General features: G+C 40.2%; 1 protein-coding gene across 1 annotated transcript; it reads left to right on the top strand.

The window, feature by feature from the left end:
• Nucleotides 1-2,449: 2,449 nt before the first annotated feature.
• PRDM6 (PR/SET domain 6) lies at nt 2,450-77,830 on the top strand. The gene is made up of 7 exons (XM_054288801.1): nt 2,450-2,966; nt 12,222-12,529; nt 51,877-52,004; nt 55,615-55,739; nt 58,925-59,267; nt 70,241-70,417; nt 77,716-77,830. The coding sequence occupies exons 1-7, from the start codon at nt 2,450-2,452 to the stop codon at nt 77,828-77,830; spliced, it is 1,713 nt and encodes a 570-aa protein (XP_054144776.1).
• The last annotated feature ends 30,973 nt before the right edge of the window (nt 77,831-108,803 follow it).

Below are 108,803 nucleotides of genomic sequence, written 5' to 3'. Positions count from 1 at the left end.
AAGCGCACCCACTGTCAGCGCGCCCAACACTGACCGCCAGCGACGGTGCGAACAGACCGGCAGCCCCACCTCTGTCCCCGGGCTGAGCGGCTGCGCCGCGGAACTACAGAAAGAGCATTGAGAGAGCGAGAGGGATGAAAATTATTCCATATTGCATCATAGAATTGATCAAAGACTTAAAGAAGGTTTTTATACCCAACTTTATAACCCCTAAAAATGGGTGCTGGGGGTGCTCCTACTCGTGTTTGCCTTTAATTTAGGTGTTATCAATCTATACAGCAGATGACGGATGACCTTGTCAAAATGACTCCAGTCAAAACATTTTTTGCCCGAGCCGTGTTCAAATTTGTGTTAAAATGTCCTGCCTTAGACACAGACAAAGTCTAAACAGCAGCAGCTTTCCCAGGCTCTGCGAGAATGAAGGGTGGGAAAGAAACAAACTGGAATCAGGGTGGGGAGAAGAGTGAAAACATATTACACGCTCACACGTTACTTTTGTAGGCAACTGTGCATTCAGTGTGCGTGTAACACCTGTCTACGAGGGCTCTTCTGGCACTAGAGAGATGTTTTGGTAAGATAAACAGTTCGTGCATTTTGTCCTCAATGCAAGGCATAATATGTACGAACCACGTACCTAAGAGATTATAGTTCTTGTCTGTTTTTTCACGTGGTCTAGGAAAGAAACTGAAAAAAAGCCCCAAACTTGTAAATACTCACTGATATGTGAGCTCAACAACTGAGCAGCGGGGCGGGAAACCCAAGTTTCTAAGCAGAGTGGGGACGGAAAGTCACCAGAGATGAGAAGTTTCTCGTCACAGGTTGCATCTCCCTCATGCATGCTTCTTGCACTGCGCTGTAACCTGGTACAAAGAGCAGGAGTGAGGCGTGCTGGTGGTGCTCGGGGATGCAGGGTCTGAGCAAGGAGAAGCTCTGGGGCGGGGGGGTTCCCTCAGCTGCGCTGGGACCGGTCTCAGGCAGCCGAGGGGAACAGGAGGAATGTCACCCAGCACACAGCAGCAGCTATCTGAGACAGCACCGGGACAGGTCGGCTAGGTGCCTAAAATCTGCCCCAGCCCCCGAGGGGCCAAAAGCAAGTGAGGCAAGAGCCTCGCAGCTGACCGGAGCTGGCCGGGTGCGGGGCGCTGGGGCCGGGAGCTCCCGCTCGGCTCCGGGCTGGGAGCAGCGGATCCCGCTCGGGACGGGGCCGGTCCCCCGCTCCCCTCCGCCGAGGTAAAAGCCAAAATCCCCAAATCCCAGCAGCTCTTTGGCTCTTTTCGGGGCCATTGTACTTCGGAGCTGGGGGCGGGGGAGGGGAGGGGGGAGAGGAAAAAAGAGAGGATGGGAAGAAAACTGGAGGGAGGGAAACAGGAGAGAGGGAAAGAGGTCGAAGGCTGGGGGTGGGAGGGAGGGAAGGAGGAGGGAAGGGAAGAAAGGGGCACTTTAAAAGTTGAGCGAGGAACAAAGTGGGGGAAGTTGCCAAAAAAAGAGCTCTGCATCCAGACTCGCTGGTAACTTCCCGATCCCTCCCCTCCTTCTCGTACACACCACACACACTTGTATTTTGCGCTGTCGTAAAACCCACGTGTCTCGCCCAGAGCCTGCCAGAGCCGAGTCGAGCGCCCGGCCGCGACTGCGATGCGCAGCCACAGCAGAGGGAGCCCGGTGGCTCGCAGCTAGCCGTCCCTCCGGTCCTCGGAACCTGGAGAAGGATCAGTCCCCTCCCGCGTGGACAAAGATCGGAGAAGTCTTTGCTCCCGGCCGCGGTCCGGCTCGGAGGCTCCCGGAGCAGCCGGCCTCTCCGCCCGCCGCCCGCGCAGCAGCAGCAGCAGCGGCAGCAGCGCTCGCCCCGCTCAGGTAAGGCAGGCGCGGCCCGGGCCCCTCCGAGCTGCCGGCACAGCGCGGCCCCCGAGCCCGGGCAGGGCAGCGCCGGCCGTGCCCTCCGCCCGGCAGCGCCTGAGTGGGGAACAGCAGGGAGAGACCCGCGCGTGTGTGCGTGTGCCTGAACTTTCCTCCGCCTCCTCCGCCTCCTCCTCCTCCCTGTTGTCAGCGGACAGTCGTTTGCTTCCGCGGAGAGAGGGAAGGAGTGGAAAGGGAAGGCAGTGCGTGCGAAGGGGACGGGGTGAGTGGGGGCTCTCGGGCTGAGGGCGGCGTGAGGGGCTGCCCGCCACCGCCCGCCTCCTGCCCGGGCTCCGCCGTGTCGCCCCGGCCACCACCTTTCTCGTCCTGGGACTTTTCGGGACGAGGCTTTCCCCTGACGGATCTGGCCACGGACAGGAGAAGCGGCGGGCGCACGGTCCCGCGCGGCCTCGGCGCAGAGCCCACGCGTGGCACAGCGTGTCCGAGCGTCTGTCCGACCGCGGGTCCCACCGCGGGGCCAGGCGGCTCTGCCAGGGCGGGGCGGGGGTCTCACGTCTTCTGTCCCCTTCCTCCCTGCTCCACAGGCAGAGCGATGCTGAAGCCCGGAGATCCCGGCGGATCCGCGTTCCTGAAGGTGGATCCCGCCTATCTGCAGCACTGGCAGCAGCTTTTCCCGCAGAGCAGCCAGCTCAAAAGCAGCGGGCCCCTCGCCCAGCTCCAGCCACCCGAGAGAGCCGAGCCCCCGGCTGACAGCCTCCGCCAGCGCCCGACCTCCCTCTCCTCCGCCTCCTCCTCTTCCTCGTCCACTCCGTCTTCCTCCTCCACCTCGTCCTGCGTCGCTGCAGCCGCGGCTTCTCTGGCCGGCCTGACCTCCCTGCCTGTGACCCAGGTCCCGGTGTTCGGCCCGCTGCAGAGCTCGGAGCTCCCGGCCGGGGCAGCGCCCGCTCCCCTGCAGGGCAAGGATTTGTGCGGGGCCGGCGGCGGCAAATGCGGCGAGCGTGGCCCCGCTCGGTACCGCTGCACGGCCGAGGAACTGGACTACTACCTGTACGGACAGCAGCGCATGGAGATCATCCCCCTGAACCAGCACACCAGCGACCCCAACAACCGTACGTACCGTGCCCTTCTCGCCCTCCTCCGCCGCTTCCCCTCCGCGCCTGGGGCCAGCCCGGGGACGCTCCAGGCTGCGGTCGGTGCCTGCACCGCTCTCACTCCACCAGGAGCATCCTCCGTCTCGCCCTTCCCTCCCTTTAGTTTTTGCCTTGATACCAGTTGTTTCAGGAGACGGGCTGCAGCCCTTCAGCAGCAGTTTTTCTGGTCTGAAAGCCGTGTCCTTCCCTGGAAGGCACGCTTCATCCGAAAGGCTGTGGCGGGGGTAGATTTTTTTCGGAGGGCTGCTTAGGAAAATGGATTCAGAAAAGGTTCAGGGCGACTAGCTACAAAGCTGGTCCTTTCTCGCCTTGTATGTCCCACTGCATTCCTGCCCGGAAAGCCCGGGCTTCGCTGAATATCCAGAAATCAATTACTCCTCCGACCTGGGCAGGGGAAGAGTTGCAGTTTTCATCAGATGGTCTAGGGCAAAGTTTTCCTCTTTCTTATCTCGGAGTATCGTTTCCTTTCAGACCTCGTTAACACCTCGTTGGTTTTAGTTTCCACCCCTACGGAAAAGCATGACATGGTCATTTAAAGAGAAAAGCCTATTTTCTCCACGAAAAAGTCTGCACGAGTCAGAATTAACTTAGGACTTTGCGGTTCTAAAGAGTTTTATACTGCTGTAGCCTATTATACAGCTGGGAGGGTTTTTTTGGGGGGGGGAGGGGGCTCCCTTATCATTATACATCTGTACGGATGAAAGGTTTGTAATTTTAGAAACTTCTGTCTTTTTTTTACCCTCTATCTATTAATACGATGCGACCGAGGAAATTCACGACACGAAAAGAACTGTATGAACTCCTAATAGTTCATCAGTTTTATAACTAACATTCAGAGCACGCGGATCTGGATCTGTCCCTCTTAAAACACATGGCCTCGACCCATGCACTTTAAAAAAATATTATTGTTTCAAACACTCTCTTTTATCCTAAGGTTTCTTAAAACTCTTTTTTTTTTTTTGGTTGTCCTTCTCAACCACCACTCCCCAAATGTCGGTTTAAGGAAGGCTGCTGAACAGAAAAACGATACCCCAAACCAGCAATCCTGAAACACATGCCCAAGCAAAACGCGGATTCGTTTAATTCAATTTCAGACGAGGAGCTTGTTTTGAAAGTTTCCATGACATCCTGCTATGTATTAATTAAACTGGGTGGGTGTTAGCACAGTCTTCAGCGCTGCGCATATGTTAGGGGGGGAAAGTTGAATCGGAGTTTGGTGGAGATTTTTCCCGCCTTCTTAACATTTCAAATGCTTCTATATTGGTTGTCGACTTTATTTTGAGCGACTTCCTCATGCTTAGTCTTACCTTGTTGTGAAACTTGTTCCTGTATTTTGTGTTCTCGGGTGAAGAAAACGTGATATTATAAATTACATGCAGAAAATGGAATCCGAAATGCACTTCTAATCGACAACCGAACGGTTCAAACAATCCATGTTTTACTTCTCGGAGCCGCTCTGTAAACCTAAAGGGTAAAGGTTGTAAAAGGAGAAAGGAATATTAAAAAGCGTTTGCGGGAGGGGGGATGTTTTTAAAGACTGAGTGGAATAAGAGCACCCCGCAGAGTCGGAGGCGAAGCCTGAATAATTTCTTCCCGAGCGCGGTGCAAAAGGTGGAAGCTTCGGGGAAGCAAAGGGATCGATCGCGGAAAGGACGCTTGTGAATCGCGTCCGGCTCTGGCGGGGCCGCCGTCGCCGTCGGAAGGACGGGCAGGGGGCAGCCAGCGCCATCTCGACTTTTTTTATGTTTGTTTTTCTTCAGCTAGATCTAAACATTCCTATAATTTACTTGTTTACTGGGCGGCTTTCGCTCTAGCGGTTATTAGCTGCCTCCGAGCGAAACTCGCAGCCCGAGTGTTTCGGTCTTCTGGGACCAAGCGTAGTTGCCTTGGGCAGCTCGTGCTTCAAAAAAAAAAAAAAAAAAAAAAAAAAAAAAAAAAAAAAAAAAGTAAACTGTCAGTGAGGAAGGAGAGCCGCAGCTACAGCCCGTGCCGTGCCACGCACTCCCAGCCCTCGCACGATCAAGGGAACAAGCTGCAGGACACGGGCCTGGCTGCCCGAGCGCGGCCGGGGTCACGCTAGCGGTGCGTGGGCAGCGGGGTTTCCACCGCCTTGACTCCCACCCTCACTCCCGTTTCGCACCATTCCCACCCTCACTGCCCGCTTGAGGGGAAGGAGGTGGGGGCTGTGGGTGAGATGAGGCGCCGTCTACTTTAGTTTGAGTCGTGCTTGCTTGCTGCGCTTCCATCTGCGGACAGCCCCAAGGACAGCCCGGGACGGGCGGGCTCTCCCCAGCCCGGCACAGTCACCCGCCCGCCGGGATTCACGCCCTGCCCGGAGCGGGGGCGCCGCTCTGCTCCTCTGCCCGGCCCCGCAGGCTCCGTCTGTTTCTCGGGCTCTAATCCCAGCTGTACCTCCTTCACCAACCGAGCGGGTGCCCTGTCTCCCCCACTTTCCCAAATAACAAATAACACCCCTCTCTCCATGCCGAGCATCCCTTCCTTTCGCGGCGCTCCCCGCGTGTCCCCGCTCCCCGGCAGGTCCCACCCGCTCCACAGAGGCGCCGGCAGACTCCGCGTGTGCCCCGCTGGTTCTGCGGGGCCGGGGCCGCGGCCGGGCCCGCCGGGGGAGCCCGAGCGGCGGCCGAGGCTGTCCCGGCGGCCGAGGCTGTCCCGTCCCGTCCCGGCTGCCGAGGCTGTCTGTCCATCCCGTCCCGTCCCGTCCCGTCCCGGCTGCCGAGGCTGTCTGTCCATCCCGTCCCGTCCCGTCCCGTCCCGTCCCGGTTGCCGAGGCTGTCTGTCCATCCCGTCCCGGCCCGGCCTCCCCGCCCGTTCCCGCTCCCCAGCGCTCGGCCCGGCCCGGCGCCGGGCGGCCGCCGCGGGAAGATGGATGGGCGGCGGTTTCCCAGTAGCCACACGCCTTGATCGTCAAATATCAATGAATATGGCACGGTCTTGGGTGAGGGAAGGGGGCGGGGGCCGCCTAGGAGCTGCGGGTTAAGCGTCTGTATGTAATTGTTTTAAATTGAAAGGGGATAAGCTAGGGAAAAGTAATAATAATGATAATAAAAAAGAAGCAATTAAGAGGCAAAACCCTGACTAGAGCCCAGCAGTCTTTACCCGCAGGGAAGTAAAGGGGATTATGCTAAAGCCCCGATAAAGTGGCAGGAGGCTGGGGACCGTTTGCTTTCCAGCCTCGAATCTGGAAGGACTAGGATATTTGTGGGCGCTGGGGCGGCAGGAGCGATCTCCTCGGGTGTGCCCGGGGCTGCGGGACCGGCTGTTCCCCTGGAGGCTCGCCCCGAGCCCCGGGGAGGCGCTTCCGCACCGAGAGCTCTGAGACTCCTCCACCTTCGCCGGCAAGCACCAACCTGCCGCTGTAATAAATACGCCGTGTAAAACTGAAGTGTCACGCCACCATGCACTTTGCACGCCTTTTCCCATTCAATTTATGGGGAGACAGAGTATATGTAACATGCTGTGAAGTGGATCGGTGTGGAAAATATTCGGACTTTTTTTTTTTCCTTTGGGCTGATGGTAACCTGTACGATTTAGCTATTTTACATCATTAGTTACCCAGCACCCTTAAACATAGCAGATAGCCATACATTAGATTGAGGTTAGAGAAGGTGGTGACTGTTTATTTAGGGTGATAAAATGGTCCATCAGCAGTAATCTCCATCGATATGTGCCACCAGGAGATGAAGGATGAGGGGACAAGCCGCAATTAATTGCCCTATAGTTTTGTAGGAGAGAGTGGAGCCGGTGCGGGCTGAACTTCGATCTCCTCTCCTGGCGCCTATTCATCATCTCTACATTGTATATGGGGGTCTCTCAGGGGCAGAGGGTGGCAAGGTTTATCTACACACAATATTCTCCTACCCTTCTCATACCTGACACGGAAATTTAATTCATTCATACCTACAGTAGAAGGCAGGGAAAATCAAACCCGCCTCCCTCAACCCGCCCTACACTCGCCTCTTAAAAATAACCCGAAGGCGCCTCTGAAGGCGGGGCGGGCCCCCTGACCCGCTCCGGGGCGCTCTGGGGAAGGAGGAGCAACCCCGGGGTGCGCCTGAGCCCCGGCCGGGAGCGGCGGAACCCGCGGGGGAACGGGCAGCGAGGCACTGCCCGGGGCCACAGCCCTGCCAGAGGGGACCGGGACAGCCCCGGGACAGCGGGCCGGGCTCGGTCCCGCTCTCGGCAGAGAGTTGTTAGAGTTAATAACTGAATAAATAGAGGCCACCCGACGGGAAAACGCATCCGCGTTTCGTAGCCCCGAAAGCCTGCCTCCGGTGAGGCAGTCTGATAGAAACTGCCAATAATTTGGTGAAAGGAGGTGGATGCCAGCTCATCGATGAGGAAACTGAAGTACGAGGGAGGCTGAGCTTCCCTGGAAAGCTCCAGCCCTCAGGAAAGGAAGGGAAACAGTCCCTTCCCGCCCTCCCTCCTGCTTAGCTGGGTACCCGGGCCCAGACAGGGATGCAGGGCCAGCCGTGGTGATTTATACTTGCAAGTGAATAATACCATGTGAAATGATGGCCACTTACACTGGATACCTGCATGCTTGCGGTGAATTATGGAGCAAAGGGTCAGAGGCCACCCTTCTTTAATACCAGCAAACTGCAGGTATCCAGTCTAACTGCACCTTTGAAGCATATTATTGCTGAGGAAAAAATGTATTTCTTTCATTTATTGTTACAGCTGGTTTGCTGGTAAAAACACTGTGTTAAACCCTAGTTTCACTGATGAAAGGCTTTTCCTTTCAGATTTGCTTTAAAGTGTGCAGTAGTAGTGTTATTTATGTTGGTGTGTGTTTAAAATTACATTTTGGGGGCAATGATATGTCCTTTTGCTTAGGTTTAGTACTTTTAAGTGTACTCACACGGAGTTATAGTATTGGCATTACACTGTGTTCATTTTTCTGGAGGCACATAAACAGTAACATCTTCCAATCCTTCCATAAGAACCATGCCAAACAGCTCCTCTAGGAAATCCTTTTATTTTCTTTTCTTGCATCTTCCTTTCCTTAATCCTCCTTATCTATAGAATATGAAGGTATAAAGAAGGAAACTGATCTCCTTCCAAAGTGTTTGGCTGTATCTGGGCTTGCAATGCAGTATTCCCACTGACTTTACCTTCTACATCTCTAGATTTTATCAGCACATACTCTGCTCTGGCTGCAGTCCTCCTTTATTTTTCCATTTTCAGCAAGTCCTCCAATTTTCTTACATTTCTTGCTTCTTCTTGGCTTGATTTGGGGCTTGAGTGATGCTATTGCAGAAAGCAGAATTATCCATTTCAGCCATTCTCAGTGAAGACCTGTGCTCACACTCAGCTGCTCTCCGAGGCCAGAACTGGAGGAAGGGCACAGGGCAGCTCTCCTGGGCACCCTGTCTGGCCATGCTCTGGGAAGTTCACACTTTTAGAAGCATCATTTTCTTGTGAACCCCCCCCACAGCAGTGCGGGTGATAATGGCCACTCTGGTGATGTGAGTGGACCTCGACACTGCCCCTCTCAAAGCCCCGCTTCTTTTCCATGTCTTATTAAGCATGTTGGTGCAGCGTGCCACATTGTGCTCTGCAGCACACACAAAAACGATGCTGTTCATCCTGCTGTGAGGAAGGATAGTGTGCAAGTCTTGGAGCTCTTGATTTTTTTCCCCAAAATGATATGAAGGAAATCATTCCCTTGTCCTCTGAGGCAAAGGAATACATTGCCTACAGTGGTGGTCTTTAAATGGACGCTTTCATGTATTACACTATTACACAAAAGTTAGTTACAGGACAGGAAAAGATGCACAGTAGCTTTTTACTCCAGGCATGGTAAAATATAGCTAGGATGGCTTCCATTCCTTATAACATTTATGAGAATTTTTAAAGATTTTATTTGTGCAATTACATAGCAACTAAAGCTAAATGTATGAAGCATGAAACTAAGAGGAATTTCAGTACTGCTTAGTATTAAAGACAGATTCCTTCCTTCTCATCAACAAGACATTAGCCAAAACAGTTTCAAAAGATGTTCCATTTTCCAAATTTTCAACTTTGGCAGGACAAAGGGGAAAGGAACACAGCGGGGGATCAGATACTGTGACTGCCAAGCATTAAGACATTACCACTGTTTTTGGACACTGGAAAATAAGTATCACCACGTGTGACTTTCTGTAAGGGTAAATGACAGTGACACGGGGTTTGTTTGTACTCCTTGACAATTTCTTAGTTTCTTTTTCTTGGAAATGTAGAAATAAAATGTTTAATCCAAATTCATGCACACATATTGTCAGAATTAAGTTACGGAATTATTGCTCTAGGCAGGTACTGAAATTTTTGTGCATGAAAAGTTATGTATATCTGGCTGCTGTATGCAGGAACACACAGCAGGTTGTCTGACTGGAGTAAAGAAGATATTGAGCAGTTTAATGTAAATTTCTCCAGAGATAAAATTCCTCTAAGAAAGCCATTGTAATCAGCTAGTTATGAGGAGGGTTGCGTATCCAGAAAATATTAAAGCAGTGCAAATAATTAAAATTCAAGGGCCTACCCTGGTGCTAACTGACATCGTGGTTAGATATCGTTCTTTAAGCTCTCAGTTTTCCTGTAAGATGTTTTCTTTCTGACTTGCATGGGAAGATTGAAATCAATTGATTTCATAGAGTCATAGAACAATTTGTGTTGGAAAAGATCTGTGAAGTCATCAAGTCCAACTGTAGATCATAGAGTTCAGCCATAATCTGTTTAGAGTGTATCACATGCCAAACTGTTTTGGGTTGTGGGCTTGCTTTTTCATTGTTTGGGGTTTTTTCTTCCCTATTTCTATTTGGGATCCTTTCCTATGTGACCTCCGGTGCCAAACTGCAGTGCTGCCCCTAATAGCTTTGGATAGGCCAAAACCACAGGGTTTCTTGATGACTGGTTTTGAAGAGGAAAGGGAAGAAAAGATGCTGTGGTGATACCTCACTTTCCAAACTAGCTGTGGAAATAATAACAAAAAAACCCCAACCGCCCTGCTGCCCCATTCCCTCCCTCTCCAGCATGTACTTGATGCCTTTTATTCATCATGCCTCAGAATGGTTGTAGGAATATTTGCTGCATTCTTTTAGGACTCACCAGAAATATCTTCCCTGGGCTCCGGCAAATCCCACCCGCCATCCACGTCCAATTGATGTGGCTGGGAGAGCAAAACCCCTCTGCCGCGGTGCTTCAGCCCAAGGGAAGTCATTTTGTGGTGGGGATGATGTCCCTAAGGCAGGAGGAGCTGCACCCTGCGGCCACAGTCGCGCTTTGTGGCAGCGTGAGGGCCATCCCCGCTGGGCGGCTGGACCTACTGGAGATGTATGGATGGATGGATGGATGGATGGATGGATGGATGGATGGAGGGATGGATGGATGGATGGATGGATGGATGGATGGGTGGATGGATGGATGGATGGATGGATGGATGGATGGACGGATGGATGGACGGACGGACGGATGCACGGCCTGGGGCCAGTTTGCTGTGCAGCCCCTCTGCAGGGGCACCCGCCGGAGCGATGCACGGCTCAGGGCTTGTCTCCTTGCCTTCTGCTGGGATCTGTGAGCCATGCTGCGGGTAGGGAGCTCCGACGGACGAGCACCAGGTGGAGGCAGGTGTTTTCTGCAAGACTCAAAGGTGTAATGATCTTGAGGGAAATTAGCTTCCACACGTAACTTAGTAATAATTTCTTGTTGCTGAACGCATCACTTTTTTCATGCTAAAGTTTAAAAGAGGATGACAGGAAAAAGTGTTTATGTAGCGTGTCTAAAACTGCAGAATACACATAGAAGCCATAATTTCAAGATGCATCTTTTACTGTCCTTTAGCAGCTTTTGATGAAATGAAGGGAGGGTTTTCCTTTGAAGGATCTGTAGGAAAGAGACCTACTTAATACACAGTACATCCAGTTTGGGAAGAAGAACATCTGAGTCAGGGCCCCTGAGAATTGAGACTGTGGTTGCAGGCAGTCTAGCAAGTCTAAATCTGTGGCATAGACCAAGAAACTCCTACTTCTGTAGTGAATGCTGTGCTCTGTTTTTATAAGGAGTGGTATATAAAATTGTTAAGGGAAAGATGCAGGACTTGCTACAAGAGTATTACGCCATAATTATTGGTTTTTCTTTGTATTTCTGGAATAAATTTATATTAAAACATTTATTGTGTTACAAAAATGAAATATGAAGAAGACAGCAATTTATTTCAAGAGATTCATTGTTATGTTAACTCGGCATATCTCCAGAGAAATTAATTTCTTGAACATGAAACATTTTCCTGGAAGATGTACATTTGTGGCATGTGGAATAGTGTGCAGTGGAAACACTTAACCAAAATTTTCTTTGCTCAGAAAAGAAAAGCCATGGTAGGATCTTCTCAAAATAGAGACACATCATTCATTATTAACAACAGTTAGGGAAATTAACAGTTTTACAAATTGATCTTTTTCACAGGAATTGCTCATGAACTCAGATATGCTGTTTTGGTCTTTTCCTAGCTTCATTTACATTGTACAGGCAAAGAACATGCATTCTCATTCAATAAATAAAATTTCAAGTGTGTGCCCAGAAATATTTGCTGCATAATTTCAGTTTTAAGATTAGATTTGTCTTTAGTAAAGTAAATGTGCGTGCAGGCTCCAATTTGTCATTCATGAGGTTTCTGGTTTATTTATTTTATTTTCCAAACAGACAGACATGCACACACACATGTTAATGTAAAAACCAGAGTGAATGTTCATTTAAAATAAGGATTAAATTAAATCTTGTTCCAATTAAGCCCTTATTTGGGTTAATTGGGCTGAGCTGTGGTAAGGCAGTTGAGAGGGACTTGTGACACGCTATGACTGCGTTTTAAAATGTCTCGCTGAAACACACTGGGATGGTTTAACTGCACTATTTGCATTAGTCAAAAAAATTCATCTTTAAAAACATTGTTAAAGTAAATGAATCTTGGCAGGTTTGTGAATACACAAGGCTTGCAAATTGTCTGCAGGATTTCTGCTCAGCCTTTGGAATTTTTTACTTAAGGCTTTGGCGAGATCTGGGAAAGAGCCTAAGCGGCGCTCAGAAGGGCGCGGCGCGCAGGGGCACCGGCTGTGCAGCCGTGGAATGGCAGTGCAGGCACAGGGATCGGCGCGGCACGGCCGTGGCGGCGGTGGTGGCCAGCAGCAGGGCACTGACAGCTTTTCCCTCTCTGTCCCCCAGGATGCGACATGTGCGCGGATAACCGGAACGGCGAGTGCCCGATGCACGGGCCCCTGCACTCCCTGCGCCGGCTGGTGGGCACCAGCAGCGCCGCCGCCGCCGCCCCGCCGCCCGAGATCCCCGAGTGGCTGCGGGACCTGCCCCGCGAGGTGTGCCTGTGCACCAGCACCGTGCCCGGCCTGGCCTACGGCATCTGCGCCGCGCAGCGCATCCAGCAGGGCACCTGGATCGGCCCCTTCCAGGGAATCTTGCTCCTGCCAGAAAAGGTTCAAGCAGGTGCCATCAGGAACACTCAGCACCTCTGGGAAGTAAGTTATCGTGTTTCCTTCCTTGTCAAATTTGATCTTTTTGAAGTAAACATGGAGTGTGATTGTATGTAGTACTAGCACCAGAGCTAGCCGTGAAGATAAGCAAACAAACCCACAACTCAAATAAACCAAGTAAGCAGGTTTGAAAGTGTAGCCAGTGCAAGAAAAAGCCTTGCTGTGATAAAGGTAGCCAGAAAACCAGCGGACAGCACAGAGCTCCAATGGGTCTGCATGAGAAGAGCTGACTGCTGCAGGTGCTGTTGTGTGTAGTAGAGAGTCTTAGTCAGAGAGATCTGAAGCTTTTACAGCACCCAGTGCTTTCTATATTTTGACCTGAGTTACAAGAGTTGATGGAGCTCTCAGGTCACAGCACCAGCTGTATTATGCTAGAGCAGTGCATGTGGGTTGAGATGGAGTGCTGCACCTCTGCTGGGGCCCTCAGCCAGTCCAAGAAAAGCTACTGAAATAAGCCCAGGATCCTACTCCACAGCCTGACCCTTTGCAGTGCAACGGAGTTTATTCTTGCTCAGTTGAGTTCAGCTCCGGTCCTGTACCTACTGTGTGTTCACCAAAGGAGGTTTCCAGTGCTTTATGAAAGCCACTTTCGATATCTCAAAGCCATTGGTTTTTCTTTTTTAAATATTTGTCACTGCCTTAGAGAGTGACAGGTATCACTCAGGAAAAACCTATAATCTCTGTGTGTCAGAAAGAGCCTACTCTCTTCCTAGTCTTCTGCCATTAATTTCTTTGATTTGTACTGGAAGGTATAATTTTTTAGTTCTGCTTAGTCCTCTGTAGCTGCAATCTCTGCTTGCCTCAAAACTAACTGCAACAGTCAGTAGAGACAGGCCCATAGATCTGTGGTATTTGCTCATCCACACCAGATCCAAATCTTCAGAATATAAGGAATCCATGAAGATGCAGTGTTTTTGCTGTCTTCAGCGTGTGTACAGGGAAAGTGAATGGATCTTTGAAAGATGTTTGGGGGTATGGAAGAGTTGGAGCTCCTATGCTTTTCCTGCATGTAAACAAATAATAAACATCACACCAGGGTCTTTTTCTCAAGGTATTTATCCAAAAACATCATTGTGGCAAGAAGATTTTCACATTAAAGACATCAGTCTCATAACACACCTGAATGTGATCAGTAGAACTGGATGAATTGCAATGACTGGGAATTTTGCTGCTGCCTCCAGTGGAGATGGAATTTCTCTTGTACAGCAGATATTGATAATTTGGATTCTAACCTGTTCATACCAAAGCCCAGCGATTATAATGGCAGTATTTTGGGATATTTATTAATCACATATTTTTTATGGACCACTTTATAATGATGTTGGAGTTTGAATTGTTAAGAAGGGTATTGTGATTTAGACTGTTCAAATTAACAGAATATATAATAGTGCAATGAGATTGTCAGATCCACATATTACAATAAGTACTGAAATTTAGATAAATTGAGGCAGATAATTTTTCCATAAATATTTACAGGATGAGTTTAACTTTTAAAAACATGTGAATTAGTTTTATGCATGTAAACTTGTAGATACTGACAATACCTTTTTAAATAAGCAAGATTTTTATCATATTTCAGGTTATCTTAAAAAAGGGTTTGAAGCAATGAAAGAAGTTACGGCTTTTAAAAAATTATAAACAAAACCCAAAAAGATACTAAGGAAAAAAAACCTACCAGTACTATTTTGTGTACCAGATTCAGGCTGTAAGTGCTTGTCAGCTGAGATTTTGTGTGGGATTACTCTTGTGCTCTTAGCACACAACACAGATTTCCTGTTGGCTAGCAAAATGAATGCATGCATTTTAATAGAATTATCTTAAAAATAAGAATTCAATTTGATTTAATAATAACATGTTGCTCACGGTCTTGAATTATTTTTGTTAATGACAAAAACTGTTATCAAAGAAACACATACTCTAAGCTTTAGCCCAAAATTTTGCTGTTTCTCATTTGTTTCGTCTTTCAATTTGGCATACTTTATCTGTCAGAAGACCAATGTTTAATTAAAAAAATATATTAAAAGAAAGTAATCAGAAAGTGTAATTTTACAGAACCTGATCTATGAAAATACATAAAAACAAATGGCAGTATATATCTAAACAGTCTGTATTCATTTAGTCTACGTGGTATAGGAGTGTGGATTAAATCACTGTGAATGATAAATAAATGTTTCATCATAGTCCCTTTTTAAAGTTGTGACCTTAGTCCATTCTCTTTCACCAATGTTTCCCACACAGCTGCAAATGCAAGTCTGTCTACAGATCAGCTGTTCAGCATTAGGTCTTGATAGACCTTATGGAGAGAATTTCACATTTTTAGTATCATAAATTGCATTTTATTATTTTGCCCTTGGGACTGTAAAGTTGATAGATATTTGTTTTAGTTTACAGTTCTTTGTGTACACCAGGCAAACAGAAGGGCAATTGCGAACACTTTTAAGCATAGTTACGGCTTTGGTTGCTTTTTTCTTTGTGCTCTTTGTTGTGGGAAACATCAGAAGCACTGCATTTGATGTATAGTTCAGTGCTATGGAAATATGCTTCAGACTGTCTGCACAAGTGTTCCCACCACGCACTCGGTGTTTGCTTTGTGTGCAATGCGCGCAGCGCAGCATCACAGCGAGTTACACCCCACTCCATTGCCTCACAGCAGCCCCGACACCCATGGGTGCTCATGGGAAATTAGAGAGCTCTCTCACAATCACCCAAGATAATTTTTATAACTTAGAGAAAGATCAGTCTTTCAGAAAGCCAAAAATATTAGTCATTTCAGTTGTACTGCCTTTTTTTTCCCCCCCTCTGGCCCACTTCTATAACCAGAGTTTGCTTGTATTTAAAAAAAATACAATAAACTCTGATTTGTTTAAAACAAAAACAGGACTGGGTGTATTAAATAAACATTCTCTTTGGTAATGCAGGCATTTATTCCAGCAGTGCTTCATAATGTTTCTGATTCCTTTTTTTTTTCTATTTTGAAGTAGTGAGAATAATCCTTTTGTTATTGCAAAGAAACAGAGACTTTCTTAGCAATTAGGTCTTACTGATGAGAATGAGATAATTTTCCGCTAATGTGTTTTCTAATAAAGAAGTGGAAAGGCACACTTGATTCCAACATATATGAAAACATTATCTCAATTATTAATGTGTCCTTACTCCCTGGAGATAAATTAATCTAGTTGCACATGGTTTCCCCTTTCTGTTTAACATCAAAATTTAATAAGAGTAGACTTAAGGAATGTATACGATATACACTTAAATTCTATTAGAATAAAACACTGAGGTTTAAATGTGCATACATTTTAGTAGTCAAAATTTTTCAGGCTCCCAACTTTAAACTGTGAATTCTGGAAACAGCTAATTTGTAAATGGTATTTTCCCCTGCAAATGCAGCTTAGATGAAAAAATTTTACTGACAGACATATCAAAGGATACAGCCTTATCGTTTCCTGTTCTTCATGTGCCTGATAAAGAGTTTGCTATATCTTTTTTTTTTCTTTCATGTGTGGTCAAAGAGCTATTTTTTTTCTTGCAACAGCCTAAAAATATCAAATATATGATTTTACTTCATTTTGACTTTACTTAATTGAAATGTAGCATTTTTGGAAGTAATTTTTTATTATATGCGACTTCTTTTTACATGGACGAGAAAAATTATATGTGTGTATATATATATGTGTATATATATAAAAATATAAATATATATATATATATATATGTATGTATGTATCAGGGTGTTCATTAGTAAACACAAATTGATAAATCTGTGTAGCTGATTTTCCCCATTAAAAATTCCCCCTGTCCCCCTGCTTCCTTCCCCCCACCAAATTAACTGGCACAAGAAAGTGTGCATGTCATCTTAATAAAGTATCATATGGGTACTTTTTTGCCTTCTTGTCTTTTGCTTTAACTGAAGCAAAAGAAAACATTGCCTTTGCCTTCTGCTGGACCAAGAACAGGCTTTTTGCTGGGATGCACTCTGGCCAGGGCCCATGCAGCAATACTGGACATTTTGGAACAAATTAATATGCATGGAGAATCCTTGCGCTTCAAATGAAGCACTCATTGCAGTTATGGTGATAGATTCTTATCCAGATTCTCAAGGCTGCAGTTTTGGACTAAATTTGCTGTTACAGAAAAGCACTGGGGGATAGAATTATGTGCATGCTGTCGTTGTATTAAAGTAAAAATTATGTTTCTCAGCAATCCGTCATCTAGTATTCCAGACTGCTTGTCAGCTCTGTTTTAAATTTGTCATGTGCATGAAATTCAAGTAATTTTGTCTTGAAAAACCTCCTTAGTTACTTTGCTATTGTGTCTTGAGTTATTCAGAGTAACAGCTGGTGCCATTCTGTTATTTTTTTGTTTTGCCATTTCTGAGGATTTTGTGTGATGTAGCACTCTTGCATTTATTTTCCATTGAAAAAGACCAATGATTTTTATTTTTACATGGATTTCAAATTCTAGTGCTGTGGGAAAATATCACTAATGTTGTGGTCAGTAGCATGCTAAACTGTAAGCTCAGTAAGAAGACTCCATTTGTGTACCTCAGAAGAAAATTGTGCTAAGCATCTACAAAGCAGCCTTCTATCATTGGTATTTCTGGATCATTTACTAACACATTTTCCCAGATAACTTCTATAAGTTACAAACTCCTTTCTTAAGGTCCATAAAAAGTTAGTGAGATCACAAGTGTGGTATTTTATATTTAATAATTTTAGTTCTTAGAAGAGCTAAACAAAACCCTGATGTTTCTTTTAGAAGACCTGTGACTTTTATAAGACTTATGCATTATTTTAATGGATCTCCATGTTTTTGGTATGTTCTTTCTGTCTACAGAATGTATGTATAGTATGCCTAAATACATGTGCTACAAAATTAATCTAATTTGGCGTGGGGACAGATTCTCCTCCTATTGAACAAAGTGAAGTTTGGAATACACTTTGGTGTTTGGAGTTGGATACAGGCCCAGAATTTTAAGAGTGTTACTGAAAACAGGAATTCTGAGGACTGCATGGAACATGCACACGTCTGGACACACACTATTCCCAGAAAAAAAAATATTTTCTAAATTGCTAGATCATGCAGGGACTATCTGTTTTTCCATGGCACATAATCTCACCTTGGAGATTTCATTATGTAATATGCAAAAATACTGAAGTGGAACACAAATAAACATAAAAGCTCAATTCTGTCCTTATTTGACCACTACCTTTCTGCATTGCTGACTGGGCACCAGTGTTATGGAAACATTAGACCTTTTAATTTAATTAATTATAAAAGCGATTTCCACTGTTGTATGAGACTAGTTTGTAAGGCTTGAAATTGCAATTAATTTATGATACTATTAACAGGTAATTATTTCAACTGACTTTTGATTCAAAATTGGTAAATAAAGGCAGTAGTTTAATGACCTATACAAGTGTCCAAAATGTGTTGTGGGCCTGATGTCAATAACGTATTTATTATAGATTTGACTAAGTGAAGCAGTGCAATGTGCTTTTCCAGGTGGTGGTGACACTCAATATTCTGCAGAACTGCCTCAATCACTGCTCCACACGCTTTGGTCCCCCAGAATCTGCGGCATCAAATGCGCGTAGACATTTAAGTGCAGACTTTTGAGTAAACCCTTAACATAAAAGCTGGAAAATTCAGCCCATGCTATACCTTCCCTCTACGCACTTGGCACCTTTTCCAGATAAGTTACAGAATTCCATTATCCAAATTGTTACACATGTGTGACAGAGGTTGACCTTTAGTCATGTCAATCCTTTTTGCCTAGGCCTGGGGCTCCAGCCTAATGGCTCAAAGCCTGATTTACTCACTGTAATAAGGGCAGGAGGTCGAGCAATTGTCAGCTCGCCTGCTCATACTCGTCTCGGAGCCTGGTTGAAGGCTGTTAACACAAAGCTTTTCAAAGTGAATTTACAACCACCACCACTGACATAGGCCAATCAGTACACCATAAATGTCAGGTTAGTGAGATTGAGCAGTAAGTAAAGCACTGCCAGCCCACTATTGGCTGAAATCAATTGCTTAAGGTTTAACTGAGAATAGCAATGCGTGTACAACTACGTCTGCAGAGCCAGCTTCAGGGTGGAGAGTGAGTTGGAGGGTGGTTTAGGTAGAATTACCCACCAGCCACAGCCATGGCATCATGTCCTACATTTGTCCTCCTTCCGTTTGAACAATGCCTGCCCTGACAGAATCTGTGGCCAAAAAGTTCTTAGATCAGCCTTTTAGTTATAGAAATAAGATTATTCTGTTTTTTTACCTATGGGAAAAAAAAGTGTGTGGGGTAGAACAGTGGAAAGGATGCTAGGAATATTTTTATTTTTTTATTACTTATTTCAGTTATTCTCAGCTGTTTTTACTCCTCAGCTCCTAGAAGGTTTTTTCATAAGGAAACTGTGGCCTTTTTTTCCATTGGCTTGTAACTGGAAACTATCACAGGTTTCACTAATGAGTGATTATGTACCTGATGGTCTGAATATCCATGAGATGTAGTTACCAGCAAGACTGAATGTTTTTATCATTTTGTGTAGTGACAGCTTGGACAACAATTCATTTGGCTTTGAAAGCATCAGCATTAAAATGTAGAAATCCATTAAAATGCTGTATGCCAGGATTTATAAATTAGGCAATTTCCTTGATTATTGCAATCATTTACAAAATTGATTGTCCCAGTGTGGTATAGGCAGATTTCAGCAACGATCATTGACAACAGGCACATCCTCTAGTACCTATACTCATTGTTCTTTAAAAGAAAAGCCACTCTACTGTGAGGTTATTCTCCATCTCAAGGTCAATTATGCATTGAAAAAGCCTACTAATGTAGAAGATCACACATCTTTAAAGTAGAACCACATCAGCTATTTATAGCCTGTAACGATAGCCGGAACACTTATTTCTCCTTCTGTTTGTAATTTGTTTGTTGACAGTCAAGGCATTCACTTGAATCTGTAGCACATATACTTTTTGTGATCTGTTATTGAAAGGTAAATAATTTTGGCAAATTGCAGCTGTAAATATTTATTTGATTGAAGATTTAAAAGTCGATAGTGTGTTTTATTTGTTGCATCTTAAAGTTCTAATTAACAAATAGATATGAAGTACAGTAACTTGATGTGGGTCAATTATTTCTGCAAGACACAATCAAGAAATGATGTCACAAAGCAAATATGCTCTAGAAGTTTTCCTATATTAAAACAAGTACAATAAAGCCACAAAATGCTAGCTATCAACCACAAAACCACAGTGCTTTCTACTTGAATGGACATAAGCAATGTTCATGGTAAAAACTTGAAAATGCAGGTGCTTTCAGGAGGCTCTTTTTGCAAACTGTACACAAGATCCAGTCATAGCTCGCAAAAAGCTATTTTGTATCATATGCATATCAAGACTGATATCCTGCAGTTGTTAATCAGTCCTTGCATGGAAAAGATAGCCATTGATGTCACTGTGAGCTTTGATTTAAGGAGGTCTTCAGGCATGACTGAATAACCCAGTACCAGTGTAATCACAATTCCTAAATTTTTTTTTTTTTTTTTTAAGATAGGTGAGTAGCTTTTTCAGATTGGCAGAACCACCCTGAATATTTTGTGCTGGTGTCTACAAACAACAATATTGCAGTAAATGTAAAGGGACCTTTGTATAAATGTATTCATTCGACATAACGACAATATTTTGCTGTGAAAAAGTGAGGTTTGCACTGCCAGGGGCTGTGTAGCAGTGCATTGTGTTTAGTTAGATGAATATTAGAATCAAAGAAAAACATTTTTTTTCCTGTATCTTGTGAAAAATGTGTAGCTCATAAATTTGTTGCTTGTACTACACTGCATATTAGTTGCCTGGATTTAGCAAGATGTACATAAACAATTCTGTATTTTATCAGTAATTCAACCTGATACTTTCGGTGTGGAGACCAACTGGTGTATAAGAAAGCAAATTTATTGACCTGAGGGTATTTCTGAAGATGTTTTGATTTCATTTGTAGAACTACAGTAGAGAAAAGTGGTTTTATCACAACTACCAGTTCCTATGAAATAGAGGCCAGAGGGAGGCTCTGTTTTTCGTATTGTTCACCTGTAATGGAGCCCTGGATTTTCATTTAGGCATTTTCATTTTTTAGGCAAATAGAGTAGTGGTCAGTGTTATGGTCCTAAACTAGTAATCCTGCATTAACTGAAGTGTCATCTAAAACGTATATGAAGTTAGCAAATCTAAGGTTCACTGTTTTCACCTAGACTAAACTTCTAAAGACCACAATCTTTGTCTTTTAAATTATTTTATATGTACTTATTGCTTTTGCCACATCAGCATTCACTGTGGAAAGCAGGGTATTAGTTTTTATCAATCTATGGAAGGAATTTTATAGTAGTATGGCTGACTGGCAACATTTTAAGACCATAATTTTGCAAAAAGAGCTCACCACTTCAGTAAAAGTAATTTTTAAGAAAGTAATTTTAAATTCTTAAGAATTAGAATTTAGATTCTAAAAATAGAATCTCTTTTCCAGATTCTATTTTTATTATCTATTTCTGTTTCTGTTTCTCTATTTCAATTCCTGTTTCTATTCTTATTCCTATTTCTATTTCAAGCTGTCTTGAATGGTCTCTCCATTTCCACTGCTCCAGTAAAAGGAGATGAAAGAGATACTCATTACTTTGACAAAAGTGCAGAGAACTCAGAACAGGATTTTTTTTGTATAATCAGTTTCTAATAAAGCACGACTTAATTTCCAATTAGAGAAGTGAAGAGAGAGTTGTAGCTTTTAGCCTGGGTTTGTGTTGATTCATTTTATTGTGACCAGCAATATTTCAGTGACAGCTGCAGTAACAAAGTGACATTTTTCTGCCACTGAAAAAATTATTTGTCTTTCAGAGCAAATAATATGACATATTGCATTTAATGAAAAAAAAAAAACCCAAAATACCATTTAGAAAAAGAAAAAAGATTCTCATCCATGACATAAGGCCGTGGCAGGAAGACTGGTAGGATTCTGAGATGGCACATATTCAGAAAGTTCAGGAAGAGATAGGAACATTTAATGAACATAAACATGTTTCTTTTCAACTGATGCAAAAGTATCATCACAATACTTGCACAAAACACAGATTACTGAAAAAAGGGTTGATTTAAATAAAAGGTGTGGTTTTCACTGAAAAGTGCAAATTGCAGATTAGTTTTGAGCAGTTCTAATAGAAATGCACAAAAAGTTACACAAACTTAGAAATTTCACTTGAAGGTGTTGTAATCCTTTGGGGCAGTTATTGAAGTGTACCAAGCCGGGACTTCAGCTGTGTTTTCAGCAGAGTTCTTCTTTCTATGGACAAACCTGTGCATTGTTAGGAACCACACCCTGATTCTGGCATTTTAGTTCCTGATAAACTTTAGGTCTTCTTTCTGTGTCGGGACCAGAGCTTTTCACCCAGGTGAATCTCTGCTGTTGCTCATGGATCAACATTGTAGAGTTTAATTTGCTGCATATCTTTCAGCATGTTTAAAAACCAGAGTTTAGAAAGCTCTGTTTCTGCTAAAATTTTATCAAAAAGATAAGGAAAAGGAAGATGAACATTGGCATTTCCTTAGACTGCATATTAAACATGAAAATGTACAGGAAAAAGATGGGTCCCAAATAGACGATTAAATCTTCTCATCTGCGTTGCCTCATCCGAGTTCCGTTCTCTATTCTGATCAAACCTGGATCGCACTCAGGTTACTTGGAATGAAAGGTTGTATTTTAGGAACATTAACCTTTCTGCTTGTTTCTCCTGGATGGCGCTGACGCGGCCCCAGTCTCGGGGTTTGGTGAGTTTTGGGCATGGGGACCCTTCGGCAGCAGCCCCAGCCTGGGCTCAGGGGCGTCCCCAGCCCAGCCCATGGCAGAGCCGGCCTTGGAGGGAGCCACGAGCTGAGCCTGGGTGGGCTCAGACTGCAACTCTGGCAGAGTGCTGTCTGACCTCGGGGTCTGCCATTCCCAACAAAAGATGGCCCAAGGTCAGGCTGGGGTCTGTAGCCTCCCTTTCCTCCAAAGACCATATTTGTCTGCCTCTTTTCTTAACCTTTGTGAGTTTTTGTTTATTCAATGAGATGTTAATTTTCATGCCCAAATTACACAAAAGTGACACGACCCAGCGGCAATAGCATTGCAGAAGTTTTACCTCATTGTTTAAACTGATTTTGTTTTTACTTTTGAAAGGCTAATTTGTGTGCAATTTTGTCGTTTGCTGCCAAGCCAAACCAGCTGGTCTCTCATTCAAAGATATAGTAACTGCCATTTTGGATCACTTTGAAGGCTTTGGTTGAGTCTTACTCTCCTTAATCCTTTATTCTTGATTTATATTTCTTCCAAATTATAACTTATCTCTTCTGAAATGTCACAGGTCCACATATTATACTTTACACTAGTCATTTAGATCCTGTGGGCCTGCATGTTGTAGTGGCTGTATTTATGATCAGAAATAGTTAGCAATGCCTCTCAGCATGCTGTCAGTCACAATTGGGAATAACAAGGGTAGCAATGCTCCTCCCTCTGCCATGCTTGGCTTTCATTCATCTGTTTAAGGGATGAAAGAATCAAGAACTTAACACTGCTGCTGTATCTGCAGAGAAAACAGCAGGCTGCAGGGATAGTTAAGGTAAGGTTATTCACTGTCCTGGCAATTATGATTATAGACAACTCAGTGTCTATATGGACCACCACTGTGTCTGTTTAACTTTTCTTACTTTTGTTTTTTATTATTTTCTAATTTTTAATTTAAAAATTTAAATCAAATTCCTATTTATTTTATTATTTGCTTCTGTAAAAATCTGACATGAAAATTATTCTTGTGATTTTTGTGCAAAAGAATATGTTTTTATTTTAGAGCTTCCTACAAAGGGAACAAATATTTTGGCATTTTCCTTCTGTAGTGATGGTGATTTGATTTATTTGAAGAATTAACTGTAAGTTTGCTGTTAAGCGTATCCATTCTAGCTGTCATCTGGCATTAAACGTGGAACAAAGATTTCTCTTTAAAAAGCAAAGTTGGTCTGGATGTACATTAGTATTTCTACATTAATATTTTCTTTCCGTTGCTTTATTAAAATAATGCTACAGCCATCCACTGCAACTTGATACAAACTTATCTGGTAAATATCTAACAGAATTAATGTTGAGAAATTTTGTACAAGAGAGCCTGTGTAGTTCAGCATCCAAGGATCAGCTTGCCATAGACTGAAAGGTTGACTGAATTTCTCCCTCCTTCACACCCTTTAAAAGTCTCAATGTGAAAATCAGTGAGCTAGATATCTTTTTTCAGCAAATTCAAGTATCTATATAGGCTGAAAAAGCAGGCCTTTAGATCACAGGAAAAATTGGTACAACAGAGAGATGCAGGCTCCTAAAAAGAAGTGTTTGAAGAAGATGAAGAATAAGACAGCAAGGCAGTGTAATGCCAATGACTTTGGAGAAAGAGACAGGGCTTTCTCTGACTATGAGTGTTGTAGAAGATTACTGCTATTCTTTCTCTTTGTTCTCAAAGATTACAGGAAATTTTAGCACTCTCACAAACCAGGCTAGACTTGTCTCATGAGCATTGCACTGCTGATCTATTACTCAGTTTTTGTGCTGTCTGATGATAAGTCATGGATATCCCCCAGAAAGACATGGGTGAAACATAAAAAAATGATAACATTCAGAATTATTAATTTTCATGCTTATGTTCTCCTCTGGACTTTCCCCATTCTCTTGCTGATGAATTGAAACATTTCATCTAGGTCAAGGTTTCAAAACCTTAAAGGATAGCTTCATGAATATATTTGCTCATGCAAGGTTTTCTTAAAAATCTTAGTGTCCTCAGCACTGTACTGGGAAAGATGGTATCCCACCAAGGCAGGAGCACCAGCTTGCTCTGTCCCTGGTCCAAGCTGAGCAGACAGAAGCTTGCTGTGGACTGTAAGCCATGTGGGTGTATGTCTGCTAGCACAGTGCCATGCCCAAGGGTGCAAATCCTTGCAAGTGTAATTGTCTTATGGGCTGACACCCCATTGTGCCCAGACTGTGCTGGTTGTGATTAGAGGGAGCTGGATCTCCATGCCTTCTGGCATGACTCTTCTCTGTTCCCTGTTGGGAAAAAAATTGTAACTATTTGACCAGCACCTCACTGGGGTGTCTGAAAACTGAGAGATAATTTGAATCTTCCACTTATAGCTGCAGGTGGTTTGTCCCACAGGTAACTCTGACTGCGCTACTCACTGGGACTCAGTTAATCAGGAGCAAAGGATACAACTGCAAATGCCAGAAGAGGTCTTATGTTGTATGCTTTATATTTGGGCAGTTTTGCATATATACACAGGCTGAATCAGTTCTAACATTTGCTCAAACTGCTCACGAATCTTATGGGTGAAAGTAGAATATGGTAGAAATATTAAGGTTATGAAATATTAAGGTTATTAAGAATATGGTTTCATATTAAGTCTTGAGAGCTCCAAATAAACTTCAATATTTAAACCAAACCGAAAATTAGTTGCTGTGCCTAACTACAACCAGTTGGGTCAGAAGACTGTTCTCTTGAGTGTGTGACAACTGCAAATACTATGAATGGAGGCCTGGGTGCTTAAGCTCATATCAGAACATGGCTGCAAAGTTCTGAGATTTCATTTATTCCTTTCAGCTTTGATGGAAGCTGGTGGTGTTGAGGGGCTTAGAGAAAGTATGAAGTGGCTTCCAGAATCAGGACTTCTGAGCTTTACCCTGCTGTCAGACTGTAGGATTTTTTTAGGCATTTTCATTCTGTGTCTCATGGTTGTTTGTACTTTGTAGTTAGTAAAAAGACTCCAGTGTTATTTTCCATTCAAGCAAAACCAAAAATGCTAGGAGTTTCAAATAGAGACAAATATTTAAAATTCATACATCAGTCTCTTAAACTTCTCATCCTGGAGGGAGTCTGCTGGAAAGGCACCAAAGGCCAAGGAGAGAGAAGCTGGCTTTGTGCATGAGCATAGGAATTTATGTTTGAGTTGCCCATGAGCATTATGGCATTTAACTCTCCAGCAGAGGGTCATGGTAGCTATAAATTGTATAATATGACTAGTATCATATGAATGAAACGTCTTTGAAAAGTTACCTTGTGTCTAGAGACCACAACCAGAGTACTGTGGTAAAAGAGTACAAGGTGGTTGTGGAGGTGATCAACTTCTGGGAAAAAAAGGCCTTTTAATATAGTTCTTAATGGAGTGTGATTCATTATGGAAGAGCTTAGAGTTGGTTTGACTTCTCAGTTTAGACACTTACATATGTAAAAGAAAATCCAACCTGGCAGAAGGGATTTTCTATTTAATGGATGAGATGTGATAAACAAAATACCATGGCTAGAACCTGAAGCTAGATGAAATGCATCTCAAAAGAGGAAGGTAAATATGTTTAGCAGTAAAATATAAGAATATCTTGCTAAAAGAGTCTGGCACCTTTGACTTTTAAAAGGTCATTAGATGTGTCAAGCTGCACATCTTTGTATTCAATGATCTCAGCCTTTGCCTTCTTGGCCTGTGAAACTCCAAAACCTTTACTTTACCTCCCGGGACCTACATGAGGAGAGCAGGACTGTCTGCATCTTCCTTGTAGGACTTTACATATGAATCTCATCCTTACTGGGGTGTTCTCTGAGAATTTCTTCCCTCAGCTGCCCAGACAGATTCTGCCTTCTCTGTGGTTTTTTGGGAGCCAGAGAATTGCTGCAGGACCTTGAGTCAGGGCAGTGGTGTTAGCCTTCCATTTCACAGGCAGCTTGTTTCTCCCCTAGGCTGACTGCCACTGTCCTTGCATGCATGTCACAATCTCTGCAGCTTCAGGGATGGCTGTCCTGGCTTTCTCTGGGCATTAACTCCCTTAGCAATTCCCTGGCATTATAGGGGCGCCAGTTACTCATGTCACTCAGTCCTCAAGCCTATACTGGTCCTCTCCCCTTTTTCTGTGTCTTTTCCTGTATAGAAGTTAATGGCCCATGAAGTATAGTCTGGAGCAAATGATCTAACAGTCCCTGCTAGCTTTGAAATTCATAAAGCTACAAAGCCTACCAAGAAAAGTTACTGTGTCTGTGTAAGCCTTATCAAAAATGAGTTCTGTTCTTTCTCCAAAGTAAGAGTTTCTGTGCTTATAAATTCCTCTCAGCCTCCTTTTATGACAGAGTGCAGCACATCAGAGGAACTGTCTGATAAAGATGGGGAGAGAGGAGAGGGATTATTATAAAAGCTGTCCCCGCGGTTCTGCCCGGAAGTCTGCATATTTCTCTTATACATGAAGTGGCATATACAGACAAGAGCTTAACCCAGATTTCCAGTGAAATAATAATGTGGAAGAAATGGCAACAGTAGCTCTGAGTTTTCTTGCAATGATCCCATTGCAAGAATGCTGAATGGACATGCAACCATGTACTGCAACCCCCACAGCTGTCACTTTGGCCAACCTTTTGATGAATTGGATCTTGATATTTACAGAATCTATTAAAATACAGCCCATCATGTGTTTGTTTATATGTTGACAAGATGATGTACACCCTGCAGGTCAAGGGTGATGTGAACTGTTTTGGTGTTCTTGTCAAGGCAGCTAAAAAAAGAGCATTTAAATAATTTTTGTGGAATAATTGTCTAAGAATGTAAAAGCAACATATGAAATTCTTACTTTGAAAAAAAAAATCTCTACTGATCTGACACAAAAATCTGAACTTGTTATCAATCAAAAGGACTTTCCTACTTCTACCCTAATATGTTAGGAAATTGGCAGCTCAGATAGAAAAACAAATAGCAAAATTAAACAGAAAGGAATTGATTTAACTACTTGGGTGGGTATCCAGTACTACATAAAAATTTTCATTTGGCCTTGTCACTTAGTTTTTTAAACTAATAAGTTTATGCAGCACATACAAAACCTTGCACTCTTTTGTTATAAATATTTTAAGTCAGAATTAGCTTCATAAATTTAACTTTATTTCTTTGAACATCATTCATTTATGTTTGATTTTTCCTTGCAGTTAAGAAGAAAAAGTACTGTCTGAAATTCAATCATTTCAGGCTAGTAGTTCTCACAGATATGCCTTGCAACTCCAAATGTGGCTGCATTGATGATGTTACTTGTGTGAAATTAGACCCCAAACTCATATGCTGAAGGATTTCAGAGCAGTCTTTCAACTTCACTGCATTGTTATTAGATTTTATTCTTGTACAGCAGGCTAAGAACTAAGAACTAAGCCAAGTTACTATAGAAGAATCTCTTTCCATCTCACCTTCTTAATGCTTGCTTTTTTCAGCACCTTGGAGTCACCTGCCTGATAAATATATAAATCATGTCTCAACAAAAGTCTAGCTTATCATCATTTTGATGCCATAAAGGAAATAATGGAAGAGGGCAGATGAAGAGGATGAGTTTCAAGGCAACAAAAATACCCTGTTTTCTTGGGTTTGTTAAGTGCAAATTGACAGATTGTTGAGGTATTCAAATGCGCCACTGTTTTGGAAAGGAATATTGAAATCTATATATCTATATCTATCTACATTGGGAATACAGAGTGGAGCTGGGATGAAAAGCCTGAGAAAAAAGATGGTATGAAGGTGAAAAAGGAAGAATAGGATAAAGAGAGCAGGTGGGGAAGGAATGAAGAAATGGATCTAGGTAGTGTGAGAAAGCAGGGATCAGCAGTATTGCCGATGAGAAACACGAGGTGACAGTGGGACATGAGCTGTCCTGAGATATTGTGCTGAAGGAGTGGTAGTGCTGGGCCTACTGCTCCCCTTGAGAAGAGGGATCTGAGAACAGCTTTTGATATCTTGGGATTTCCTCTGCCTAAAGGCAACAGGCTGTGCTGTTTCAGCTTTGGTTACAGATTATTCCTGGGCCCTGGGGTCCCTCACTAAGTTGCTTCTTGGATCATGTCTGGGAAAGGATGCAGAGCAGCCTCTCCTTTTATTCATAGTAGAGAAAGGAGGTTCAGGATTTTTCTTTTCTTTTCTTTCTTTTTTGTTCCAGATTTCTAAGACTGTTCTGGCAAAGCAAAGTGCTTATAACTTTGTTTCCAAATGAAAGCCAAGGGACTCCTTCACATGTCTGGAACCTTCTTTCTTCCTCTTTATTCTTTCAACTTAACCTTGTTCTAAAAGCATTACTGTAAACATTTTCCTCTCTCTTTCCCTCCTCCCATGTTTTGGTTTTAAATTTATTTCCTGTTGTGTTGCCAACAATGAACCACTTGGAACCAGTTGTGGGATTGCTGTGTACAGATACTTGCCTGGAGAGAGCTGAGCTGATAGCACCAAAGCCAGAGGGTTGGTGCTCTTCAGATGTTACTGCCCCTTGGTCACCAGGGGTATTTGTACCCTCTACAGTGGGGTGCTGAGCTGACTTATTTCTGAACGAGCCATTGCACCTGCATAGCACAGAATATCTGAGTTTTCACTATTGCTAACCTGGATGAATCCTTTTGGGGTGCCTGGGGGTGATGCACTAAACTGCATTCACAGGTTAGCAGGGCTTGAGATTCTGGAAGCACTCAAATTGGTGATCAGGGCTCTGAGCAGAGCTCAGCAATTAAAATGAATACAAAATTTAAGTGCCCTAGGAAGACAAAAGGTGTCCTAATTTGCCTTCTGTTCTGAGCTATTATTATGATGGCACCCAATTGGATGCCAAAGATGTTTCAGCCGCATGGTAAGTACGAAGCTCAAGTAAGAAAATCTGAACAGGGATGACAACCCGTATAAAATTTTTGTGTGTGTGTGTGCATGTGTGTTAAACTCAATCTCAAGTATCAAGCTTGCAGCAGAATCAGAAAAATTAACTATCAAACCAATGATAAAACTTTTTCTTAATTTTCTGGAATGTTACATTAGGTTTTGATGTATATCATTTAAAGCACTAGGCAGTACAGTGTAAAGCGAAAGAAGGAAGTGAATTTGATTTGAAAATTAAAGTCTCTGCAAAAAAATCCAATGCACTTAAACTGCATTTATTATATTTTATTTTTATTTACAAAGGGGTAATAAAGATTGCAGTGTAGTTAATACCCCTGTAAACTGCAGCATGAATTATAGACAAGCGTCACACTTGCATTACATTTTCCAGATTTTCCAAGTTTGTCAAAGTGAATGCTCTTTGGACAATGTTTCTGACAGTTTAATTAATTATAATGGAAATATAACAAAATGCTCATGCCTTTAACTGTATTCTTTGGCAAGTATTGCACTTCATGAAGAACTTCATAACTCTAAAAAGGAAGGAATTCAGTATACTGGTTAAGCTTTTTCATTTTTATTAATGGCCTTTGTTATGTGGTTGCTTGTGTGGGAAGCTGACTTGTAGGCAAGAAGAATGAAAAAAAAGGAAAGCCAAAGAAACAACTCCCTAGTGTCATGCTAAAGGGCTCTCATGAGCATTTTGGGCAGATTAGTTTGCATTCAGTGAATGTGCTTAGAAATAAGGATGTATGATATGGGATTTAGTCACTGGCTGCTGATACATAATCATAGGATGGTCTGCTCTTGGAGGAACCTTAAAGACCCTCTGGTTCCCATCCCTGTGCCATGAGCAGGGACACCTCCTGGGTGACCAGGTTCCTCAAGAGCCCCATCCATCCTGGCCTTGAACACTCACAGGGTAATCCTTGGTGTTAGGGTCAGATGTTAGAATGGAAAAAGAAGACAACCACATTGCTTGCTTGTAGCGGTGGCTGCTTTCACCACAGGCTGCTGAACTGCTGTCCACAGCTCCCTGGTGGTCTGCAGGACCTTGTGAAGTGTCCTGCAGACTACACGCAGGACTGAGTTCAAAGGAGTCTCACTAGGTGGTGTAATCACGGGCTGTATTTCAGCAGCGTCATGACAGATGCTTTCCATGACACAAGATAGGACCTATACCATGCCTAGCATTGGCATTCCACTCGGATTTCTACACATGGAATTAAGGATACCTGCACACTCACCGGACAGCTCTTTGCAAATGTCCTATTTGTGTGTGCATGTTCTCAGTTTGCTTGTGAAGTCTTGCTACAGCTGAAATGCCAAGTGTTAGTAGAGGGTGTGGGCACAGCTCACTTCAGCAGGGTAAAAACCAGCCTCCCCTGCAGCTGGTTGCACTGTCAGGATAATAAGATTATGGCATGAGTCACTAGATGACACTGTTACATAGTTTCACAAAATAATTTTTCTCACTGCCTGTGCAGATACACTGTACTCTTGTGTTTCAGCTCCTGTCAGCTTATCCTAGTGTAAGCATGACGCCCATTTTCTCTCTAATTAAGACTTTCTAATTAGACTTTGCTGGAAGGCAGAGCTGGCTCTTTATTTTGGACAAGGATGAGTATGTTTTGTGTCCCCCAAGACCCAATTTTGACAGAGGCGATTTCTCCGCTGTTAAGAAAAAGCTCTGCAGAGACCTCAGCCTTTGGAGAGCCCGCAGGACAGTCAGGAGCACCAGGGGACAAGGCCACGTTTGCACAGGGTGACCTGGCGTGGTGTCAGTGCAGAGAAAAGGTCGGCAAGGGCAGCCACAGCTGCTTTTCCAGAATCCCACCTGCTCTCCCAGAGCTCTGACACGGAGTGATGGGTCCTTTGGAGCCACTGCAACCTCCATGTGGAAACCATGTCTTCCCTTGGCGCTTCTCCCATTTGAGGGATTAGAGCCTCTGGTCCTCAGTAAAGGCTTTTTGCTCCTCCATTTCATAAGGATGCACGAGTTAGACTCACCAGGCTTTATTATTTTATGCTGCCATTTGTAATGTCAAGACTTTTTTGCAGCTCAAGCAGTGGTATCCCATTCTTGTCATGCTCCAGACATTCTCGTATTCTTGCCACCACATATTATCTCAAAGCTTCCATAAAATGACTTGAGATGTGCCAGCTTGTCAAGCCTTGAAATTGAAATTGAGTGGAAGAGGAACACTTTTATTTATTTGTTTATTTTAAGTTTTGAGCATGCATCTGAAAAGCTTCACCAACACAGTTTTGTGAGCAATATGACCAAAAAATGTGGGTTTTCCTTTTGCTTTTTTTGCTTTTGCCCTGCTGTAATCATTTACTGGGTAGGAAAGGTCATTTTAGGGAAGCAGCTTTCAGCAGACTTAGAAATCATCTCTTAAAAAGTGCTGCTACTGCTGTGTGTTTAATTAAAAAAATAAGGGGAAAAAAAGAAAAAAGGGAGAAGCATATTTTGGAAAGAATGCTGAAAAAATTAGAAAACCCCAAACATTGGTTGACAGCACGCTTTCATAATCATAATGGTGGCTAACTGTTTTAAGACTGATATGATTCTATACATTTACTTATAAATGTATTTGTACAGAGAAGATATTTTTGTTTTTCTAGTAAAAAGCGTACTACAAAAGCCACACTTCAATGCTGAGATGATAAAAATTGTTCATACCCTTTCCTCCAAGAGCATGAGAAAACAATACAAAAAATGGCTGAATTCTTTGAGCAGTAGTCTCAGAAGGAGACCAGGGTCCACATCTAGGGTGTGACAATGGACAGCAGGCTGTGCTTGCAGCATCAGGCAGTAACATTGGGTATCAGTAAGTACCTGATGTGAGGGAGTTAGCCTTGGCTACCACGTGCTGCCCTCTGATCTCCCATGCTTCCCTCTGCTGTCTCTACAAGGATGTTGGGAGGTCTCTATTGTCCCTACAAGAGCAATAGAGGGAGGTTATGTATTTAACACTAGTTGTTTATGGCTGTGTGAAACCAATCCTACCCTCAAGTGAGTAAGAAGCATCATTTTATGCTGCATTTAAACAAAAGAAATCACAAATAGTGCCCCAATATTTATTAACAGCTTTCCCCATTGCAAATTCTCTCAGAACTTATTGCATTGCCTCCAAAGGTGTTTCTGCACCTCTAGGCAGATGCAAGCAAAATAATTTTAATCAGGGTAATTATTTCAGTCTTATGAGTGATGTAATTCCAGCAAAAATTAGCTTACCACAGGATAGCAAACTCTCAGTAAGGCACAGTAAGTAGCTGTAAGCACATCCTCTGCTGTCATGACCTAGGTAACTAATTTACACCCACAAAACAGACTCGTCTGTACCAGTCCCAGTCTCTTTGATTGCAGTGTAGATGTGCTCTAAATCAGTAAGCCTTTTTTATCTCTGATTATGACTGATATATATGAAAGACTGGTATATTTTCCTATACAATGCATCCGACACATCTACTAAAACAAAGGCTGATTAAATTAATTGTCCTATTTTTTGCAAATAAAAGGCTGCCAATGTATTTATTGGGTAACATTTGTTCCCAATTGTAGCCATCAGAAGGTCAGAAGAAGTTCAAAATTGCATTGTAGAGTTTTTTGTTTGTTAGAGATGGGATTTTTTATATTAATGCCATATTTAAAATGTATTTATAAAACATTTGAGCTTTGACTATTTTAGTTCAGATCTGTGCAGTTTTATAACAGAGACATTTGCAAATTTACAGTTAAAATTATTTTGTCAGGAACCAAGCAGAGATGCATTTTAAAAGGAAGACTTTGGATAATTGCATCATGATGGATCTTTTGAGTCCTGTTTATTTTTACTCTCAAGGATGTTAAATCAATACAAATCTCAGAACTGACTCTATTCACTGTGTGAATGACATTTGTGATAAGGTTTGGATTTTTTTCTCATTATGTGAACAGTCTATATATATATAACAGTAGCATTGGAGTTGACAGACCGTTTAAGCAGAGTTGCAAAGTTAATGGTATGGTTTACATCCGGTGTAAAATGGGAATTGCAATACATATCTTTGTAATATTACAGGTGAAAAGTGCTGCAATCATTTGTTATAACTGTGGTAAGGTCTTCCTGCTCTTTTTCTCCCATCACCACTATAATTCAAAAATCTGCTGGCTATCTGATTCTGCTGGTTATTATTGTACTGAGTTTTAGAGGATTTACACTGCAATTAAAAGACTGAAATACAGATGCTCTGCCCTGTGGAGCGTGACATCTTCTGACACTGTTTGTAGAACTTCCATGCAATTTTGTGTTAAGAGCTGCTCATAGTAGTACAATTTTGGGTCTCATTCAGACCATACTTACAGTGTTCAAAATTTCATTAGAATCTGAGGATTTGTTTTCGTCACTGTTGGTTTTGAACATTTTGAGATGAAATGCAGTTTAGATTGAGCAAATGTCACGAAACATGACATTTAAATTTAATACTTACAGAAAGTATCTACAACTGAACTCTGTTATTGCTAATGATTTACCTGTAGAGATTGGAATGGATTTAATTAAGAGTCAGAACTATATTGGTAAGAATACAGTAATTGCTCCTGCATTTTCACTGATTTTGATATCATGAGTAAGAAGGTAAATCCCCTGAACTGTGGAAAAAGTAGGGGGGGAAAAAAAGAAGAAAACACTGTTTTTTAGAAGTGCCAGACAGTGTGAACAATACAGGATATCCTGTATATATAGTGAAGTCAAATATGAAAAGCATACAGGGCACACTTTTTTGGTATTGTCATGACAACTGTACTTTTCCAAATATGCTGCAGCTTAAATTTCCAGAGACTGGGGAAAACAATACCTGAATCTTGGTAAAACACATGAGGTTTGGTGAGCATGTGCAAACTGTACACCAGGACTTTTCTCTCCGGCAAGGTTCCAGATTTCACCTTCTTGCTACTTCACATTTCACAAAGTGACATCTAGAAGAAGTTAGATGCTGTTGGGATGCTTTCAAGGAAAAAAAAACCGTTTAGGGGCTCAGCAAAGCTCAGTGACTCAGTCTAAATCTCACTGTTGAGCAAAAGCCACTGGATATTTTTGGGGGCAATTTCAGTCACCACTATAGCTATCTCTACTTCCACATTGCAGGGCACAGTGCCCCAGGACACTGTTCCTCCTGCACTCACAGGGACAGACTGCACTGAGCATTTGGATCTTCTGTGTGCTGAACCTCCAGTGATAGCAGCAGAACTAAGTGTGTAATAACTGAAAAGGATTTTACATATCAGTGTATCATACACTGGAATCAGTATCAAAGTGGAGATTATTACAGCACTGAATGTTTTGGGGACAAAAGACACACACACATCCGTACTAAAGCCAGGCCTCATTAGTCACACTCACTGTAAAACTACCCTTTAAAGTATGGAATGCTCCTGAATGTACCTCGTTATTAAGACTCTGGTAAGTGTCTTTTCCTCTCAGTCAGTTTGTTTATTCATCCTTGATTCCAAGGATTTGCTCAATTTTCTAGTAAGTATAATATATTTCCTATCCAGATGCCACATGGGATTACTAGACAATTTACTTATCTGGACAAAATAAATGTCTTTCCTTTGAAGCCTGGAGTAACTCAGATCCTTCTCTGCTCTCTACCGGAGAATGAAAAGTGTTTGAAAAAAAGAAGCAAAATCTGCCACAGTGACACACTATCATATTCTGTTGGAGGAGCCTCAGTATTTCTTGACAGAATGAGTCAGCTGAGGCTAGAATCGCAGTGCATTAGCCTCTCCTGTCTCACTCCTCCTATACTCCCGGCTTCTTGGAGAATTTTTAGACCAATTTGAGCAGGCTAAGACGACAGTCCTGGAATTGCAGCAGCTCTTTGGGCTGTCTCCATACAGTGTCTTATCTGAAGTTGGCAGTGATTCTGTAATAGTGACTCCCTAAAAGTGAAAGCACTTTTTCAGCTTTGCCACTCACCTTTTACTTTGATTTTCTGCAGAAAACATTGGCCTCTTTAGTTTACTGTTGTTAGGTGGAGTGAGTTGAATATACTAAGCAACCAAGTTTGAGTTTAGGAATGTTTTCAGAATAACTATAAAATATTAAATTTACGTTATCCACAATATGTTGGAGGTCAGTTTGCCCTCAAAACATAACGTCTGACAATTGTGCTTTCTTAGTGTGGGTTAGAAAAAGAATAAAGTAGACTTAGGAAAATATCATAATTTAAGAAGTGACACATTTCAACAAAGACATAAAACTGTAGGCAGTACAGAAAAGAAGCAAAGCCTTAGGAAACCATTACTTCATTAGGACAAATATTTTATGTTTTTTAAAAGACTCCTTATTAAAAAGGGTGAGCTCTAGGATATTCATGCTTGCGTGAAATCGTAAATCTGTCATTTGAGAACAAGAAGTGCTTCTTTCTGTGGATAAATTGATTTTTATTACAGCTTCATCAAATTCTTTGAAAACAGTTAGTCTGAGGGTATTGCTAAGAATTGGCTCACAGTTATTTTTAATACACTCTCATCTTACAAATATAATGGTCAAGCCAGCCTGGAAAGTCAACCACATACAGTAAGTACACGGTCTGTGAGGCATTAAAAAGAAGCTGAACTAGGACTCATTTGTTTACTATCAGCAAGGGGTTCTTGAGGAACCCCTTGCAAAAATACCTATTTTCTACATTGTTTAGTTTCTCTGCCCTTTCTTTAGTATGTATTCCCTTTGCCCTCAAATGCCTGGATAATGCACATTGGACACTGCCTGCCTCCCCACCAGCTGACCAGGAAAGGGCTCAGATTTTAACCTGCCTGCAGATACATCCAGGGTTTATTTTCCCCAGAAAAGGAGGGAGCTGGTAGAGATCTGTGCCCCATTGGGAAACCAAAGCTTTTCTATCAGGCAGAGGGGAAGCAGGCCAGTTCCTGCTTAACCCAGGAAAACTGTGAAGTCGTACTCCCTATTATTCTTTTTGTGTTTAAGCAGAGAATTTTTGTAATTGTGCTTGAGGGAGAAAGATACAGGGAAGGAGTGGAGAAAGGTTACACTTTCATCACGTTTTCTGGGTCTCTCAATTCATTTAGCCTTATCTGTGTCTTTTAGATTGCAAGCTCTTAGGTGCCATGACTGTTTTTATGTGTGTCTTTAACTGGGGTACAAGAGATAACTGGTTACAAATTGTTGGTGTTTCCCAAGGAAACAATTTTTCGTTTTCACGTGAATGCTCAGAAAATAAAACTTTTTGCAAAAAAATGTTAGTTTCATGGGAATTTCTCATGAATAAAACTTAGGGAAAAACAGTTCAAAATTATCTAAATACGAAGTTCCTATGTTTTCTAAACAAAATATGTATTTCTCAGTTCCAAATTCCTTTAATTTTTAAGGCACAGTAAGCTTATAATTAAACTTTATATTTTGGTTTATAAAATCTTGAAATAATCCAAATTGAAAAAAGCCCCCCAAAATAAAAACACTCGTTCCAAAATATTTTGTTATTTTTATTGCTTTGCAACCATTGTGATATTTTGAACAGATCCAGCAAAATAATTTTACAGGCAGCCTTGCTAAAAAATTATTAATTTCCCCTTTGCAATAAATTTTGAGGATGCCAGAAAATCATCAAAATAATTTATTTATTTTAATTTTTTTTAACTTAGTCTTGAGGAAAAATAAGACTTGCTTTGCATAAATAATTTTATTGCTGAAATATTCAAGATGGATTATAATCACTGGTTCTATTGGTTTCAAATTATTTTATCTACCTTGAGTTTCTTTGTAAAAAAGTGGTCATTTAAGGCCAGCAGATTTGCTACACAAACCACTCAACTACTTCTGCTTCACCTGTGTTGGCCTATATAAGCCACCTATACATTTTCACTTACACCTGTTTGGGACAAAAATTTCCTTTTTACAGAAAATTGTTTTTGGCACAGGGAGGAGAGTTGAGCAAAGCTGGAAGGATAAAGGTAAGGCATATGCTTTTAAAGATATCTGCAGAATATTAATTAAAGAATAATGCAGAATAAGTAATAGTGAAAGAGACCAACACAAGTCTTTGGAATCAGTCCTTTGTTTTCACTCTAATGAGGTATTCTCAGGTGTTTTACTGCTGCCTGATAGCTTGAGGGACAGAAAAAAGGAACATGATGAAACAGTGGCTGATGGGAGACTAGAGGCAAGCAAAGAAAATTTTGGGTAACATTGCTTAGCTAAATAAGAGAAAGTTACAATTATCAGTAAGAAAATTATTTCTTTAATGATTTGGAAATAAGGATAGAGAAGGACCATAGCAGCATAAATTATATTCATATAACAAGGTCTCCTTTTTGGAACCAGAGTCATGGAACCAGCATAATGCAGAGACCCAAATGTACCGTTTGTAGAGCGTATATGTGCTGCTTGCAATTTTAGGAGTGGCAGTGATTGATTCATTCCAGGAACAAGCAAGTCTGCCTGCTGTTGAATTGCCAACACCGTTACAAGCCAGCGTCTCTGTGTTGCTTGGACATCTCCAGTCCCAGCACTGCCTTTGTTAGATACCAGACAGCTTTTCAGAACTGCCTGAAGCCCCTCAGAATGCAGCTTGGCTCTCTGATAGCCTTTTGGAGAGAGGCTAATTTATATTTATTTGTAAATCTATATCATTCTAAATTTTTTTTAAAAAAGTATTCATGACTTACTTGTAGTCCAGATTAAGAGCATCTTTACTGGTTATTTCTAGATCAAATCTATCTAAATATACTCTTTTTTCGCATGGATCTACAAAGTGATTACCTAAAGGGGAAGTGCTTTATTTTTACCATTCGTGTAATTTTCCAAATTAAGTGTTTCCATTCTCATCCTTTGAGGCTCTCAGTCAGGTTTTCATTTTCAGAGCATGAGGATGTGATGAGTACACGAGCAGTTATTCAGATTTGCTGGTCATAGCCTGAGATTAATTACAGAACACAGGTTTGTAATAATGACTTTGCCAAAATCCATCAAACATTGATCCTTTTCTGTATCAGCAAATATGCAAATGAAAATGATTATGGAGAGCTCGAACTGAAGAATACTTGGAACCTGTTGCATTTCATCCACCTCAATGGATAGGCAAAATGTTGTAATGATGAATTCACCCTTTATTTACTGTAGGCACAGTTGGTGACAGTGGTTTTTATAACTCTAAAAATTACACTTAATAAATATGAGGAGAGACAGATTTTCTTGATTACATAAACCTAAATATTTATTCAAGATTTCATGAGAAGTTTGTCTTAATTTAAACAGAGCCAGGGCTGCTGAATGGGTGCCATTTTTTTGATGTGGACACAAAACAAGTTTTAGTAATATCCACACTCATTTAACCAGTAAATGTTTTCTACTAAGGCTTTGCTTCAGCATGGTTTGCCTACTGCAATCAAAATGAAACTGAAGTCAGTTTTCCATAGATCATATTTAAAGGTTTTATCCTTCATTGCATGAAGGATCGCTGGCTTTAATTAAAAAAATCAGAAGAGGCATGTAAATATTGCTGCTGTAGTTCAGAGAAATGCAGCATTACTTGTATTTTCCCTTTTGGTATTGATGTATGTAGAAGTTGGAGACACTAACACATTGTGGATACTGCTGCTGAGAAGGGGAAAGGAAAAAGATAGGCTTGAAACACAGCCTGCGAGATGGCACGAGGCCAGTGCACTGAAAAATGGCAAACGTCACATTTAACAGCTGGACACAGAAATATTTCTCTTTAATTTGGAAGGAGAAAATTTTCTTCACAGCAGGGCACTCTCAAAAGAGTACAACATCAAAGAGGGTGGGTCTCCCCAGTCAAACATCATCTGGCTCCAGTGATGGAGCAAAATGAATGAACTGTCAGGACTTTTTTCCAGTGTGTATGTTTTTGCCAAGTGAAAAGTAAAAGGTTTAGTGGCTTGTTCTGATCACAGACCAAATCCTGATAATGGAAAGCTGATTCCCTAAAGTCTTCCTCTGATCAGCTGACAGGCAATGTCTGAAGAAGACCCCATATTGATTGATGGTCCACTTTGTATTGATGGCCCCTGCCACCCTTAGAGATAAGCAAGATATGCCAAATGCTTGACAGCTCTGGAGGGCTCCTGTGATTGTGTCTCAAGCAATGTTCTAATCTAATGTTGTAATCCTCACAGAAACAAACACACTTCTAAAGAAACTTAGCATGATACTTACCAACACCAGACCTGCACTTGGGAATGAAAAAAACCCTTTTCACATTCTCCACTATGACGTCCACTAGCAACATCAGCGCTACTCTTTACTGCACGTCTTTTGTTTGCTTCTTCCAAAGAGGCTGCAAACTAGCCATTCCTGTGCTATTTTTTTCTGACAATCATATAGTTTAACAAATTTGAAGGGATAATAGACTCTAGGAATTTTTTGATATGAAAACATGGCAACACAGTTTGTACAGCCATTACTCATTTGTTTTATGAGAAATCTCAGGCACAGTTTATCATATACTTTATTACTTGACCTTTTAATCATCATCTGGGGAACTTGACATTCCAGACATTCCAAAATATTCCAAACTAAAAATATCACTGTGCCTCATTATTTAAAACTCACAAAGGAATTAAGTGTATTTTCTAAGGTATGTAATTTTTACTGAAATTCCTCATTTATGGTAAGCCTTAATGAGAAGTTTAGAAAAGGATTGAAAGAATTATCTGTGGAGCCTGTATTGTAATAGTAAATGGGTGTTCTGCTGTGATAGATGTTCTACACATACACTGTAAACACAGTCCCTATCCATATTTACTTACAAACTCAGAGTGAAGATAAGCAAATGGTGCAGAAAAAATGTTATCAAACTCCCTGTTTTCCACAGTCACAGGATCAAGACTTTAAGTACTTGCTGTAAGCCATGTGACAAACCATTTTCAGGGCAGGAGCTAAACCCAGGCATCTGCAGAGCAATTCAAGTGCCTGAATGGAGGTGTTTAGTGGAATTTTAAATCCCGGAAAGTATCTAAGACATGCAGACAGGCCTGACAAGTAATGCCCAGTACTTTAGGATAACTGCCTGTCTGCTGGAGCAGTCACTGGAGCTTCAGTGGAATACTTGAACTCACCAGAAACACTAGTCTACACACCTGAACTTAATTTTACATTCTTAACCTGAACTTAATTTTACACATCTGAATATAACTATATAGTATTTCCCTAGTCCAGGAACAAACCCTTATCAGTCATCACAACTCTTACATGAGGCAGCAATACATATTTAGAACATAGTAATGCTCTTGACATTTCTTGAAGAGGAGGCTACTTGTGGACAGGCTTTCTTTTCAGAGAGTATTTTCACATGTAATGTATTTCTGCATTAGGTTTGGGATTTTTTATCTAAGGTTGGATGAGACCATTTGAGTCACATAGTCCAACCTCCCTGTTCAAGGGGGGCTTCTTAGAGCATGGTACTCAGGACTGTGTGCAGACAGCTTTTGAATATCTCCTTAGAAGGACACTCTGCAACATCTTGGTTCTTCTCATTGCTCTAATGATCCTGGTAAAATTGCTCATGGTAAAATTTTTCTTCCTATTCATGTAGAACTTCCTGTACCTCAGTTATGACCATTGTCTCTTGTCTTTTTGCTTGGCACCACCAAGAAGAGTGACTCCATCCTCTTGACACCCTCTCTGCAGATCTCTTAGAATCTCAAGCAGTTCTGTGCTTGAGAAGAGAAGCTCCTTTATAATCTAGTTCTTAAAATGCTTAAAGGAACATGGTGTTGGAGCTTTTAAAAATCCTAAAGGTAAAGAAGATAATGAAGAGCCCCACGTGCTGCTAACTGAAACCAAAGTCAATTACAGAATGATAATTGTGCCATATGTTCTATGCAGTGTATTTCAATATTTCTGAAAATATCCCTAAGCACTGAGTCTGAGATTTTACATCTAAGATCTGCTACCTCTCTAGAAGTACTGATTCATGAACAAAACTACAAAAACACAGTTTGGAGCAGTGTTTTGAAAAAGTGCTTTACAGAAATTATTGGAATGAGGGACAAAAAGCTGTGCCATTCTTGGGCCATCAGCTTCATCTTACAAGCAAGATAAGCATTGAATTTGAAGAACAGACTCTCGACACTTTTGTTCTTTCTTATGTGTAAGAATCAGGGCAAATGAGAATGATTTTCATTTATGAGTTTCTTTTGGTCCAGAGTGAATTCTCTGAGGATGACTCTGAGTCACCCCAGGAGAATATACACGCACACTTTTTTCAGCTGAATTGTCTAGCTTGATGCTGAATGATTAGATCTGCCAAAATCATTCTGGGATATTTGGTTATGTAAGGGAATGGAAAAAAAAAAAGAAACAAACACTTCTTAATTTCACTTTTCAATGTCTAATGGTTTTGAGAACTTCCAAGAAAACGACCTAAGCTCTGCCATTACCTTGCAGAGGAAACAGTGCTCTGTCTCCAGAGGGACGTGGAGCAAGAAAGAATCGCTATAACTGTACTGATTCTCTGGCTCCCAATACAATTTTAGGAGCTTTATTACTGAGTAAGTTCATTGATTCTTTCCAGTCAAGTCAGAGTTTTCAGTTATTGGGCCCTTACTTGCAACTCCTTCCCTGTTATACTTACCAGGATTTGCATTTACCAGTCAACAGGTGTGAGAGTCTTTCTGGGTTATCTCAGCTTTGATAATTTGCCTCTCTGTTCTTAAACACCTTTTCATTTTTAGTGTGGTTTCTTTCACAGTCTTTCTGAAGAGTGACCAGAAAGCCTAGATTGGTAACTTTTTTCTCTTCATGCTCCATGTCCCACATAGAAAAGACTGGAGAAAACCATTTCAGTCTGTTGCCTCCACATGGTCTTCTGGTACCAGGGCTGCACAGGAAGCCAGGGCAGTGAGCAGGGAAATAACAACGTTAAACAAAAATGTCTCCATTGCAGGATGGCTTATGGCTGGAGTACCACACCTTTCTTTGTCCTGTCACTGGACCTGTCAGGAGAGTGCAAAATCACACTCAGGGAGGGCCCTGCGATGTCAGTGGGTACTGCAAGAGCACTGGTATTTTACAGATCTGTTTACATGTGTTTCCAGCTTCATGCATGGAGTTATTTTCTGCTCTGTGTCTTCCTCTCATTGCCCTGGTGTTGAGTAACACTGTTGCATTACATGAAATTCTTTCCTATTCCAGGACCTCCACGGGCTAATGTCAAAACAAACCGCAGAGACTTGACTTAAAAAAAAGTAATTTTATGAAGTCCACATAATCAGCAGGGCATTGCTTTCATGACACTTTCTGGAATAAGGCCCCAGTCCTCCGACTGCTTACACAGATGCTTGGTTTCACACACGAGTAGTCCCATTGAGATCAATGGGACTGCAACATGTGCAGAAGTGTTTGCTGGACTGAGGTCTAAGTGAGAGATGAAGCCTTTCACCTAGCACAGACAGTTCAAACCAATGTTTATAGTTTCATATGCCATAATCCTTTGAGAAACATTAAAACTAAATTGCTTTTAATATTGTTTGGCAAGTATTCTCTTTTATAAAATTTGCTAGATGATGCCTGCTAGATTAAAGAGAAAAACATTGCGTAGATATTATAAGATGTACGCTCTGTATCAGATATGGTTAATCTTAGAAAATTGCTTTGCACTGTGTGAACAGCCAAAGAAGACCATTGGCTGTCAGGATATATTTCTGTGCTTTTTCATAGAGAGGTTGCATCCAGTTGGACAAAAATTTTCTTTCGACTTTAACTAGTGAGGCTTCCTGATATTTCCTCCTTGCTCATTTATTTCAGACTTTTATTTTGTCAATTGCTTTGTGAAACTTGATGATAATTCTAAGTATAAACAAATTGCATGTGCCACAAATACTCCAATAAAGAAAAATCATACTTTGAATGGACTGTTGCATTTTCTACATGGCAAGGAAATACCATCAGTTGTTATTATAAAAATACAAGCACTTCAAAACAAGTAACTAGTTATTGGCATGGATTTATTTCATATAGATGTAAAGATCACAGTAACTGGCTTTCATTTTCTACATAATAATAAACCAAAGCATTCTTATCTCCTCCTAAGACAACAAGCTTGAATGTTATCTGAAACATATTTATATTTTTGATTCTGCTATCTGCCTATAAATAATCTGAAGACATACTTTAACTGGTAAAGCAAATCAATTAGTCTTATCAAGAAACAGTGAAATGTATGAGAAGTATTTATAATTAATGTCTTTCTGAAATAATGGCCATGCAATTGAGCAGGGAACCTGTCCAAACATTTCCACTTATAGCAGAATGAGGTTGATGACATGCATACTACTATTGTTGGGTACCAGTTTTACATGTATAGTTGATTATTACAGATACCATAATATTGATTAGGCATCAAACCTGGATTTACCAGAATGTGATGAATATTGTCTTTATTTGGGCTGTTCAGCCTGTTTGCTGTATAGGCAAGCTAAAAGATAGCACATAATTTGCAATATATTTCAATGTCTGAGATGTGGTTTTTGCAAAGGACGTGATTATATAATATTACTATTGTCATAAATCAGCATCAGTTTTTCTTTTTATTAAACTGTTTGGAGAGTCTTCCATGCATTTTAGTTTGTGTCTGAGCTGCATTATATTTCATTTTTCTTTTATACAGTGGGACTAAAGAGTTCTTAGAAAGCTTGCTGAATACCCTTACTTGGTTATCAAGTTAGTGAAAGAAGTGAGAAAGAAATTATGGTTATATGCATGATTGTTTCATTCAGTGTGTAACAAGGAGAAGACACATACTTACAAGGGCCCTCATGTCCTAAAGCAGATGTCCGGCACCTAATATTAAGGCATTAAAAGTCTAAAAGCATTCATTCTTTGAGCAGTTGTTACTATCAATATGAACCCAGCTGCATTTTGATTTTCAGCTTAACTATACTCCTTAAATGTAATATTTTCAAGGAATTGTTAGTATCTTCTCTCTTTCAGTTCATGCAGCATCTTCTGAATGTTTCCAACTTTCTAGATAATGAGGTCCTTTGGCAGTGTGCTGATTTCAAAGCCAGCTGCTAGGCACCAGCACAGTACACAAAGTCCAACCTAAATGAGTAAGTTATCAAGTCATGCATACAATCCAATTTGCTTTCAGTTTGACATGATTTGAAGCTCTAACAAATAAATAATGTATCGTGTCATAATAAACTCTGGAGTTCATTGGCATTTTGCTTAACAATGACTGCCTTAAGCAAGTCAAATCACTGAATTTTACTGTTCACTTATCTGAGTTTCAGGGCTTTTCAGGAAATAGACAGCTATTTCTTCAGCTCTATGGAAGAGGTAACCATCCTTGTAGTTTGTTCTGTTGGCTGTAGAGCTGTCTTCTACCAGTAAAGCCACTAACACTCTTGCCCCCTCTAGGACAGCATATGCGTATTCAGCTTTACTTGCAATACTAGTTCATTGCAGACAATGAGTAAAGTGCTGCAGAGTGAATTTTAAAAAAAAAAAATCAATGAAGATAATGGCAGTTTTCTTCAAAAGGAGATGATGTTAATGACAGGATTGAGTGTTTATGGGCAGGAACTAAGAGGAAGGCCAATATAGCAGATATTCTGGTGGAAGTCTGTTTTAGACCATCCCGCCAAGATGAAGAGGAAGGGAGAATATTCTGTAAGCAGCTGGGAGAAGTCTCATGATTGCCATCCCTTGTTCTCCCTGGAGACCTCAATTTAGCCAATGTTTGTGGAAATGGAACAGTGTAGAGGGGAAAAAATCCAGGATGATTGTGGAGTGTGTGGAAGAGAACTTCCTGACACAGATGGTGAGGGAGTCAGCTATGGAATGTGCCATGCTGTTTGTGAACAAAGAAGGATTTACATGTTATGTGGTGGTCAGAGGCTGTCATGAGCACCGTGATCACAAAATGATTGAGTTTTCAAATCTCAGAGATGTAAGGAGGAAGATCAGCAGAACTGCTGTCTTGGACTTCCAGAGGGCAGACTCTGGCCTGTTGAGGGACTGGACTGACAGAGTCCCTTGGGAGGCACTCCTGAAAGGCAAGGAGTCCAGAAAGGTTGGATGTGCTTTGAGAAGGACATCTTAAAGGGACAGGGGCAGGCTGTCCACATATGCTAAAAGATGAATTGGTGGGGGAAGAAGATTAGCCTTGTCAAACAGAGAGCTTTGGCTGGAAGTTAGGGTTAAAAAGAGAGTTTGTGACCTTTGGAAGAAAGGGGCAGGCAGCTTCAGAGGATGTAATGAAATTATGCAGGGAGACAAGTAGAAGGGCCAAAGCCCAAGTAGAACTTACCTACTGTAAAAGAAAACAAGAAAGCTTTCTACAAAGTGTAGCGACTTAAGGAGAGCCAAGTAGAATCCCTTTGGTGGATACATGAGGAAACAGTGACAAAAGATGAGGAAAAAGCTGAGGTACCTTCTTTGCCCCAGACTTTAAAAGTGAGACCAGTTCTTCTCTGAATAACCAATCCTCTGAGCTGTAAGACAGGTGTGGGAAGCCAAATGAAGCCCCTGTAATCGAGAGAAAAATTGTAAGAGATCTGCTCCATTTGGATATACACAAGTCTGTGGGGTCAGATGGGGTAGACACAAGTCTCGAGGAGCTGGGGGAAGAGCTCACTAAGTTATTTTCAATCATTTATAAGTGGCCATGGCTCATCAGGGAGGTTCCAGCTGACCAAAGCAAAGTTACAAGAGAGTCAGGAAGAAGGATGCAAGGAACAGCAGGCGTGTAAGCATGGTCAGAGTGCCAGCAGAGGTCATGGAGCAAATCATCTTGAGTGCCATGGTGCAGAAAACCAGGATTGAGCACAGTCAGCATGGATTTACAAAAGGCCTGCTTGAATGATCTGGTCTTCTTCTGTGAAGGTGTGACATACTTTACAGATGAGGGAAAGGCTGTGGGTATTATCTACCTGTTCTTCAGTGAAGCCTTCACATCATTTCCCACAGAATTCTGCTGGAAAAATTGGATGTGATGGCCTGTACTCTTCAAGTAAAAAACAGAAGCTGGCCACGTCCAAAGAACAGAGAGGAGTGGTGCTAAATCCAGCTTGTGGCCAGTCACAAGTGCTGCTCCCCAGGGCTCAGTGGTGGGGAACAGCCCTGTTCAATATCTTTATCCATGATATGGATGTGCAGATCAAGTACATCCTTTGCCAGTCTGCAGGTGACACTAATTTACACAGCAGTGTTGATCTATTGGAGGGTGGTGGATGGGCTCTGCAGAGGGATCTGGACAGGCTGGATTGACTGGCTGAGGCCAAGTCTGTGAGGTCAAACAAGGGCAAGTACCAGGTCCTGCACTTTGGTGACAGCAACCCCACATGATGGCACAGGCTGGAGGAAGAGAGACTGGAAAGATGTCCTGGTGGAAAAGGACCTTGTAGTGCTGTATGACAGCAGCTGAACATGAGCCAGCTGTGCCCAGGTGGCCAAGAAGGCCAATGGCATCCTGGCCTGTGTCTGCAGCAGTGTGGCCAGCAGGAGCAGGGCAGGGATTGCCCCCTGTACTGGACACTGGTGACACCACACAAGTCCTGTGTCCAGTCCAGGGTCCCCCACTACAAAAAAGACATTGAGGCGCTGCAGCACATGCAGAGAAGGGCAATGGAGAAAGGTAAGGGTCTGGAGCACAAGTCCTGTGAGGAGCAGTTGAGGGAGCTGGGGTTGTTGAGTCTGGAGAAAAGGAGGATTGGGTGGGGGGACCTTACTGCTCTCTACAGCATCTGAGAGGAGGCTCCAGGGGTGCGCGAGCTGGGGTCTTATCCCAAGCCGCAAGCAACAGGAAAAGAGTAAAAAACCTCCAAATGTGCCAGAGGATACAGTTTAACTTGGATGTTAGGGAAAAGCTCTTCACCAAGAGGATTGTTAAGCACTGGAACAGGCTGTTCAGGGAAGTGATAGAGTCACCTTCCCTGCAGGTATTTTAAAGTGTAGCTGACGCACTTAGGGACTTAATGTAGGGACTTCAACTCTGCTTGGCTTGGCTGTGCTGGGTTAAGGGCTGGATTCAATGATTTTAAAAGTGTTTTTGCAACCTAAGCAATTCTATGGCTCTATAATTGTACACCTTTTACAGACTGTCAGCTTATTAGCCAGGCTTGTAACCATTATCCTTTTTGGCATTGTTTTCAACTCCTGTTCAGGTTGGACACCTTTTGAAGATGTATTACATCTTCTACTGTACTGTTTTTACATCAAAAGCAGGGTCTCACAATAGTGAGATTTGCCTAATATAGAGCTTATTGAGCTCTGATGTCCAAGATAGCAAAGAAGAAGCTTCCAGTGTAACTGTGGCTTGTAGGCTCATACACTGTTACAGAAAGGACATAACTTGTGTGGATGCTACCACATCTAACATGTCTGGTTACTACTTTTTATACCATATTACGAGTAGTTTTGGGCACATATTTGCTATCTTTGCATCTTGAAGGAAAGAGTAAATCTTCTTTAGAGAGGACAAGGCTCATAGTAAATGATTTGAAAATTCTATGATTTTATGCATGTGATATCAATGAGAATAGCAGTGAACAGCAAAATGCCAGAGTCTCTACAATGGTTAGAATAAACTCTTGCATGTTTTGTGGCTTTCTTCACATTTCTTTTGATATCCTGCAACATAAAAAAAAAAATTCTAATAGCTACTTTTACAATGTAAATGTGTCTCCAAAGAAACCTTTTATTTTCAGGATCACTCCATTCCCTGACTGCCTGAAGTGAAAATGAGCAGCCAAATAATTATCTGCTAATACCTTTCTTACCTGACTAAATGGAAAAATAAATGCAAGAATTTCTAAAGATGTAATAGCAGGCCATGGAAAGAGAATAAGGGAAGGCAACAGATAGGGAGGGAAGAATTTAAAAAAAATTAATTTTGTGCTTGCTGTTGCTTCTGTGAAATAGTTTTTAATTGCTTCATAGCTTAGCTTCCTCTGCAGCTGTGCTGCTACATTTGAACTTTTTTAATCTAAAATTGTGAGGCATCAATACCAGAAACTGGGGCAACAGTTTTAGCACTAGAATTAGATTTGCCCCAATGATCCAAGTAAGCAATACTGATTCTATCAGTACTGAAGTTATTGAAGGTTCTCAGAAGCCTCTTTAGCACCCACCTTGTCTTTTATTACTGCTTAAATCTTAGATGGTTCATGTTTATATTACTTCTGTTATTTATGTTATGGCTGTTCAGAGATTTTAGAGCATCACTTATGTGGCATGCAGTGCGCTTTTGAAGTAATGTTATTACTGCCATTGTGTGTTGCTCTTACAATTATCACTAAAGTATCTATGTCCTCCAAATAATTATCCTCAACCAATCCAGCCACTGGAAGAGGAACCTGACCTTTATTTATGTCTCAGTTATTTAATAAAGGGGTGTTTGCAAGGAAGGGAACAGAAAATACTGAAAAGAGAGGACTTGTATTCTGATGACTATGCTTTGGACTTACTTTCCTGGAAAATGAAGCAGTTTCTGTTGTATTCTGAAGTCAAAGGATGAAATTCATAGAGGAGAAGTATGTATCAAATTCTGAGTCTCTTGATCTGCAACATACCAGTAAAATATCTGTAAACAGTCAAGAATCTATTAAGAAGATAATTAACTCTAAGGCAGCTGCTAAGGGGGACCATAATGCAAATCAGATGAAGTGAGTGCAGACCTCTTTTATCAAATTCCAGTCTGTTCCACAGCGTGGTTCATTCCATTACAAAACAAACAGAAAACCACAACAAAACCCAGACTCTTAATATCCAGCAAAACCAAGAGTTATCAGAGGCCAGTATGAAGCTTAGGTAACACTTCCAAGTGCAATCAAAGTAGAAAAATGAAATAGCTGTGTTTCCACTACTTGGATCAGTGACTATGTGAGATACAGAAAAAATAAATGCAGAGTCTGAAGGGACTTGGAGAAATGGTATTCTATTTTGCCATGAGGCTATTGCAATGTGTGAGAAATTTGTACCAGTGTGGATGGATGCAATGATCAAGTAGTCAAAGTCTTCCAGTAACATAAGTTTATCACAGGTTTCTGCAGTATTTTTTGTAATAGAAAGTATGGCTGTTTAAGGACGTATGCTTGTGTAATAGAGATGTGGTAAATATGTATATCCATTGTTTAATGTAGTGCCTGTGTTCACAGCTTGGGCTACAGGTTTGTTTTTTCTCTGTTATGGCAGATTATGCTTTGCTCCCTCATGAGGGTTTCTTTAGGCAGTTATTTCTTCACTGGTTTCCCGATTTATATAACTGTAAAATGAATAAGAACTCCTGTATACTGGTGAAAAATAATAACCATGTCTGAGTTTTGTTTTTGTTTCTTTTTTTTTTCCCCTGATTTTAACCTGTGTTGTGCAACTTGACAAATTGAGTCAACACAGGATTGTTATTTACCTTCCAAGCCTAGGGCTTCTTCTTCTTTACAGATGGGTTTACAGTCCTGTAAGAACAGGACTAAGAATGCTGTTGGATAAATTATGACTATGCAGCAATGTCAGTAATATCCCAATATGCCCAAGGAGGGCAGAGTGTCACTTGATGCATCAGTACTTGCAGAATAAAGTATTGGAAAATACTTAGTCTTTCAGCACAGTCCTTCCAATTCCAGACCAAGGCCCAGGAAAGACCCAGTCCTATGTTATCATGACAGATTTTAATATTTCATATCATTTAATGACTGTCTATTTATACAAAGCTCTGGGTAGAGCCCTGTGTGCTAAGACATGAGTGTCACTACTGATTATGGCAGACCTCTTTGTCTTTTCTGTTTCATATAATCTGGGAAGTAGGAAGTTATCACCTCTTTATTTATGGGAATTGTGTCTGCATCATGTTAAGACATATATTATTATATGAATAAGCAGCATGCAAATGGATAGGTAATAAACACTGCTGAGAATGTTTGCATAGATATTGCCAAAATGGTTTCAGCCAAGTACTGTTAGTCATTAATTTTTCCTTCTCTTCCTTTTTATACACTGACGTCCTGTAGAACTTTTCTGATTTCTTCACAGATTTATGTAGTTTAGCATATTTTGCTCATATATTCAGCATACATTAAGATATTTGCTTAAGAATAGGTCCTTGCTGGTAACCAGCATGTTAGCATTTATACAAAAATCAACTTAATCACTGGGATTAAAGTATTTGTTTACTTCTGAGGACTCCTGATTCTCTGACTTTATTCCACTCAGTGCATGTTGGGGTCGCATCTTGCTTACCCCCCACAGGAGTATCTGGCCAGGCTCCACCTGATCCTTGTCACAGACACTCAGGACAAAAGGATAAGGATCGCCATAGATACTTGATTCCTGTGTCTCTCCTACTCTTTCAATGGACATATTCCTCCTGATTACTCACAGTCCCTCATGGCCAAAAGCAGAAGCAAGGCTGGTTCCTGAATTTGACGCTTGCCTTTGGTGGAGGAAAAAAACTAGGTTTTGATTCCTGTGTATATTTTTTTGTGAACTATAGGAAACCCTCTTTTAAAGTATCAAATATAGTCACACAGTTTATGAGGTTATTCTCTTGATAATTAAATTGATATTCAAGGTTGTTAATCTGAATATGCTAGAAATGTTCAATTCAATGTAATAAATGTGCTTCCTCTTTAGTTAACAGAATTAATACTTTCAAGAAGATATCAATTTAGGCTCATACGATTTCAAGGGGAATAACATTTTTGGGGGAAGGATGTTAAAGCAAATGGAGTTCATAGAGGAGCAAAAGGCATGAAAATGAGATTTACTTCAGATAGGTACCTAATTGTTCAAATGTATTTGTGAGGTTTGCCAAAGTAATGGTGTAACAAGTAAAAACCTTTTGAGATCACAGACTTTTAGTAGGATTAGACCTATCTAGATAACATTTTTAAGCAGTCAGGGGATAGGCATGCATGATACATTTATCTTTTCATTTCAAAATCTCCAGAGCAACTCTATTCTTGACTTCAAAGGGAGCATCCACTTTTGAATACAAACATATTACCTTTTTTTTTAAAATCAACATAACTGGCTCTCATGTCCTTAGCAGGGAAGTCATTTTTAGGAAAACAATGATTCCCTCAGGACTGGTTTCTCATTTGGTACTTCAAAAAAATTGTGTGTCTCAAGGGAGATCCAAAAGGCATCATCAACTCCATTTTTCCTTCTAGTCTCATTTGTTTTGATATTATGAATCCTATAACTCTCCAACATATCATGTAAGGCTGCTGAAGTAAATACTCTTGCTGCAACTGAGATGTGAAGGAAGGGATCCTTGTTTAGGGATTGCTACTGCCCCTTGCTCACATGTCCCAGCCATTTTATTGCACACTTTACGTCCAGATTTTCTTGTTTATCTGGCAGTTCATTATTTAAGGCCAGCTTGTCAGAATCAGTCAAATATTCTTTGGGAAACATGGTCACATCTTTGAGACACCACAAATATTTTTAATACGAAAAGATTGGCTAGATAAGAGAAACAAGATAAACTTGCATCCCCTAAAAAATATTTTTCTGCTTTTTCATGTGTATTTCTAGAAGTATCAGTACACGGATGACAGACTTCATGGCAATAAAGTCCTGGAAAGAGAGACACCAGCAAAGCAGTGAAAATGATTGCTGATGATTTGTTCTAACTACTTGACCTTGTGCCATCTCCCCTAGATATATGACCAAGACGGGACACTGCAGCACTTTATCGATGGTGGAGAACCCAGCAAGTCGAGCTGGATGAGGTACATCCGATGTGCCAGGCACTGTGGGGAGCAGAACTTAACCGTGGTTCAGTACAGGTAAAGTGATCCTCGATTCACCCAGTGACACTAAATGAGGGTGTTTCATCAGGCTGTGATCATCAGGAGTGCTGGTGCCTTTGGTTGCAAAGAGAGCATCCCAGCTGGGGAGGATGTGCTGGCGTGGGGCAGCACGCGTGGGGCGAATCTCCAGGGAGCGAGGGCAGCCCTGAGTCACTGGTGTGACAGAAGAGAGATCTCTAAATCTCTCTTCAAACAGCCTCATCAGAGGCAGGCCAACACCAGCAGTGCTCCACCCTTAAGAGGGATGCATGTGATAGGGGAGGGGGAAAAGTGGCACCCAGAGGCATCCTGAGGGTCAGCCACGAGCCGTGCATGCCCCTCGAGCTCTTTTGTTGAGTGCACCTGCTGGCCAAGGCTGCTAGAGCTTGTGCCTCTTATGCTGCTGGCTAGAGAAAGTCAAAATGCGAAGAAAAATGTAAAGAAATTATGATACATTTTGGTTTGTACTTGGGAATATATCCAGAAAACCCAGACAACACATTACGTAAATACATGACCTCAGCTATAAACAAACCTTTTGCCTTAGAATCAGAAGCGACTGCTTGGCCTTATTAAATGTGGTAGGAAGCACATCAAAGAATGCCCCAGGCGTGCCAGTTGCAGTGAGCAATGATTTTTGCTGGTTGCTTTAGAGAGCAGAGTTTCTTTTATTTAGGAAAAATCTTAAACTTATTTAAACTACCTTTAAAATTAAAAATAAAACATACAAAAGCAAGCTAAAATGAAATATATAAAGTTTGATTATCCCATAGGGATCCAATTTAACAATGGTAAAATTGTTCAATTGCATTTTCAGCTTTTTTATTCTCTGGCCAGTTGACTAAACAATGCTGCAGTTAAAAAATAACAATCCTATTTATACATTACAAATCTTTTATTATATACTTAGGTATCTGCTATCTATAGCTTAAATACCGTAGGATTTTAAAGAAACATACTGGGTAATGAATAAAGATTGTTGTGATGAAAGAGTATTTTTGTAGGTATCTTGTGGACTATTTCTCTATGTGCTGATGTGTGCGTGCACATACATATATAAAAATAAGAAAAAATATATGCGTACACACATATATATAGATGACAAAACTAAATGAAAAGTGAACATGAGAAAGTCATTACACATCTGTCAATATTAAGTGGATTTTACAACTCTCCTTTCATGATGGAGTTTCTACTTAGAGTTCCCTCTGTTGATCTGTTTTCGATTACTTCAGATCTTTATAAAATGAACTACAAAAACACAATTTAAAAAACTGGCATCCATCACCAGTGACTGCATCCAAGTGTAAGAAAATAGAAAAGTTGGACACTGAAAAACCAGCCTAATTTTTATTGTACATGGACGTCCTCCTCACAGAAAGTCAGCTGGTTTAAATTCATTCTGTTATGATTTGTAATATCTAAATGGAATTTTCTTCAAAGTGCTCTTGATTGATTGACCCTTAGCTGAACGTTTTGTTTTTATTTTGAGGCTGACAATAATGTTTGTTGGCATGTGTTCTGCTTCAACTGCGTTGGGACGCCATGAAGCTATCTTTATGAGTCATCCAACCACAATACTAAATACATGTCAGCAAAGGAAATATTATCCGAAAAGGGAAAAATCCCTTTGATGTACTTCAGCATGCAGAGATTTCTGCGAGTTTTGGAAGCTCTGCACACTTGTAAAGGACGGTGTACACTTACACTTTTTTTTCCCTGCCTACTCCAAGCCCCACAGACCACCCATTGCTCAAAAACAGTTCTGCTCTTTCAGCAGCAAAGTGTGTCATTTGGTTTTAGCACATTCATTTGCTGGGCTGCTGTGTTTATGTTAAGGGAAGCCAAACTGAGAGATGAAATGTTACAAGGGTGAAGTACAAAGTAGACTCAATTTTTCTCAAGTTAAGAGATGCCGATAATTTATAGCGTGGCTCCGATTTTCATTTTTATTTAACAGTGGAAAGAATTAACTAAATGCAAAGCTCTGTCAAGAAAGAGAGACAGAGAAGAAGAGGAGGAGAGGGAGGAGGAAAGATGAAGGGGAGACACAAAGAGGAGAGTTTTTGTCAGATATTCATAGAAGGCTAAGAAAACCGTTCTGCTTAGCTAGCAGTGCCCTCCTGAGACAGGGTGGCAGTAAGCGAGGAAAATAACAAGATAAATGAAATTTTTGCAGCTGCTAGTAAAATATTGAGAATCTGCACTTTTTTATTGATCTTTATGATCCTGTTGCCAAGAGCCACTTTGCGGTGACAAAATATGTTGACAAGTGCATATCTCACTGCCATGAAAAATGTGGTAGAAGATTCTCCTTATGTCTGCAGTGTTATACAAGGAACAAATTGCATTGCTACAGCCTATTCTTTATAGAAAGTCTAAATTTAAGGCCTACCAACCCTAAACACTTTTATCTTGAACTTCAGAATAATGTTTGTAGCAATTCTTCACTCAGAAAACTGGTTGAGGCCTAACTTTTTTTTTTGGTCTGTAGATGTTTTTCTGCCTTACATAAGCGGTTATAAAAAATGTTCATTTCTTGGTACTTTGACTGTATCACTTTGGTATGTAATCCTTCAGCAAGAGTGGACTGTTCCTCTTGTATATATTGAATTTCTATCCATCTCAGAGGAGTGTGTTTTACTGTTCCATGCAAAGCATAAGGGAAAAGCCACTGCAAAGTGATAACAGTTGTCTTTTATCCTGTGTCTGATTCCAATCTAGCACAGTTTTTGCTGCCATGTAAATGTCTTAACTGCAGAAGTATCACTCTGAAGCTATTTACATCAGTGCAAGATCAGGACAAGGCTCTTCTTTTTATGCTAAAGACATAAGGATTTTTCCCTTTTCCCCCTGTGTTCCCACTTCAGTGGTCTAGAAATACCCAGTGTTCTATCACAAGAACAATGTGTACAATAAGTTACACACTTATGGTAACACTCATTTACACATACTAAATTATTGGCACTGCCCTCACATTCCATGTAGTGGAAGATTTTAACTCTGCATGATCCAATTAATCCCATTATTTTATTTCCCCCAAGTCAAAGTCTGTTTTTCTCAACAACCCAAGGTCTCTCTTTTAAAGGTATATTACTGCCATGACAGGTCACTCCACACACTATCTCAAAGGTCTTGCTGAATGTATTTATTAGTTTAATTTCTCTTCACAAAAGAAATGTTGTCTACCCTAAAATATGTTAACTTTTGCAGGTGACAAATGCAAAGCTGTTTAAATGGCTGTACTTGCTGATCTGTATACATCACTCAGATGATTATACCATGTAAGCAGAAAGTACCATTCTAAAATCCCCCTGAAACACACTTTGCAAGAAAATACCTGTATTTTAATGGTATCTTGGTCCTTCTGAAACCTTAGTGTTTAATATATGCTAGATACAACTTGTCTGTAATGTTGTTAGCCTGTGCTACAGGAACAAAGTCCTTCTCTAATGACAGATTTGGTTTTAACACAACCAGTAGGTTATTCATTTAGCTGTCTGCAGAAATGCTTCCAAAACAATGAATTTCTACTGTAATACCATGAGCTATAAGATGAGAATGCTCTATTCCTAAATTATGCCATGTTTTCTTTTTTCTTGATTAGGTCAAATATATTCTACCGGGCTTGTATAGATATCCCCAGGGGCACTGAGCTGTTAGTGTGGTACAACGACAGCTACACATCTTTCTTTGGAATCCCTCTCCAGTGCATTGCACAAGATGAAAATTGTAAGTTCTTTCTTGCATTTTTACCTGTATAAGCCATAATTCCTCTTTCATGCCTAACCAGATACATCATAGAGCATTTTAGAGGGGGCTCTGTCCCTGGAACTTCAACACCTGTCTGGATGGAGCTTTGAGCAATCTGTTCTGGTGGCGTCCCTGCCCTTGGCAGGGGAGCTGGAACTAGATGATCTTTAACCATTCTATGATTCTCTGATTCTATGGCATTTAATGAAAGTTGCAGTATATTTAAGGTGAGGTTTGCACTTACACTGCAAAATTGTGGTATGGTTAGAATCACTGTTCTGCATCAGTGATTAATTAATGTATTGCAAACAAGTTTGTTTGGTTCTCTCAGTTGTTACTAGACCTATCATAAAACACCGTGTTGCCAAAACAGTAACGCATTGCAAGCCCACAGGGCCCCTGTCGGTGATTCTTTTTTTTCTATTACCTCTGAGCATGTTGAGAAAAGCTTTGACTGGCAGATTAAAGAGGTTAGATCCTTGTGGTTAAACATAAAACCCTACTGTTAGAAATACCAGCTGAATTTAAGCACACTGAAATGACAATAAATCTCTATTCCACCCTGACCATCTCCATTTTCATCCATTCTTTTACCTGTTCTCAACATTTTATTTCTCGTTTGCTAGGGATCCTCATGAAAGTAAGCATGAATAGTTACTTTTAACTCAGACAAAATCTAGTGCTGGATACCTACGTCTGTAATAAAAATGGGTGATCCAGGCACATCCTTCAGTTCTACTGCTTGTGTGTGAGACTTGGTTAGAGCTTGCGTCCATTTTGGCAGCTATATGTATCTATATATATCTATAGGGAGAAAACGGGAATGGACCGTTGACTTTGGTCTAAAGTAACTCTGTGACTGCCCACACTCAGTAAATGCTGTATAAGGTGCATGGTTTTGGTCCTGGACTTGGGCACTTTAACAGCATGAACTGCTAGGAAGAACTAGTGTCTTGTAGCAACTTAAATACTGAATCATGCAGCAATTAAACAGCAAGATAGCAGGGACTAAACTGTCGAAAATAAACATCCTTTCTCATCTTGAGTTTTCTGGAGAGTCTGTTGAGTTTGAGAAAAGTTTCAAAGAAATTTAGTTTCTGGCAGAAATATTTGCTGATAAAAGCCATGCTCTGGAGTGTACAATTTAGAAATATTATTTTTTCTTTCAGAAACTCAAGACTACAAAAATTTTATTTGAAAATCATTATGGATAATATCTATAAATATTGTCTCTTGCGATTTCTCTGTGAGATAAACCAGAGTTTCATCCATAGAGACACTGACATGAGTAGATGAAATTAATCTCTGACCTTGGAGCCATCTGCAGACTGGTATAGGACTTCAGTCCCACCTAAACTCCCAGAATGTACCTTCTGCTTATCTTCTGCACTAGGGTATTGTCAGCAGCACAAGTTCTGCCTATATTCCTTAGATCTATAGTAGCCTGATCTCACTGCTTCTGTGGACTTCTATGACCAAAATTTAAAGAAAATAAAAGAAAAGAAAAAGTTGATCTCCTTCTTCTGACTATATTGAGGCAAAATGATAGTATACAAATTGCTCCTGATACTGAAGAGACACAGAAAATGTATTCTGTGTCTGGAAACTTGAGATAGACACATCCATGGATGCAAACCTACTTAGAAATGAGGTTCTCAGATACTACAAAAAAGAATAGATTAGGATGGACCTCAAGTGACATAAATTAAATATCTTCTAATAATATAATATTTGAATTGTTATGATTGATCATAGATATTAGAACAGAACTCTAAAGCAACTGGCATGATTTAAAATATTACCAAATATTAAGTTGTGGTTGTTTTGGGGATTTTTTTGTTTGTTTGTTTGTATTTCTTTTACATTAAATAATATTGGCTGATTCTGGCTTAAAACTGAAATTGTCATGTTTGCTCTTAGAAGTCATGATTTGCTCATATTTGCTCTTATCATCATGATTTACCAAAACACAGCTGCAGTTTCTAATCATCAGTTTAATACATGGTATGTACCTCTTTGTACATATAAACAGTTTGTAACCAAATTTGTGTACAGAGACTTATATGTATATAATACATTTAATTTAAAAATTTCCATGAAAATAATAGCACGTGGGCCTGAGTGTGCCAAAATTAGAAAGCATTAGAAGTTACTCAGTCCAGTGGCCTAAATTATGTTTATTTTTGCATTGTGGTGCGAGCTTTTGTCAGCTGACTATTTTTCCACAGGACCCTTGCCTCATTCACTGTGTGATCTATATGGCTCTCAAGGTGTGAGGCAGCTGTTCAATTTCTTCTACTTGCTTGACCTCCTGCCTTTCTTATCACAAAACAATCAAATTCAGCACTAAATCACTTCTCTGTGAAAATCATATTGCATTTGTCGCTGAAATATCTGAGTGCCTCATCAGCCATAGTCCATTGATGATCATAAGACTAGAAACAATTTTCATGGGACTTTAAAACATTTTCATACCTGTTTTGTAGGTGGGAAACTGATGCACGAAGATCTCTCTGCCTTTACTTTGCAGTGTTTCATGGTGACCTAACTGCTATTAACCTCAGGCATAAGATGCATGATGAAGTCCCTGGCTTCTTACTGCATTGGCAGTGTGACCATCTGTGAGATGCAATGGTGTAATATCCTCAGAGGCCACCCTTTTGTAGGATGAGCGAACTATTGCTGCAGTAGATATTTAAGCCCTCTTATATCTCAAGGAGGGTCCCTGAAGGGATTTTTTTCTCCATGCTCTCAAAATTCATGCTTGCCTGTGATATAGCAGTCAGACATGCTGACTGCAACATGCAGAGTCAGGGTATCACAAGAGGTGCAGCTTTTTCTTTCAGATGACAATCCCATTGTGTAATAGAACTATATCACAGTCAGGCTTCTCTGGGTCCTTTCAGTCTCAGACACTCCCTTGCATGAATTTTCATTTCAGTGTCACAAAATCAGCACCATCCATTCAGATCACTGTCTCATTCAAGCCCTTCTTTTCTTTTTTTTTCCTTTTTTCCTTTTTTATTTTTTTGTACTTTGTTAAAATTAAACTGTTTCATTGTAGTGTCAAGAAAATGGTTGTTGATTTTTTTGGTGTCCCAAAATTGTATTAGTTTTAAAAAGGCATAAAAACGATCTTATTTACTTTTCTTGTTTTCTCCCAGTGAATGTCCCTTCGACTGTAATGGAGGCCATGTCCAGACAAGACACCCTACCGCCATTTAATAAAAGTAGCAAACTATCCCCTGCCACTCCACAGCGATCCATAGTATTTCCACAGACTCCGTGTAGCCGAAATTTTTCTCTCCTGGATAAGTCTGGGTCCATCGAGTCAGGATTTAACCAGATCAGTGTCAAAAACCAACGAGTTCTTGCAAGCCCAACTTCAACAAGCCAACTAAATTCTGAGTTCAGTGACTGGCATCTTTGGAAATGTGGGCAATGCTTTAAGACTTTCACCCAGCGGATCCTCTTGCAGATGCATGTGTGTACGCAGAACCCTGACAGGTAAAGCCCAGGCTCTCTTTATTTCTGTATCTACTGATAGTCAGATCCACTGCTTTCTTCTTTTATCAAGCTGTTATCATTTTCAAAACCAAACCATTATTATGGGGAGCCTGTATGACATAATTCATCTGCAGCTGCGTGAAGTAAGCTGATAAAAACTATTGCTTGCCTTCACTATTTGTAAAAACATTCAGCGCCTAAATGTGCAGATAAAAGGAAATAGCTAAGGATATAATCTTGGTTTTAGAATGGTTTGGTACATCTGATGGAGGCAACAAAATAAAATGAAAATTTATGAATATCATAGATGGAAGAAATGAGGTCAAGATAATTAAAAGTCTCTCTGTCTTCCAAAGATAATCTAACTTGCTGCTCAGTGGCTGTCACAGTCATTTCAGGGTTCACCTATAGTGTGCAATGCGTATGAACTTAATTAAGTACTAAGAGGTAATGAATTGGAATTTTTTGCTTAGTACTATTTTTCTTCATAGCATGCAAACCCATAAATCGTACAAAGCTGTCAAAAGGAAATACCTACTCCACCAGTGATGTGGAGGAAAACAGATGCCACTTATTCAATAAACTAATATCCACACAGAAGAAAAATGTTGACTAGATACCTCAGAGTCAAAGTTGGTTTGAAAGTTTGTCAATACAGAATTTTATGGCTGTGAACTGAGGATGAAATTTAGCTGAACAAGTGAATTAAAATTTCAGGTACTCTGACCGGTGGCACAGTAAATATAATGGAACCATTATTTATGAATCAAAGCTGGTTTATTTGACAATTTTGATAGCTGGCAGGACAAAAGACAAAAATCAAATTAATTCAATAAAAAAAGGCTGCCTGTATTTTGTCTCTTCTTCAGCTGTGAAGATTTGAGCATAACAGCAAAATCCCTGAAAGGTGTTTCAAAAAGCAGCATTTAATTGTGAATTAGAGTTAAAAATACCACTACCAAAAAAGCAGCAAAGACTGAGTCTGTGTATGTGTTTGTGTGCATGTCTATGTCTCCTCGTATACTTTGTGTGCTATCTACATGTACACATATGCTTGTGTGATTCTCTGGGTATGGAGAGAATAAATCCATTTTTCCCAAAGAAATGTCAAGCATGTTAGGGACTAATTAGATTCTAAGCTAATATTAATAAAAATTAAAAATTGATAATATTGTGAATGTGAACAGGCCCTTTCAACACTTTTCTGGATTTCATGCTTGCCTCAGCAGAAGCAAATGCCTTGCTAGGGAAGCTGTAGGACAAAACTGGTAATTTAGGTGTCACAATGTAAAATATGGGTCCTGAAAGGTCTGCTCTCCTACATTCCAAGGACTTTTGTGTTTCTAGTATTAAAACATCCTAAGCATACTGTAAAGCATAAAAAGGTGCATCCTGGAAGAATCTAGACACTGGAAAAGGCATGTTGTGAGGTCCTCCACATACTTTTTCAGTGATTCACCCAATCAGGTGTGACACCTAGATTTCACCCTTTGTTTTAACCAGTGACTTCCTTTGTGAAGAAGCAAGTTGCAGATAATAGTTAATGCAAGAAGGATCTCTCTTAATGGCACTATTCTCCGCTCCAAGTGACAGCTAAATATTTATTTTGTCAGAGAAAGAAAATGAGGATAAATCTGTCTTACCATTAGATCTTTCATTGTGGAGGTGAGAGATTAATTTTTTAAAATTAATTTTGTTCCTTTTTTATTTATTTCTCCCTAAGCAGCTTGTGTCAAATATTGTCTGAAACACAGACTGCATTTCTGGTCCTCAGTCTTAAAAGTGATCATTCTCATTAGAAGGGTACTGATTTGTGGTGTATTACCTATCAGTCCCTCCTGTGCCTACCCAGCCAGCAGCTTCCTCAGGAAAGTCTGGAGCATTGTCAGTTCAGAATACCCTAGGGCATAGTAGGAAACCATCTTGCTATGATTAAGGTCATTGCAATTCATTCCATGCTTGAAATTACCATAAATAACTGCCCTAGGATCTGGGTTATCATACCCTTGCTTGGAAACCTTTACAGTCTGAGCTTACATCACAAGAAACTTTTTGTCTTTTAGTGGGTGCCAGTTATTTAGTGATACAGTGTCTAGAAAAAAGTGGCCTTTGGTTTCTTAAACACTTTGCATTTTTCTAGATGAAAAATTTTTACAGTGTTGTACAAAATTTCCAGGAGACATGAAAGTAAGGTATGATTTGTGAAAGACTACCTGCTTGCCAGCCTGTAGTACTGGATGCAGCTCTCTGGTTTTTATTTTCTCAATGACATCTGCAGCACTGCTCCAGCTGATAAACAACTCCTCATTTATTATCAGCAATTTGTAAGCACACCAGCCATTGCATCTTTGATGTGACTGAAACAGCAGGGCCTATCATCTCTAGGAAATAGACTTTAGTCTATCTGTTCTGGCTTAGTATTTGTTTTGCAACAGTGCTGTGCAGGGGAAAAAACCTTTGAATCTGTACAGGAGTCTAATTCATGGTCTGAAATACAAGAAAAGCAGACTACTTGAAGCTTGAGAAACCCAAACAAAGATAATACAACAACTGAGATTAAGAAAACATCTAAATGAGATCAGAAATAAATAGGCCATAATATCCATAATTCCATGAAGTAGTAAGAAATAAATGATCCTATTTATCAGACCGATCACTTAATAAGTAAAAATAATTTTAAAACATGATGAATCCCAAATAGGAGAAATTATTAAAGTCTTCTGCTGTGGTTTTTGTTTTATTTAAAGATTAAGAATTTAATTTAAAATCACTTTTAATTTTTTACTGGTTTACTTATATACTTCTCTCTTTCCACAAAACATTTTAGGTTTGTTACATTTTTTAGGGCTTCTCTTTGAAATTAATGGTAATTGGGGTTGAAGTGTGTGTGAGAGGTGGAAATTTAAATTTGTAAAATCTTGAACTCGAGGACCTTCTTAGCCTTTAAGACTTGCTTAAGCCTTGACCAGACAGAAACAGTTTGAGAAGATATTTCTGGAAGCAAGAGTTGGAAATCTTTTTTCGTAGTTTTTTTTTTTTTTTTGTTTGTTTATTTTGTTGGGGTGGTGGTTTTCTTTTGTTTGTTTGGTTTTGGTTTTTTTATTTTTAAAGTTTTTTTAGGTTTTTTTATTATTATTATTTCCTCCCTTCTTCTGCAGAAATTCCCAACAATCCTGTTTGGAAGGCTCAAAAACTGGATTACCAAAACTACTTATTACAATGAACAATTTTTATTTGTTTTTTTTAACAGCAACAACTTTTCTGATAATGACACAGTCTTTTTTAATGACAGCAGTCTTCCACATCACTCTGATCACCAGATTCAGGATACATTGGTGTTCAGGGAAGGCAGAACACTTCAGTTCTCAAGACTTCTCTGTGGCATATTTTCATGTACAACCTGTACATCTGTATGATATATGTTCTCATTGATTGCCAGGGATTCAAGCTGAGAATCTGAGGGAAAGCACACTCCATAAATGTGTTCATGGATGATAGATTATGGATGCAATCTGGCACTCACAATTCTTCTTTAGTCAAAAGATATTATATTCACATTTTGCAATACCACCTCAATATTAAATAGTAAGCATGTTTTGTTTTGTTTTGTTTTGTTTTTCTTAACAGGAAGTTGAAGTTACCAGCTTAATAGATGTTTTTCTCTAATATCATAGTTTAGTCTATTTTGTGTTTATATTTTCTTTATAGGTTCTGTGTCTTTGACCTTGATGCTCTCCTCAAGTCCACTAACTGATTTGAACCTCTCTAAAACAGACTTCTGAAAAATAAGTGTTTTGAGCAAGAGTTGTCTATTTCTGTGTATTGAGTATTGCTCTGTTAAAGTGCTGAATTCAATGCTGGTCCTTGCATAATCTTCTCATAAAGGTTTGCAAGTGCCCAGAGCTAGTATTCAGAGCTAGTAGCAATAACAGGTCTACAGAGCAGAAACTCTCCCTGACAGCTTCAGAAGCTTGCATATGCTCCAATGCTGGCTTTCTGCTTCGGCCGGTTTCTTCCCAAGCATTTGTAACAGATGATTGCAGAACTCCCAGCAGGTCCAGGTCTGCCATCCCTGCTGCTCCGTGGTACCTGAGGTGCTCAGGACAGCAGCTGTGCTGCTTGAGGGGAGCACCAACCTGGCAGGGGATGTGGAGTGCAGTGAGAGTAACGCCCCATGGCTCTGCTGATGCTTGGGATGGTGCTGTGTGCAGGTTAGCAGTATCCTGAGGTGTCACTTTGCTCTCCAGCCTTAATTCCACTTGCTAGAAGAAGGCATTCCTCAAAAATACCTTCCTTTGAGAAAAACTGTGACCTAACTCCTCTGACTGCAGCTGTGCTCTTAAAAAGCTGAGCATTGCATAAAGGCCAGATCCTGAAAGCTGATGCTGGCCCCACCTCAAACTGCACTGCTTGTGGGGTTTGTGCAGAGGCTGTGGCATCCTCCACCCTAGACCAATGAGAAATGCTGTCCTGGATTCAAGGGAGCCCTGTGCCCCACTCTTTGAGACTGTGAGATCAATCACCCTTTTGAAGCTCAGGAGCAAAGAGGAAGTCAGGAAAAACCACCAGGATGCCTGCATGGATGAATGAGGAACTCCTGGATTAATTCAAAGACAGAAAGGAGGCCTCCAGAGAATGCAAGCACAGACAGGTAGCCCGGAAGATATACAGACAGGTTGTCTAAGCAGCCAGAAATCCCTTTGGGAAAGCTAAAGCCCTGATAGGATTAAATGTGGGCAGGGACATCTAGGACAACAAAAGCTTCTATTGTTACATTAGTGATAAAAGGAAGGCCAGGGGAAATGTGGGACCTCTCTAAAGGGAAACAGGAGACCTGGTGACCTAGGACATAGCAAAGGCTGAGCCAGTCAGCAACTCAACTGGCAAATGTTCCAGTCACACCACCCATGTCACAGATGGCAAAAGCAGGGACTGGGTGAATGAAGAGCTGCCAGTTGTAGAAGATCAGATTGAAGACCATCTAAAGAACCTGAAGATGTGCAAGCCCCTGGGGCCTGGTGAGAAGCATGTGCATGCCCTGAGAAAAATGGTGGATGAGGTGGCTAAGCCACTATCTGTCATATTTGAGAGGTCATGGCAGTCTGGTGAAGTTCTGCTGATTCAAAAAGGGGTAACATAACCTCCACTGCTAAAAAGAAAGACCTGGACAACTACAGGGCAGTCAGTCTCACCTTGGTACTTGGCAAGAGCATGAAGCAAATCCCCCTGGCAACTAGGTTAAGGAACATGGAAAATAATGGGGTGACTGATGACAGCCAAGGTGATTTCACTAAGGGCAAATTTGTCATGTCTGACAAATTTGGTAACCTTCTACAGCAGTGTTTACAGAGTTGGTGAATGAGGAATAGAGACTGAGGTCATCTACCTGGACCTGTGCAAAGTGTTTGCACCCAGCAGCCTTGTCTGTGAAGTGAAGAGACATGGATTTATTTGATGGTCAGATCTCTCAATGGGTAAGGAATTGGCAGGAAAGTTGTACTAAAAAAAGAGTTCAATGGCTCAGTCTCCAAGTGGAGACTAGAGATATTCCTTAGAGGCTGCATTTCGGCTGATGCTATTTAGCACAGCAGTGCTTTTTGGTGACAGGGACAGTGGGATCAAGGGCACCCTCAGCGAGTTTCCTGATGACACCAGGCTTTGCAGGGCAGGTGACATGCTGGATGGAAGGGATGCCACCCAGAGTGACCTTGGCAGGTTGGAAAGGTGGGACGGGGTGAGCATCATGAAATACAACAAGAGCAAGTGAAAGTGGTTCAGGGCAATCTCAAGCACAAATACAGACTGGGTGGGGAATGGACTGAGCACATTCCTGAGGAGAAGGACTCAGATATGTTGGGGGGTGAGAAGCTGGACATGAGCCAGGTGTGCACTTGCAACACAGAAAGGCAAACGTGTCCTGGGCTGTGTCAAAAGCAGGATGTGATTCTCCCCCTCTATTCAACTCTTGTGAAACCCCACCTGGAGCACTGCATCCAGCTCTGGGGATTCCAACATTAGGAGGATGTGGATCTCCTACAGAGAGTCCAGAGGACTATCCCAAAGATGATCAGGGGCATGAAGACAGGTTGAGAGAGTTTGGGCTGTTCAGGGTAGAGAAAAGAGGGGCACAGGGACACCTTATATGAGCTTTCCAGTACACATAGGGGCCCACAAGAAATCTGGAGAGAGACTTTTTGTGATGGCATTTAGTGACAGAACAAGGGATAATGGCTTTAAATTGAAAGATGGTAAATTTTGATGGGATGTAAGAAAGAAATTCTTTAGTATGAGGGTAATGAGACAGACTTGAAATATTGACAGAGAAGCTGTCAATGCCCTGTCTTGGGAATGATCGAGGCCAAATAGGATGGGGTCTTGAGTGGAGGATGTCCTATAGGAATGTGCCCCCACTTGACGGAGTGACAAAAATATCCTTTGTCCCCTTAAAAAGGAAATAAGCACAGAAGTTTCTCTCCTCAATTAGGTGAAAAGACATCTCATAGGACCCGGGGGTCTTCACCTCAGACTTAAGGATAGCTAATTGGACAGGAGCCACAATTTACTAGAAAAAGAAGAGAAAAAAAATAAACTAACTGCTTTTGTGAGGGGTTTTACCGGGGGCAAGGACCTTCTGCACCTGGTTCGGTTTTTCTCTGCAAAGAGTTTTGTTTATTTTGCCTTTTATTAAAAAGTTTTTGTTTCCAACACTGCCACAGAAGCCATCCTGCTGATTTTATGCCTTCTAAGGTAGCTGAGCCATCTTGGGTGTGAAATAGATCTCCAGGAGCTCATGAGACCTGGCTTGAGGAGACTCATATTTCACCATGTCCCTGCCCACAGCAAGGGGTTGGAAACAAGATGGTCTTTAAGGTCCCTTTCAACACAGACCATTCTCTAACTCTATGATCATGCTGGCTTTTTACTTCTTAGTCATCAACAGGGAGAAAAACACTTTCAATCACATGCCAATCTCTCAGATGGTGTTTTCCAGCTCTTTCTGAGGGAAAAGGATACAGTGCTGTGCTATTTCGTCTCACTGGGCTGAGTTTCAATGGCAAAGTTACAAGTATTCAGGAACTAGCCCTTACAAGAAATTTCTAAGATTACACTAGAATTCCATATGCCCCTTGAAAAGAGCAAATTCACTTCTGACAAGGCCAGACTAAAAACATATATAATCATAAAGGAAATAGTTTGAAAATGCAGTGGAAAATAATGATTGGATTTTCTAAGGTTCTAGTAATTCAAAGAGTTAATAGTTTATGATGTAGAAAATAAATTTATAACACTTAGATACACTTAGGAGTCAGAATTTGGAAAATATATTCTTTTGACAGAGGAATAGTAAAAGACAAATAAAGCTATGTCAGGTTTGCTAAACGAAAATCTAGAAAGAATTAACCTAAATGTACAGCTGTCTCTCAGTAGCTATTTCAGATGAAAGCATATGGATTTTTCTAGTCTCTTAACGTGCTTTGTACATATTAGGGGTTCTACATTTCTTGCCCAAAGCATGAGCTTTGGTGAGGTTCAGTAAGCCTTATAGGGAAGCCTGACATTTTTACTGATCCCATACATGATGTGGTTTCACCCAGAAAAATATCAGCTGCAAAGTAAGGAAATTTTAAGACAGGAAAAGACCTCACCAAAGAGCAAAATCATTCAAGAGATTGTCTAGCTTAGAGAGCAAAATTTATTCCATAGTGTTTTAATTTTGGAAAATGTGTCTTGCACAACTTGGAAAAGCTCAAATTATAAATTACCACAAAACCTGAAAACTATTACATTAGAATTGCTCTCAGAATTTCAGTTTGGATGGCCTATATTCCTATATGGGCCATCATAAAGTCAGAGACTGTAGGATTAAGGTTTCCAGAAAAAGCTGGTGGATTCTGAATGTCAGTACACCTAGACAGCTTATCAATGATGCATGGGATTAATAACAACAGTGTAAAATTTTTCCAACAGGAAAATTTTCTTCTGGGTAAGTAGATTTCCCTTCTTTAAGCTCAAAAAGAAAGATGTGGAGCTAAAAGCTCCTATGTAACTAGGTGTTCTATAAAAAACATTAGAACTACTTTTGATGATTGTCAGAACATCACTCTCATCTGCACGTGGCTGTAATCAGTTTAGCTGCTCTTAACTGTAACTTAAAATTACGATCTGGTAAGATTTTGATTCACGTGGATACTGTGAAGCTCAGGAAAGTACAATTCATGTGTTGGTTATTCCAAGGAAATGAGTTTTTCTGAGCTGCCAGTGCATTCAGTTCAGCAGCAGATTTTTGAAAGCACAGCCTACGAGGACCAACATTTCTGTCCCTTTGTTGCTGTTCCTCCTTGTCTGCAGAGCTCTGTTATAGCGAGGTCACCATCTGAACTCATTGTCCCAATGCAGACAAAAGTGATGGCAGAAGACACAACTGCTGCATCAAAGGCAGGCGTGCTCTGCCCATGTCAATGCACTCACTGAACCGAGCACAGCTCCTGCTCAGGCCTTCAGCACCACTTTCATTTTTTTTGAAAAATAACATATTGATTTTATCTTCTTCCAAGAAAAAAAAAAAAAATTCCGAGCACAGGAAAATTGTTACCAGAGAACAGAATGATAACTTCTGTACTTATTGAATGTAATTTTTTTTTTTTCTCTTTGAAAAATAGTAGCGTCCAAAAGTTGTCAGAAGTTGGCATATTTAAATCTGCAATTGTGCAAATTAGAGCATTTTTAAGATGTTACAGTATTTTAATGCATTTTTAGGCTCTCCTTTTAAAATTAATTTTGCCTAATGTATGCCATTTATCTAACCTTTAAAAAATTAGGCATCTTAGCATTAATTAGAATTACTTGGATATAAATTGGATAAATTCATCCTCTGCAAAGAGAAGGGTAACTTCTTTAACAGTTTTTCTCTCAAGATGTGGATCAATCAGAAAAATGGAGTCAAAGTGATCTAACAATTGGTGATCTTTTGCAGGGATGATTTACTTGAGTGTAAGCCAGTGAAGTATATTCCGAGTATTTTGTAAAGAAGACATTTATTTTGAGGCAATGAACCCATATTGTTTGCCATGACAATGTTCACCTATATCTGGTTTGAAATTTTGACTGTTTACAGACAAGTTGCAGTGTGAATTTTCACTGCATTAAGTTAATAACATTGATTTATTTATCGTTTTAAAAAATAAAAAGAATAATTTGCTTTATGTCACATTGCATCATTTTTTGTGGTTGCTGTTAAAAATAGATAACCAGAGGCTAATAGATGTTAATGGTCTCCTTCACTATAAAAAAAATCAATGTTTCTTGGATGCAGAATATATTATTACTTTATTTTGCTTAAAAGTGCTTGATTACTGCATTCACCAATTATCTCTGTTTTATCAACTCTTGAAATTTCTTACCAAATTTGATAAATATTTTCTGTGCAAATTAACTTCAGACTCCAAGAAAGGTGAAAACTGGACAAGTTACTACTTGTCTTTCAGTAAGAGAAACAGAAAAACACTTTCTTGGTTTTTGTTTTTTTAAATATTATCTTACATATTTCTGTGTATTTTTAAGGGCCACATCATCTAAATTACCTTTCCACAGCTTTCATATCTTACTTTCAAACTTGTTAGAGAGTAGTTAGATTTTCAAATGCAAGTAATTAAAATTGTAAGCTATTGAGTTATTGATGAATACTGAGCTATTAATCAAGCTAAAAAATTCTACAATCAGGGTTCAGTGCTCTGAAGCACTGTAAAATAATAGTATTTGTGTTCAGTGATGCAAGTAGCCACAATTAAGCAGTTCACTTGACAAATGAGATAGTTCACTTTATTTTGCACTTAATTGAATTGTACATGCCTGGTCACCATTGTCTCTTTCCCTTTAGATTTGGTTTCTAGCTATTTAAACATATACATTTATTACGGAGAGAGCAATTAAGTTGTGTGGGCCATTGGCTCTGGAAACGCAGACACCAAGAGTTAAAATGTTGTGTATGGTAAAAATCATTATTATCCCTCCAGAAAAAAGATCTTAATTTTCTTAGCAAGCAGTCTGATAAGCATTTAGGACTCTGCTACTAACTTAAAACAAATGTGAAATAGAAAAAAACCCCTAGTAGGGTGTTGATATAAAGCCAATTTTATTGAACAGAAATATATAGACATGCTTTCTTGGCATTTTATTTTAGTTACCATTTCAGAAGACCAGTCTCACATTGTTGTTGTGTATCCTTTTTTTTCTGTGTTTGCAGTCTGCTTGTTATGATTCTGAATTTGTAACATATCAGTCAGTTTTGTATGTTTGTTTGTTATGTTTATTTTTAACAAGATGTGTTGTTGAAAACCTGAGTTCTGGGTTTCCTTCTAAGATCCCCAAAACAGACATTTTCAATCTAGATGGGAGAAAAAGTGTTAATGAAATGTAAAGATTTTCAACTGAAATAAGAAAATAGAAAGATAATTTTAATACAGCAGTCATTTTTTCCAAGCCTCTCATTGAAATAAGTGATCTCTAAAATCTTCCAAAGCAATATGAGGAGTTTAATTGTGAATAGCTACAGAATAACGACAGGATGTGCACACAACCATCAGATATGCATTTGCAAGTAAGGCTGTAGTTCACACTAGCAGACAGAGGATTACGAGTCCCTCAGCTCCATGTGTGTGGATCTTTTTTTCTTTGACTAAGGAGTACTGTCGAGTTTGACAGAACTAAGGCAAGCAGATGTGTACTGCAGGCTCACTAGTTTGCCGATTTATGGTTTTTGGTCCCATAGACTCTCTTTTAATTCCTGCCCAAGAATTTCACATTTGCTAAAGAGGTTGTGAACTTTTGGGTTTGCGCTTCCCAAGAAAGACCCAGAGAAGCGCACCCGCTTTTCTCTTTGGAGACCCTTGGGAAGATCAGGAGCCCCCGTCCTGTGTGGTTTCCTGCTGGTGCCAACACACAGCACTGACGTTGCCGTTTCCCTTCCCACGCAGGCCCTACCAGTGCGGCCACTGCTCGCAGTCCTTCTCGCAGCCCTCGGAGCTGCGGAACCACGTCGTGACGCACTCCAGCGACAGGCCCTTCAAGTGCGGCTACTGCGGGCGCGCCTTCGCCGGGGCCACCACGCTCAACAACCACATCCGCACGCACACCGGGGAAAAGCCCTTCAAGTAAGTACTTGAGGCCAGCGGCTTTTGCCAGCTGAGATTAGAGAGGGAAATGCATTGCTGCTGCTCACCAGCACCGCCAGCACTCGGCTGATGATCCCTTGAAAGCCAGGGTCAGACCATGAGGTGCCACAGGGCTTGCAGGGGTTGCAGGATGAAGAGAGAGGCAAGAAATGTTGACTTCATGTCCAGAAGGCTTGATTTATTATTTTATGATATATATTACATTATGACTATACTAAAAAGAATAGAGAGAAAGTTCTCAGAAGGTTAGCTAAGCTAAGAATAGAAAAGGAATGAATTACAAAGGTCTGTGTCTCAGCAGAGAATGAGACTTAGCTCTGCCCTGAGTGGTGAGTAAATCTAAACATCCACCTGAGTCTAATCACAGATCTACCGGTTGCATTCTACAGCAACAGATAACCATTGCTTACACTTTGTTGCTGAAACTTCTCAGCTTCAGCAGGAAAAATCCTAACGAAAGGATTTTAATAAAAAGATGTCTGTGACAATGAGGTGAAACAGCTAGTGGTGCTGTTAAAATCAGAATTTATTTGGCTTTGATTTTGAGTTTCTTGAAAGCCCTTGCACAATCTTCTGTTCTCTAATGATACCTTGATTATTTTAATTAAGTAACAAGCTGCTGCCAGAGAACCACAGCTGAAAATATGATCAAGACTGAGACAGGCCATGTTGTAAGAACATTAATATGATGCTTTGATGTCTATATGCTGAGGTAGATGGAGCTTCACTTAAAAGCTAATTTGGCTCTAGTTATATATGGGGAGGAATATGCACCTCCTTTTAGTCTCAGAATCACTGAATAGGAAATGTAACTCTGTGGCATAAGTTTTGAAAGATCATAGTAATTAATTGAAAGTGTTCAGCTGTCTAAAGTATAAGAAAAAAATGTCACCTAATAAAGATGATTTTACATTAGACAAACTTTGTTAATTTCTGAAATTTTCAATTACTGATATTAAAGCTAAGCACATACCTGTCTCAGAAATCTTCCAGAAGTGCTCATTTCCAGCAATAGTACAGCTAATCCTGATATTTTACCTTCTGTTGTGCAAGACTCTGCCTACTAAAGAGGAAGGGCTCTCCAAAGCAGAAGAAATATATCCCATGTTTGTGTCTTTGTCTTGGCTGAACTGACAGGCTCAGAGTACATATATGTGGTCACTGGAGCAATTCCACCTAATGTATCGATATCACTTCTTTTGGAAGCTTCCTGGATGTTCCTAGGAGGAAGGGGAATATGTGTAGAAGGTGTGTGTCTCTCCCAGTTCTCCGAGTACTGTCTGTTCTCTCTCTACTTTTCTCTGTTTGACTCTTTTTTCCCTATTTTTGCCAGACAGTGCTTTTGATCTGGTTAGTGTAAGGGAGCTCAGCCTGTCAGAACCCCCCGTAACAGCCCCACAGAGATACTGGTGAGCACACTTTGCCTCCATATAAGGCTGGAAGGAAGCACAGCCTGCAGACATGTCTCTGCTGGGGGCGAGGGGGCAGAGCCAGGAGCAAAATGCTGCAGATCCAGTACAGAAGAATTGGCATGGCAGGAATCATGGCTAAGATGTTGTGGAAGCTCAGAACATCTAAATATCGACTTCTCTTGAGCCAGTCTGTGGAATGCTCAGAGCCCACAGAAAGTGAGCCAAAAGTGGTGCGAGCAATCAGATTGATTTTATCTAGTTGCTGTGTAAATAGATTTTAGTAATTAATGGAAGGGGTTTCCGGGTCAAAATGGAAAATAGATTTCGTTTAATGTTAAGGTGTTACTTATGTGTAACCTTGTTGACTCCACTTAATTTTTTTCCTTAACGTCCTCTTTTTGTCATGTTTCCAATAGATCTGCTATTTTGCCCAATTTAGAGTCATTATTTTTCCCCTTTGGTATACTAATTTTTTACCCTTTTCAAAAATGGACTTGATTACAGCACAATTTCATTTGTGAGAGAGCTTAATGTATGTAATACAACTAACAAGGTGTCTGGGATTTGTTTTTTGTTTTGCTTTGTTTTGGTTAGGTTTTGTGGGTGTTTTTTTGGGTTTTTTGGCTTTTTGATTTTTTTGTTTGTTTGTTTGTTTGTTTGTTATGTTCTGCCCTGCTCAAGTGGAAGCATTTAAGTATTCCAGGATGTATCTGACTGTTCCTTAAGTTGCAGGACAGAGCAACAACAACAAAAAAATGTATACTTTATACTGGTTCTTTATGATGCATGGCATAATTTCAACTGTGCAAGGTGTTTCTTTAGTTTCTTCCTCGAGCACAAGAAACAGTAGCACCATTTTCTCTCTGGAAGTCCTGTTGAAGTATTTTCACTAAGCTGACTAGTAACTTCATGTGAAGCTGAAACTGGAGCTGCAGGTTTTCCCATCCCTGCTAGTCAGATAAAAGGGCACACAAGCCTTGATGCTGCAAGCTGTTCAAAAGGGCAGATTTGTCTCTCATGCAGGACTACTTGCATTTGAGAGAGGAGGAGCAGAAAATTATCCAGAAATCAATCTATCATCTCTGATGGAGAAAAAAGAAAGAGCTGCAACTCCTCTTGATGTCTCATCACTGTTTGGATCCTCCTTTGGAAAAGGGTTGCACAAGATCTGATATTAAGAAAGTTTAGGAAAAGGCCCTCAACAAATTCTATTAAGCAAGAACCATAAATAGAACAAACAAAATATCTGTCTATTGATCATGCAATTTAGGTTTTAAATGTTTGTTTATGGAGAATTTTGAGTATACAATTACACACAATAACAAAAAAAAAAGACAGAAAAGCGAACTGAAACAGTGTTTCTGTACCTCAGAGAAGTTTGTATTTGTGGTGATGTACGCACTTCTTTTAACTAATATTTTAATGTTAGAAAGAATTGCCATGCATGGGTAGTGATAAATTACTTAAATTATAGCTAATTTATTTAAAATAACTTGTCTAATTCTAGCTAAGTTATTTTAAAATAACAGGTATAATTTTGAAGGTGCTTCTGCTGTGAACGCAATCTCATGATTACTAATGCAATAGGGCAGCTGTTTTCATATGTGGTTATAGACAAATTACACTCAGCATGGATTAAATCAGCAATGTTAAAAGCTAAGTATGTTTGTATGCATATTATTTCCAGAAGCTGATTTTAAAAATGTTGAACACTGGTGACAGTATTTACAAAAATATTTTAGATTAATTGTTTTGTGAGAGCATGTTTGGGATTGGTTAAAAAGCTTTTACTGTGAGAGGCCATTTTCTTTGTAGGTTCTAGGTAAATTTGGATGTATTGTGGAAGACTCTTCTATTTTCTTTTCATTAAGATAACAATGCTAAGTGAGGTTATCTGTAGTCAAAGCTTTAGCTGAATTTGACTTTTCATGTCATCACAAGCTATCAAGCCAGCCACACCACTGTAATGTTTTTGTGTATTCTTATCTTACTGAAGTCTCCACTATGGCTGCTAGTCTGGGAACAAAGATCTTAAGTAAATTAAAATGCAGGAGAAAAGGGAAAATTATTTGTCACCTCTGTTCTCCTGATTTTTTCTCACCCCCTCCCTATTTTCATTTGCCTACAGAATCAGGCTTATTCAAAGACCTAATATTTAGCAGTCAATCCAAAATAATGAAGAGGAAAGATTCTTTCAGCCTCCAACAGCTCACATATTTTACATTGTTACTTACTGAAATACAAAAGTGGTCAGCATTCATTTTAGGTTGAATATGTACGTTGTAACTGCAGTGACATCTCAGAGTTGTCAGGAGGGATTCTCTTTGGTTGATAGTTTTTCTTGGATTTTTTATACCCTTCCAAAGGAGTTTAAAACGTACTTGTTGAATGAAATCTTAAAATGTTTATTTTGAGAGTATCAAATTAATGTCTTTTTTTCTAAAATAGGCCCTCAGCATTTTCTCCACCCAAAGCCTTTCACAGAGGTTGACATAAAAGTGCAAATTAAACCAATCCTCACTGTCAATGTTTTGAAAGCACTGTGAAGCAAACAAGCAGACCAGTAACAATGAGGGCTATCTAAACAAAACCAGAAACCCCAGTACTGTAGAAATATCCCAGGACTATTGGTGCACTTTGTGAACTTAAGAACAATTCTGTTTACCACCTCCACCCAAGCAAATCATTCCAGGAAACCCTGTGGAAGAGTGAAGCCTTGAGGCTGAGGAGGTTGAATGCTTTAGGACATTGCTCCTTACAATTACAGTGTACACAGACATTGTAAAAGAAGGGAACATGGATCCAGTTTTCACTGATGGTGTCTAATTGTTTGAGGACTTTGGAATTGCTTTGGACCTATATGCACGTGGGGCCGTTTAAATTCCATTCAAATGCCATCAGATGGCCCTAATGTATCCCAGTTAGTAAGTGTCATTATTGCCAATACATGTATCTACAGTGCAGGCTTAGCCAAAATTTGTTGTGTCTATCATTCAGGCTTGGGCTCAGTCCCATAGTGGCTTGGTGTGCAGACACATGAGCTATGGAGTCTTTTTCCTTTCTGACAATTTTGTCCACTGTTCAACTGTCCAACACAGCATTAAACACGTCTGGGTTACATACAGGAACATGCACATGAAAACTCACCAATCCCATGGGCAGAGCTTATAGAAGTGGTTATTCTGCTATGATGGGCTGGGAAAGAATGGTTGCTAGAGTACATCACAATCCAGAAGAAAAATATTCCTGCTCTTCTTCCCATTCCTACCTACTGTGAGACAGTAATGCTGACTGCTGTGACACTATTATCTTCACCTTTTCTATCAGTTTGTATCCAGCAACAACTTCTCTGGACCACATTGAAAAGAGGAATCAGGAGCCTAATACACATCTCTGCCCATAAGCCAGGTACTTATATATCCAAAACTATGGTCGTGAAAACACCACCCACATGATTTGGAAGTACCTAGAAAATCCCCGGCACCTTGGGTAATATCTGAAGGTTATCCAGGTACAAGAGAAAGACAGGGGAATTAAGTGCCTTGTCAGAGGCTTTATTCTGACTTTTGCCCAAGGGCTGTGTAAATGCAGACATCACAGTTTGACCAGCAGCAACACTTGGCACCCACAGCCTTCCTATTCATAAAGGGTAGGTGCTTGTATCAAGAGATTTACCCCCTTTCTGTTCTCTCTTTAGCATCCCTCTTTCCTGTGCTTGATGTTAGTGTATCAGCCTGTAGCTGGGAAGGTAGAGCACTCCTACAACAGAGGAATCTTGTGGATGAAGGATGGGAAGTTGTGTTTTAAAGCACTGTGGTAAACCTTGCTGTGCACTTTCACTAACAATGCAAGGTGCCGAGTGAATGCCTGCCCAATTCCAGCCTCCCAGACAAGCCCCAGAAAGGACAAGGAGGCCTGCCACAGCAAATGGTTTTGGTGGGTAACACTGTCTTTGGATCACCCTATAGCCATCATCTAAGTCACTATAACGGTGCCCTAGGCATCCTGTTAGCCCATATTTCCTTTATTTGGCCAGGGTCTTAAAATCAGGGCTTGCTACACCTGATTTTATAGGTTATGTTGCAACTGTATCACTTACAGCTTAGTTAGGCAAGGATCCAACCCTCCTATTACTCATCAAGCAAAGTACTTGTCTTTGTGGACATCAAAATAACCAAACTATCAAGTTCAAGTAGACAGTAATATCTCATACAGACTAAGTTAACCCCCCAGCCTTAAAATTGATTATAATGCCTCTGTGATAGATATATATGTATGTATATAAAAATAATACAATAATTTGCAAGTTTGTCAGGCAATGAAAGGTAGTATATTTTGACACACTAATCCAGTAAGTAATCAGTTTTCTAATAAACAATCAGCAGTGCACTAATGTGTCATCAGCACTTCAGGAGCTCTGGAGAGTGGATGATCTGCACATAGACGTTAATGAATACCCCAAAAATCATTAAGTAATCAATACTTGTGAGTTATTTTCATTGAGCTGATAGGTCTGATACATTAAAGCTGACATTTTACATTTGTCAAGATCACAGTGCAGTTTTTAACAGTGGCATAGGATGCTAAAAATATTCCATGAAAGACAATCAAGGAAATACAACTTAAAAGTGTTGACATTTTAGATTGGTACAGTAACCTGGATGAATGACTCTGTAATGTCTGTGCTAAATAGTCCTGAAGCAGAAATTTATCCCCAAAAATTATTAATGTGAAGAATATCCACAGTTATACATGTGTGTAAATATCTTCTTTTTTTTTTAATAAGCAGATCACTGACAGTTCACTTTCTATCATTCACATGATAGAGAAAGATTAAATGAATTAGCTGAGTCCGTTGCTTTTCTCACTTCTCCTTTGAAGGTGAACGATTCATTGCAGTGATACTTTTATGAAAATCTTTTTTGGAGATAAGACATCACATGGTACCATTAAAATGAAGATGGCTTTTGGAGCAAGCACCATACAGAAAGGATCTGCTCCATCCATGTTTGTGACTCATCAAACCCTTCTCTAATGTTCAGAATGATAATCAAGAAGGCAGCATTTGGGAGATTAAATACAGTAGCGTGTCTTTAGAGCAGGGATAAGGGATTAATTCCAAGGCAACCATGGCCCCTATTCTATCCTCTGCAGAATTCAATGGCTTTGTTCATTTGTTCATGCAATATTTTTCTTGCAGATTATGGTTTTCTAAGAGAGAACAGGGTAGAAAGGGAAACAGTATAAAAGCGAAGCAACACTGATGGCTGTTATGAGTTCTTGCTCAACCCACAGATTTCGCAAATAGTGTGGACGCCTGCATCTCTATGTGCCTTTTAAAAATGAATCCTACTACATGGTCAGATCAGATAAACAAAGAGTTTTCTCTTGTTCTAGGACTGAACGATTACTGCTTTGTGATTTCTCATCCTCCAATAGGCAATTGTGGATTTTAAAAAAGCAGAAGGTGAAATTCTATTTGTCATCAATTTCTCTTAGGGGATGCAGAGCAGAAAACTGCAGACCAGCTGCCTCTTTGATGGCTCACTCCTAAAAATCTCTTTTTGTTCTTTATCTATTTGAACTGACAGTGATCAGAGCTACAGCAGGACAGGCCTCTCTGGAGAAATCACCTTCCCCCTGTCTATTGACAGATTCCTCTGTTCTGAATCAGACAGGCCTTGTCCCATCATAGGCATCAAGGCCTTGGAAGTAGCCACCAATTAAACCTCTTGAGCCAGTAAAATCTGAAGCCACTTTTGAGTGTCTGTTCTGATTAAGCAGGATGAGACAAAGCCCATCACCCCCCCCCCCCCCCCCCCAGAGCAGCTCCCTGGTCTCAATTTTCTCTCTTGCCTTCACCAGGTGCGAGAGGTGTGAGAGGAGCTTCACACAAGCCACCCAGCTGAGTCGACACCAGAGGATGCCCAATGAGTGCAAGCCAATAACAGAGAGCACAGAATCAATTGAAGTGGATTAACTGATTGACTGGTTGGAATTAAACTGCAAGGAAAGTCATGATTAAATGTCACGGACACTTAAGCAAAACCAAAGATTTCCTCTGAGCAACTTTCAATCAGTCCCAGAAAACCAAAAGCAGTAATAAAATAAGTAAGATGTTAAGAGATATTGATCCTGGCATGGAAGTGAGACCAGGAAAGAGATTATTTATTTATGACTAGGGATGAGTCTTATTTCAATTGACAAGTTACTTGGGACTGTTAACATTTCAAGTCCCTTCATGTATTGCTTTAATTCTAAAAGCCTTTATAATTGTTATTTAATGCCAAAGTGAGGAGTCTCAAGGGTTCTTCTGCTCATAGTTATGACTGAGAATGCACATGGACTTGTTTATTGTTGCACCTTTTTTTGTAGCATGACTCAACGGACCCAGATGTAATCTGTACATTTAGCTGGGCTGGGCTAAGTTGATCTTGACATGGCTGTAATAGAAATTGCTGTGTGGGATGGAAAGTGATCACGAGCTATACCTGGGTCAGTGTCAGCCACCTCAGACCAAAGGGCATTCCATTTCCATAGTCTCATGCCTCACACTGTGTGCACTTTTTCATGCAAATAGTTTGCATTGGCATTGCCATAGATATTCTGGGAAAGAAAAAAAACAAAAACAAAAAGAAAAAATAGTAAAAAAAATGGAATGTTGTATATCTGCAAATATACATTATACAAAGAAACAAGTAGGAAAACTGTGTCAAACTAATAGAACTTTCAAATTCAGTTTAATAGCTATGAAAGACAGAGGTGGTAAAAAGTATTTTAAACACTAAATATTCCAGTCCATGTGTAAATAATATTACAAGGAGCAGAAAACCGAGAAGATACTTTTGGTTTGGGTAACTGATTTAATGTTCTAGGAAAACCAATCAGAAATCCAAACTATAGTCAATTGATATTTTCAGTCTGTTATCTGGATCAAATTGGAAATGCTCCTGTATTAGATGAAGCTTTCAGTACCGTTGGGCTGAGCTTTAAAATAAAAGATAGATCTGAATAGAGATACTTTATCAATTTCTTGGAGGCTTCATAGCATTCACTTCATAGAAATTTGCCTGGTACAGTGAATGAAGGAAAGCCAAAATATTCCCAATATAAATGTAAAAAGTTCAGATGTCATTACATTGGGTTGATTTAACAATTTCCATATTGGCTTTTTCCCATGCTTTTATCCATGATGTATTTCAGATTTCACGATTTTGTCTAATCAAATTATGTTTTCACTTCTAGAAACCAGCGGCTTTTGTTTATATATTGATTGTTTCAATGCTATAGCAGTAGGTTGACAAAAATGTTTAAAAAAAGGAAAAAAAAAACAGAAAAAAAAAACTAAAAGAAAAAAAAGAAAAAGAAAAAAGAAAATAAATTAAAAGAAAAGAAACAAAATCACAACCACCAAGAAGCAGAACCTAAACAGTCTGAGGTCATGCTTTATCGTAAGGTAATACTGCAAAATACAGTTGTGGAGAATATGGGGATTAAAATAGATTAATTCAGTTTTGCACCAAAACTGAAGTGCTGAGTAGCTCATAAGGGCTCAGTTGATTATATTAAATATTTTAAACACATTTATGGGGATGATTTTAAATATGTAGAGAATAAAGTATCCAGTTCTGTAAAGGGCTAGACAGAATCAGCTACAAATTTGACACCAGGTTCAGACCATTTATGAATTCTGCAAAGAGCTCAAGCAGAAAAAGAGCTTACAGTAAAATTCAAATGCATTTAAAAGGAGTTTAAAAGCTAAGACATCCATACTGCATGGTGTTCATTTATTATATTTTAAAAACTACACTGAAGAATCTGGAGTTTCCAAAGCTTTGCAGGGAATTACTTCAGGAGTATTTGTGTTTGGCCATTGAAATGTAAAAATTGTGATGGGGAAAAAAAGACTTTTTTATCATTGTTCTAGCAAATACCAGATTATCTCATAAAGAAGGTTTATTCCTATGAGTTTTCAGCTCTATTTCTGAGTGCAGAGGTATGGGGAGTGAGCGATTCTGTCACCTGCCTGATTCTATCCTCAAAACTATGAGAGACTCTTAGCTACTATATAAATGTGTTTGTTTGTTTGTTTGCTTTTAGGTTCAAAGAAGCATGGGAAGCTGGGTAGGAAGACTTGTAACTTAAAGGTGACTATTTGAACAGTGTTTTGTTTCTAGCAAGGTTAATGAAACAGAAGAAACCAAAATAAAATCCTAAACCTTTCAAACACTCATGCCTGGTAGCTCACATTTTTCACTATTTAAGTGACTTAATGTAAAGTAACATTCTGGAGGGGCACCAACTTTTAGTTAACTATTTGAACAGTATCTATTGATCATTTCTGCAAGCAAACAGTTAAACAAAGAACAAGAGATCAGAAAATTTATAAATGAAGTAAGTGGGAAAATGTCATGCTCTGAAAAGCAAATGTGAGCTATGTTAGATCAGTGAGTTGTGCTGCTGCATTATCTAACCCTGCTCCCATGGTCAGGGATGAGGTTTGTGGCAGTGAAGAGACTCCACTGTATTTGAATCATGTAGTGCAAGTAGTGCCTAAGTATGTGCTTACAGAAATGGCAAGTTCCCTGCTGACTGCAGGTAGGCTTACTTGTATGTTTTCATTTAAACAATGAAAACATTTGAGTATTCTTCTGAATGGGTGTGAAGTAAAGGTCAATTGTTCAAGATTTTATTGGATTTTTAAAAAAATGCACTAGAGTAGTATGTCTGCAGAACTTATTTTATTTTCCTTCCAGATAATTCTTTCTAGTGTAAACCACTATGTTGTTCCATATGCCTAAAGACAACTTCAATTATTGTATTATTTTATACATTGTATTTTCACAACAACACATTTGGCAGCATACAAAAGCAATACAGTGAAAACCCATGATTCCATAGTGGCATTTTCTTGAGTACCACATTTGGCATTCTATTACAGTATGGCAAATGTAAAACCAATGTGAACACAAAATACATTCTAGGTTTGAACTAAACAGAATTCAGTTCCTGTCTGGACTTCCCAAATACTGAGTGAGTTTCAATTCATGTATCAGCAGAACTGTACATTTAGGTCTATTATGCATACAATATGTGTTTGCACACAGTAATCTGAAGCAGTAAGTGTAATTCAGTTATCTTTAAATGTAGTGATTATGTGCCTGCCATTTCAGAATTTCTGAAGCACTTGGCATCTCTGTTTTGTAGTCTGGTAAAAAATACAAGCTTTTGGTTTTTAATTTTTTTTGTCCAACCCTGAACATGTTGGAAATCATATTTAAAAGTTGTGCCTAGTTCTGATTCTTTTTCAGTGTGGAATTAAATTTTATATGTTCATAGAGTTATACCTTTCAGAAAGACTTCAGGTCCTTTATAAACGTACTTATAGCCCCTAAAGATGATCATTTTAAATACAATTTTATTTTCTTCCCATGAAAGAAACTTGAATTGGGAATAATATAATAATTACAGCACATTACATACTAGAAACTTACAAGAAATTATTTTACTTTTTTTACTTTACTTATACTTTTGGTAACATCATCTCTCCTTTAAATTAAATTTTTTTTTGTATGGTGCCATTGTGTTATGTGATGCTGTCTTATAGCTGAAAAAACAGTGTGATTTCAAACAAATAAATAAGTGAATGTCCAATATTAAGTCTTCATTGCTTTTAAGAGTAATTAAGTTGCTCTCGTTTTTTAGGAATTACAATTAGAATGCTATTCTGTTCCTTGCAAGTCCTTTCTGTGGAAAGATTCCAGAAAATATAATATTCTGGGACTCCATTAAATTTTTTTTTTCTTCCTAGATTTTGGAAGTTTCGACATCATCAAGTCAATCTCAAAAAACCCATAAATCCACCCTATAGATGTAGAATATGCTGAAGGGGTCCTGTGTTGTAATAAAAATAATAATGACACTGTAATTAGAAAGATCAACAGTTTGCTTGCATTTTTTAAACTTCATTAAATTGCCTCTTTTTTACTGTAAAGGACCAATTAAGTCATGCATGTAGCTGTATTCTTGTGATATCAAATGTAAAGATTACATTGTGTTTAAATGAAAATAACAGGCACACACAAAAAGAAGATGAAGAAATGTAAATATATTTGATTAATAAAACATTTCTATTACTGTACCCTAAGACTTTGTTTTATGTTAATATTACTTATGGAATTTTGTCCGTGCTCTGCAGAAAATTAAATATGTTAGAGTGATGTGCATTGAAGGTAGCCTCAAATAATCAACCATTGCTGAGGTTGTCATTATCAGCTTCCAAAAGGTGTTGGCATCTTGGAAGTTGCAACTCTTGCAGTCAGAAGAGAGTGAGATCAAGTTTAGGTCTCTTGGTCACTGAGTCTCACAAATCCTATGGATGTATTGCTGAGAAAATGCCACAATTATGCTCAAGCAATTTCTCAAATGTATTTTGGAATACTTGTCTATAGATTATGATATAGATCACACCATATTATAACTAGGTTTTTCTATTTTGCTTACTCTAGTGCTCGGCTTTTTTTGTGGCTGAGTAATTTTCTTTTACCTGAATCCTGATTAAAAGGACCACCATCTAGTGGACTAAGACAGAATTTCAAAATTCCAGTTGATGAGGACTTGGAACTCATTCATCAGAAGTCACTCTAAAACCATAGCTAAAAACAGTAGCCATGCTCCACTGCACTGAAAGGACCTTCAGTGCCTTTTTCAGGATTATTTCACTGCCATTGTGTGTGTCAAAGAGCAGTGATCAGTTTGCTAAGTTACCCCTTGTTCCACTTGACAAAGAATCACTTGAGTATGCAAAAAATATGTCAGTTTCTGTCATTTTTCATGTTTTATGATCTTTTACGTAAGCACAAGAACCACCATGGTAGAATCATTGTGCAAAACTACTGTATTTGAGAAAATACTCAGGTAAATCTGCCAGCAGACTGCCTGCTGATTTGCAAATAGCAGGGATAGTCAATCATTCAAGGCAAGTTTCTATACATCCGAGGAAAGTTCCTTCTAACAAGAATTGCATTGAGTCATACAATATATGAGATTATATCACCAAACCTGCATAATCTGTCATGAGCTAATGAGGCACAAATGTCTAACGGGGGTGGCGGGTGGAGGAATCCTTTGGCTGGTGGCCTGGTCTATGATATAGAAAAGTCCTGGGGTCTGCCACCTTGAAACTCTTTGGGTGCAGGATTTAGAAGGGGTGAGACTCAGGTCTGCTAATATTTTTCTTTTAACTCATTCACTCAACTTTTTTAGAGGCACTGAGGACCAGCAGTGTGCTGCTTGCTTAATTTGCCTCTGAATGTGTTCACTGAGATCTGGGGAAGAATCAATCTGATATTAAAGTACAAAAGACTAGGAGAGCTAAATAGCATCAGTTTTAATGATTTGTTTTTGTTGGTATTTTATCCAAATAAAGCGGACACTTGCTCTCAAACAAATCAGCAAGACACCAGCAGTAACCAAGTCACTGCACACACCGCTCGGGCAGCCTCCTTGGCACAAAAAAAGCATCTGCTAGTTAAAAGAAGTCCAATGACTTCTTAACACCACAAACCCAAGCTACACTTGAACTGATGACACACAGATGTTGAAGCTCCGCTCTGACTTCCATGTACTGAGTGTCAGTTTCCCTGTCCTCAGACTTACTACTTTTCATACTTTCTAAAATCAGCCAGCAAGACATTTTGAGAGGGACTTGGCCTGCCTCATGTTCCATGGTTGCAGGGGATCTGACAGCCTTTTGGACTAACAAATATAATGCAGGGTGCTTAATGCACCCAGATGCCTGCTGAAAATAGATGCCAACAATTGTACAGCAATAATTAGGTCCCTAAAATCTAGATGTGTCAGAAGACAGTGCATCAGATAGAGGACTTATTTTTCTTCTCAGTATTTCCCATTGGCGACCCTGAGGGCAATCAGTTAGTCAAGGGACCTGCTAGTCAAGGGACAACCACAGGTAGCTGCTTTGCTCTGAATCTGAAACACTTATATAGGTGTAAAACAAGAACCACAGATATCTGAACATAGCCACAGGTGATTTCATATTCATTTAAGTAAGGACATCAGAAAATTAATGGTGTAGAAGACCTGGATAACCAAACAGGGTTGGAACCGGTCCAAGGACATAGGAAGGGAGGAGCATACAGTCACAAAAGGAATCAGAATCTTCCCACTCAGTGTGTCTCATCTTAGAACAAGGCATTGAAAAACCTTAATTTTTAAACAAAAATTATTTTTATTAGAGATAACATAACTTTATAGACACCCACTCTCATGGAAAAGAGTATTAGTGAAGCCTGGGCCATCCATTAGAGTTGTAGTTATATCACTACCTTTCTCCCCATTGTTGTCTTCTCCACCAACCACAGCAGACGAATGATACCAATATTTCTCCATATTTAAATATGGATTTAAACTTTTTCCAGTCTTTAGTCTTCTCCCCCCTCCCATCTTGCCTGTTATAAATTTCATCTATTATACTTCTATTTTTCTTTTCCCCTCTGACATTACTGTATTCAATCATACTTCTCATCTCTAGAGTTTCTCCAAATAAGTTTGCAAATGACTAGGGGAGGAACTTGTATTTGTTTATATTGGCACAACAAGTCACAGAAATACATTTTTTTCATAATCTTAGCCTCAATAGAATGAGTCAAACTATAATAGTCATGCAGAGTTTTCAACCTGGAATTTATTTTTTTTTTAGGAAGCCAAGAACATTTTAGCCTAAAGCACACACTACAGAGATCAAATAATTCTTCTGGAAGCTATTTAACTTTTTTTCTTTTTTATTAGCCTTATAACAGGACAATTGTTTTCTGTATTTCCCACAGCATAAAAGTAATTATATACACAGTAAACAAAAATTTTCATCAGAAAAATATTTTCTATCAAGCAAAAAAAGAGCACAATAAATGCAAACACTGAACCATATTTGTAATGCCTGTGTCTTTCTTTGGGTCTCTCTTAATTTTCTCTCTTTTTTTTTTCTTTAAAATATATAAAGCCAGTTTCTTCTACTTACCCATAAAATCCTCAGGAATGGGGATAAGGTATTGCTGTAATAGTAATTGCATCACTTCTTTCTGCACAAAGAGGTTTTGCAGTAGTGTCTGATCAGTCTGTGATAACAACACCATGTAACTCCCATCTCAGTTTTTGGAACAGCTTATGTGACAAAGATATATGTTCCATGACCATAGGCAGACACAGCTGAAAACAGTATCTGACTATTAACATCAGTTGAGCTTGTTTTTATTTAAAAGCTAAAGATAGGACAATGTTTGCACTCGTCTTTTTTGGGACGTAAGCAGATCTGGGGCATTTAAGCTCTGAAGGAAGTTTAGAACCATATTATATCAGCCCTCCATCTTCCTAGCTTTGCTTTGCACTGTGTCAATAGTAGAGCTCCTAGAGAAAGAGCTTCCCTCAAGTACACATTATCAATAAAAATTTTTCAGGCTGTTTTAATTTTTTTTCTCTCAGAGTTTGCTCTCTAGAGAAGCAAAGGGTTTGCTTGAAGTGGGAGAAAAAAGAAAAAAACAGAGAGGAAAAAAGGAAGAGAGAAATATCTTCTATAAGTTTTAGGGGAAAATAATTTTAAATATCTCTATAAAATGGGCTAATTTGTGCAAGACTCCTCTCTTCAAGAGCTCATTTTCATCTAAAAAATATTTCAATAGATGTTTTCTGCTTAGATCTAATTAATGAAGGAAAAAATTATGAACATTTTTATACTATAGATCATGACACTGTAGAGTTTAATGGCTGGTTTTTCTGTGCAAGCTTTTGAGTAACACTGTTGATTTTAAAATCATTCCTTTACTATTTACTGTGGCTGGAAAAATAATTTTTCTCTATCAGTCTTACAGGGTCATATAACCTTAATTCACCTCAAGTCCTAATGGAGGGAATGCATTGTGCACATGATATGTATTAGCAAGTTATACTGTAGATTATGGAAGAATTTTACACCAAGTGTGGCTTTTCTCTTCCCTCTCCTTTGTTTGCTTGCACCTTTCTAGTTTAGGATTTTCCTGTGTTAAATAAGGCTGCTGGTTATCTCCCTTTCTGCCAACAGCCTAAGCACACAAGGGCTCTTTGCCCACAAAATCCCACGGCAGTCCCATGGATACCTCAGTAAGTAGCGTGCTTCTAGATTGTCTTCAGATGCAAAAATTCCCAGATCTGCTTCCACCCCGGTAAAAAGCAGTACAGCTTCCTTTATATCATTGGCTCGTTATCTGAAACAATCCCGTGGTAATGATCCAGATGTTTGTTTTAGTTTTACCTTGTTTTCTGTTGTGATGTTTGCCATCGTGGAAATTACACGATTTAGAACTTGCAGGAAAGAAAGGGAATCAGCATCAATCTCAATTTCTTTGTGCCTCAATTTGGTTTGTAGCCCTCTCACATTTGATTGTGTCATTAACAGCACAAGTAAAATCACAGGAACCAGTAGAGGTTACCAGGTTGAACTAGGAGATAAACCTGAATAAAACAGCACAGTGAATATGTGTTGATATAGTAAAGACATTAAAAATTATCTTTCATTTCTATTACAGCAAATCTGAGGTGTCACTACACTGGATTTTTCTTCCTAATCCCTGCAGTTTTTACATGTGTAGTAAATTAATTGTCAAAGCACCTTGAGTGATGGCTTCATGTAAATTTTTTCTGGAGGGAGGGGAGCTGTTTTTCACAAAATGCTCAACCTATTCAACCTACTTAGTGAGGCTGAGATGATGCAATCTATCCTCAAATCTGTCACAACCATAGCTGTAGTCATTTAAAATAACCAATCCAATCATCCAGCTCTTGATTGTTTGATGTTCTTTCTGGCTTTACACTTTTGATTAAGAGGCTCAGCAAAGAGGTGAAGTTGCAGAATAGCAAAGGGTTCCTTGACCTAAAGAACTTGAAGTCAGCAGGTCACTTATAGTGACTGTGATTTATTGAACAATAAACACAGCCTTGCCAAATCTCTTTTCTTTCCCCACTGATCTATTTTTGTGGGCAACATATTCTTGTTCAGAGGACACATGCAGTGAACTTTCAGAAAAATTATTCAGCTTCAAGGTAAAATAAAATGTACCTGTGATTCTGCCTAACTATAATCACGTATTTTAATAGATTCGTCATCAGAATTAAATAAATAATAATAGTCCATGCCACTGAAGAATGCAATTATTCTGTACTAAAACAAAGAAAAACACTAGATCTCATTGCATTAAAAATAAAACTTCAACAACAAATTTGGTCTGGAGAGAATAATGTTAAATTTTGGTCAGAGAATAAAGAACATTTTTTCTTGCATATATTTTTTGTTTAGGTATTGTGCCTAGTACAAAACCAGGGATTTGCAATGAGAGAAGAGAAACATGTCTTTTGAAGCTAAAATATCTTGTGTTTTTTTTTGTGGGGAGCATTAAAAAGAAAATAAAGGAAAGGAGGGAGAAAAGCAACAGGAAAAAATCCTAATTGCATACATCGTTTAATTTGTAACAATTTTAAGACATGGCTTAAGTTAATCACACATAACTGAAGATCTAGGCCAGATTTAAGCCATGATTTTTTTATTCTTTTTTACCTATCATGTTTTTCTTAATAAGTGTCTCTAGTAGTCAGTAAGTAGTCAGTAAGTAATCTTACTCATCTGTGTAACTTATGGATGTCACACTCTCTTCCTTTTATGTGTACAGGTACACATGCAGGCATTCACCCTCATTCTCCCTCTCTCTAATCTTTTTTATTTCTTTGTTCTTTAAAGAATCAGACTTTTCAGAAGCGGAAAGAAAATGCAAAGGTAAGGCAATAAAGTTGAGATCTTGTAAAAACAAGGAAGAAAATTTCTACCAGGAAATCTTACTGCCTAAATGTAATAACCTTAACCAGAACATGTATATGTCACAAACAAAATTTTCATTAAATTTACTTTTGAAATAAGTGTTTAATTTGTTTCTGGCTTCACAAAACTGCATTTTGCCATGCATTAAACCAAGGAAATCTCCCATATGTTAGGTCATCTGACTGTTCTTACACACGGTAGTACTTGGGACTTTTTGACAATCTTTACCCTGCATTTAAAATTAAATGCACCATAAAGAAATGAAAAATAAGCTTATTTTAGCCAAAGCCTTTCCAAATGAGATGGATGACTGCTATTCTCCTCCAAGAGATTTCATCCAGCATATCCTGCCTTGGAGAGGGCAATTGCACCCTCACTGCTCAGCTGCCCCGCTCTGGGGTCTCTGCGAGCCCTGTGCAACTTCTGATCTCTAACAGGGTGAAAACCTGAATGTGAAACTTGCAGAGCAATTAAAAGCCCAAGAAGAGGAAGACAACATTTTGTATTCCATTACAGACTTAACCATGATCAAAAAGGATGTATATATAAAAAGATAAACAAAGAATTGTTAATCAATTGTCTAATAAAGACAATCATGTTTTCAGCAAGAAACTTCAGGGTTAGAAGCTCAGGCTTTGTGTTTATTTGTTTGCTTGCAATGGAGTTTTAAATGAGTACAGCCTGATGTCGAGAGCCAGTAACCCAGGGGCTGGCACCACATTTTGTCCATGGGCTTTTTTTTGATGTGCCCACACAAGTCACTATAGATCTGCAGTGCCTGAGAGGAAGGGTGACCAACACCACTTCTGGGACCATTTACGTGACATAATATATGTTTTTAATGCTCTTCCATGGTACCCCTGTGTTTCCAAATGCTTAAAGCTACTAGAACTAAATGATTTCTTTCCACTACAGCTCAAAGTGCCAGAAGGCAGGAGAAATTTAAACACAACTAAGATCAACATTGTGAGTTTACTTGGCTTCCACATCTAGCAACACAGTCATAAATTTCTTAGGCTTTTTATTTGAGAATTTAAAAGGTCTTTTAGATTCAGCAAGTTTTCTATAACAATGTTTCTCTATATGGCTTGTAATGCTGGAAATCCCAAGACTTGCACTGGCAATGTATTTGATCAGAGGGGTCACTATGTGGCCAACTACCTTCCCATTCAAGTGCTGTTCCACTGTTGACCACTGCAATGGTGGCAACATCAAAATATTGAAAGCAACAAGGAATGGTGTAATTTCAGTTCCCAATCCGCTTCTTTCAAGTATTGTTCATGCTTAGTAGAAATAGTTTCTTTGTTTAAACATCAGAGTTTTTGTCCTTGGAACCACTTTCATATGGTGCCCCTGTTGGGTACAGACATGTCTGAGAGCCTTATGACTGACTTTGCAGTACTTAAAAACCCAGAGTACTCTGGAGCAGGGACGCTGTCATTGACAGGAAATAAGTGGGCAACATTTTTGGTAGGGTCTCTTGATGTGACAAGGATTATGAAAGATTTGGGTCACACTGATGGTGGCAAACACTGACTTGTATCTGTCTGTGTCAGTGAAGCACACAGACATCCAAACACTGATGGTTACTTTGCAGTCCCTGAGCTGCAAATCAATGCAAGCTCTATTGCCGCACATCATATAACCAGAGATGTTGTTTTGTGGTGTCTGTGGTAACAGGCAGCTTTTGGATGTCCAGTAACACTGGTTTAGTTCCATCAAAGAACCCTTTATTATTGTAAGTCCATGCCAACTCCTTACCCCCAGTTAGACTACATTTTCCTCCTTAAAAAAGATTCTGTTGTTGAAGTCAGTGAAGTGTTTCACCCAATTTGTAATTAAGCAATATGGAAAGTATTTCTCAAAGAGTCCATTATTATTTGCTGTGAGTGGCTTAGCCTCCTAAGGAAAGACAATGCCAGATTTTTGGGCAGCATGAAGATTGCCTCAGCAGTACTGTCAAAAAATATGACAGTAATGATTCTTCCCTCCTGCCCTGGAAAAGGGGAAAGATATTCCAAATATAGATCAACCTTACGCCACTGGAAGTTTATAACTGCCTTAGATAATGTTACCTCAATTTCTGCTGGTCTACTGCTGTAAAGACCACAATTCTAGAGCTACTAGATCAGCATTACCTTGTTACCTAAGAAATAGAGAAGTTTTTAAAATTCCTGAAATCCTTTGTGCACCCCCTTTCCTCAGCCCCCTGCTCATTTACTGAGGTACAACAAATCTGAGCCTTGGAGCTATTTTTTGTGATCACATCCCCAGGCTTCCTAAGGCCCAATGTGTAATGAAAAGGTTCAAACAACAGATACAGGAAAGCACAAAGATCATCCACCAGCATCCATTAATTTTGTTCACCCCAATGGCATTGACTTCGCTCTCGGCTTCATGAGTCATCATTTATGATCTCAGTAATTTACTGCAGTGGGCATCAGATATACCACAAAATCAATGAAAATGAAGGCAAATTCAGAACTAAGATCAGGACCTGTAAGTCACTAATGTTCGAAAATGATGGAGTGAGAATTATTGCATAGATTCCTATTGGCCTCAACTGTCCATGGTGTAACTTGCCTGAGTGCAGCAATGCACAGATTCTTTATTTTACAGGAATCAAGCTGCAGTCACTGCTGAACCACCTGGCCTCCTTAGCACTTAAAGATGTACTGCAAATCAATTATGAAAATAGAGTTTAGTCCATATTTATGGGCTGAATGTCCCTACTAGCCAGGCTCTAGGGGACATTCAGAACAGAAATACATTTCAGCTGCTCCTTTAAATAATTAGTTTTCCTCTGTGAAATCCTCATGATAATGCTTGGTTCCCAGCAGATATGTCTGAATTCATCATTCTGTGGTACTGCAAGTACAGTGAATTGCAGGGTAATACTGGTGACACTTAAATGTCTTCTACTCATGAATAGTGTGACCAGAAAACAAAATTTCATTGTGCAAAGAAGGCACACACTATCTCTATTGGATAATTTCACTTGTCATTCCATAAAGCTATTCTCAAAAGACGTCATTCACTGCTTATATTTCTTTTTCAGATACACTTAGCAGAATAAAGAAGATGTTCTTCATAAATATTATGTTAGAATAATTTGCAAATAGTTTTTAGAGCAAAGAAATGATCAAATTAGGCAAGTTTTGGATATGGTATAAGAAATGGAAATTCACCAGCCATGAGGCCAAGGAACAGCATAGCTGCATCACTCCAGTATTGTTTGTCCTTGCCAGGAAAGCTATTCCCAAATAACCCTACTCCTTAATGAGGTTACTTAGGAAGAGAGAAGCAAAGGAATTAATTGAGAAGATATTTCCTAGAATTTTACAGTTTCTTCTGCTGCTGGAACAGAGCAAAGCACGTTCAAACGCTATCCACAGTATGAAAGACTGGTCAGTCACTCTCTCCTCCTATTGCCAAGACCCACCTGGGGACCTCCTCATAGAACAGAACATGCCAGGAAAGAGGGCAAGGGGATGATGGTGAATCAGGTGCAGGAGAGATGCTTGTTTCAGAAAGAAAGAAAGAAATGGGAAACAGATTAAGAAACAGAAATGGAAACAGCCTAAAGAACACCTTTGAAAGGTGCAGGCGGTGGGTTGGAAGAAAGCTCTTCCATAGGTGGAAAGAGTGTACTGTTAGGAAATAATTTAAAAGATAATATGATGGAAGAAAATGTCTTAAAATCCAGTTCAAAGCCTTATTTAACTTAATAAAGCTTAAAATAATCCTTCAGGTTGTGTCAGGGAGAGGTGCACTGCATGGCACATGCCACAGTTTTACCTCCTTTTGGTCTGGATCAGGGATGTGGCTGGAGTGTGCAGAGGCAGAAAACCCAAAAGAGGGGGCTGAAGTAGGGAAAAAGGGTCCAAAACTTCCTGGACCCCACTGTATTTCACAGTCAGATGGGACATCTCTCATGGGAACTGGGCACTCTTAAAACATCTCCCATGTTATATTGAGCCTTATCATTGGAAGGGCTTTCTTGATTCTTTCCCTGCAATGACAGGGAAAACAAATTTCAAATCAAAAGCAACATAAGCACAGTACTTTAGGAAACAAACTCTTTTCTCTTTAATAATTTGGATGCCAGATCTGTTACAGAAACTAATCAGATCCTTAAGCCTGTTGCATTCTAAATAAAATTTTAAAAAATTAGAAAATAGGAAAAAACTGAAAAGCAAGTCCAGAGTCAGTTATCAAAAGACATAGGACAGAAGGAATTTTGTCAGCTGTCAATTTCCCTTGCAGTCCCTCTTTCATGAACAAGGTAAATCCCATTGACTTCACTGAGATTTTATGCTCTCAGGGTTATGCTGCTGCACTCATTTGTCTGTAAGACAATAACATTTCCTGACTCAGGGCCTTCAGTCCACCTTATTGAAAGCCATCCACATGATTCACAAAGTCATTGTGATAACCCTAACAGCAAAATTAGGTTGGTTCATAATGCCACAGAACTCTAAGGGATGCTTCGATTTATATCCTGTGCCCTAGCTGTAAGATCTCTGTCCAATATTTTGAGATTATTAGAGGATTTTCATAAGGGAAAACAGGCATTTGGCAAAATCACAGTGAAAATTATCCTTTTGCCTTCATTGAAGGCTACTTTTCATAGGAATTAGCTTGCTGCAGAAACAAAGAAAAAATAGAGAAAAGTACTCCTTGAATATTTTTCTTCCAAGTTCTGATTTAAAAAAAAAAAAAAAAAAAAAAGAAAAGAAAAGAAAAAGATAAAAGGGAGTGGAAACAAATTATAATCAATATGTTTCATTTTGTACTGCAGAAAGGAAAATGACTGTTAAGAGCCTATGCATAACCTTAAGCAATACCAGATGTGGTACAGACAGAAGTATTAACTACTACTCACAGTTTGGGGTTTCTTTCAAGACAGTTAAGAACAGGTAAATTTGATGGTGAAAGTGTTATGCCAGAAGGAACCAGTTAATGAAGCAGAGTCAGACCTGTCAAAAAGCAAATACAGTATGGGGCTCATGCAATTTGTAAAGCATTATGTTAAACCTCAGACTGGCAATTTGAAACAAGATAAAAGTAGAGGTTGTTTTTCTCGGTTTTAATCCAGTAATAGGGAAGTTTAATACAATGCTGTGAGGACATGATATAATCACCTTCTCAGCCCCAATCAGACCAGCAGTGTTCTGTTCTGTTCTGTTCTATGACCCATCCATTTGCCAGGAATGATCCAGAGGGCTGAGCCTATAAATTCCACATGGTGTGAAAAGGAGCCAGAAAAAATGCAGTGTAACCAGGCTCCCTGAGGGATTTTTACCACCTACAGCCCCCTTTTCTGGGTAAGCACTGTGGGAGCTCTCCTGAAGTGCATTCCCATGTGACCTAGAAGCAATCAAGACAGAAGGATCTGCACGCATTTTGAAGGTTCTTTTAAGTGTTTTTTGGGGTTCTTTGGGGGTTTTTCTTCCCCCCCCCCCCCCTCTCCCCCCCCTTTATAGGACGTGAAAGATATTGCTGTGTTAAAGTTGTAATTGTCGTTTGGACACTGCTCATGTGTGATTCAATATTCTGAAGGACTGGACAGTGCTACTACAGTGCAAATACTAAATCCCAGCCTCTACTGTGATGCATTATTTACATGTCATGCAGTGAATAGTCCTTCATTCTCACCCAGGTGGAAATCAGCACAGACAGTGGTTAAAAGATTCTTCAGATCTGTCTGAAGCATGGGTTATCACAAAAATAAACAGCCATGCAAATCTTCTCCCATACCAAGGCACAGAGAGAGTTTCTAGACAACTGCATAAATTCTAGTGTGCATTCATCCAGACAAAATAAAACAGCAACAACCAAAAATAAAAATCCAAATCAATCCCTTCTCTTAAATAGCAGACTTCTCTGGACAAACTTTCCCCTTTTCACTAGTTCTAGATTGTATTATGAAGTCTACAAAAACAGACTCTAGGGAACGATCCTTCACAGACAGGCAGCCAAGCTAAATGAGGAAAGGTTTTTGCCAGCTGTAATTTTTCTGATCTGTGATCTGTGCAGTATATTCTAAAAAGCCAAAAATATCCACATACTCTCAGAGGATAGGTCAAATCTAGATGGAAGGCCAAGAAAACTCCAAAAATTTCAACTTCAGAGCTAGCCAAAATAGGGGAGTTCAAGTTTACTGGATCTCTAGTTTTAACATTCAATTTCTGCAAAACCCCTGTCTGTAGTGCTCTCCTCTTTTCTTCTCTCCCATCCTGAGTGAAACATTGCAACTCCCACTGCTTTTAACAAAGGGCCACCAAAATCAGGAAAACCTCTAACAGTGGCTGGGCATAGAAAGGGATGCAAAACTGCACAATAACGCAAAATTTGAGTAACTCCAATATGGCTAGAAAACAGCTTGTAAAACTTGCTAAATGACCTTCTGTAAGACAGCAGTCAGCGAGCAGTCAGTTCCACTCCCAGGGCTTTACTCACCCTTACTGGTGGTACAGCCTCAGAGACCTGCACCAACTGTGGACTTGGCTGTACATGCAAAGTCTTTTAAAGGCTCCTCTCATTTTTCCTCTGTAATTCAAAAAATGCACCCCAGTGCCTTTTAATACTGTTGCAGTAGGTCAGCAGCCCAGCAAAACACACAGAATCCCACTAAATGCAATGAATTGGAGTCATCATTCCCTTCATATATATTTGTGACAGGTCTGTATTTGTGTGGTCCTGCTTCTACTCAGAGGAAAGTACTAAATAATTCCTGTGAATTCACATAACTTTACCACTGCCAGAGCTTGTTTACCCACTGACCACTCCCAGCATGTTACGTAGGTTATATTTCTTTCAAAAGGTTCATTTCCTATCTTTTACTTCATGTCTACATTTGAGAAGTCATTATTCTAAATCATGTTGCTGAAGTTGTTATCATCCTCCCAAATTTTATTTAAAATTTTTGGAGGTCTTTAAACAGGAAATCATATCTACATGCTATTCAAGATATTCAGCCTGAATCCTGTGGTCCTCATTCAATCTTTATCCTGGCACAGCTTTTACTGAGGTCAATGGGCTTATAGCCTGAATAAAGACTAAAAGCTGTGAGATGGGGCCCACTGGGCAAAATTACTAGAGATGGACAAATTAGTTTGGATAGACTAGCATTGAAACAAAATATACGCTCAAATTCTAGACTGAGCTGAAGCCAGTCCTTTGCATTCAGCTGAGTGTATAACTTTTGTGAATATTCATATTCACAGCTTGGGTCCCTCCATCCTGGCCTCCAGAACGTGTGAATTACTACAGCCATCCTTTCTCCTCACCATGCAGGCCCCATGTCAGGAGAAGGCCTCCTCCCCACAGGAGCTCAGCTCAGTAGACAGGCAGCTCCAGGGCGTGAACAAGGCAGCCCTTGCTGCAGGCTTTTGGCTTGGTCTTCTCCCTGCAAAAATGTTGTTTTAGAGAGCCTTAAAAAAAACAACTGTCTGGACTCCTACTAAAGAGCGATTGAAGTACACCTCTCTGAACATGGCTGCTGTGCTTGCTTCTCTTCCACATTCACACAGCTCTGCCACACCCCTGGAGGCTCCAAGGCTGCCTTGGGAGGTCTCTTCATGCCTCTGCAGCTTGCAGTCTGAAGCAGGAAATTTGCTTTCTTCCAGGGAGCTCTTCCCTCCACAGCCAGGGCACAGGAGAGGCCCGCTGAGGCACCACCAGGCTGTGCCAGTGTCAGGCGTCAAGAGATTTTTACTGGCTAAAGCAGCGCACACACACTGCTTTGTCTTTCATGGTTGTCATTGGTCTGTTGAAGAGGACATGTCTCTGCCTGGGCACACTTGTCTCAACTTAGAATGGAGGGTTGAACCCTAAAGCCTTTACTCACGTACTCACCTTTGCACCCAGGAGTGGAGGTGAGATTACAGAATTCTTCTGCTGCTGGTAGGACCTCCAAGACAGCCAGATCTCTTCACAAAAATCTAGGAAATTCAGATGAAGTCTGGTTGCTGTGAAAAGTCTATTTTGTGACCAAAATGATCAGACCTGTGAATATTTTGAAAATCAGTATACACCATGGCCTGACTTTTTCCATTTTACTAAATGTTACACTGCTCCATCTGTGGACTCTGTGGAAAAAGATAGCCAGGGTTAATTTTCATGCTCTCTTGGTGGTGTGAAAGAGCATCAGATCATTTATGTAATTTCTAGTTGGAAAACTTTGTTTAAAAGTCTGATTTTGTGGTTGAGTGACTGGAAAATATTCATTAGTATTTTTGAAAATATTGGAGACAAGTACCATAAGGTTGTATCTGGTGATACAGATATGTGGTGATAAAATTTAAAAATAAATAACAAAGCATCTCCTCCAGATTATTTAAACTGCAAAGGCAAAGGTACCCGCTATATATTAACACTGTCAGCCACCTAGGCATTACAGTGGATTTTTAATGTGTTTCATCAAAACACTTAAAGGCACTTTTTAAAATATATGACCCACTAAATAAAAAAACATAGGACGTAATCTTCAAGGCACACTGATTAATGCAAAATTGACTTGAGCAAATGCAGCTCATGGCCATAGTCCAGGAAGCTCTCTTCATGCTAAAGAGTTTCATACAATAGTTTTCCATTTTCAAAATCACATCAATTTTTACTTACTACATTTTGAAAACGGGTACAGCAACTTTCAATCAACTGTCCAGCAATAATTTAAAATCCCTTACTATTAAATGGCAAAAGTTTGAGTCATGGGAATAGGACAATGGTGTAGAGAACTGATTTCCTGACTGTCACCAACCGAGGCCTGTCAACTGCTGTGCAGTATTGCCTATACAGAGTAGAGATGGAGCAAACCAAATTATTCATTGTGGATAAGTTATGTGATTAATTTCTCTCTTTTCCTGCTTTTTTTTTCTGTGTTTCTGATTTCTTCAGATATTCTCATGACAGATAGACTAAAAATATTTATGCTGTCAAAATTCATAGTAGGATTTGTGCTGAAATGCCCATGTGTCAACAAATGCAAAATGAGTATATTACAGTAATCAAATCATATGAAAGGCCCTCCGCTTTACCTATGCAGCACCACCATGGGGAAAATAGCTGTAATTCTTTTCTATCATTATTTCCTGTAGTAATATTTGATTGTCAACAATTAAAAGCAGACACTCAGCTGCTGGGTATAATGCAAGCAGGCATAAACACTGCCTTTCTCCCAAAAGAAAGACTTCAGTTTAAAAAAAACCCTTAACCACCATGCAAACACTGGGAAAACATAGATAAATATTTCCTGAACGCTGCCTTCATGCAAAAAGAAAGCCATAATCAGGGTGCATGCACCCTGCGCCCAGTGCTGGGGCTTCAGGGCTGCTTGTGGAAACTCCAGCAGCTCTGCAGGCTGCAGCCTGAGGCTCAGCCAGGGCTGACAACTGGACAACTGCCTTCTAATTTCCACCTGTGAAGGGAAAATTAACTGAAATGGAAAAACACAGCACCTACTCTGTGTATTGGCTGGAGTGTCTTGTGATGATACTGGCACAAGCACTTCACAGAAAGAATGTTTTTCTTGCAAAGACAGTGAGGAGGTCATTCAGCGTGTGCCATTCTCCCGATGTTTTTTCAAGAAGCCTTAAAAATGGTAAAGGAGTTGGTATTGCCATATTTCTCCCCACCTAATCTTGTGTTCCTCCTCAGCTTTGGGTGATGCAGAGTACTGAAGATGTCTGTCAGCTTCTAAGAGGTCATGGCTGCCTGGTGACCTGGTAGAAATCAGAGATAGGCAACATGGAGGTGTTATTTGAGGCACCTCACCCATAAGTGGATCAAAAAGCATTAAAGGTCTCATGAAAGCACTCACCACAGAGAAAGAAAAGAAAAACAGGAAATGAAAAGAGAAGCAGAGAAAATAAAAGTTCACATGAAGTTTTCAGGGTTCCAGCATCAATATTCTTTTTATAAGAGAAAAATGTTTGAGAGCTTTTTTTATGAAAAGGAAAGCCTGTTTTATTGACTGATGAAAGCTTTATGATAGATCTATGATTTGGTCTATAATTTCTAAATTGTTCCTAAACTTTTCCTTTCAGAGAGTCTCTGATGGCAGCCTGGGGAACTCAGCCTCTAAGGCTAACAACATCCCAGCCACCACCATGCTTCTGAAAGAGGGGTTGCGGTGTGAGCACAGCTGTGTCTTGCTCATTCAACCTGTACTGAACACACAACATAGGAAAAGATGTGGGCAGTGTGATGTTCAGTGTGGCCTTACCAAACAGAAATGGTGTTCCTCTTGGTAAGTGGAATTGCTGCAAAGTTTGCTTTGCCAGCAATCTGTTTCCCATGCAAGAAAAGAGACTCACATTTTTCTCATGTTTTCTATGAGTGAAGAAAGATGGAAAAAGTTGAGGCCAGGGCAGGTGAACCCCTCTAAAATGAGGTTTGCAATGAGGCTTAAGAAATCATACAATCATGAAATATCCTGAGTTACAGGGATTCATAAGGATCATCAAAATTGAGCTCTTGGCCCTGCATGGGACAACCCCAAGAATCACACACCATGTGTGAGAAGGTTGTCCAAAGTCTTCTTGAGCTCTGTCAGGCTGATGCTGTGACCACTTCCCTGGGGAGCTGTTCCAGTGACCCAGCCACCCTCTGGGTGAAGAACTTTTCTCAATATCCAACCTAAACCTCCCCTGACTCAGCTTCAGACCATTCCCTCACATCCTGTCACTGCCACCACAGAGCAGAGATCAGTGCCTGCCCCTCCTCCTCCCCTCACAAGGAAGCTTCACCTGCAGTGAGGTCTCTCCTCAGTGTCCCCTTCTCCAGCCTGAACAGACCAAGTGACCTCAGCCACTCCTCACACGGCTTCACCCCAAGGCCCTTCACCATCCCTATGGCCTCCTTTGGACACTCTCTAACAGCTCAATGCCTTTTTTGTGTTGTAGTCCCCAAAACTGCGCACAATGCTGAACGTGAGGCCACACCAGTGCAGAGCAGAGCAGGACAATCACCTCTTTCAGGAATTTTTCACTAACTACCTGAATAATCTTCTCTGTACTTTTACCAGCCGCTAAAGTGAGTCTGACAGGCCTGTAGTCACCAGGGTACCTCTCTTGCTCTTCTAGAAACAGCTAACATGCTCCATGACCAAAGCAACATCTATGCAGTTGGGAATAATCAGAGCTGTTATCTTCTGAAATACAATCTGTGGTTATTTTTGAGAATGAAACTGGCTACTTTAAAACTGATGGAAGCATCTTATATGCAAGCAACATGTACTTTGGGAGTGTAGCAGCCTAGAGGGTTGCCCTGTGTGGGGACCAGGAGATCTTTGAAACCCAAAGTCTCTAATGAAGAACTTGCCCTCAGTGGGTCAGGTTTTCCAAAAAAACATGGAGTAAGGACATATTTTACTCCACAATGATTCACAACTGCCTCTGGCAGTCTCTGAAATAGACTGGAAGAACAATCTTGACTATCACAGCCCAAGTAGCGGGTGGGAACCAGTTGTCATTCCATCAAAACCCCTTTCTCAGCTGTGCTGGATCACAAGAACTGAACACTGGAGTTGAGACAAGAGCTACAAAGTTCCTCTTTGCACAAAATGTGTTGTTTAGATCCCCTCACTGTCCTGATACATGAACAATTCTGAAAAAATGGCATGAGGCTTCTACATGGCTTCAAAAAATGAGAGGGGGGGAGAAGGCAGAGATAGTATATATTTTTTGATTTTCCACTGGTAAGTTTCCAGTCCATGGGAAACCATCAGGATATTATTTTGTGCGTGTGTGGTGTGAGAATAAAGACATCTTTCTTCACAATGAAAATGCTTTTTTTTTTGTACTGGCACAGTGATAGATGTGTCCTCCAATTTACCCCAGTACTGTAATCTTTTCCTCTGGTGATTTGTGTGTTCTTCTGGGTTTTGAACTTACAAAAAACTGGTAACATTGTGCATATTCTACTCATTATTTTATACAGGGAGGTTAATGAGCGTATGCAACATGATAACTATGGCAGAGGACCTTTGTGGGCAGTTGCCAGCTCAAACACCAGTTGATCCAGACCAAATAAAGTTGTTCTTTAGCATCTTAAATTATATGATGCACTTAGGGGAAAAAAAAATACCATTTCCCTTGCAGAAAGTAGTTTACAAAGGGTGTGAGGTTCCCAGGAGCAACTGGGGACCCCCAGGGCATGGCTGATGCCTGGGTGCTGAAGCACAGCGCAGACGAAGACTGAGAACTGCAGAGTGATAGAGTGTTTGGGTCCCAGGCTGCAGCCACGGAGGCTTCCTCCATCTCCACTGAGCAGGGAAGTGGTGGGCTTGTGCTGTGGAAAAGGTCACAGTCTTTCTGCCTCCCCGCTGTGCGTGCACAGCACCAGGCTCCGAGCACTGCTTTTGGCTCCTCTGAGTTCAGGGAGGAGAGCGGTTTTCAGCTAGTCAAGAGATTAGTTTTTTACCCCAAGGTCATTATTACCTTTCATCCAATGAACCAGTCTTCGTTTCAATGTAGGACTACAAACAAGAATTAAAGACTCTTTGGTGCAGCTTGGTAAGTGTGCAGGATGGTTCTTATACTTAAGATAGCGGTCTCGAAGCTCTCTCTAAACGTGGCTTGGACTGCTGCTGAGACACCCTTATGTTCATTATTTCAATGGGGAAAAATGAGCTGGAAGTAGCTAAACTTATATAATGTTTTTCTTTCCTTCCCCTGCCCCCATTCTCTCCAAACCTTACATTCTTTTGTGTTGTTCAAGTTCCCCAGTGCTTTATATGAGGATTCAGAAGTCTGGTTCTCTGGAAACAATTGTTATGTCAGCTGACATTAACACAGCAAGCACTTTAACTATTTTTCCAACATATCCATCAAGTTCAATGGCCAAAACATTAATTCTCATTAAGCTTCAACAAAGTTTCTCATTTTCCTTTAATTCTGTCACCATACTGCCTCCATGCAAGACTGCTTTACAAATATATGCAGTCATTTAAATAAAGAACTTATGAAAGCTTTTTCAGTGACTTTATATAAGTCACTGAAAATAAAGTCCATATATTTGTGAGTGTTCTAGGCCATTTATGACACGAATTTGAGCCTCTCCTGTTCTAAGCTTTAAAAAAAGGCATATATGTTTTAAATCAGCCAAAATAGTGAAACTATATATTGTTGTTACTAGCTTGGAAACTAGGCATACCCCTTCAGAATTATCAGAAAATATGAAGAAAAAATAAAGATTAACTCAGCTGCTGAAACATGGATCAAAACTTTCTTGTTGCCTGCAATGGCAAGGACTACCCCTAAAGATTCATCAGCTGGCTTCAGAAGCCTTAGTTTTGGTTTTGTGCTCACTGGACAAAAGAAGACGTTGTTCAAGGACGTTGAGCAAGGACGTTGTTCATGAGAATACAAAAGATGGAGTGTTACTCTTTTTTTAGTCATTATTAAACAGTTATAGACATGTATCTCTTAATAATGAAGATGGGCTACTCTAATGTTTCAGAGTTGTGACTGGGCTGGCCTAAAGTCATAGCCTGTATGAAAACCTATCCACTAATAAATAATAGAAATCCACTATAAGATATCATAGTTTCACAGTGGGCAGAGGCTAAAAAAGTACTAATAATATCTCAGCTATTAGTATAACAAATGATAAATGTTCCCATTTTAGAAATAAAATGCAGTAAATGTATTAAGCAGTGTCTGTGTTTTCTTTTTAAATGAAGCATGCAGCCCCATCCCACTTACCAAACCACATTTTTACCTTCAAATATCACCCAAAAATGTGTGTAAGAACTATGGCTGCAGAAGTAAGATGCTGTTCTTGCCCCTAGAGAGAAGAATCACGACAGATTAACTCCCATGTCCTTTCTGGGTGTGCTGAAAATTTATAAAATAAATTCCCACCAACATTAGCAGAGGTTAGTATAGGCAATTGACCTTGTAAATCAAGAATAGAATAGGCCCTATAACGTATAATATTTTGAGGTATTTATCACCTTGCTGAGGCAGACAGGAATCAAGCATGTAAATCGTTGTAATGGTAACAGTAATTCTACATCCCAGTGCCTGCACATCAGGGAGAGTGCCCCCGGGGCTGCAGGGGGGTTTTCCCTCTGTACCCCCTCATGCTGCCCCAGCACGGCTCACACTTAGGGCTGGTGGTCCACGGAGACCAACACAAACAGGACAAAGCTGCACACTGGATTGCATCCTCTTTCTCACTACTCCTACAAGTGCATCTCTAATTCTCTATGCCTTTTGATCTGCTCACCAGTTTTCTCCAGATTTCTTCCCAGCTCTGCAGGATTTTCTTTCCTAAGGAGAAGGTATATTTAGGTTATTCTCAGTTCAATCCCATATCATGATAGAAAAATGACATGAGCCATGGCTGCATATATATTCAAAAAATTTCAAAACATTTGAAGTGGGATAAAATAAATAATCCTGAGGCAAATGATATCTTGAAGTCTCCAGTTCTTGTAATATATTCCAGAAATGCACATGACTTTAAGAATACATTGCAACCTTCAGATAATTGTTAATGCATGTAAGTGTTTTGCAGGAAAAACGACATTTTGTGTTATCTGCAAAAAGCCCTTTTGAGTAACAGTCCATATCTCCAGGTATTTCTTTTAAAGGGGAACAGTTTAATAAAAATAACAAAGCTAGAAACCAAGAACATTAACTTTCACTTTGCCTAGCTACATGCTAGTACTCTTGCTGTAATTATAACACAGAGGTCATTCCAAAGGAATTACCAGCCTTCAAATGATATGAGACAATTATTCTCCAGGGAGTCAGACAAATTCGTAAGACAAATACAGTTGAAATTTCAGACATCAATCTCTTTTTTAACATAGCATGGGAACAAGGGAGCTGTGAAATGTAATTTTACCCTAAGGCCCAACAAATGATCGCATTAAAATGATTTAAAAAAAAGACTTCACATCTATTATACCTCCGAAGTGAATGTAGTGTTAGATTTTTCTAAGGCTTCCTGTGAATAACAGAGTTTAATAGAATCAGTAAAGAGCCCCTTACAGATGCCCGTGTTCCTGGCTGGCGGGGCGGTCGCAGGAGGCAGCCCCACACGCTGTGGCACGGCTGGGGAGCAGCGTGGTGCCACCAGCCTGCTCCCACTGCTGTGGGGCCACGCTGGGCCCTGCCACACCACCTCCCTCCCCTTGGCTGGTGCCTTCTGCTGGGGTAGCTCTGCACAAGACGGCATCCCCAAGGCAGCTGCCCAAATGTTCCCCAAACGTGAGGAAGCTGAGCCAGTCTCATGCACACCTGTGGCAAGAGGCTGTGCTGGGTGGGAGCCTCGTTTCCCTGATACTGACAACTGCAAGGGGAAATTTAAAGGGAAAAGTACTTACAGCCGCCTTGAAGAGCTTTCAGTGATCGCCCATTGTGAACACCAAGGACAGCCACTAAAGGTGTGCCTTGCCTGGGAGTGCAGGAGGGGTGATGGAAACCCAAAGGGCGGCAGCTGTGGATCCACTGCTTTTTTTATACTTCAGTCCATCAGATTTACATTGCTTCCCATGAGCTTGGTTTATCTGGAACCCCGTATGGTTTGAGCCCATCTAGAAGACAAGTCTAGGACTGGTACCACTTCCAATATCCATGTGCAGAAAGCAGCAAACCCTTCTGTTCCTGCTTGTAAGGAGTCTCTCGAGCTATCTTCTATGTTTGCACAGGGCTGGTCATGTCAGCATGGATTTGGGGGCTGCCTGTGTGAGCTGGGCAGGATTTAGCCCAGTATGTGTGCCACAGCCAAAGTGTTGAAGTGGAAAATGGATATTAAGGAACTGCTCTTTGGCTAGGGTTTGATTTACAGAAACCTATAACAGTCTCATTCTTCAGATAAGTGCATTTCTCCAACTGCTATTACTCAAGAAAACAGGCTCCTTAGAAATCTTTACAGCCGACACATTGCAATGTGACCTTGCACAACTTGGCAGTGAAGCTCTGCATGTTTTTATTGTATTTAAATAGCACCATTAGTTTTATTCATATGAGGAAGTTGAAGTTTAGCTTCAGTGACATTCTGGCACTGCACTGAGTCCATGTGTGCCCCTGTAGGGGCAGGGTTTCCGAGGAGCAGAGGGAAAAAGGGGTGTGTGAGGAAGAGCGCATAAGTTTGTGCACACACAAACGTGCATGAGTTTCTTTCCAAGGATGTATTCCTGTCCCTGTGACACTACGGTCAACAGCTGCCTGAATTATCCTATTAGGCACAGCCTCTGCAAAAATTTGTGAAAGAATGCTTCTCAAATGGAAGGTGACAAATTAATGAGAAATGCAGACGCGTCCTGGATTAAATGAGCGCAAAAGTAGAGCAGCACCTGTCTGTTTGATGAGGATGGTTGACAGGAGAGCTGTGCTGAGCTTCTGTGGTATTTAGAGTGAGGAAAGTGACCAAAACTTCACATTTCCATTTACCAGACCAAAACATTTCATTCTACTCCCACAATAGTGTTCTAAGGCAAACTTTCCCAAGAGATATAGTGAATTGTAAGGAAAAAATTAGAACACTGGTACGACGAGTGATAGACATCTCAAAGCTGCCATATGATGTCTCACCAGCAAACACTTAGTCCACCTTATTGTGGGAACACTTTGAGTGTCTAGGCAAGTTCCCAGAAGAATACAAAGTTATGAGTCCCTTATGCTACATAGTTTCCTAAGTTAGCTTTAAACTAACATGGTATTGTATTATTAGTCAGGCAAAAATGAAGGGAGTAACACACGCCAGTTAAAAAATAAATAAAAAAATCCAGACATGCATATACGTACTTCATACATACATATATCTTACCACATGACACAGGTGGCAAATCATTCATCGTTTGCCTCCTGTCGGCATTTTATTTTGAGGGCACAGAAAGTCCAGTGTACTGCCAGTACACCCAGTAGCTTTGAAAGCTGGGAACAAAGAGTCCACCTTTTGTCTGTGAGAAGGGCCAAATGAGAAGTGAATGTCACTGTATGGCAACAGCAGAACACACGGAGACACAAGAGTGAGGTATCACATGAGGCCCACAGGTGATAAAACAAAATTGTGTGAAGATGTCTTTGTAGGAAATCCAAAACTAAGTTAGCTAATCTCACCAGGTTCTCTTGCCCATGACAAGTAAACTGCAAGATCTAAATAAAAAACTGTCATGCCTCCTCACTGCTGATGAGGAGGAATATAGATGATATCTTTACTATTTACTCTTCCCATCTTTATCTGATTCCTAAAGTATGTCTCCATTGCACACTCTCATTTGTTTCCATCACCTTTTGCTCTATTCACATCAAATACTTGTTTGCCATGAGAGGGACTGGGAAAGGGGAATTACCTGAAACACCATTCTCACAAGAGCCTGAGTCACATATGTCCATAAGGACTCCAGAATTCAATAGAAAGCAAAGCAGTTTAAATGAACAGATTTTATTATTTATTCTTGTAGAAAAAGAGGAAAAACCGAAAAAATAAAAGATTGAAAGACTGATTTCATTGTAAACCAGTACAAACAGATTCAAAAACTGCTGTACTTGGATCAAGGGTGTATCTAAACCATAGTCAACCCAACAGTTTAATTTTCAAAACTTGGCTTTTAACATTGGAGGCATGAGATCAAGCCAAGACACACTGCCAATAAAAGGCTGGAGCTCAAAGCCAGTGTTGAATTACAGAGCCCAGAAGGTTTACGGAAGTGTTTAGTGAAAATTGTTTGCAAATGGGTTTAGAAAAAATTTCTCCCTCCTGCTGGCTGTTTCAGGATCTGACCCACTCAGACTTACTGAAGAATTCTCTTCCCATCAGCCTGGCAGGGATACATAGGATTTACATGTGGGCAGGCAGGATGCTTAGTGCCTAAACCCATGTCCTCAGATTAAGCTAGAGAATGTTAGATATGGTTAAGTCAATGCAAGTATTCTCCAGCCAAAGGGACCACTGGGCCCTATCCAAGAACAGCTAGATTATATAGAAAGCTCCCTGATAAACAAAAATGAGGTTGCATGATCTAATGGTCCCTTCTGAACTGAAATATTCCACCAAGACTGGAGTATTTAGGACTTTTTTTCCCATTTATCAGATGCATTGTTAATTGGAATAGTTCTACAAGGCATAGGAATAAACTATGAACACAAAAACTTGCCCTGAGCAAAAAAGATTTGTATTTGATTTCACAACTTTGTTTTTGTACCTGATATCCATTAAAAAAAAAAATCATGGGGCCTGCAGGAATTGTGCTAATCAATGGACAGTAAATTTCTGCCTTTAAAAAGCTTTGTTGTCTCTGTACCCAGTGCAGTCATCCCATACATCAGAACTTGCACCGAAATGCATTTGACAGTACCTCTGCTCTAGAGGAGCCATGGAATGAGGTTGCTATTGTTAAATGCAGAGTCCCAGTTCTTTTTAGGGCAGATGAGAATAGAGATACACAGCAAGATAAGCAGCTCTTAGGGGTCACAGTGAAACATATTTTCATCTCACTGAGATGCACTGATTTCTATTCCTTTGGTCTATAGCTCAGGAAGGTGCCTTTTAGTAAAATTAAATATGTTTGGCTTGTAAAAGCATCTACAGATTCATGATTGCTTCCCTCTGGTTTCTAATGAGTTTTTTTTGTTCTGTTTTGTGGTTGTTCTGTTGTTTTGGCTGTGTGGGGGTTTTTTCACCTGGAATTTTGTTTTTGAGATTTTTCACTCTCTTTATACTTACTGAGCTCATGTATTTAATTTAAACTTGGCAAAATACACTAAAAACCCAACCTGCTCCTGCCCTCTAATGAAAGCCCCAAGTTTGGCGCTGTGTCCAACATTCATAAGAGCCCATTCACTGTGCTGTGGAGATAGAGAGCTTATTAACCATGGATGAGGTAGCTTCTGCCAAGAGTCCTTAGGGAATCTCTCACAAGTGCTGACACAGCTCAGATCAAGGGTTCTCTATGAGAATTTTTAAAAATAACTCTGGGGATTCTCTGAAATATTCAGCTGATTGAGGAGGTATTATTGTTTACTGCTTATTTCTCTCTATTTGTTCTGCTAGGACTGTTAAGCACCCATTTGTTTCTCAATATAAATTCCCTAGGATCCAAATTAATAGAGTAGGACATTGGTGTCCTATTCTAATAGCAATAATGCAATAGGTTTTCTATGTTTCTCCAGTTAAAGCATGGCTGGTCCCAGACATGCAAAATTCATTCTTACTTGTATCCTTGGAAAAGTATAGGGAGATGTGTTTCCAGCACTCTGCCAGTGTAAATTACCAGTCTGATGTGATTCCTTCCTCATTTTTTCGTGAAATTCTCCACTTGGCACCAAATGAGCAAGGAGTGTCTAAGTTACAGATATTTGTATTTCTTAAGCCAGACAAAGTGCTATCTAGGCTGGTAGCACTGAACAATCAGCCTGGCATCTGTCATCAGCCCGGTCTGCATTACTTTGAGGGGTGGAAACCACTGAACATCTTGTTTCATTCTTAGCCAGGTGTGCAAGACAGGGTCTGTAAACTCTGTGGTTTTCACCCAAGGTGTCGTCAAAGTATCTTGGGCCTTTCACACTGACCACAATCTAAAGTGTCCTCCTAGAAACTCAAGTGAGAGTTTGGAGGGATGAGAGGTGAGCTAGCACCAGAGCTGCAGGCTTCTGTTGCAATCCAAGAAAAGTCATATGACTATTAAATCTCACTAAAAGTCACAAAAACTTCACCCTCCTCTGACAGGATGAAAAATACATCAGAGAGAAATTATGCACAAGCAACAGCAGCAGACTTCAAAAGCCAAACATCACCTGGAGCCACAAAGCTGAAATACACCCTGGCAATCACTGCATGGTGGCACCGGTCTCACCACATCCTTCACCTCGCCTGTGTGACACTCAGATCACTTCGGCAGCAGGCTCAGCCTCCTTCTCCAGGAAACCAGTCCTCACTGAAGAGAAAATCCCAAGTCAAGAGCACTCTTGAAAGTGAGTAATCAATGCTGAGCTGTGCTGGGCAATCTCTTAAGCTGAAACCTTTTAGTCTAACAAAGAGTAAATGAGACTGTCCCAACAACACTCCATCTGTTTAAAGCCAGCTGTGCACCTAAGTACTCTCCTAAATAATGGATCTTAAGGAGACTGATAATGGTTGAAAGAGCCACACACTGATCACAAGCATTTATAACACAGCATTTATTCTCTCCTTGAGTAAAGGAATTCTTATTATTAAATGAAAGTTATGTTTAAAGTTCAGCAATGGGCTAGTTGAGCAGCTACTGCTGTTTTACACTAGAAAACACATTCCATGCTTACCTGCAGTTCTGTTCTCTCTAATTGATTCTTTCCTAAAGGTATTTCCCACTACTCCACCTCCTTCCTTTGCTCTGATTAACAATTGTAGCATGATCTCATCAGCCCTCGACAAGTATTGATGGGCCACAGTACCATGAGGCTAATAAAGTGCGTTACCCAGTATTTTCTGGTGACACATAAAAACTCCCTTGTGAAAGACACAGGAGAAAGAATATGATATAAATGCTTTTCTAGTAACAGCAGAGTACTGTGGGCTGTGCAGTGCTGGGTACGAGCACGTTTTTCAATAGAGCTCTATGTGGCAGCACTGCCCAATCACAAGATGGGGGGAGGCAGGGGTGAGGGTAATAGGGACCCCACTCTGATGCAGCCAGGACAGAGGAGATGAGGTCAGGCAGAACCCAGAGAGCTTTGTGCAAAAGCAAAACCCCCAGGCACCCTCCCTGAGTGCTGCCCCAGCACCTGAGCAAAGCCTCTGAGGAGAGCAGACCTCTATGGTGTTGTGTGCACTACCTCTTCTTGTGCTCCTGTTTTCTTTCTTGTGTTGCCCTTTCTATCCACATTGCTCTATTAATAAAATAACATCATTAGAGCACAGTATTAAACATTTGCTGTGCAAGACCGTTCCTTTAAAAAGGGTGGAAACAAAAATGAGCGGTTTTGTTCCTTCTCCTATTTACAATTACTCCCTGAGCATCTGTCAAACATTAAACAATAAGGGTATAAAAGGCCAAATTATTTTCCTCTCTCTGCCATGACACAAATGTCAAGCCCAACAAAGCCACGTGACATGAGCACAACTTTGTCTGTTCAAGGCCAAAGCCAAGCCTTAT

This window comes from Melozone crissalis, unplaced genomic scaffold (genome assembly GCF_028551555.1).
Source record: "Melozone crissalis strain CALT ecotype California unplaced genomic scaffold, PUWL_Pcris_2 ptg000005l_1, whole genome shotgun sequence".
Taxonomy (NCBI): domain Eukaryota; kingdom Metazoa; phylum Chordata; class Aves; order Passeriformes; family Passerellidae; genus Melozone; species Melozone crissalis.
This window is presented reverse-complemented; position numbering and strand designations above follow the sequence as displayed.

Bases quoted from the DNA above. Each gene is read 5' to 3' on its own strand.
- PRDM6 (XM_054288801.1), top strand. From the start codon at position 2,450: ATGCTGAAGCCCGGAGATCCCGGCGGATCCGCGTTCCTGAAGGTGGAT. The intron at 52,005-55,614 runs GTAAAGTGATCC...TTTCTTGATTAG, and splicing joins TTAACCGTGGTTCAGTACAG to GTCAAATATATTCTACCGGG. The intron at 70,418-77,715 runs GTAAGTACTTGA...TGCCTTCACCAG, and splicing joins ACCGGGGAAAAGCCCTTCAA to GTGCGAGAGGTGTGAGAGGA.